Source organism: Arachis ipaensis, chromosome B9, assembly GCF_059453495.1.
Source record: "Arachis ipaensis isolate K30076 ecotype BB chromosome B9, ASM5945349v1, whole genome shotgun sequence".
NCBI lineage: Eukaryota > Viridiplantae > Streptophyta > Magnoliopsida > Fabales > Fabaceae > Arachis > Arachis ipaensis.
The window spans coordinates 145,525,633-145,669,211 of NC_142444.1; the positions used below are offsets into that span (position 1 = coordinate 145,525,633).

At 36.1% G+C, this 143,579-nt stretch overlaps 9 protein-coding genes and 3 pseudogenes across 23 annotated transcripts; 8 read left to right on the top strand and 4 right to left on the bottom strand.

Annotated features, from left to right (window-relative positions):
• Positions 1-9,681: 9,681 nt before the first annotated feature.
• On the top strand, positions 9,682-12,166 carry LOC107616441 (uncharacterized). Of its 5 annotated transcripts, none has more exons than XM_088497918.1 (3): positions 9,682-9,951; positions 11,003-11,147; positions 11,242-12,166. In XM_088497918.1, exons 2-3 carry the CDS (start codon positions 11,104-11,106, stop codon positions 12,023-12,025), a joined length of 828 nt encoding a protein of 275 aa, XP_088354044.1. In that variant the 5' UTR covers positions 9,682-9,951; positions 11,003-11,103; the 3' UTR covers positions 12,026-12,166. The 5 variants fall into 5 exon arrangements, with proteins under 5 accessions (XP_088354044.1, XP_088354046.1, XP_088354047.1 ...); XM_088497921.1 differs by lacking the exon at positions 11,003-11,147 and adding an exon at positions 10,087-10,272 and having other exon boundaries at positions 9,713-9,951; XM_088497919.1 differs by lacking the exon at positions 9,682-9,951 and adding an exon at positions 10,217-10,235.
• A 1,747-nt stretch (positions 12,167-13,913) lies between these two features.
• Positions 13,914-18,927, top strand: LOC107618897 (glycerol-3-phosphate dehydrogenase SDP6, mitochondrial). 2 transcript variants are annotated; one of them, XM_016321074.3, is made up of 7 exons: positions 13,914-14,473; positions 15,715-16,188; positions 16,682-17,013; positions 17,277-17,437; positions 17,655-17,913; positions 18,170-18,468; positions 18,637-18,927. In XM_016321074.3, coding segments are annotated over exons 1-7 (1,890 nt in total). In that variant the 5' UTR covers positions 13,914-14,109; the 3' UTR covers positions 18,638-18,927. The 2 variants fall into 2 exon arrangements, with proteins under 2 accessions (XP_016176560.1, XP_088354043.1); XM_088497917.1 differs by lacking the exon at positions 18,637-18,927 and having other exon boundaries at positions 13,924-14,473; positions 18,170-18,469.
• Positions 18,928-20,530: 1,603 nt separating this feature from the next.
• On the top strand, positions 20,531-21,087 carry LOC148546675 (uncharacterized). The gene is made up of 2 exons (XM_088498225.1): positions 20,531-20,941; positions 21,019-21,087. The coding sequence occupies exons 1-2, from the start codon at positions 20,531-20,533 to the stop codon at positions 21,085-21,087; spliced, it is 480 nt and encodes a 159-aa protein (XP_088354351.1).
• A 1,271-nt stretch (positions 21,088-22,358) lies between these two features.
• SVR1 (pseudouridine synthase family protein) lies at positions 22,359-26,975 on the top strand. 2 transcript variants are annotated; one of them, XM_016319174.3, is made up of 10 exons: positions 22,359-22,958; positions 23,109-23,188; positions 23,304-23,404; positions 23,493-23,565; positions 24,030-24,123; positions 24,238-24,286; positions 24,427-24,577; positions 25,943-25,999; positions 26,252-26,307; positions 26,453-26,975. In XM_016319174.3, the coding sequence occupies exons 1-10, from the start codon at positions 22,469-22,471 to the stop codon at positions 26,511-26,513; spliced, it is 1,212 nt and encodes a 403-aa protein (XP_016174660.1). In that variant the 5' UTR covers positions 22,359-22,468; the 3' UTR covers positions 26,514-26,975. The 2 variants fall into 2 exon arrangements, 1 of the variants encoding a protein (XP_016174660.1); XR_015899133.1 differs by having other exon boundaries at positions 22,375-22,958; positions 24,427-24,907; positions 25,608-25,999.
• Positions 26,976-27,288: 313 nt separating this feature from the next.
• SEC8 (subunit of exocyst complex 8) lies at positions 27,289-45,851 on the bottom strand. Of its 7 annotated transcripts, none has more exons than XM_021110520.2 (29): positions 45,580-45,729; positions 45,457-45,505; positions 44,690-44,748; positions 43,982-44,096; positions 42,706-42,918; positions 42,138-42,311; positions 41,086-41,190; positions 40,127-40,236; positions 39,647-39,820; positions 38,462-38,585; positions 38,261-38,367; positions 36,875-37,176; positions 36,630-36,793; positions 36,050-36,165; positions 35,294-35,364; positions 34,464-34,594; positions 34,316-34,365; positions 32,522-32,622; positions 31,545-31,654; positions 31,094-31,201; positions 30,388-30,585; positions 30,125-30,210; positions 29,098-29,275; positions 28,922-28,999; positions 28,508-28,609; positions 28,275-28,349; positions 27,963-28,058; positions 27,830-27,879; positions 27,289-27,751 (listed from the first exon to the last, which is right to left on the bottom strand). In XM_021110520.2, exons 4-29 carry the CDS (start codon positions 44,021-44,023, stop codon positions 27,664-27,666), a joined length of 3,153 nt encoding a protein of 1,050 aa, XP_020966179.1. In that variant the 5' UTR covers positions 44,024-44,096; positions 44,690-44,748; positions 45,457-45,505; positions 45,580-45,729; the 3' UTR covers positions 27,289-27,663. The 7 variants fall into 7 exon arrangements, with proteins under 7 accessions (XP_020966179.1, XP_020966176.1, XP_016174657.1 ...); XM_021110517.2 differs by adding an exon at positions 45,229-45,370 and having other exon boundaries at positions 44,658-44,748; positions 45,457-45,729; XM_016319171.3 differs by having other exon boundaries at positions 44,658-44,748; positions 45,580-45,669.
• A 3,879-nt stretch (positions 45,852-49,730) lies between these two features.
• On the top strand, positions 49,731-51,570 carry LOC148546676 (uncharacterized; annotated as a pseudogene).
• A 4,434-nt stretch (positions 51,571-56,004) lies between these two features.
• On the top strand, positions 56,005-59,070 carry LOC148546677 (uncharacterized; annotated as a pseudogene).
• An 892-nt stretch (positions 59,071-59,962) lies between these two features.
• On the top strand, positions 59,963-60,755 carry LOC148546678 (uncharacterized). Its single transcript, XM_088499302.1, has 2 exons — positions 59,963-60,118; positions 60,207-60,755. The coding sequence occupies exons 1-2, from the start codon at positions 59,963-59,965 to the stop codon at positions 60,753-60,755; spliced, it is 705 nt and encodes a 234-aa protein (XP_088355428.1).
• A 52,451-nt stretch (positions 60,756-113,206) lies between these two features.
• LOC148546679 (uncharacterized) lies at positions 113,207-114,246 on the bottom strand (annotated as a pseudogene).
• A 4,231-nt stretch (positions 114,247-118,477) lies between these two features.
• Positions 118,478-125,901, top strand: LOC107618122 (vacuolar protein-sorting-associated protein 33 homolog). 2 transcript variants are annotated; one of them, XM_088497923.1, is made up of 23 exons: positions 118,478-118,712; positions 118,859-119,094; positions 119,163-119,202; positions 119,330-119,410; positions 119,599-119,793; positions 119,875-119,985; positions 120,151-120,216; positions 120,408-120,515; positions 120,689-120,733; positions 120,815-120,871; positions 121,240-121,334; positions 121,515-121,566; positions 121,715-121,771; positions 122,105-122,167; positions 122,255-122,361; positions 122,536-122,658; positions 122,827-122,908; positions 123,025-123,095; positions 123,877-123,957; positions 124,375-124,432; positions 124,630-124,691; positions 125,085-125,178; positions 125,531-125,901. In XM_088497923.1, exons 2-23 carry the CDS (start codon positions 119,042-119,044, stop codon positions 125,618-125,620), a joined length of 1,791 nt encoding a protein of 596 aa, XP_088354049.1. In that variant the 5' UTR covers positions 118,478-118,712; positions 118,859-119,041; the 3' UTR covers positions 125,621-125,901. The 2 variants fall into 2 exon arrangements, with proteins under 2 accessions (XP_088354049.1, XP_016175557.1); XM_016320071.3 differs by having other exon boundaries at positions 118,487-118,712; positions 118,912-119,094.
• A 620-nt stretch (positions 125,902-126,521) lies between these two features.
• Positions 126,522-129,972, bottom strand: PUB14 (plant U-box 14). Its single transcript, XM_016320399.3, has 4 exons — positions 129,183-129,972; positions 128,515-128,631; positions 127,925-128,338; positions 126,522-127,832 (listed from the first exon to the last, which is right to left on the bottom strand). Exons 1-4 carry the CDS (start codon positions 129,474-129,476, stop codon positions 126,750-126,752), a joined length of 1,908 nt encoding a protein of 635 aa, XP_016175885.1. The 5' UTR covers positions 129,477-129,972; the 3' UTR covers positions 126,522-126,749.
• A 5,789-nt stretch (positions 129,973-135,761) lies between these two features.
• Positions 135,762-141,006, bottom strand: ARA6 (Ras-related small GTP-binding family protein). Of its 2 annotated transcripts, none has more exons than XM_016320543.3 (8): positions 140,639-141,006; positions 140,340-140,416; positions 139,953-140,036; positions 139,663-139,757; positions 139,435-139,540; positions 139,117-139,206; positions 138,938-139,024; positions 135,762-136,175 (listed from the first exon to the last, which is right to left on the bottom strand). In XM_016320543.3, exons 1-8 carry the CDS (start codon positions 140,661-140,663, stop codon positions 136,137-136,139), a joined length of 603 nt encoding a protein of 200 aa, XP_016176029.1. In that variant the 5' UTR covers positions 140,664-141,006; the 3' UTR covers positions 135,762-136,136. The 2 variants fall into 2 exon arrangements, with proteins under 2 accessions (XP_016176029.1, XP_020966185.1); XM_021110526.2 differs by lacking the exon at positions 135,762-136,175 and adding an exon at positions 138,198-138,266 and having other exon boundaries at positions 140,639-140,948.
• Between the last annotated feature and the right edge of the window lie 2,573 nt (positions 141,007-143,579).

Consider the following 143,579-nt stretch of genomic DNA (forward strand, 5'->3'; position numbering starts at 1 on the left):
CGATTGCATCATTGCTTCTCACTCCTCACTTTCTTCTCTTCTCCGCGCAGTCCTTCACTCTCCTCTTCTCAGCGCCGTTTACTTTTCTCTTCTCAATGAATTATTTTAAATGTATTACATTAATTTATTTTAATTCTTCTTATTTTAGAGTTTTAATTCTCTTTTTATTTATTTATTTTTATCTTTTTTATGTTCTATTTTGTATGTTAATTTTCAGGGAATAAAATGAGATTTTGTATTGTTTTTGCTACTGATACATTGGTTAATTTTTGAGATGTTTGTATCTGCACCAATTTTTGAGATGTTTGTATCTGAACTACAAAAGGAGTGAAATTGATGTTTAGTGTGAGGTATTGAGCTCGATTTTAGTAGAATTATGTGTAGTTAGTGTTATAACATTTTATTTATTTAATAAGAAAAAACTCTACAAATCTTTAGTGCTGTTTGTTACTCTTAATTAATTAATGGAAGTGGATGAGTATATGGTGGATATAATGTGTGAAAGTAGCCCCAAACATGGTAGATATTAATATAGATGGTGGTAGTAATTTAAGTTTTGAATTGATAAGTGGGTGGAAAGAACATTATCTTCTGTCACATGCAAAGATGTAAGAAAAAATCTAAATCATATAAATTTATTTTAAATTTTAATTCTATAATCAAACCCACTCCAAATTATATTAAGAAATTCAGTTATAATCAAACATGTGCAAAGTAATAATCAAACTCAAGAAATCTAATCAAAGCTCAAACATGTGCTATAATTAGATTATAATCAAACATGTTTTAAATTATATTACAAATTTTGGTATAATCAAACGTCCTCAAGGTAATAATAAACTCAAGAATCCAAATCAAAATTTAGACTCATGCTATAATTAGATTATAATCAAACATGTTTCAAATCATATTACAAAATCCGGTTATAATCAAATGCGTTTAAAGTAATAATCAAATTCAAGAATTCAAATTAAAATTCAGACTCATGCTATAATTAGATTATAGTTAAACACACTCTAAATAATATTACAAAATTCAATTATAATCATATTAAAGTTGCTTTCTACACATGATTGATAAACTGTATTATCTCTTAAAGTTGGTCTATAGAATCAAATTATGAATAATTGAATAAATCCTCTATAAGAAGAGGTGTCAAAGAACTTTGACTAAAGAAAACAAAACCATTGAGCTTCCTACAAAAGAAAGAAAAAAAAACAAAGGCAAGCAAATTGCATATTCGATCATCAAACAGTTTGCCAAATATATTTCATCTATTCTCCTCATGAGTGCAAGAGCAATTGAGCAGCCTTAGGAACTTTGAAGCAACTAGCACATCTGAGTCAGTTGTCAAAGACTTTGTCTTTGTTAAAAGATGTATACTTCTCCTTGGATAATTTCTCAATGTTAGTTCAATCCAAAAGGTCATTTCTTATAATTTAAGTGTGAAATGCTTCCAAAGAGATCTTGGATGGCTCAATCAAAGTCTTGGATGTGTGTGGCAGGCATCACAAGGAACACTGTCATGCAGATAAAAAAAATATAAAAGTAAAGTATCGGTTTTATTTCTAACGTTTGGGGTAAGTCTCAAAGTTGTCCCTAACGTTTGAATCGTCCTATTTAAGTCCCTAGCGTTTCAAAATTGACTCAATGTTGTCCTGCCGTTAGGAATTTGTTAACGGAATTGACGGCGGGACAAAATTAAGACAATTTTGAAACGTTAGAGACTTAAATAGGACGAACACGTTAGGGACAAAAACGATACATAGAAATAAATTTTAATTTTATCCTTCAATAATATCAATTTTTTACAGTACATAGTTATTTAATTATATTTTAATCACATCTAAGTAAATTACACTTAATCACATTAATTTTATTCTAAATAAATTTATTTTTTTATAATTTAACTCTTAAAAATTTTTACTCATCATAAAATATTTGTAGAATGATGGGTTTATGGTTTATGGGTTTAGGGTTTAGGGTTTAGCGGTTTAGGGTTTAGGGTTTATATTTTTCAATAAAAATTATTATAATCAAACTTAGTAGTCAAATATAGCACTGAACCTGAATATAATCAAACTCGTTAAACATGTATAATCAAACTCTTTAGTCAAATATAACACTAAAGCCGAGTATAATCAAACTCATTAAACATGATAATCAAACTCAAAAGTAAAAAAATTGCTAATATGACAGTCAAATTCAGTAGTAAAAATTTAGTAAAAAATTTATACAATCAATTTTGTTCTCCTCGATTTGTCCTTAACTTTTCTCGGACTTTTCTTCTTTCATATCCAATTATTCTTTCTAAGGTTTCCGTCCCAACATTTGCATATGGACTAACTTGGGAGGCTCCTAGTTTTCTTTGTCTTAGTGCTTTTGCCTCTTTCGGAATATCAAAGCTTTCTTTTCTTTTTTCTTTCTTTCCTTTTTATTAGCAATCTTTGTGAGTTGATAACTCTTTGCTAGCTTCAAAATATTAGTTCGGCAATCACTTTGTGGGTATAGGAGCATTTGCATGATGATATTCTTCCTTAATTTATGGCAATCATCCTGTTATTCAAATCAAATCATACATACCAAACAAATTTAGCAACCAAATTCAGTAGTCAAATATATAATCAAACTCCGTAAACATGTATAATCAAACTCAAATTATAATCAAACTCAGTAAACATTTATAATCAAATACAGTAGTCAAATATAGCACTGAACTTGAGCATAGTCAAACTCAGTAAACACATATAATCAAACTCAACAGTTAAATATAGTACTGAACCTGAATATAATCAAACTCGGTAAACATGTATAACCAAACTCAAATTATAATCAAACTTAGTAAACTTTTTGTTGTTTACTTTGAAGCCTTATGCCTATGTTGCTGCTATACTCTCTGTTTTATTTTTTAATTAAATTAAACTATGGTGCTTCTTTACTTTCCCTTATTTGATTTATGAATATGTTAATTAGTTTGATGATTAAAGAATAAATTTGATTTTTTTATTTTAAAATTGAGACTAGATTGGATATATATTTAAATTCAGGACAAAACTTATAATTAGATGGGGGAATTCTGCAGTTATCCTTTCTGGTATGGGTATATGAACACTCATAAGGTAGATAATGAACTAGTTCATGACTATAAGTGTGACATAGCGGTAAGGTCTTGCTTGAAGTAAAAAAACACACTGTCCATTTTAATCAATCCATACTTTGTAGTGGTAAATTGATGACTTTAGAGTGAGACCAATCCAAATTTTGTGCATATCCTGAAATCAAACAAGACCAGAAAACAGTGTTTCTTTGGGGCATTTCAGCAAACAGCTTTTGTGTGCATACTAATCAAATTGAGCATAATCAAACTCATTCAGTATAATAATTAAACATACTCCAACTCATATCACAAAAATTCAGTTATAATCAATTAATAGTCTACTAATAATCAGTTGTTAAAATTAGTTAACTGAGACTTCAATTCAAAACCCTAACTTAAATATTTTTAGTGCAAACTATGCACAACACAAATTCATTTATAGAAACTCAAAATGAAGAAGGAAAATGCAATTGAAGAAGCTAATAGAAGTTCAAAACGAACAAGAAAATGCAAGAAAAATGCAGAATCAAACAAGGAATAGAAATTTACCTTGCAGAATCAAACAAGAAAAATGCAGTTGATGAAATTCGCACCTGAGACAGAGAGCATCACACCCGAGACAGAGGAAGGAGAATCGCAACCGCGCCTGAAAGAGAGCGAAGGAGAATCGTGCCATCAGAGAGAGAGGGAAGGAGAGTTGTGCCGCTGGAGAGAATCACCATTGAAAATGAGGATGAGGAAGGAGAATCACCGTCGGAGAGTGAGATTGAGAGTGAGAGTAATGGATGTAGAGAAGAAGAACATTGTTTCAGCGAGCGCGTAAGAGTAATATTGAGAGTGAGGTTTTTAATTTTAAGTTTTTAATTTTGTATTTTGTATTGTATATGTATAAAAATACAGTGGCTGAATTGATGGCTGAAAGTGGTGTGCATATAGCACAACCGTAAAAATATAAGCTATACTTAGCATGATTGTAAAATTAAACAAAATAAAATTTAAAAATATTTTTAAAATTTTGACAAATTTTCTATAATGCATGACACAGATACGGTATATGACATTGGATACGCGAACACACAAATTTTAAAATCTTATAGAATATAGAGACATAGTCACACAGCGTATATATAATATAAAATATTTTTTAGATAAATTATAATAATATTTTAATATTAAAATATAAAATAATTTTTTAATTATTTTTATTTTAATAAATAATAATATATATTATTTCTAAACTTATTTTAAGAGTATATGTTAAGAATAAGGTTGGACACGTCGATACACAATAATATTTAAGTATGTCTTTGTATGTTTAAAAAAAAAATATTTTTTATTAAAACATAGCAACACGCATATCAATAAATATCGTGTTTAAAATGTGTCCAACACGCCTACACACCAACTTAACAAGATGTCCATGCTTCTTAGCAAATTCTTAATGACAAAAAATATAAGGAAAAATTTCACTCCCCTCCCATGCGAGATGTTAAAATGATACTTTCCTCCCCTCTATTTTATAAATGTATATTCTCCTCCTTTCTAACTTTTAAAAAACCTATTCTTTAATCTATTTTAAATTTTTTATGTTAGCTAATATTAACTTTATCTATTTTTTAAGAAAAATAAATTATTTTTTGAAAAAATATCTATTAATAAAAATTTTATTTTTTATCATTAAAATAAATTATTTTTTTATTGATTCAATTGTATTTTTACTAAAATATTTTTAAAAAATTTAATAATTAAATTATTTTTCTCTAAGATACCTACCCTTCAATAATTTTTTAAATATTATTAAACCACTCTTCCACCTTAGCCCATGACAACAATAAAGACGTCTCACGGCCCACAAATTCAGCCCAACAGAATACACAAATTAAATTATAATTTAGTCATTATCTTATCTTATAGTTATCTTTATCTTTATCTATATCTTATCTTTATCTAATTTTATCTTTCATAGGCCAATACTCTATATATACTTAGTTTTACCTTCATAGTTTACAATTCATTCAATCAATAATCAATAAAATTTCTTCATCTTTTTCTTTCACAATTCTTTTATTTTCCTATTCTTTCACAATTTTATTATGGTATCAGAGCTCCTCTTGAGCTCTGCTGACATCCATGGATCAAGGAGAAAGGACACACCAGCAACTTCATCCGGAGTCTCTTTTGGACCTTTCGTCAGCCCAACACTTTTCTTTCATGGCACTTCCTTTCAATGAAGAAGCTCGTCCTTCAAACCAACTTGAGCTTCTGCCAAGTCCAACTACTCATTATCTTTGTTCTTTCAATACCTTTTCTACTGTTAACAATTCTTCAAATCGAGATTCATTCTTGAATACTTGGATCATTGATTCTGGTGCCACAGATCACATTGCATCAAATTTGTCTTGGTTTATTTCTTACACACAAATTTCTCCTATTATTGTTCATTTACCAAATGGTTCTCGAACTACTGTTTCTTATAAAGGCATCGTTCAATTTTCACCATCCTTGGTTCTTCATGATGTTCTTTATTTACCTCATTTCAACTTTAATATTATCTCTGTTTCAAAAATTAATTCAGCACTCATATGTGAACTCACTTTTTCATCTTCTTCTTGCACTCTACAGAGCAACAATTTGGGGACAATTGATTTGGCCAGAATGAGAGAGGGATTATATGTCTTTGAACCTAATTTCAGTAAAAATTCATCCACTACACACTCCATAAATTCCATCCAATCTCCACCCATTACACCTTCCAATATATGGCATTTTCGTTTAGGACACCTTTCTGGGCAAAGACTTAATCATTTACATAAACAATTTCCTTTTATCTCTATGCATCATGACGAGGCTTGTGACATTTGTCATCTTTCTAAACAAAAGAAACTTTCTTTTTCTCAAAGTTTTAACAAAGCCAATGCAAGTTTTGATTTATTACACTTTGATATTTGGGGTCCGTTTCGACAAAATTCTATTCATAATCATAAATATTTTTTTACTATTGTTGATGATTTTAGCCGCTTTACATGGGTTACTTTATTAAAATCAAAAGGAGAAGTACAGAATCAAATAAAAAATTTTATTACTTTAATTGAAACACAATTCAACTCCAAAGTCAAAACTATTCGTTCTGATAATGGACCAGAATTTATTTTACCTGATTTTTATGCTTCAAAGGGCATTATTCATCAACGTAGTTGTGTTGAAACTCCTCAACAAAATGGAAGGGTAGAACGCAAGCATCAACATATTTTGAATATAGCTCGTGCTCTTATGTTTCAATCTAATTTACCATCATCTTTTTGGTCTTATGCTGTTAGACATGCTGTTTATTTACTTAATAGAGTTCCATCATCCGCAATTAATTTTAAAACACCATTTGAGATTTTACTCAATCTTCCACCAAATTATCATGACATTAAAGTTTTTGGATGCTTATGTTTTGTTTCTACCCAAATGGCAAATAGATCAAAATTTGATCCAAGAGCCAAAAAGGCTGTATTTATTGGCTTTCAATCTGGTTTTAAAGGGTATATTGTTTATGTTTTAGAAGATAAAAGAATTGAGATTTCTAGAAACGTAATTTTTTATGAAAAGATCTTGCCCTTAGTCACAAAAAATGTCCAATTCCAGACACTTAGCCCAACATTGCCAAACACACCTTCTCAAAAACAAGATTCAGTTAGTCTTCCAATTGAACCCTCACCTATACCCATTGACCCAACTCCACCTAGTTCTTTATTTTCTCCAACAACCTCTCCTTCTTCCTCACTATCGTTTCCTAACCAAGTTGAACCCATGACCACCGAATCCCTTTCAACACTAGACACCAGCCCACCATCACCTTCTCATCCCCCGTCACCTTCTTCACCACCTGAGCAACCCCATCCTCGTCATTCCGACCGGCCTCACCGACCTCCAGCATATCTCTCTGATTACTTGTGTAATTCCTCTCTCATCTCTACAAATCAATCTCCCTCAAAGTGCAAGTATCCTTTATCTTCAGTCATGTCTTTTTCTTCTCTTTCATCTTCACATAAAAAGTTTCTTTTATCTCTACATTCTGACGTTGAGCCAAAGTCTTTTAAGGACGCCAATCAACACTCTAATTGGCGTAGTGCTATGAAAGACGAGTTGGATGCTCTTGAGCTGAACAAAACTTGGCGTCTTGTTGATTGCCCTGCAGGGGTTAAGCCGGTTGGCTGTAAATGGGTCTATCGCATCAAACGCAAGCCTGATGGTTCAGTTGATCGATATAAAGCACGCCTTGTGGCTAAAGGGTTCACTCAAACTGAAGGTGTTGATTTCTTGGAAACTTTCTCCCCTGTTGTCAAGCCTGCCACTATCAGATTAGTTTTGGCATTGGCCTCTATGAAGCATTGGCCTATACATCAGTTGGATGTCAATAATGCTTTCTTACATGGGGATCTTTCTGAGGATGTTTATATGACTCTGCCACCCGGATTTATATCTCCTCAACCGAATCAATGCTGTAAGCTACTAAAGTCACTGTATGGTTTACGACAATCTAGTCGTATGTGGTATGACAAACTTTCTCATCTTTTGCTATCTCATGGATATCAGCAGACCTCATCTGATTATAGTTTATTTGTCAAATTCATTGGTGATCAAATTTCTATCCTTTTAGTCTATGTTGACGACATTGTTCTCACTGGTAATTCTATTTCTGAACTTGCTGCCATCAAGTCTATTTTACACCAACACTTCCGAATTAAAGACTTGGGCCCATTAAAATATTTTTTGGGTATTGAAGTTGCTCAATCAGAGAAGGGAATTTGCTTATCTCAGAGAAAATATTGTCTTGATCTTTTGGAGGATTCTGGTTTATTAGGTGCTAAACCTGCCTCTGTTCCAATGGATAGTACCACAAGACTATATCAAGACCAAAGTCCCTTGCTATCCGACCCTTTTGTATATCGTCGTTTGGTTGGCCGTCTTATCTATCTCACCACTACTCGACCGGACATCATGTATGCTACTCAACAATTAAGTCAATTCATGGCATCTCCTACTGAATCTCATCTTCAAGCTGCCAAGCATGTGTTACGATATCTGAAAACTAGTCCCGGCAAAGGACTTTTCTTTCCAAGGGAATCAGAAATTCAGCTTCTCGGCTTCAGTGACTCTGATTGGGCCGGATGTCCTGACACTCGGCGATCTTTAACAGGTTATTGTTTCTTCTTAGGCAGTTCTTTAGTCTCTTGGAAGACCAAGAAACAAACCACCGTTGCCCGCTCTTCCACGGAAGCAGAATATCGTGCACTTGCCAACACAACTTGTGAACTTCAATGGATAATAAATGTGTTACAATTTTTACGCATCTCTCCTATTCGCCCACCAGTTTTATACTGTGATAATCAGAGTGCTCTTCATATTGCTGCTAACCCGGTTTTTCATGAACGGACCAAACATTTAGAGGTTGATTGTCACTTGGTTCGACAAAAAGCTCAAGCTGGAGTGATGAAACTTCTCCCAATTCCCTCTTCTGGGCAACTAGCTGACATCTTCACCAAGCCTTTGTCTCCTCAACCCTTCCATCTTAATCTGAATAAGCTTAGTGTTCTTGACATCTTTCATCCTCCAGCTTGCGGGGGCGTATTAAACCACTCTTCCACCTTAGCCCATGACAACAATAAAGACGTCTCACGGCCCACAAATTCAGCCCAACAGAATACACAAATTAAATTATAATTTAGTCATTATCTTATCTTATAGTTATCTTTATCTTTATCTATATCTTATCTTTATCTAATTTTATCTTTCATAGGCCAATACTCTATATATACTTAGTTTTACCTTCATAGTTTACAATTCATTCAATCAATAATCAATAAAATTTCTTCATCTTTTTCTTTCACAATTCTTTTATTTTCCTATTCTTTCACAATTTTATTAAATATTAAATTGTGATTTTACCAAAAAATTTTTTAACAATTATTTTTATATTTTATTATTAATTTTTCGATATCAATATATATTATTTTAACATTAAATAAAAAAATCTTTCCATTGTTAATATGTATAACAATTAATATATATTAATATTGAAAAATAATCTTACTAAAATTTTGTATTTAATATTAAAATAATATATAGATATCAAAAAATTAATAATAAAATATAAAAAAATTATTAACAAAAATTTTGGCAAAATTATAATTTAATAATTAAAAAATTATTGATGGATATTTTAGAAAAAATAATATAATTATTAATTTTTTTAAAATATAATTTAATCAATAAAAGAATAATTTATTAAAAGATATTTTGATAAGTAAAATTTAATGATAAAAAATAAAATTTTTGTTAATGGGTGTTTTTTAAAAAAATAATTTATTTTTCTTAAAAAATGGATAAAATTAATATTAGTTAACACAAAAAGTTTAAAATAGATTAAAGAAGAGATTTTTTAAAAGTTAGAAGAGAGAAAAATATACATTTATAAAATAGAGGGAAGGAAAATGTCATTTTAACTTTTTGCAAAAAGGAGTAAAAATTTCTCAAAATATAATTATAATTTACCAAAAAAAAAAAAAAAAGGGCTCAAGTTTCAACAAGACAGGAGAGACAAAAGGGCATGATATAGTAGACGGCGACGAAAGGAGCGTCTGTGTCCGTCTTCTCTTATCTCATCATCCTCCGTGGACTATCTGGTGTGGTGTGGACCGAAGGGGAGAGAGAGAGAGAATTCACTGCCCCACAATGACCTCATCGACAACAACCACATTCAAACGATAACATGCCCTTCTGACCTTCTCTTCCTCTGCTGCTCCTGCTCCTGCTCCTGCTTCATGATCCCATCACCGTCTTATCTTCTTCGCTCGCTACTCCCGGCGGTTCGTTCTACATTCTCCCTTTTTTTTAATCGTTTTTCAAACAATTTGTTGGGTCAATGTTATTATCAGCTTCAATTTTGGATTTACGTGTGAAATTGCCTCCAATGCCCTCCCTTTTCTGCATACTTATGACAGGGCAGTGAAAAATCAATGACCTAGTTTCGTCAATTGGATGAGTTCACTCACCTGGGTTACCAGCATCCGATTAGGTTGGTCCAGTGGTAGTCAAGCTGGTCCCTTTTCCAATGTCCTCGAGCCGGATTAGTCAAGATTTTGATAATAGGGTCTGTTTTGATGAATCCTTGTTCATCTTTTAGAAAGGTGTTTGTTTGATCTTTTATACTTGCGATAGGCTTGTGTTTACGGCCCTTTCTGTTAGGGTTTCTGCTTTCTCTAACTGGTGTGCTGATTGAGAAGTTAGATAGCTTTATTATTTTTCTTCTTAGCTTATTGAAATTCACTGAATCCGTAGGATGTATTTACCTCTAATCTCTTGCATTGGTTATGGGAATTTGATTACATTGAAAGTATTAAGGACTAGGAAATTTTCATTTTGGTATGTAGCATAATTTTGACTGATAAATATTACATAGAAGGTAAAAAAAAAAAAAAAAAAAAAGTAAAAAAAGGGTAAACAGAAAGGAAGAATAATATGTTAAGGGGGTTTAGATGCCCGAGAGTTTTTAGAAGATTACACCTTGTTTGCCATTGTTTGATCTTTGTTAAATCTGAAAATAAGCAGGTGAAGTTTTCTTTTCTGTGGGATGTAACTATATAATTCCTCTTGGTATTCTATGCTGTTCATTGGATGGATTTTATTTGTTCACTCCAATTCTTATTGGTATTCTATGCTGTTCATTGGATGGATTTTATTTGTTCACTGCATTTCTTATTAGTGGCTGTTTTGATTTTTTAATGCATTTATAAATAAATGAAATTTGAATTATTATTTCTTTGATAATGAAATTTGGATGGATATGGCATATGATCAATTAGAGATACCACCCTTGTACTACTTTTCTAAATTAGATCTATATTATATTATATATAGATGTAGATATGAATGGGATCCACTGTTTGAAGCTTTTGATTTGCTAAATTACTCTTTTGGATCTGGGATGAACCTAGAATGAATTGAAATGCATCAATCTAATGGTTCTGCAAATTTGCCTACTACATCTGCAAATGTTGTCCAGGCTTGTCACTTTCTTTTGTTTTCCATAGTTTCCTTTTTCTTCTTTTTCTTGTTCCCCTTGACAATGCCAATGATGAACTAAAATTTCCCTTCAGGAAAATGCATGAGTTCTCTACTGTAGACGGTTTTGTGGAGATAAGTGAAGGCCTGGCAGAGATTATGAAGTACGTGGCTAATGAACCATCTTCTGGGCTTTTCTATATCCAACACCATGCTCAAAATGCAGTCCCGAATGTTATTGAAGCTAAAAGGAACATTGTCGAGAAGTCTCACGAAACAACTTTGCACGCTGAAGATTTGGAGGACTCTGTCACTATGGTTAGGTCAATGAAAGAGTGTGGATTTTCCTTAGCTGATGAAATGATCCGAGACATTAAGAAATCTCTGGTTACGATGACAACAAAACAACCAAAAAGAGGCTTAATTCGTCAATCACCATCAGGTTCACGGATAGAACGAACTAGTCTTTGGGGTGAGGGCAGTGAGAAACGGAGTAACTATCTTTCAAGTGTTTTCAGCTCAGCAAAACAGAAGGCTAGTAGTCTCAGGTGGCCAAATCTTGATACTAAGGAATCCATGGATTCTAAGGGTGAGAAGCCAGATATGTACTCTAATTTGCCATTAACAGTCACATCTGCTAGCACTAATTCATCTCTACAGGGCATTGAAGCCTACGAGTTACCCGTGTCAAGCCAAGTTGAAGATGAATGTCAGCACCAACAGAATGAGGATAGTGATGTTAACAGCACTAAGTTATTGTCAATATCAGAAAACTATGATGACTTCAAAGCTAATAAGGAAGCTAAACTAGAAGAGTGGCTGCAAGGAACTGGCAATCTAGAGAATAATCGAGGCGCAGGTGATGAGGGAATGTGTTAGCTTAGCTATTAAAATTTGAGACAAAGCTTCAGCTTGTATATACTCTTTCTTGAGCATCTCGTGTCTCTGATAAGTGATTGATTATGAAGAAAATATTTTGTAGTGCTGTGAAATGTTCTTTGAATAAACATGAAGTGTTTTGCAAGCAATTGAGAATTATGATACCAAGGTAGCAAAAATTTGGGGCTTTCCAAATATAGGAAAACTTGGGATTAGATTTTCTCAAATTTTTTTCACACTTGAGGGAGTAAAGTATGATCTCTCACCATACATTTCATAGGTAGGATCAAGAGAAAATATGAGAGGAAAAATATTGAAGGATTAAAGATTATACTTTACATTTTCACTTGGAAAAAAAATTAAGAGGATCTATTTTTGTAAATTTGTATGTGGTTCTTAAAAGCTAAAATTACACATAGTCAAGTAATTTTCATTCTTAGAGTTTAAGCTAATATATCTATATGTTTTTTATATGTTAAGTGGATCAGAACATTCACAATAATATTCTAATTTTACATCAGGAAGAAAGGTGATGCCTAATTGTTTCCAACTTGAGATAAAAAGTGAGGTTGCACCTAATAATGTTCTTCTTGTGATAGAAACCGGTAACATCATGGAGTCTCAGCTTGTAGTTTCATATGCAAATCGTGATCCACAATAGGAATTGAATCCTCCCATGTAAAAGTTTCATAGCGAAGCAGTCATGTAAGTACTTCTGATAATTTGATTAATCTAATGCACCAAAGGATGATCCAGCAATTATAACTACACATATCTGATGCAAATGTAATTGCACGGTTACAGTAGTTACTATTAAGAATTACTCCATGTCTGACATTTTTTAATTACTTTCTCACATGTCATTTTTTCATGATGTTTTGCTTTGATGGACATTTAGTTATTTAGCTATACTACCAAGCATTCATGCAGCTAGTTGCATTCCAATCCTTCATATTTGGTACAACTAACTGTCATCACAGAGGCTATGTCATTGTTTGAGTATTGAGTAGCGTGCCAACATTTATTTATTTATTTTTCTTTTGTTTCTATTTATTTTTTCGTTAGTAACTTGTGTCATCTGAATATTTAAAAGTTAAATAAGGTATCATAGAAAATAAGGTATTTTAGAAATTAAAAAAAGAAAAGCATTTCCTTATATTAATGTCATCACTCACTTATGTTATGCCTGCCATTGCAACATCATCAATATATAAATAATGAATAATTTCCTATTGAGGTCTTATTGCCTCCAACTATAGGCTAAATCAATAAAAACACATCTGCACAAATATTTGGAGGTAGCGACCAAATTACATTGGCTGGGACGGGGAAATAATACAAGTATATCTTCTTTTATGTTGCAAGTAATATGTTTTGTTACAATAATAAATCTTAAAAATTCTAAAACATAAAATCTAATTATATGACATGACAGTTATATAACTGAAACATTTATATAGACAGAAGTATACTTATATTTATTTTTAATTGCATTTAAAACATGATTTATATACTTGTATTAGTGTCATTTCTTTGAGTGTTATCACCCACACAAACATCATTTGATGAGTAGTATTAAAAGAGACTAGCAGAAAATTGACACAAATTTCAAATTTTCTTTTCCTTTAAAAAAAAACTTACAAACTAGTAATCACAATTAACAGTCAGTTTTGACTTAGTCCAAGTTACAAGCTTAAAAAATGACATTGACATTTCCCTATTTTAAAGTACAAGCACATGAATGAATGAACAAGAGAGAAAACACTCACCGAGTTACTGGTTCACTGATCGACACGTGTCACCACCCTAAGCATTATAGCTCCAATGTTTTGACTTTTGACCGTTAAACACACAAACACATAAGTAACCCACACAACCCAGTAATCCCGTTTTTCAGCACTCCAAACCCCGCACGTGACTCCTAACCGCACCCTCACTCATCTTCATTTAAAAGAAAACACATGCACGAAAACACCGTTTTCATTTTCAGTTTAATTTAATTAAATTAAAAACCACTTTTTATTTATTTTATTTTTTCTTTTTCTTATCTTTTGGCGATTGCTGCTGCCGTTGTTGTAACTGCCATGACTCGCCTGAGAAAGATTGGCACCGCTGTTGGAGCGGCACTAGCAACCGCGTGCGGCGGTGCCGTGATCCTCTACGAACCGGCGATCTCAGCCAGCGACCACGGTGGCGGGCCACGCGTCGAGGAGATCCGGAAGCGCGTACATGCCCCGAACGCCGTTGTGCCGTCGAGGGAGGCGCAGCAGTCGGCGCTAATGGCTGCCGGAAAGGGAAGTCCGCTTGACGTGCTTGTCATCGGCGGTGGCGCAACCGGCTCCGGCACCGCTCTCGACGCTGTGACCCGTGGTCTCCGTGTCGGGCTGGTGGAGCGGGAGGACTTTGCTTCCGGAACTTCGTCGCGATCCACGAAGCTCCTTCATGGAGGTAGACACACACTGATTTTATATCAATTCTTTTTTCATGATTTGATTTTACATGTGTTTTTAATTTAATCACGGATTGATCATTAATGATAAATCTCAATACTTTCAGTATCTTATTTATTATTTTTTTCCTTATGATGTTGTATTGTGGATCCTCTGAAGTGTAAAAAAAACTGAATGGTGTCTAATGTTTAATCTTACCCTTCATTACTCTCTCTCTCCTCTTTATTTTTGGTCTCATCTATAGAATTAAAGGTGAGAGATCACACTTTATTCTCTCTGAGTGTTAAAAAAATTGGAGAGGATCCATTTCTGTATACTACCTAATGCACAATTCTTAGTTGATTTTTTGGAGTTTTGACAATGGTCTTATTTTGCTGCATTTTTATATTTTCTGAAATGCTTATGAAATATGATCATTGTTTTATTCAATGATTGGTGATGAAATGGAAAAATTGTATGATGTGAAGATAAAAACAAAACTGTACATTATGTACACCAACCTCTTTTTGTAGTTAGCATATTCCATATTGGATACAGTCACACAGTCACACTAGTGTCATGATTTCTAATTCAAAAGTTTTTCCTTTCTTTTGCCCAGAGATCTCTCTTTGCATTGTCTAAACTGTTCATGAAATTTGCATAATGTCTTAAGCTTCATTGGGAGATTTAGTAGTTGATACTTGATATAGTAACACAGCCTCTTTGATCATGTGGTCTCAGCCAAAAGTTGAATTTCAGTACTAGGGAAAATTGGAAATGTCGTATGTATTCTCTATATACCTTAAGGTCCAGAAGGTCTGTTAGATATAGAATCACTCTCTTGAGGTTTTAGTAGAGCTTGTTGTCTATACTTTATTGTATTATTTGTTTATTTTACTTGATTCTTAATCTCTATCACTTTAGTCCCCAGCTGAACCTAGTGGAATTTAACTAGAATTTTTACTTTTATTGTTGTCATCATTTAGTCATACATAAAATATATTTGCTTGGATAGGGTAATGCTAATATGCTGTGGTTGTAATTGAAAATGCTACAAACATGGAGGAAATCATGTGATTGCTTGCTTGAGTGAAGATGATATATGAATGTTGTTAAATTGAAAAACTATGACTTCCACATGCTTTTGAGGCAATGTTTTATAAAATTATTTGCTTCTTTTTCTTCATCTGTCTTTTTATAGGTTATAAATGTTCTAAACACTTGATCTAATCTTATATTTCTGTGTTTTTTGTAAACCAGGTGTCCGCTATTTGGAGAAAGCATTCTTAAAACTTGACTATGGACAATTCAAGTTAGTGCTTCACGCACTTGAGGAGCGTAAACAGGTTATTGAAAATGCACCACACCTATGCCATGCATTGCCATGCATGACACCATGTTTTAGCTGGTTTGAAGTAGTGTACTACTGGGCAGGCCTGAAAGTGTACGATTTGGTCGCAGGAAGACAAATACTACACCTATCAAGATATTATTCTACAAAACAGTCTGCTGAGCTCTTTCCCACTCTAGCAAGGGAGGGAGAAAATAGAAGCCTTAAGGGCACAGTTGTTTATTATGATGGGCAGATGAATGATGCACGCCTTAATGTTGGGTTGGCTTGCACTGCAGCTTTAGCTGGTGCAGCAGTGCTGAATCATGCAGAAGTTGTAAACTTATTGAAGGATGATTCTGGAAAACGGATAATTGGTGCGCGGATCCGGAACAATTTAAATGGTAAGACATCCTTTTATTTCTAACTGCTGTAATAGGCACTGATTGTTTACATTTTCTACCTGCTGCTTTTATTTATCAGAAAATTGGTAAGTTGATATACATATTTATTATAATATATCTGAATGGTTGAATCTTATGCGCACAATCTGAAGAAGCATTTATGGATTTTGAAAGAAACAACAATAGTGGTGCAATAATGAATATTTAGATTAAACGGCATATTCACAGTGAACCTCCCCTACATCTTCACTCCCATAAACAACAAACACAGTAGCTGCCGGTTGGTGATTTGTTAAATCTAATGTGGAACATTTCATTTGAATCTTCTTATGATGTTATTTTTATGCATAAAGTTGGTTCATTTACCAAGCTATTACTCAATGTCATGTGGCGATTATGTATGTTGCTGGTGTCTGGTGAGTTATTTCTGAAAATCATATTCAAATTGTCACTTATAGTTTGATATTTATATGTTAAATTCTTAATGCTTCAGGGGAAGAGTTTGATACATATGCAAAAGTTGTTGTGAATGCGGCTGGCCCATTTTGTGATGGTGTAAGGAAAATGGCCAACGAAAAGGCACAAGAAATGATTGCTCCCAGCAGTGGTGTACATATCACACTCCCTGATTACTATTCTCCGGAGGGGATGGGCTTAATTGTTCCTAAAACTAAGGATGGACGTGTTGTTTTCATGCTGCCTTGGCTGGGAAGAACAGTTGCTGGAACTACAGATTCTAGTACTAAAATTACGTATCTTCCAGAACCACATGAAGATGAAATAGGATTCATATTGGATGCTATATCTGACTACCTTAATATCAAAGTATGTTGTTTGTCTTCCAATATATATTATTGTTTAACTCATTTATCTTTTATTTTTGATGTTTTATTCAGAAATAGAAGACATTGTGGATATTGGTTGTTTGGAAATATGTTGGATTATCTTGGCAACGAAAACAACAAACGTTCTTTTTTCCTCCTGTTATGATGAAGAATAAATTGTGCTAGTGAAATTATTTTCTAAGAATAATTATTTTCCTTTTTATACAGTTTGCTAATGGGAATGTAATGCTGGGAACCTTATAGGTACGGCGCAGTGATGTTCTTTCTGCCTGGAGTGGCATTCGCCCACTAGCAGTGGACCCAACAGCAAAAAATACTGAGAGTATCTCAAGGGATCATGTTGTCTGCGAGGACTTCCCTGGTTTGGTCACCATCACTGGTGGCAAGTGGACTACCTATCGTAGGTAATTTAATCAGGCAGCTGAAATTTCTTTGATGCAGTTTGTTCAGATGTCATTTTCTGACTAGACATATTTAATCAAATTGGATTAGTTATCCAGTTACTCCATAATATTAACTGATTCTTTATCTTATACTGTTTACTCATTGTTGCCTTTCCTTCTCTTCAGCATTCCAGCTCCTAATGCATATTTATATTGTTTTGATTGCATTGCATTTCAGCATGGCAGAAGATGGTGTCGATGCAGCTATAAAGTCTGGAAATCTCAACCCCAGGAGTGGATGTGTGACTCGCAGTGTCCGAATTGTAGGTGGTGAAGGGTGGGAGCCATCATCATTTACAGTTCTTGCTCAACAGTATAAACGCATGAAAAGTACACATGGTGGTAAAGTTGTCCCCGGGTTAATGGACAGTGCTGCTGCAAAGCACTTGTCTCATGCTTATGGATCAGTGGCTGAGCGTGTGGCCGCTATTGCTCAGGTTTGGCATAAATCCTATGGCAATTTTATTGAGGAACGAATGTATCTAAATGCATTTTCTTAAGTTATTTTGGGCAATGATAGCAGTGTTTCAGTTAATATTTATAGTGGTGGTGGCAAATTGGCAATCATTGCATATTCTCCAATAAACATTCTCTCTTAATAAGATTTATGCATATTATAGGACTTCAAGTCTTCTCCATTGTTGCATGCATGGTATGTTGGGGTTTAAGTTGATTCTGTACATTGTGTTTCAGAATGAAGGTTTGGGTAAGAGACTTGCTCATGGTTACCCATATCTGGAGGCAGAGGTGGCCTACTGTGCACGTCATGAATATTGTGAATCTGCTATCGATTTCATTGCAAGGAGAACTCGTCTTGCTTTCCTCGAAACTGATGCAGCGGGAAGGGCCCTGCCTCGTGTGGTTGAGATATTGGCAAATGAGCACAAATGGGACCAATCAAGGAAGAAGGAAGAGTTGAAGACAGCCACAGAATTTTTGCAGACTTTCAAAGCCTCAAAAAATGCTCAGTTCCATGACGGGAAACACAAGTAGTAAGTACTGTCCATCATGCAAAAATTAACTATACATTAAAAAATGATGTTATCTTTAAGTAGTTTACCATTATATTGTTTGCTTATTTATTTTTAAGCATGTAAATGATTAAAGAGTATGTATATATATGATGATGATGATGATAATCCCTATTTAATGTTTGTCAGGTTCTGGAACATACGGAAGTTTTGTCACATGACGGATACTTTGTTATTCATTTTTCTCTTCACAAGCGGAGATAATACAAGACTCTGCTCGCCATAGACAGTAGCTAAACAAATATTAGATATAAACTATCCACGAATTTGTCTTAAAGTTATCTACCAAAAATAATCCCTAAAATTCGTTAGATTGTTTTGCAGTCACCAGTCAAAATAATTGTTTGCTGGAAACTTTAATACGCCTTGTATTTATGCTACTTGCTCATCAAGTTATTCAATGGTTGACTGTGTTTATCATTGATCTGTGTATTCTATTTTTCTTTTACTCCTTTATATTTTATACTTCTCTGTGTCTCAGGTACTACTTTAATTTATTTATTTTTGACCGAGAAAAATAAAGGTTTTGGGATCTCTACTGTATAGTAGAAGGGCATTCGGGTATGCATAGAGTTGGAAGTGAATCAAGCCAACTCATGAACCAGCTCGAACTCGATTAGTTAATAGCTCGATAAGTTAAGTTTGTGTGCTGGTGAGCCAAGCTTGAGTTTGGAATTGAGCTTATAAATTAAATGAGCCGAACTTGAGTTTGGATAAATTCAACTCATAAACTTCTGAACTGGCTTGATTATATATATATATATATATGATTTTAATTATTTAAAATTTTATATTTATTTTTTATATATAATTTTGATGTAGGAGATAAATAAAAAATTTATAATTTATTGATATAGAATTATAGTTATGCTCCTACTATTTGAGCCAACTCGTGAGTTCGAATTAGCTCGTGAGTTTTTGGTAAGCCAAATTTGAGCTTAAAAAATAGGCTCGATTATTAATGAGTCTAGTCGTGAGCCAAGTTTAATTTTTGTGAGTCGAACTTGAGCTTGGTCTAGCTCGACTCAACTCGATTCACTTCTAGCCTAGGTGTGCATAATTCGTGAAAAAGGTACAATTATATGATCAATTGTAGAAACTAGAAAATTTACTACAATTTACTCAAAGTGATGTCATCATACTAGGGAAAAAAAGAAGTTCCAGAAGTTCAAGTGTTAAAAGATATTGGTGCCAAAAAAAAGTGTGTTAAAAGATAGGAAAGAAAGAATAGCAGTGGTGCAAGGTTTTAATAATAATAATAATAATAATAATAAAAAAGTGTAAAAAAGACTTTTACAAACTAATTTATGAATTATCATATGATATTAGCAAACTAATTAACTTTTAAATTTACACAAACTAATATATCCGTACAAATTGAGAAATTCAATTAGATAAGGATATAAAATAATGACACTATGACTGGTTTATCAAGAACAAATGAATGATTATTTGTATCTGAAATCTTTATTCAAAGATGATTAAAACTTAAAAAATAATCTATCTCAACTGAATAATATTATTTGTAACTTTTTAGGGAAGCTTTTCCTAGTAATTCAAAATAGACTGGACAAGATCAGAAAAGAGTCTAAAAATTGGTTGTCAATCTGAACTGGAGATGATGAGTATGAGAAGTTTGAAGTGCATGGATATCCAACAAATATGGTGGTAGACTTGGGCAAGTGGTTGTGCACATGTCAGTTCTAGATGTTAACAGGTAATTAGCTAAGATTCACATCTATTTTCTTCGGAATAATTAAATACTTTAATGATATCTTTGTTTGTTGTTTAGTATCAGGAATGCCTTGTGTGCATGCTTGTGCGGCTTTTGCAAGGGTAAACAGGAGGCCTGAAGATTTCTGTTATAAGTGGCTCACCATAGACGCATACAAAGACACTTATGTCCATTATATAAATCCCTTACCTTGACAACATCTTTGGAGAAATCTGAGTCCAACAGACCCCAAGCACCAAAAACCAAAAAAAAAAAAGACTGGACCACTCACAAAGAAAAGAAGAAAGGATGCAGATGAGAGCAATGGAGAAAGCAAAAAAATCTAAGCCTACTAGAGTCTTAAAGAGACAACTAAAGCCCTTTACTTGCAGATATTGCCTACAGAAGGGACACACAAAGAGAGGTTGCCTAAAGAAGAGAGCAGTTGATGTTGCCGCTGCTGTTGCTGCTGCAGCTGCAGCTACAACTGCCGCTGCTACTAAGACTAAATCCAATCCACAAGGAAATGCAGCATCAGGATCAACTGTTGATCCGAATACTGTCACACCAGAAGCTATAGATGTTCATCCACCTTGTGCGAATCAAGATGCACCCCCAAGTCAACCTCCTCCAGATCCTGCACCCCAGCCCGTTGATGTCCAAGAAGTTGAAATTGACATTTCTCAACCCAACTTCTCAAATGCACAAGAGTTTCAAGAGGTAAATCATTTAGTCTATTAGACCACATTTCAAATTATTGTGCACAATCAGCCTCATTTTGTGTATTATTTTATTAGAATAGGCACCACCTCCGAAGCCATCCAAGTTGCAGACCAGAAGGAAGTCGTCACCACCACCAGGACTGATCACAATAGATCCACTACAAGGAGCAAGCTCAGCCACATCTTTCAGACTGGCCAACTTCTTGAAATTTGTCACAACGCCTGGCTTCAAGCCCCAAGGAAAAAGAAATGAAGATGTAGTTGAATTAGGAATCTTTTTGTAAATCATACTTTTGTTTTTTGGCTTCAGTATATGACAGTAGACCGATTGTTATATTTGAAAACATTGTAAGGTTGATGACACTCTCTATTCTTATTATTGGTGTACTTTGAATTTAGAACTAACTTTTAATTTGGTGGAGGAGTTGTCACTGATATGGCAGGTGTTTTACTTGTTAATACTCATGCTGGAAACTCATTGTTATATTAGCATCTTATTATTATTATGACATTGTTCTACCTTTAATTATGCTACTACAGGTTCTTTTTTACAATATTTTTCTATCATTTTGTTGGATGACAAAACCAAAATTTTGATTTATATTTATAATAAGACTACCAACTTCAACAATTGAAAATGACACATTTTCTTTTTTCTACTTTATAATAACCCTAATCACATTAAAACATAATCATCCTCAAACCTTAAATACCAACATGAAAATAACAACAAACATTATAAACAGAGCCAACAATAACATGTACAATTTATGGGTCCTAACTTCAACTTCTAACTTTCTAATTCTCCAAACCAAATTCACCCTCAATTCATCAACATTCTCGATAGCTCTTTCCGCTGACATCATAGTTAGGACACCCAAAGAATGACTTGTTAGGGTTAGTCTCTGTTGTAGACCACTGGAGAACAGGGCGGCAACCACACCCACACCACTCTGGAACACTCGATGCTCTACTGGTTCCTCTAAAAATCTTTCTGTTTGACCGTATGAAATTCTGGCTCCCACTTGCACTCATGATCCTAAACCCAAACAGCTGCAGAACGAGGAAGAAGATGAAGAACCAGAAAAAATGAGTAGAAGAGGAAGAAGAAGTTATGACAAAAATTTTGGTTATAAAAAGAGACAAAGACCAAATTGGAGCTAATCAAATTTATTGCCATGTCATCTAACTATTACTGTATCCAGCGTGACAAGAACTGGCCACGTCACTGATGGTGTCAGTGCTTTAGTGCCAGAAATGGGGAGAAGGATTAATATGGTGCATTTTTTCGAATCTAAGGGATTAATTTAGTATAATTGAAATGTCGAGAACTAAATTCAGTGCAACTCATCAATCTCAAGGATCAAAGTGGAGCTTAACTCTCACTATCACCCCATATTAAAAATACAAAGCGCCAAAATGCAACTGCGAAAAAAAAAAAAAAAGAAATATCAGCAGCACTTTTATCGATAAGACATAAAGAGTGAGAGATAGCTGCTTCCGTTACTCACTAGTTTGTTGGGAGATGGCGGCTTCAGCTGCTTCTACGGTGGCAGCGGCGGCCACAATGGCGGCACTCACTCTTCACCGTTTCTCCAAATCAAATTCTTCCTTCCGCACACTCCCTCGCCTCACTTGCTCCCTGTCTTCTTCTTCCTCACCTCCTTTAAAATTCAACATCTCCTTCGCTCCTCCAAAGCCCAAGCCCAAGCCCAATCCAGGCCCAGAGACCGATCCCGAGGACGATGACACGGGCCCCGACCAATTCCTGGTGCCGTGGATCGTTCGAGGCGAGGATGGGAACCTCAAGCTTCAGACGCAGCCTCCGGCGCGTCTGTTGAACGCGATTGCAACCGCCGAAACTGGAAGTAAGAAGAAGACTAAGAAGAGCGAGAAGGAAGTTAAGGCTACGACGACGTCGCCGCCACAGCGGTCGAAGGCGGCCCGGAGATTCTACAATGAGAATTTTAGGGACCCTGGGACGCGCCTCAGCAAGGTTCTTGCTGCTTCTGGAGGTAATAATCTGGAAACGCCGTGTTTTCGAGGTTCCGGTACTAGTTAGTTAGTCAGTTAGCAAGTTGTTACGCGATAATTTATGCAATTAAGTTTTTGGTTCTATGCTTATATATGAAATGGAATTATCCAAACACTTTATGATTTCGTAGTTGCATCGAGAAGAAGTTGTGAGGAACTTATATTTGAAGGCAAGGTTACTGTCAATGGTTCTGTATGCAGTACTCCTCAGGTAAGTTTCTTGGTTTATTTTTTCTTGATAAATTAGGTAAGAATATAATTTTTTATGTACATTTTATCATGTAATGGTTTCGTTCGTCACGTGAAGAATTTTATCGACATTGCAGACTAGAGTTGATCCTGCAAAAGATGTTATCTACGTGAATGGGAGCCGTCTTCCTAAGAGGCTGCCTCACAAGGTGTATCTTGCCTTGAACAAGCCAAAAGGGTATTTGTTCTTTATGTTTCTCTTGGATTTATATTTAGTTTCTTCCGGTTGTGCCTCCTTATGCAACGATGCGACTGCATTTCAACAGGTACATATGCTCATCTGGGGAGAATGAGTCCAAGTCTGTTGTAAGTCTATGTGATGATTTTCTGAAGACCTGGGTATGTGCCACTCTGAGCTTCATTGATCATTTATATTTAGTACAAGTCTTGTCAGGGTGGCATTGTGATTGGCAATGGAGTTGGTTTACTTGTTTGATCTTTTACTCATACTTTGTTTTAATTCTGGTATGTTTATGGGGTTCCCATTTGGGCTTCTCATATGTGAATATCTTTGTAATTGTAAGCGCTCAATGAGCCTAGAAACACTTCCTAACACTAGACGGGGATGCGCTTTTCTCAACCTAAATTTCTTTGGACCAATAAAGTGGTGCAATCATGATTAGACAATTAGTTCTGAATTTTTACCGTATCAGCTATTCCAAAGAATTCTAGACCATCTTTGAGCTGTTGTAGTTTTTTCGTTTCATATTTCATGCTGTATCTCCTTTTTGAAGTTTATGGAAGGTCTTTTTTCCATTTCTAACGAAGTCTTCATTAACAACCATGAATATATTTATTTACAGGGTAAAAACCATCCAGGAGTACCCACACCAAGGTTATTTACTGTAGGGCGCCTTGATGTTGCTACAACTGGGTTGATTATTGTGACTAATGATGGCAAGTGATTCCCGTGAAAGTAATTTTGTTTCTTGTAAAAGTGGTTCTTGTAATAAATCAAATACAAACATGAACAGTTTCTTCCAAGGCCTTATCCAGTGTTGTTGTTTGCAGGAGATTTTGCCCAAAAACTTTCACATCCATCATCTAATTTAACAAAAGAGTGAGTTGAACGCATTTACTGGTCTTTTACTCTTTTCCTGTGGCACAAATATTCTGCTTCTATTAATGCATGGTCTCTGGGAAGAAGAAAATCTTCATTCCTATCAATTCTCCCACTTATGAATTAATTTGTTACATCAGATACATTGCAACAGTTGAGGGTTCGGTTTATAAGAGGCATTTAATTGCCATAAGTGAAGGAACAACCATTGATGACGTCCATTGTGTACCTGATAGTGTGGAACTACTTCCACGTTTGCCTGACGTGCAACGATCTCGTCTTCGCATTGTGGTAAATATTATCTAATTTGGCCTGCTATAGCTGTTCTAGTACCCAGTAGTGCTTTTGAATTGAGATTCTCTAAAGGATGGCATGGTATATCTCGTGAGTCGTGAAATAAAATATTTCAGTACATATGGTTGAAATGTTGCCTTTAATTATGTATTATGTAATGTTAATGTCATAGGCTGTATGTAGTATGCTATAAAAGCCTGAATACGTAGACTCCTTTATATAAAAATAAGTATGTCTTTTCTTGAGTTAGTCATCTGTTTCAATGTTTCAATACTTAGATGATATTGTATACAAGTTTGACTGATTTTTCTTAGAACTATGAGCAGAGTAGGGGTGAGCACGGGTAGCGGGTACCCGATTACCCACCCGAACCCGAACCAAACCAATCAAATTGGTCTGAACCGACGGGTAATCGGGTCCAACCCGAACCAAACCAATGACATTTGCTGATGATTGGTTCGGGTATCGGTTTTGGGGGCGCGGAACCCGAACCAACCCGTATACCCGATCATATATATATATATATGACTTTTTATGTGTTTTCTAACTCATAACCATAATCCTATCTCACTAATGTTTAGATTTTAATGTGTTTTGGTTTTAGCTTCTTTCAAAAATTATTCACTAGACTTTTGTATTTAACTTCTAATATTTCTATTGCACTTTTATATTTTCATTAGACAAGATTATTTACTATTAATATGTTTGGATTTTGATGAGTTTAGTTTTTAATGTATTTGGTATTTAATATGTTTGCATTATTTCTGTTGATGTTACATGTTTATTGTATTTCTTGAATTTTTAAGATAAAAATTTGCCAATTTGGCCTTTTTTATGAATTTCAAAGTCATCGGGTACCCACTACCCGAACCGAACCAATCCGCTCTTAATCGGTTTGGTTTGGTTCGGATACAAGCACAAAAAAACGCAAATCCGAACCAAACCAAACCAATTACTTTTTGATCGGTTCGGTTCTAATTTTACCTTGAACCCGAACCAAATCGACCCGTGCTCATCCCTAGAGCAGAGTGACACTTGCCTGAATTGCTACAGTATATTAGTGACAAATTCTTTTTCCTCCTCTTGGGTTTTTTTATTTCTGGATGTTCAATATTATTCTGTGTTCAGCAGTATTGTCTAAGAATATACATAGTTTTTACTAGCTTGCCATGATGTCAAATTTTTCATGTGATATAGCAGTACTGTTTTGGATTTAAGTGATAACTGGAGTTGGCATCCTTCTTGTCTCAAAATGCCCTCATTTTAGTATGTTGCATTATTTACTCTATATACTTGTGATTTGTCAGATAATGTAAAAACACATTTTTATTTGCTTCCTTGCTTCAATTCTGATTCTTGTAGGTTCACGATGGAAGGAAACATGAAGTTCGTGAACTTGTAAAGTGTGCTGGACTTGAGGTATGTGCTGCCATTAACATCCCTTTAAACCCTAAAACCTTATTATTTGGGTTATTGGCTTGTGCTCTGAACTTGTCTGTAGGTTCCAGTTTGTGGTATTTTACTATGGTTTCATAAATACCACGGTTTCATAACATGATATCTTTGCATGTCGTGCTGATGTTGGTCGCTACCAAATCCAATATTCGTCAACTATGAACTATTGATGACCTATTCCTACGTTGGTTTTCTGATTTACATTTCATATTTCAGATTTATTCATTAAAGCGAGTACGCATTGGTGGTTTCAAACTTCCATCAGATCTTGGGTAATTGTCATGCATCTACTTTCCCTTTATTAAGTCCCTTCATGTTTCATTTGGTAGTTGTCGTGGTATTCAAATACAATTAAATCTTCGATTGAATTCTCTTGTAGTTAAATGAATTTATGGTTTAATCTGTTGTATTTTCCAGTATAGGGAAGTATGTTGAGCTAAATCCAGAAAATCTGAAGGCATTGGGGTGGAAGAGTTAAAAAAGGTTGCTCTCGAACTGTTGGGTTTAAAATATTCGCCATCAGTGAGACTAAACTGCTCGGAAGCTATTATCGAAGAATTTGCCAATGCGATGGTTTTTGTTTGGTTGGGGCTGTCCGCCTGATAGCTGGTGCATTTCACATTTCGTGGGAGTTTTGAAATTAGCAGAGCAGAGTGCTTTTCTTGAGATTGACATCAAACAAAACTGATGTTGCAATCAATCATATCTGGAAGACTTGGGAAAAAGATTAGATTACTCCATAGCAGTTGTACGAGTCTTTCTTATGACTGAAGTTTGGGGGGATTGCTGGTATATTTGATTTAAAGACCTTGTTCCTGACTGGACAGTAAATGGAACTAGTTTAACTATTTAGGGTCTGTTCAAATGAGAGGGTTTGTTTTGATAACTTGGATGCTAAGTTATAAATGTATGCATGAAAGAAAAAGAGACGTTTGTTTAATTATTCTGTCATAGACTTATAGTGTCAAGCACCAGTCGAGTGTCGAATTTCTATCGATGCATTTCAGCAATTTAGATTAAATCTTTAGGCAAAAAAAAAAGGCAACATCAGGTAGTTAAAAATTAATTTCTTATAAGATTTAGTGGAAGTTCAAGTGTTCAACATCCGGGTCCTATAATAATAGCAAGAATAATCAGCTATAATGTAGTATATTTTTATTTTATTTTATTTCCCGGACAACAGTTATAAATTATAATCGTCTTCTGCCTCTCGACAAAATTTCAGTTTAACTAAAATAGGCAACACAATTATAGAAGGAATACAGGATCTTTGGCATGAAAAATAATATACACTCGATTTTCAGGTTCTTGATATTGGCCTGAAATGAAATGAATTCCCAACTCAACCGAAAAGGAAAACAGCACCCAAAAATTGACACATCACATGATCAATTAATTACATACAAATCAGAGGGAAAATGGAACCGCTATCATCGAGGGCAGAACCGTAACTATATTTAAACTAGGGGCCCACCCAGTTCTAACTTCACCAAAAACTGGACATCTACAACGGGGTTGTTCCATCACCATTGTTTTCAGAAACAACATTCAGAAATCTGTGCTGCTAGCTGCCCACCGTACGAAAACAAACTATGGAATATCAACAAATGAATGAACACACTACCACACTAAAGTGATAACAATTCAGATATTCGATCTCGACCGTCAGGAGGAATCTCCCTTCCAGGGACCTGAACCTTAAGAAGTTTGGCATACCTGCAGAAATTTAATGTTAATAGAAATTCAATGATTCGAAGAAAATGGGGATAATAAGCAGTTTTTCAATCAACTTACTGAGAAGCACTAAACAAGTGTACATGTTCCGTAATGAATGAAAGCAAGGCCTGTGTCAGAAATAGGAATAGCAAGATAAGATGACCTGCTAAAAATTAAAATCAATATGAAGCCATCGGTTCAGTTTGCTTGCCTCAAATGGCATGTTTAATAGTTCATAGTAGGTGCGGACTCGATCCAACCTCTGTTGGACTGCTTCACTATCTATGGATGGAATTGCCGCTAGCGCCTGCAAAATGACCATTATTGTCACTATGGCAGTCAAATTTCAGCGTGGGAGTTTTGTTCTTTTTAAATCCCCATGTATTTCCAATTTCATCTTTGTACCACTAATTCTGATTGATTTTATGTGTCAGTACAGCTCCAACAGACGACTTTTAATTTTTATTTTTTCCAATGTCTCTCAGAAACTTTAAGGCGAATAGTAAGAAAAAACATTAATTACCTGTTCCAATGCAATGGAATTTCGACATATCTGCTGAACTCCAAAAAGATTAATAGAATCCATATCCCCCAAAGCCTATAAATAATAAGTTTACCCTATCATTAGCAGTGAAATGAAAAAAAAAATAACACAAATGTTTAAACTGAAGATACATCCTCAAACATTAAAAAAAAAAAAAGTGGAGTGTTCCTCTACAATAAAGGTGAAAAATGTAGGAAACTATATATGCATACCTGAATAAATTTATGTGCTGCAACAAAACAAATTCCTCCAAATATGTAACTCCGTTTTGCATTTGAAACAAAAGGAGCTATTTCTTCATCTCTCTCAGTAATCTGGAGGTCCCACAAAAAAGTAAAGATAAACAGTTTGCCTAGCATAAACACATGCTACATCTTTGAATCATTAAACAGGAATACCAAGCCTCATAAAAGTTCACCATTACGTTTCAGTTACTCTCTTTTTAGGTTTCGAGGTTTGAGATTGATTATAACATTTTAGAATTTTGGATTAGCTGGTTTAGTAAGTTAGTGTTACAAGTTATTATGATATTTAGTTACTCCTGCAATGTTTTTTCTTGATCCAATCCAGATAAAACTAAGAATATTCACGAAGACAACCACATTATGCAAAGATAAAAGGAGCACCAGTGAAGTGAGCGCAATGATGAAGTCATCTGGCTCTTCAGCATCTTGGTCATCCAAGTAAGTTTTAGATCCCATATCCTGCCCAAAATTGTGATACTCAGAATAAATGGAGCAATTAACTATCAAAGTGTTATTCCTTCCACAGATATAGACAAACAATAATGCTGGTGACAAACCTGTATGTGAAATACTGTTGTTAATTGCATCTCTACACGTAAAACCTTTAGACAATCAACAGCCAATTTCCTATAATCTTGAGCAAATGATGCAAGAGTCCTTGGAGGCGCACTGTCTGAACGAGCATGATGATAGTTTCCTTCAACATGATTTGAGCTTTGAGTTGCCTGTCCAAGCCTGCAAATTGCACAAAATTTATGCACCACAAAAATACTGCCCTATGAATGAAAAGAAGGATATAATTTCTTTCATTTAGGAATCAATAAGTCGAGCCCTATAACATATTGCTTATATGGCTAAGATAATCTTATATAAACACATGGGCATTCCTCCACCTTTGTGGTGGGTTTGAAAGTGTACTTAGGTCTGCAAACTTGAGGTGTTCTAGTTAGGTCCACAATCTTGAGATGGTATCAGGTATCATCATTGATATTGGGTCACCCACACATTTGACCACACCTACAAAGTTCACACACCAGATATCCAATGCCAGGTGTTCGGGGAATGTGTGTTAAGTCCCACTATCACTTAATGATATGACTAGGATAGGCTTTCTAACCACTTAGGCATCTTTTTGGACAAAGTTCACATGGACCATGCAGAAACCGAACCAACCCAGAGTTGCACACAGGCCAGTATCACAGATCACAGACTCTTAGCAAGCAGATTTGTGCAAGTATTGCAGACCGAGTTACACACAACAGAAAATCTGGACTCTAGAGCTGCTAGCAAAAAAGCAAAGGTTTTTTACTGCTAGTTGGGCAACTGTATACCGATTTCCTGCTTTACCCAGAATGATGGTCTGGGTATAATAGGCTGCATCATGGATTCTAAAAAGATTGCAATTTTACTCAGAGCTCCACTACAATATCCGGAAAACAAAGTTGTTTCCACGTGGAATCATTGCAAGTGCCCAAACTAATATAATTATGTAATTGTTCGATCTAAATGACAATCTTAATAGTCTTGCATATATTCTTGGTTTATATGCAGTATATGCAGCAGTTAAAATTTAAAAAAACTCACCTTTCAATTGAGTCTGCAACATACTCCAACGAGTCACTAAGAGATGCTAACAAAATAAGCTTGTTTCCATCATGAATTAGGTTTTCCTGAAGCAAAACTACAACAAGGTAACTGGCAATGCATAATAACGAGAACAACTTTTAGCAAAAATGTAAAACATGAAAATCCGTTCCAAGTCGGTAAAATAAATACCAAAAATCAAGAAGGAAAAAAAATTATATCAATAAGAAAAGTAACTTATTAGCATAAACGAAGTCACAAACCTGCTTAATGGGACACAAACGCAGCAGTTGTTCACTTAGTTCTAATTCAGCCTCAATTGTTTCAGCGTCAGAGGAATTACTTTGCATGTTAGATTGATCAAGTACATTCGGTAAATATGCACTTGAGGGGTCTAGCCTCATCAATTTTTCAATATCATGCCTCCCAATAAGCATATAACTCTGCTTCTCAAGAACAGCCTGAAATACAATTTGACTTAAGTATTAGAAAATAGTACATCAGAATGCCACTATGGAAAAACTAACATTTATAGATTTGTTAAGGAGCTCTCTTCTAACTCTGTAAGTGGTAAGGAGCATGCACATATAAAGCTCCACAACTAACAATCTCAAGACCAACTCAAATTCAAGAGTTGAAACCATTAGTGTAACTGTGTAAGCACTAAATGGTTTTAATCTCCCATGACATCCACTCACAAAAACATCCCTTCCGATCATTAAAGGGTATATTTGTACTGATAGTAAATGAATTATAGTGAGCAAACTTGTGACCACTGACCAATAGGCCATAACTGTCTTTTGATTCTCAGTACTGTTCAGCCAATAGGTCATAACTGTCTTTTGATCCCCTAAAACTTATGCTTTGTTCCCGTTTCTGTATAAATTCTACTTGAATGATGTATTTCCTAAGTGGTATATTTCTCTTTCACTTTGCTGAAAGTTTGTCCCAAAGGAGGGATAAAAGTACCTCCATGTATGAAGCCCGGCATCTTTCATAAGTCCTCTCCAGAAAAGTTTCCACATACTTCACAAGATCACTAGCAAATTTGGGCATTGCTTGTGCCCAGCCAAGCACCTGCAGCAAATTAGATCCAGTAAATTAAAAGGGAGCATATCTGCATTCTCAAACTACAGATGAAATTAAATATCAAGGATAGTCATCAAATAATGTTCAAGCTAGCCAACTGGGATTAGCCTAAATGGGGTAGATGATTAGGATAGAGTTCCCCCTTCCCTTGTACCCTGGGTTTAAAACCCCCTTTCTTTGTACTCTAAAAAATAAAATAATAATGTTCAAGCTCCAAATCCCATTTGTCCTATCTTGTCATACTCATAACATCATCTGATGTTATTTGACAGGAAAAAAGTAGAAATTAAAACCTTTCTTACCATATTAAGAATATTTAGTCAAAACTTACCTCCTTTGTTAAGTGATCTATAGCCAATAGTCCTTGTAATACAGGTCGACCCTTCTCAATTGATGGTGTATAAGCAGCCAAATGTGCCCTTGGACGAAAAGCAGCTGGACCTAAAAATATAAACCTTAGATCAAATACTAAAACAAGCTTATAATAAGGGCCTCTTAGGACTATAACTAATCCATGAACCAATCAACATTCATATTCCATCTTTAATATAGAAAGCATGTCAAAAGTGTACAGTGCACCACAGGCCTCAACAAGATACGCTATCATAACATGCTTTAGGCAACTTCTTCAGCTTCTTTTAAATTTTATATTGTAAGTTTTGCTATTCAAACATCAAATACACAGCAAGTATGTGGCAGACATTTGCAACTTGAAGGATAAGAGAACTTTTTTGGGTAAAATAACATTTTTTCCCCTGATAAAAGAAGAGTATCATTAAGACGTAGAGAAGAATCAAATAAGATGACAGGATGCTAAGAGATCCTCCCTGCAAAAAAACAAAGAAAAAGAAAAAGAAAACACTGTTGATGAAGTGTAACTGTTCAACGGGAGAACAGAACCACCTAAACTTAACCCTCCTAAGAAGGGAGTTTGAACGCTAGATTACCAACCACTCTAATATAGTTGCATGCTTCTTTTGTTTTTGAATCTTTTAGACTGAGCTAAACATAAAGTATACTCTTACTAACAATCAAGTCCTGAGAACCTGATACCCAGAACATTAGTTGGTAACTTTGAAATTGTTCAAGTCTGTCCTTTAGTTAGTAAATCCCAACTTGATTAAACTATATCACAGAATTTCCACGGCTACCAAATAACCTTTTTAATGTATAATTGACATATGACAATTCAGATGTTTCAACATAAAAGTCATGATACACACAAATAAAAAAAAATCCACTGGGCCAGCAGGGGTTCTAAAATAAGAGCTTTAGAAAGAAACAGGCAGAATGGTTTAAAAGACTTGCTTGAAATGGCCTGCTGTACTCCTTTTCGGTAGTCTACAAACATGGTGGGTAAAAAGTGGTCCTTCACGAAGTTCTCCACAAAAGCTAGTAACCCATCATTCCTGAAATTCACAAAGATGACAGCATCACAGACTAATTCATTATGAAAGCAACAACTTTTGAGCTTGGAAATACATTTTGGAATTTGCTAGGAACCAGTAGCCAATAAGACAGTAGAAATAACCAGAATTCAAATCTAAATGGATATTTAGTATAGAAATGCAATTGTAAACCCCATACCCACCCCCAACCCACAAAACCCCCGAAACAATTCTCTTAAACCTTTCAAAAGGGGCAATTCAACAACCTGGGCCTTTTGCTACCTTTTCTTCCAAAATACCTTCAGGGAGGTAAATTGCATTTTCCCCTATTTAATATGCTCTAATGCCTCTGAAGATTTCTATTGGATCACAAAATTTAAGCAAAGGAAAGGAAGAGAGAGATGCTAATGATGCGTTGAACATGTAACTAGCAGATGCAATTCAATACCCTAACGAAATACCTCTGTTTATGCTGAGGCCTATACTTTCTCTGCTTTAACAAATAACAATTCAAAAGTTCTACAAAATCATTAAGAGAAGATTTGTGACTTTTTTAAAAGTAATGTTTCATGATGAGTTTACAACAATAGAGAGGATATTTCAAGAGACCTCTCAACTCTCTCAAGACTCACAATTACTCAAATGACTATACCCCCTTGCATCTACTAAACATGTAACAGATCAATTACAACTAACTACTCTTAGCTAACTCTTTCAAATGGTAACTAACTCATATAGTAGTGGGACCTAATAGTCTTATCAACCACATTGTTGGTTCCTGTTCTTCATAGACACAAGGCTTAATTGTTGATTGTAACTCTGTATGCACGGATCTGGTCGCGAGCAAGAATAGACAGTTGCAACCAACTAGAAATCATATTATTGCTATTTTATATCAAACCGTAATAGAGAGATTGTCACTTAATTATGTTCACTATACATAATGGTAAAATGAACAATATAATGGATATATAGTTTGAAAAATTAATATACCAAACTGGCTCTGTGACAATGATGCACGCGGCCACAGCCAGAGAGAGACAGGAAAGCAGACAGAGATGTATAGTGGGAATGACTGTTATATGATGAGAGGCAGTTACACCAGAGAAATTTGGGAGATGAGATAGCTTGCTGAGCAAGCTAGAGTTACAATATTCAAACTACTCCAAGGAAGTTACTGTTGGTTTTAACAGCTGGCAAAGATCAAGCACTCTATTGTGTTCCCATTGAACTAGGCATATACTCTTTATAGTTCAGAAAACCAGCCTTGTCTGGCTAGTTTAACAGAAAAGCTGAAAACCAGACCACACAATAGATTGTCTAACATAACGTTTTTGCCTTGTATCCACTCTCTTTAACACTTAAAAATCTTTTTTACAAATGATTTCACTCAAAATTTATGTTGAGAAAGGGCCAATTATTCTGCTCTCAGAAAAAAAAAAAATTAAGCAGAGCATTATGTGCTCAACATTTGAGCACCAACTATCCACTCAAAACCTAACAATGTTCCACAATACTGATTTAGAACAAAGTAAAATGAATAAGCACATTGCCATTCATTACGGCATGTAAAAAGAAATAATAATCACACTTAATTTGAAGGGAAAAAGAAGAAGGGGGGGGGGGGGAGGGGGGGAGAGATAAGAAAGAGGCATAGACAGTGGTTTCTGAGACAAATATATGACAAGAAACAGTGAGATGGTTCTGAGCTCACCCAAGTTGGGAATACTTTGTTGGCAACATAGAAGCAACTTTATCTGTGAACTGCATAAAGAATCAGGTCAGGAAAGCCATAAAGCCAGTTTACATGGGGCAGGAGAAAGATGGGGCAGGAGAAAGTGTGGTAATCCAGTACACAACACCTGATGCACAGGTCGGTATATGGCAGCTGCCAAATATATGCCTTCTTCAGGCAAAACTGCTGCAGAACCATAACCCTCTTGCAGCACATTGGGACCCTTCCTACTCCATCCCTGGCGAATAAGATCAGCTCCTGAATATTAATGTAACCAAACATAAATATTGGAAAGGAGAAAGCATAAACAAGCAAATGATAAAGAGGGAAAAAAATAACAACACTGGTATAAACTATCTTCAGAAGAAAGACAATGACTCATCATTAGAGCACAAACTGCAAGTGGAGTAAAAAATAAATGATATTACAAAATCTTCTATAAATGGTATATAAATAAAAAGTTATCACAGATGTGGTTCTGGTTTCAAGCATACTAATAAGAGAGTTTCTTAATTAACTGACAAAGGAACAATCTGGATTTGTTGAAAAGGCGAAAGAGGGAAAATGTTCCTATTATAAGCACTTGTCATTTCATATACTGTGCTTAATGCATAGACAGATTACAGTGGAACCAAGGTGTTAAGATCCAACATAGATTGATCTGAAGTGTTCAAAAGATGTTAATAGTGGGACCAAGGAGTTATCCAAATCCGTAGTCTCTGAGAAGTTTGCGAGGATAGAGTCTGTGCAAGTATCAGTTTAGCAAAGCTAAAAATATTGGACATGCATAAATGACTAATCCAACTAAACATATTCTTTTGAGAAGCCATTGCTACACTTCAGTATGCAATCCAAATCTCATAACATATCTTACTAGCAATGTAAACCTACGGCAGCAAAATTCCTTAACTTGTTATTACAAAGTATACTTTACTCCTCTAATAGAATTCAGCATACCCTGGTTAGGAACAGATATTGTAGCATCTGTAAAGCGAAAAGCAAAAGTAAGACCATCTTCTGATTTATCCCTGCAATCATTAAGAGATAGTAATCATTAACAGCACAACTTTAGCATCAGAATGCAAATATTATTGCAGCAGATTACATTCACTCTCTCTAATGCTAAAGGCGCACATGTGATGCCCAAGACTTCCCACATTTGGGAAGGATCAAATTCCTTCTTCTCTCAAATCGTTTCTTTGTCAACAGAAGCTAAATGTAGATTGATTTATAAGATAGAAAGCACACAAAAGATAACTTATTATTTGGGCCGCGAGACACAAATTGATTCAAATTGCATCATATAGCATTCTGTGCTTGCCAATGTAATAACCACCCACAAAATATAACCAGGGCGAGACAGCCCAATGATGGATTGTTTTTCACCAGAAGGCTCTACTTATCTATCTAATATCATTCTTAAAAGAAACAACAATTACACTATTAACTACTATTTACCAACAAGCATAGCTTATTTGAGTAAAAAACCATATAATCCTAAATTAGAACATTAACAGTGGATCCAAATGGAATAATTCTTATGTCAGCTTCTTAATGGATTTTTATTCTTAGCTTTTGGAATTTGATGAAGCAAAAGGACCCCTACACAATATTTAAATTATTAACAGCTTCAAATAGAGGAGATATTAACACATAAAAAAAGATTGAGCAGTTATTATCGATTAAAATAGCAATAGAAATTAAGGCACTTGCCTCTTGTCTTTTGAGGGGGCTTTACTTGCAAGTCTAGCTGTTTGTACAGCAGCATCAGCAGAAGCAGCTTCAGGAGTGGCCCGCAGAATTTCACATATAAGTTGTTGGCATTCACTCTGTAAAAAAAGTGAAGAACTATAGTCGAAGGCAACAATAAAAAGGACTACATCCAACATGCACATTCAAGAATAATTTAGGATACTTTATGTTCATAAGACAGGTTAGTTCCATACAGTTTCCTTGAATTGGAGCATAAATTAAGGTGTTTGACAGCATGTTATATCACTCTCACTACGGTCAACAGCAAAACCATCCTTAATGAGGGAAAAGCAAAAGAGTGTGAGAGGAAGAGAAAGTGGGGGGAAAATGTTACACCAAATCCCCACAAGCATGTAACATTTCTTAGTGGTATCTTGACAACGACAAACATGTATGTTGATCCACATATCTATGATAACTTAGCAAGTACAGAGAAATTAGAAGTGTACTAAATTCTATTAGCAGCAACATATCTGTAAACATTTCCTCATTTTTTTTAAATCAAATATCTAGCAGTTAAATGCCCATGCATATAGACTACCTGTAACACAGTCAGGGAGAAACCTATACTGTAACCTCCAGTGACCTGAGATGCTTCAGACTCAGGGTTCCAATTTACATCAACTGACATTGATTTTGGAGTGTTGATTTCAACATGATGACTGGCTTTAGCTTCCAAAAGCTCCCCAACAATAACATGGTTCTCTGAAGAGTCACATATGAGAATACAAATTTGCTTTCGAACACAACCTAGAAAAGAGAATGCGTGAAATACTTGTGTCTCACCAAATATTCGAACAACAGCATCCAAAATTGAATCAAGAAGCTCCTTTGCAGCAACCTGAGCTTTCCCGCCAGGAACCATAAGAGGTGATACAGGGCTCACAGCCAAGAGAGTCCCATTGACAAATATTCCATTCTTTCGCTTCTTTTTTGGCATCTGATAGCTTTCTAGTTGACCTTTTATAAAGTGTAGGCCTCCTGTGCCAACTCGGGAGTCTTGACTAGATGCAGATGAATTCAAAAGCTCTGCATGAGCTTTTATCTTGGACATAATAACTTCATGAATTGTTGGTCGCAATCTTTGGCTGACATGATAAAATAGGTCAAGGTTATACACCATATTACCCAGCAATAATAATAATAACAACAACAACAACAATACAGATCCAGCTAAAGGGTCCTAAGGGAAGTGGTTAAGAGTGTGAAGAAGAAAGAATTGGTTTTTCCAATGCGTTAAATGTATAAAAAAACTTAAAACATTAACATTTAATTTGCATTTGTATCAAAATTTTTCCATCTGCAGTATCCTTAACAAGTGAAAGGCACTAGTTTGCGAGACCCTAATAATGATACAATGAAGTAAGACACTCGCATTTTCTACCCTTACCCCCCCCCCCCCCCAAAAAAAATAAAAAAATAAAAAAATCCACAAAATATTATAGTAGTAGAAAAGAAGGGGAAAATATTAAAATTCACATCCTGATTCGTTTCAGTGGCATGTTATGACAATAACATTCAAATTTTTCAATAGTCGCTAATTAACTGGTCGAAGAAGCTTTCCTTGAAGGAGGATTAACTTTAGGATGCATAAAGTTTTACAAGATTTCTCTGTTTTTATTGCTGCTTTAAAAATGCCTAGAATGCTAGGTTTCACCTTAAGTAACAGACTACCAGCTGTTAAGTAACATGATATCTGAAGTGTGATTATTCATATGTTCTCAACATGCCTTAGGCCATGTGCCTTACACAATCTAGATGTCTGCCTAATTCTATCCCATTACAACATCTTTCCTGAAAAGCTATAAAGGTGCGTAAATTTGTTCCAGCCCAAATGCCCTTTAGTTAATGTTTAATTGTTTCTTTCTTACTCTCAATACCTTGTTACATATCCTTCAATAAGAATTGTTCTTGTTTCTTTTAGATAAATAAAAAACTTACTGAGACAAATAGAATCAATTAACAAAAAGAAAACATATTAACAAGAACAAACCCAGAGGGATAAAAAAAGGTGTCGCATATAGTTGCTACAAAGATTTTCCCTCCTGCTTTCTCATAAGCCCAACAAAACTTGCCAAGAGGAAGTGATCTAAGGATGGCCGTCACCCACCAAAGATATCAGAGTTATTCCACAAAAAGCAATAAGAATAAAATGTTATGTAGATAACAAACCATATCACAGCACCAGCTGCTGCAACTTTGCCAAGCATACAAAGGCACTCAACCAGGGTTTGAAGATACTTGACATGAAGTGGAGCATCACTCTTTCTGATTGTTTCCTATGCACAAGAAAGTCAAAAGTTTAGCTCCAAAGATTACAGATCACCACTAAATCAAGAAGGATTATAGTCAATGAAAATAAGTGGTTCATACAAGAAATTCATCGGGGGTTGAATTGGAAAGCCATGTTGGCATTTCATGTAGAGCAATTGTAGCATCCTTTGGTACATCACTACCATTGGACTCCAAAGTGCCTTCCCCATCATGGCCATCAAAACTGAAATGCAAATTGTATATACAAGTAAAGCAAACATTCATGTGTATAAAACAAATGCAAAGACCACCATATAAGGACTCCAAAATCAAATGGTCTCCTCTCAAAAAGAACATAAAATTTGTTTTTAAAAAATTAATTAAAAAAAAAAAAGAAAGAAAGAAGAATCAGGAATACATCAGCCAAGCCAGAATCAGCATCACAAAAGATTATAACCCTAACACAAGAAAACAAAAAGGAAAAAAAGATGATTATGATGATGAAGAAGAAGAAAGTAGACAGAATATCATGCATGCAAATATGAAAATAAAGTTGTCAATCATTACATTGGAGGAATCTTATAAAGAAAGAAAGAAAAAGTTTATTGAGATTTTAAAAGATGAAGCATGCAAAAACTAGGACAAGTAATCATCTCTAAAAGCATGGTAATAAACAAGAGTAAAATCTATCATTGAAGTAGACCCTTCCAAACTTTTAACATATTCAGTAAAACAATACCTCTAAACAGACCATGTGCTTTGAAACAAAAGGGCAAACCCCTAAAGATGTCACAAAAAAGGTTTAACAAAATAGAGTTTGGACCGAAGACTAGTTCCCACCACAATATAGCAATTACTTAATTAATGTTATTGTAGCCATCAGTGAAAACAATACATTATAACTCAGCAACATTCTAGTACATCAAAATCAATGAAGTCAAAGCAGGAACGAGCTGAAAAGTAATGTAACTGTCTTGTAAAAATTGCTAAGAACTAAACTTCTACATAACAATTTTTAGCAAGCACATCAAACTAACACATTCATATCATATACTGAAGAAACCAGTTTCCTTAGTTATTCACAAGAGAACTCGAAAACCTTTTCAATTCTTGACTAACATAAGACAAAGCAATTTCCCAGAACTAATTAGTCTACCTACTGCAAAGGCAATCAGGTCCTAATCATCAAGAATGAAATGAACAATAAGGAACTGTATGAAGTGTCGACAAGAATTCATTAACATAGTTTATACAGTACAGAACAAGAAGGAAGATAGAGATAGTGATCCATTTGGCCAGTATTACCCCCCATCCACAGATCCGGGCTTATACGATCCATCAACCTGGAGAGCAGTCTGAGTGTCACCTTTCAGTAACCTTGTTCTTCGAGATAGCGGTTGTGAATTATGTGCAGTGAGTGCAACGGCTGTGGTGGTTGGTACTTCATCGTCATTTTCTAGCATAGTTGAGCCAGCAGCACTGCAGAAAGAGCAGTTCAAACATAACTTCATAAGTTGAATAAATCACGCAACTTAAAACATAAGAATGAGGACAGATTACATGTGTTGTAAATTCCATAAATAACCTCCATGAAATCCAAATGTTTCCAAACAAATATACATGGAAACAGTTGAAAAAATAGTAGTAAAAGGGAAAACAAAGCATTGGAAGTATATATGCACAAAATAGAACAACTAAAAAAGCATTTCAGAAGTATAAACCCCAATAACTTAGCATGATGTTCAAAGTTACAGATCATAATGGGGAAAAAAAAAGAAATTATACCTATATTCGCCCTTGTTGTATAGATGTGCATGCAAATCCTCCAAGATCTTATAAAAGAGGGCTCCACGTAACTTTGTTAATTCTGAGCGGACATCTTGAAGTGCACCAACCTGGGCCACATGTGTGTCAAATAATAAAATAATTATGACCAAAAAAATGAAGAAACTATAAATAATGATTGAGAAACTGCAAAGATATGAGCCATGAGGGCCATGAGAAAATAAAAAAGGGAAGGCAACAGGAAGGTTGACCTTTTTTTTTCAGATGTCCAGTTTTGGTTCTTATACCATTCTAGTTTTCTACTCAAGCCAAAGTTAACATAAATCTTAAACAGCAGCTGCCAAGCTTTGTTATGCTAGATGGGGTAAGCTACATGGATTTAGTTACACACTCTTGATAAGACATTATGCATAGGTTTGATGATATGCTTGAAAATAATGAACTTCAATAGAGCTATACCTATTAAGCATTTGAAGTTAGAAGTAAAATATTTAAAATTAAATAATTAAAAAAAATCAACCAGCAATAATCTCAATGAAATGTAGAATAATGATATAACCAACTAAATGATTGGCATTTTCAGAGGCATCCCTTTGCCTTTCCATATAATAGAGGATAGAATAACAATAATAGCTCTCTATGACGCACAGGACTTTCTCATATTCTTAGTCTTCTTGAGGCAATATTAACATCTAACAAGCAGACAGATGCAACAGCTTTGTTGTATTTGTTTAGCCACATCTGTTCTTTGTTTCTTTATAGATTTTCTGATATGATGGATATCATATCACCTGCTTTTAGTATGTTTGCCCTTTTATCTGTACAAATCACTTTCTCCTTTTAACTAAAATACCAAGTGAAGTGCAAAACCAAGGTGGGGAACTAATAATGAAAAATAGCAGGTTCCTACTCAAAATAAGATGAAAATAGGATAAAATGTGAGTGAGTTGAAATCTTACAGTTTGGAGACCTTCTCTCTCAAGCATCAGCATAGACTGCACTTGCAATTGAACTGCAGCATAAAATTGCTTCTCAGCAATGAGCTCCTCTATACGTGCTGGAACCTGCACCTTAGATCTTCAGACTCAAAATCCTCCATGAAAGATAGAGAAGTTTAAACAGATAACAGAAAAGGAAGCAATTAAAACAAAAAGTTTAACAGAAATCAGGAAGCATGCACAAATGTATACATGCAAGCAGAAAATGCAACCTTGAGATGCATTTCCTCTAGAACCTGAGAAAGACATTATATGAACTGGATTTAGGGGGTCAGTCATCCTAAAATTGGGGGTCCCTTCTTGTCGTAAATATTCAGTTGTAGCATACCATATCTCATTGGATTGGCGGGTGAGTAGAATCCATAAAAAATACTTGTAAAAAAAAGTGATCCATTGAGTCATACTAAGTATGTTTGAATTCTATTGATTATAAACTATCTTTATAACAATATAAGAAAAAAAAATCCCAACATAAATTCTTGGTGCTTCAATACTGGAGAATTCTAGTCTAGAAGCTCCTTGATGCAGCAATAGACCATGGTTGATCAAATATCTATAGTAGTGTGTTGGTATCATTATGCTAAGAATGAAAATCCATAATAGCATTGATTCACAAGAAGATAATTGTTAGCATTAGCCTAATTTCATCGCCATTCCAATAACAGGGAGCTTTCACGAGTTATAATGTCTCTATATAAGTCTCGTTCTATAGCTTCAATGAATTTTGAGGTCATTATGTGCTTCACAGCTAAAACTACTACAAAAGTTCTACACATGTACAGATGTAGCACACTGGATATGAAACTGCAAATGCAATTTTGCATACTGTTTATTCTAGCCCAAACTGTTAAGTGGCAAAAAGTGACTCCGAGTCATAGCAAATATAATTAGACTATTAGAGGAATCTAGCGTAAGTTCTGACACGATACTGTCTTTTAATCAGCAACGAACAAAGCAATGCAATTGAATCAAGAAATAAAAAACAGTAAACACTTGGGAAATAAAGGATTGACCTTAGCAATGCCTTCAATTTGATCCAATAAGGAGATTATGTGTCGCAACGTAACTGAGCGATACCATAATTGATGCAATTGTTTATTGCGCGCACTAAGGTGCTTCTTTGCCTCTGCCAAATCTACCTTTAAGACAGAGATACTCTCAGTGGAATCACTGAAAAGCTTCAAGATCTGAAGATAAACAAGATATTTGTTAAATGGAAAATCATAATGAAAGGCCAATCCTAATTCAGCTACTCTATGTAAACAAGAGGGAAGTGGCAAACTCTTAAGAATTCTTCAAAGTAACAACTGCCAAAACTACAATAGAAAGTTTATAGCACAATAAATTGAACAACAATAACAACAACGAAAACAATAATAACCATCAACCATTTTCCCATTAAGTGGGATGCAAAGTAAATGGGAAATTTAAGGAACTATAATCTGAAGGTGGACCTCCATTAACACCCACAATCAAACTCCCTGAAGTTTCAGTTGTGAAGTACTGGCAGTTTGAACCAATTGTTCCCGGGTCAACATAACAATTTTAAAAAGAACCCATGAGAATGAAATATTAAGAAACCTGGGAATAGTTTTGGATAGCTTTGTTGAAGCCACTATGATAGGTTTGTACTACTTCATCCACAACCTCCTCAACAACATCACTTTGCTCCTTCAACAATTGTGCAGCAGCATCACGATCTTTTGACGTCAAAATGTGAACAACATGAGGTAGTGAATCAAAACGAGCAACAGTCCAACTCTCATCTATTTTAGCGAGTTCACGTCTCAAATACTGCATTTCAGTAGAGCAGAAAGACTCAAATTATCACAAATTAGAGAGATTAACACACGACAAAGAGCAATAGAAAACTAGATATATCAATGAAGGTTTTGGAGCAAACAATCTACAGTTCAAATTATAAGCTAGAAGTAAAAGATAATTTTGGTATAAAATAGCAATGAATCCCTCATGTGATGCATACAACTTTGGTTAATATAACATGCATAGTGGTAAAAGAAGGCCATTTAATAAAAGTAATCCTATCTGTTGAGCAAAGCTAAGTTGGTTTGAAAAGACCATGAAGAGGTGAGGACTTTGAGAGCCAATCTGAAGCATTAAACGGGAAAAGTGTCAACATCTGGTGGTTTTTCTGCTGCTTTATTTTAAAGCAGCAGAGACTTATGATATTATTATACAGGCATATCCTAAACTTGCATCATATATAGCATTTAGTGTCAAAACCAGTACATCTTAGAGTAGATGTTTAGAACCTCTTAACTACAAGTACAAACTTTCAAGGTTCGTGATTTTTATAGAGGGGTTTCCTCTCAGAGATGCAGACAGATTGCAAAGCCTGGCCTGTTGATGTATTTTTTTTTTTTTGTCTATCTTAACCTTCCATAAATTGAGGATTTCTGGTCCTCCATGCCTTTTGTAATATCCTTCTGTCCTTGTTTAAGAAAAAGGAAAAAGAAAAAGAAATCAATTTTAAGTTATAATGAGAACAGTTTGCAGTTACAACAGCCTTTTGGCACCAAATGGGGTCAAATATGGGCCTACTTCAGACTAATGTACTCTGTTGGAACCAAGGATGAAATAGACTGAGGATATAATTATAACATTGGACAGAAGTTGTTCTCCCACCCTTGTAAGGCATGAGCCTTATTCTGGAACATAAACCTAGGTTACTGCACCAAAGTGCTCAAAGTTTCCCCATTTCTATTCCAGTAATCTACAAGCACTAGCAGTGAGGCCAAAAGTCCTTAGAATATAAATCAATTGCAGAGAATCCCTCTGAAAAGCAGTGATTAATCATTTTGAATACAAATCTAGAAAGTAACAAAGGAAAGCTTACAGCTTTGTCTTCAGGCAAAGGCAAGTCATCAAAAAGTCCCATATTGTGCTTTCAATGTATCCACACACCATAGAAGAGATAAGATTACCTTGTACTAACAAACCCACAGTTCTAACTGCAATGGATGAATACAAGTAATGAACACTCAAACTAATTGGATGTGATAAACATGAATAATGTGAATAATCCAATTTCACCTAAAATAATGAAAAGAATCTGCTTCAATGGGTGCACTAGGCTTCAGGAAATGAAACTTAGTGCAAACCACAAAATTTGGAACCAAAAAAAGAAGGGGGGAAAAGTAAAAAGGAAAATAAGGAAGAAGATCAAATGAAGATATAATAGCTATCATAAACTACTTCTGCAAAAGGCTTTTCTGAAGCAAAGCACATGGTTTTAAAATCCAACAAGAGATAGTGTTTCAACGTAAATAAAACCGATATTCTACTCACTCATAATAAAATGAAGCTGAAAAAAGATTTGTAAAGAAGTAACCAATTATATTGTTTCTGTAATAAGTTAGACCAACAATAAGTTCAGTTTTACCAAAAAAAATCATTTCGGAATATTATCCCCTAATCAACCTCAAAACTCCCAAAAATAATTAAATACTAGTTCAGAACATAGAACAGCGAAGTCTAAGCAGCAAAGCAAACCAAACTTCTTGCTTACGTACACTTATTCCTAATGATTTCCAGATGACAATACCTCCAAATCCAGCTCAAGTAGCTACTAAAACGAGAGTTATTATTTGAACTTCAAATAACCTGACATCAGCAAAACAAAACAATAAGAAAAGAAATATATAAATAAATAAAACAGCAGATGATTTTGAATTCAACAACAGAAAAATACGGTTCTAAGTTTGGCACTGAACCTTTCCCCTATGTCCCCCCTATGTCAGGAAATACCACAATCATCAACCACCAAACCTTTCCCCACTAGGAGGAGGCCCTGGAGCAAGCTCCGTGGATTGTTTGACACAAAGCATAAGCACAATTTTCTTGGTCATTCGGCAAAAGAGAAACTACACTTATTTCCAATGTAATATCCAAAAAATTCTAACAATTAAGTAGTGATCAGAAACAACCACGAGAAGGGATCAACAATCTATGACTGAATTTAATTTTTGTAAATCTTAAAGCACCTAACAATCAAAGCATAATTAAATATCATTTCTACCGCTGTTTATTACTATACGGTAACTAAACACACACACACACACCCCAAAATCTCCATGTTACTACCGCTAAATAGAACCAGATCCTTGATTTCCTCTCACAGGCGAAGTTCACTAGAACTCTTCAGCAATTTCACTCATACAGAAGCAAAAAAATCTATAAAACTCCATCGAATTCCTCTCTCCACACATATCCTTCCACTTCCTCCCTGTTACAGTTCCTTCATCACTTAGCTAAGCAACAAAAAGGAGTTTATGAGAATTCAAAAAGCTGAATACTCCGTCGAGAACTTACAGTAAACGAAATTCGAAATACGCATTCTGTAATCAGAGATCTCGGGGAACTACAAAGGATTCAAATCGAGATTCATTGTGTGCGCACTAAATTCAGCAGAGAGAGAGAGAGGCGGGGGAGAACCTGGAGGGAAATGGCGGCGAATCGACGGAGGAAGGAAGAGGAAGCGCGTGAAATGGACGAAGGGGGAAGAGAAAGTGATGAAGAAGTCACCGAGCGTTCGGAAAGATGGATTTGACTGGTAATAACAAAAGAGAAAAGGCGAACACGCGCGCGCGTTAGAGCGTAGTCGTTGTTGTTTTAGTGAGGAGGACGGGAAAGAGAGAATGATCCTGAAAGATGTGAAACGCGTGACGTGATGCTTCTACCTGTTTTTATCTAAAGTTTATTAACACATTTTTATTTGAATTGAATTTTGCTTACACTTAATGTAGTGTTTATTTGGACGCCGATAAATTAATTAAAAAAAATTATTTTTTTTAGTGTATTTAAAAAAATTTTAATAGTAAAAATAAAAATATTAAAAAAATAAAAAAAACATATTTTTTTTAAAAATTATAATTTATATTTTTTTAAAAAGATTTTTTTTAAATATTTTTATATAATAAATAAAAAAATATTTTTATCTTATTTTATTCAAATATAATTGACAGATAAAAAGATCTTTTATATGAGATATCTAAGTATAAAATTACTTTTATTTTTATAAAAAGATTTTTTTTAAAAATATTATTTAAAAAAGATCTTTTTCGAGAATGACGCCCAAATAAGCTCATAATCTTGTTTTATAAAAGGGTCAATCTATGGTACAGATTCAAATTGATACATATTTACAGATTTTCTGACTGAATGAATGTGAGATTAACATGTCGTTCTTTTGTTGCAGGGCTTGTCTCCTGCTTAGCGTTAGGGGTGGCTGAGCCGTTAGCCAAGGGTGCTTGTACCATGGTTCTGAAAACTGAACCAGACCGGCTGGTTCAATCGGAAAAATCGAGAACCAGTCACCTAGTCGGTCCGGGTAAGGTCAGAAACCGCCTGACAAAAAACCAGTGAGAAAACCGGTCGAACCGGCGGTTAACCGGTGAACTGGGAGAACCATCTGGTTTTTTAGCGGTTTTTTGGTTTGGATAAACTTCAAAACGGCGTCGTTTTGAAGGTAAAAAAAAAAAAGGAAAAAGAGAAGCTAAACGCACGAAGCCACGAACCCTAATCTCAGTCTCAACTCTCAACTCTCACACTCTCACAAGTCACAAGAGACACCATAGCCACCACGGGCAGACCCACCGTCGCATAGCCACCCACGATGGAGCAGCCCCTCTTCGCCGTCGTGTTGCCACCACCATCGCCACCGCATTCCACCGCCATCGCCATCGCATCCCACATCCCACAGCCCCTCTTCGCCGTCCCACAGCACTCCAGCCACCGCAGCCACTGCGCCCCGCAGCCCCCAGAGCCCCGCAACCACGCTTCATTGTCATCGAAGAACTCGTCTCCTCTGGGTAGAGGCGTCGCATTCGGAAGCTCCGTTGCCATCGCAGGAGCTATGTCGCCGTTGTAGGAAGCTCTGTCGCCGTCCTAGTAAGCTGTGTCACCGTTGTAGGAAGCTTCCTCGCCGTCGTGTGGAAGCTCTATGGCCGTCGTCTCCTCTGTTCGAGCACGCTCTCTTTCTCTTCGCCGGTGTCACTCCCTTTCTTCCTCGCCGCCGGTAAGCACTGTGGCTTTGATTTTGATAATACTGTGCTCGCCGGTGTCGCCTCCTCCTCCTCGTCTCCTCTGTTTGCTGGTTTTACTGTTACTAATTGAGTTGCTGATTTAGGGTTTGTCATTCTGAGTTACTGATTTTGTTAATTTGTGCTTATTTTGTTAAATTTTCTGGAAAGAATTTGTTGTTGATCCTCAGATATTGTGTTATTGATTTTGTGAATTTGTTATTTTATTCTGAGTTGCCAATGTTTATGAAACTTGTGCTTATTTTGTTAAATTTACTGGAAAGAATTTGTTGTTGATCCTCAGATATTTGTGTTACTGATTTTGTGAATTTGTTATTTTATTCTGAGTTACCAATGTTTATGAAATTGGAGTTGATTATAATGATCCTCAGATTCTGAATTGCCCTTCTGTTGAATTTGGAGTCTGATTTCTGGACAGAACTTTTGTTGCTGTTGCATTTTTTTTGGTTGATTGTAACCATTGTGAGTTGCTGTTTTTGTTTTTTTTTTTTTAATTTTATTTTTGTTGATTATAATTATTCTGAGTTGTTTATTAGAATGATTTTGGAATAATTTGATATTTTTTGGATTAAGTCTGAGTGGTTGTTAATTATGATTTGTGATGAAGAGTTTCTTTATTTTGGTTTTACAAAGCATGAAACCCAGAACATTTCAGTTCTATTGGTAAAAAATTATAGGATGAATATATATGTTTAAAATTATATATAATTTTTTAATAATTTTTTTTAATATTTAATTAAACCGGTTGAACCCCGATCGAACCAGTGAACCATTGAACCAGTGACCTCACCAGTTTATTGACCGGTCCGGTTCTCGCAACCTTGGTTTGTACGCATAAACTGGTGCTAGACTTTTGTTACAGGGCTTGTTTCCTGCTTAGCGTTAGGGTGGCTGAACCGTTAGCCAATGGTGTTTGTACGCATAAACTGGTGGTGGACCTGTTGAGGTGGGCTTTGGGCACCAACAAAAATTGGGTATCCAAAGAAGGAGTTTTTTTTTTTACTCTGCGAATGGCAGGGAAAAAAAAGAAAAACGCTGCCGGGCTGCATCCATGGAGGGTGAAGTATTGAGGAAGATGTGATCCCCAAAAGATTCCTACCCGAACCACATCTCCAGCACACGCGGCCCAACCCCACCTGATAGTCCTCCCACAATGAAGACGCCGCACAAAGGTGCTTGTTCCCGTCGCTGCCGCCATTCAACCATCACAGGTTTTTTTCGCCGATTGATCTTCCCGTCTAGTTACAAGGCCTGATGCTGTTCAGCTAACCCGCATGGGTCTCTCCACCGGCAACACCTCCACAACAAGATCCTGCTAGGATGACAGAGTTCGCCTCCCGCTTAATCATTCCCTTCTTTGGCCATAGAACTCCTTCGATTGTCATCCATCCAAAACTTTCCCACACCCATTGCTTCTACTTCAACCATGTTGTCAACTCCAACCTCCGCATTCACTATAGGTTGTTGTTCTACCCCGCTCCCATCCCCGCTGCTGTTTGCTGTGACTGGCCAAAATTTTCATGTTTGGCTATCATAGTTCCACCTGTGACGAAGAACACCACGGCGACAGCATAATAGTGACTCCATAACTGCAATGTTTTTTTGTCACACCCATAAGCAACGTAGAAGACGTATAAGGCCATACAGATTAAAGAACTCCACCAACCATGACCAAAAACAAAAACAAACAAAAACGGCCCAACCCAAATCTGTAAATCCAATTGGCGATCTGTCAGATTGGCTCCTAATATTGAATAAAAAAATTGCCCCTTATTCACTGTTTCCATTAGCTGGCTCCCCCCTTCAACTCCTAACTCCCAAGGCAGACAAGCTTGCAGAGCTCTGCCAAGCCTGTTCCCTGCAACCAACATCTTGCCACTTGTCAACATATCCTTCGATCTGTATGCACAAATCTGTACCGTATAACTGGCCTTTATAAAAAGGGAAAATTGATATTTAGCGCATTTATAAATTATAATGTATATTTAGTGAAGATCTTTTTTTTTTAGTTTTTAATACTAAAACTAATAACCTTAATAAATATCTGTTAGGCACACAAATGAGGAAGAGCACGTAATTGAAAAACTTGCAACTTCAGAAAGAAAATAGTTACAACAGAAGGACAGTTGGCACTCAATCAGCATGATACGGGCCCAAGAAGGAGCACTAGAGAGAGAATTAATAGAAAGAGGTTGGTGGGTTATGATCTTCAGTTATTACTGGTACATTTACCTCCTCCTTGTGTTGTTTCTTTTTCTCTGCTCCCTTATTCTTTCTTTCTCTATTCCCTTTCTCATTTATTGTTCTTTTCTAATTCTTTAGGTACTGTTTATGATTGGAGTAATTGAGGAATTACTATACTCTTTTGCATCATTTTGCGGCACTACTCTTTTTTATTTCACCATTTCTACTTACAACTCTCATATATGCTCTTTACTTACCAATTACTTGTAAATTTCTTCAATTAAACATCAATACATACCCCATTTCTTCCCCTTCTTATTATGTATGAACTCTACCCGATCAATTGGTGCTTTCATCAGCATGGCCGTAGCTGATAACAAGCAAATGAAAGGTATGGAGGCTGACATTAAAAAGCTATTCCATATGTTCGATCCATCACGGAGGAGAACAGGTCTGAACGCACTCGTGCCATCCAGGAGTCTCTTACGCAGCTCCTTCAGGACCAACACAAGCATCGATCTGAGATACCTGAGCTCTCCCATAATTCAAACTCAGGCGTTGTTCCGTAGCATCGTTCGTCTCTGCAACCGCGGCGGGTGAATTTCGATTTGCCGAAACTCGATGGTACTGATGCTTTGGGATGGATTTTTTCAATGGACCAGTACTTTGATTTTTTTTCGAGTTCTCGAAGAAGAACAAATTGGAATTGTTGCGATTCATATGACTGGTGCTGCCATCCCTTAGTTTCAAATGTCCCAACATTTTGCTCAATTTCGCTCATGGAACCAAGTGAAGCGAGTGATTTTTTAGCTGAAAAATTTGGCCCGTCACTGTTCGAGTCACCACGAGAATTGTTATTCAAGCTGCAGCAAGGTGGCACGGTAAGTGAGTATTTTTCAGAATTTGTTGCTTTTGCAAATCGTACTCACATTGATCCTCCTGAGGCACTTTGAGACTATTTTGTTAGTAAACTGAAACCTGAGGTACAGAGGGAGGTTAAAGCTCAATGTACTCCATCTTTGATGAGAGTGATGTCCTTAGCTAGACTCTCTGAAGAAAAATTGACTTCTTCGCCAAGAACCACATATGGCTCTGCTACTTACAAACTACAATTCACAAATCCCAATTCTTCTCCATCCCCACGCCCTCCCAACCGCAACACTCTTCCCACATTACTTCCGACACCATCACAATGCTCTCCCACTCCACCACTCAAAAACCCAGTTCGGAGGTTGACCCCTGCTGATATTAAGAGTAAATAGGAGAAGGGTCTTTGTTACTGGTGTGATGAACGGTTTTCCGCCAGCCACCGTTGCACGAATCATCAATTCATGTTGCTACAATTAGAATTGGACAAGAATATGGCCCCCTGTTTGCGACCTTGCAAAACTGGTGTTACCGGATAGCACACTTGAGTCCTTGGAATGTCAGATGCTGGATCACCATTTGTCCTGTAATGCGATGCATGGTACTACGGGACCGTCTACCATTCGTGTCAAAGTTTACATAAAATGGCTTAGAGGTGGAGGCCTTAATTGATGGCGATATCTCTAATAGCTTTATCCAACCACGCATTGCTAAATTTTTTAATCTTCCCATTGAACCTGCTCCGGGAATTAAGGTGATTGTTGGTGATTTCAATATTTTGACAGTAGAAGGAAAAATTGCTAATCTGGACATCAATGCGGCAGGTTGTACCATCTCAATACCTGAGGTATATGTCCTTCATGTAGTAGGTGGTAATTTGGTCATAGGGACTACTTGGTTGACCTTAAAAGCACATATTGTGGACTATGATGCCTCATTCTTGTGCTTTTTGCACCAAGTAAAGTTTGTAACAATTTGAGGCAAGAAGAATTCTGTAGCTTCTCAAATTCAATTTCATCACATTCAAAGGCTGGTCTTTATACATGCAATTGCTGAAACCTTCACTCTGGAACTTCAAACACCAACTGATACATCACAACCCAGCTTACCACTTCCTGCTTCTTTAGACCTTGCTTTAGTTTCCCTGTTGTGTAAGTATGTTGCTGTTTTTGCCATGCCATCACATCTCCCTCCACAACGCACTCAAGATCATAGCATTCCATTAGTGGCTGGGGCTGAACCTGTGAAAGTTCATCCTTATCGGTATCCCCAAAGCTTGAAACTGCAAATTGAATCGATGGTGCAAGACATGTTACAAGAGGGGATAATCTAACCCAGCAAGAGTCCCTTCTCATCACTAGTCCTCTTGGTAAAAAAAATGGCACATGGAGATTTTGTACTGATTATAAAGCATTGAACAGTGTCATTATTAAAGATAGTTTTTCTATCTCAATTGTTGATGAGTTATTGGATGAATTGTTTGGGGCCACTGTCTTTTCTAAGTTGGATTTACGATCCGGCTACCATCAAATTTTGGTTAAGCCTGAGGACCATTTTAAAACGGCTTTCCGTACTCATCATGGCTTGTACGAATGGCTGGTAATGCCTTTTGGCCTCACTAAAGCCCTGCTACTTTCCAGAGCCTTATGAATGATGTCTTCAAACCATACTTACGTAAGTTTGTGTTAGTGTTCTTTGACGACATATTGGTGTACAACAGTTCTTTTGATAGTCATCTTGAGCATTTCGAATTGGTATTGAAGCTGCTAAGACAGGAAACTCTCTTCGCCAAGCTCTCTAAATGCCATTTTGGCACTAATGAGGTGGATTACTTAGGTCACACGATTACAGGTGATGGTGTTCTCATGGAATCGGCCAAAGTACAAGCAATTCAAGATTGGCCTTAACCTAGTAGTGTTAAGCAGCTTCGTGCCTTTTTGGGCCTCACGGGATATTATCGCCGTTTTATTAAAGGTTATGCAACCTTAGCTGCTCCTCTTACTGATTTGTTAAAAAAGGATGCTTTTGTTTGGTCTGATCAAGCTACGTTGGCATTCCATCAATTACAGCAAGCGATTTCCACTAAACCAGTGCTAGCAATGCCTGATTTTAACCTTCTATTTGAAGTAGAGACCAATGCATCACGTACGGGTATTGGTGTTGTTCTGATTCAGCAGCACCATCCTATAGCTTATTTCTCAAAGAAACTCCCTCCTACCTTTGATGCGGAAATTCTAACCACAAACTAACCGGCAAGTGTACCGGGTCGTACCAAATAATAACTCAGGTGAGTAAGGGTTGATCTCACGAGGATTGATGGACTAAGCAACAATGGTTGATTAATTTACTTAGTTAGACAAGCAGAAAATAGTGTTTTGGTATTCAAAAGCATTAAACAATAGACAGGCAAATAAATAAGTTGGGAATATGTATGGGGAAACAGTTAAGGCTTCAGAGTTATCTATTTTCCGGATTGACTTTTCTTACTAACTATTTTAATCATGCAAGATTTAATTCATGGCAAACTATATGTGACTAGACCCTAATTCCTTAGACCTTTCTAGTCTCCTCTAAAATTCATCAACCGCCAATTCCTTGGTCAATTAATTCCAACTAGGGGGTGAAGTTTAATTCTAGTTTATGTGCCACAGAAACTCTAATTACCCAAATATAAAAGGATTATATGTCACGTATCCCGTTAAGTTCAGATAATTAAAAGTTCAGGAGAAATTGTTTTCAAGCTGTTGTTCAAGCAAAGAGCTTTTCCAAGTTATACAAGAACTCAATTAGAAAAAGGGTCATACTTCCGTTCCACCCAAATTCATAAGATAAAGAACGAAAATAATTCTTGAAATAGAAATCAATACATGAATTAAAATAAAAAAATCAATCCATACAATAGACAGAGCTCCTAACCTTAATAGTGGAGGTTTAATTGCTCATGGTTCAGAGAGAAAATAAGGATTCAATTGGGCTGAGGTGGAATGAAAAGTTAACTAATGTTGGAATCCCCTGAAGAGAAGTTTTTTTTCTCTTTTATATCTAATCCTAATTAATTTAAAATCTATTTTCTAAAACTAAAATAATATCTTTTCCTATTTAAAAATAAATAAAGTTTTAAATCAGAATTAAGATTAGCGTTTTCTGCACGTGGCGCATGTCATGCATACGCGTCAGTCACGCGTATGCGTCGATGGTCTTCTTTGCGTGTCACGCGTACGCGTCAGGTACGCGCACGCGTCGCTGTGCAACTTCGCTTTTCACGCATACGCGTCAAGTACGCGCACGCGTCGCCATGGAAAGCTCCAAATCACGCGCACACGTCAGCCACGCGCACGCGTCACTCCTTGCTGTCATCTCCTTTAATTCTTGTGCTGATTCCATTTGTGCAAGCTTCCTCTCCATCCTCTGGGCCATTCCTACGCTATATAGCCTTCTTCTCTTTTTCTGCGAAAGCTCCATCAGATCCAACCAAATGCTACCTAAAATAAACAGAATTGCACAAGACTCAAAGTAGCATCGATAGTGGCTAAAAGATAATTAATTCTTGATTAAACTCAACAAATTATATGCAAATTCACTAGGAAAAGATAGGAAAGATGCTCACGCATCACAACACCAAACTTGAATTGTTGCTTGTCCTCAAGCAACCAAACTAATGTAAGCTTAAAATGTGAATTTGCATGAGAAGGAAAGTTCGATTAAGCTCATGTCTCTTCTTATAGTGGGGTTTACAACTGCAATCTTGAATAGTTTTGGCATCTCATTCTCCTTTGAATCAGAAGGATGTCACTGTCATTCAAAATTAGAATCCGGATAATATTATGAATTCTGTGATCTTTTGTAACTCAATTTAACCCTTGAACACAACAATTTTTCTTTGATTCTCTTTTCTTTGGTGCTTTGCACCTTGAGCCTAGCCGTGACTTTAAATGTTTTGTCTCAAGCTTCACTTGACATAGAAACACCACAAGCACTTAACTGGGGAACTCTTTTGAAGTTCTGATTTTTCTTTCAGCTACTCCCAGACAGTGGTGCTCAAAGCCTTTGGCATACTCTGCTAATCGCAATTGATCTCGACTCTAAATGTTTTGCTCAATGATTACTTGACACAAGAACACCACAAGCATATGACTAGGGAAACAACTCTTTGAGCTTTTAATCATGTCTGACCTCCCTAGTCATTGATGCTTAGAGCCTTGAACCTTGCTTTTATATCCTTTTTTTGCTGTTTCTTTTGCTTCAAGGATTAAATTTTTGTTTATTTCAGAGAAATCATAATAATTCTCTAAATCCCTGTTCCTTGTACATCGATATTCTTTGATTCAAATTTAATTATGCACTGTTCATGTCATGCATTCAGAGTCACAGAAAACACCACCACATTTGAATAAATGAGACTACTCTAAAAATTAAACTCAATTTCTCATGCACTACATCTTTTCTTCTTTCTTTTTGATTTCAAGCTCAGTGGGCAATACATGAGGCATCTTTCAACATTAAAGTAAATAACAGAAAATTTCAAAATAGTAGAACTAAACTAGAATCTAGAAATTTATCTAATAAAGGGTCATGCAATAAACGAGACAAAATAGCAAAAAATCGGAACATAACATAGTAAGAGCGGGAAGGAATATAGACTGAAAGGAATTCAACCACCTCAGTTATACTAGTGGCCATCTCATTCATCCATGAAGAATATTCATCTCCCTTTGGTGCTATTAAAATAAACAGAAAAGCCATAAGCGAAGCGACAACACCAAACTTAAAGGTTTGCTTATCCTCAAGCAAAGAAGAACTGAAAACAAAAACAAATATTATGATGAAAGAAGAATAAAAGGATAAAAGAACAAGAGAGGATTAGGATTTGGAAGGGAGAGAGAATGAAAATTAAAACTGGGCAGCGCACTAGTGGAGGTGTGCGGCGCAGGCGACGCGTGCGCGTATAGCACGCGTACGCGTGGGTCGCTCAATTTTGAAAGTGACGCGTAAGCGTCTGGCACGCGTACGCATGCCTTTGATTTGTGCGAATTGCGTGAAGGCGGCCGTGCGCACGCACAACTCTCTGTTCGCGTGGCCTGGGAACCAAAGTTCTCATATGACGCGTGCGCGTCATGCATGCGCACGCGTGGATGGCCATTTGTGGAAAGGACGCGCACGCGTCAGGGACGCGTACGCGTGATCAAGTTTGTGCCTCTAACACAATTCCAGCCCCAAGCCATCACAACTCTCTGCCCAAACACTCATTGACGCCGATTTTCAGGGTCACGCGTACGCGTCAGGGACGCGCACGCGTGGGTGGCTAAAAGTGCAAATGGCGTGCACGCGTGAGGGACTTCTCTGTCATCTCCTTTAATTCTTGTGCTGATTCCATTTGTGCAAGCTTCCTCTCCATCCTCTGGGCCATTCCTGCCCTATATAGCCTTCTTCTTTTTTTCTATGAAAGCTCCATCAGATCCAACCAAATGCTACCGAAAATAAACAGAATTGCACAAGACTCAAAGTAGCATCTATAGTGGCTAAAAGATAATTAATTCTTGATTAAACTCATCAAATTATATGCAAATTCATTAGGAAAAGATAGGAAAGATGCTTACGCATCAACCTTGAAGAAGCAATCCGCTTATATTAGAGAGTTTTATGCAATAACTAAATCAATTGCTAAGTTTTGACACTATCTCTTGGGCAAGAAATTTATTATTCGAACTGATCACAAGAGTTTGAAATCTCTTTTGGAGCAGGATTTGCACACACCTGAACAACATAAATGGCTTCACAAACTCCTTGGTTACGATTTGAAATTCATTACAAGGCTAGTACTGAGAACGTGGCTGCGGATGCCTTATCAAGAAATTTTTCTTGTGCATGGTCTACACCTCATGTTGACTTCTTGCAGAACCTTCGAGTTACAATTGAAAAGGATGCTACTCTTTTTGAGTTGATGCAGAAATGTGCTTCTAATTTTACTGAGGATCCCAATTATACTTGTCACAATGGGTTACTATTGTGGAAGAACCATTTGGTTATTCCGCCAAATAGCCACTTGATCAAGCTTATTCTTCATGAATATTATAATAGTGTGGTGGGAGGCCATGTTGGGATTGCAAAAATAGTAGAACAAATTTGTGCTCAATTTTATTGGCCTAACATGCAAAGGGACATTAGAAATTATGTTTTCATTTGCTGAACTTGCCAACAAGCTAAACATGAGGCTAAAACACCAGCAGGGCTGCTCAAACCATTGCCTATTCCTTCGCAGGTGTGGGAGGATATCTCCATGGATTTTATTGTCTCTTTGCCTGCTTCAGGTGGTTTTTTTGTTATCATGGTCGTCGTTAATCGCTTAACCAAATATGCTCATTTCAGTCCACTAAAATTGGATTTTACTAGAAAATCAGTGGTTGAATATTTTATTCTTAATGTGGTGAAGTTGCATGGATTTCCAAAATCAATTGTCTCTGACAGAGTTTTTGTTAGCAAATTCTGGCAACATCTCTTCAAGTTACAGGGCACTCGCTTATCTATGAGTTCGGCATACCATCCTCAGACGAATGGCCAGAGTGAAGTTTGTAATCGAACTCTGGAGATGTACTTGAGGTGTTTTTGTTTTGACAATCCTAAGAAGTGGCTAGAGTTACTTTCCTGGGCTGAATTTTGGTATAATTCCTCTTGGCATAGCAGCATCAAAATGACTTCATTCAAAGTCCTCTATGGTCGAGACCCCCCTTTCCTTGTTAGATATGAACTCTCTCATGAGGATGAGCCATCCTTGTAGGAACTACTATTAGCTAGAGATAAATTGCTTGATCAGCTTAAACTCAATCTTGGCAGATCCCAACAACTCATGAAACATTTACAGATAGACATCGACGCCACTTAGAATTTCAGGAGGGCGATTTAGTACTAGTCAAACTGCAGTCATATCGCCAACATTCAGTGTCATTGTAGAAGCATCAGAAGCTTGGTTTGTGTTATTTTGGCCCTTTTAGAATTGGAAGAAAAATTAGTGAGGTTGCCTATCAGTTGGAATTACCACCAGAAGCTCGTATCCATAATATTTTTCATATATCGGCACTCAAGAAATTTCATGGTGACCAAGAATCCCAGTATCTACCACTGTTTTTAACTACAACGGAGCTCAGACCAATCCTAGAGTCTTCTCAAATTTTATCCCAACGTTCCATCTTGCGTGGTGACAAGGAATTTTTACAGTGATAAATTCAGTGGGGACACGGTGCTATCACAGAAACGAGTTGGAAAGATGTTGATCAATTCCTCAAGCTCTTTTCCGAATTCAACTTTGAGGACAAGGTTGCTTTTGACGAGGACAATAATGTTAAGCACATAAACGAGGAAGAGCACGTAATTGAAAAAGTTGCAACCTCAGAAGGAAATATTGTTACAACAGAAGGACAGTTAGCATTCAATTAACATGATACGGGCTCAAGAAGGAGCACTAGAGAGAGAATTAATAGTAAGAGGCTGGTGGCTTATGATCTTCAGTAATTACTGGTACATTTGCCTCTTCTTTGTGCTGTTTCTTTTCCCTTTTTCTTTTTCTCTCTGTTCCTTTTCTCATCTATTGTTCTTTTCCAATTCTTTAGGTACTGTTTATGCTTGGAGTAATTGAGGAATTACTATATCCTTCTGCATTATTTTACGACACTACTATTTTTTATTTTCTCATTTTTACTTACAACTCTTATATATGCTCTTCACTTACTAATTATTTGTAAATTTCTTCAATTAAACATCAATACATACTACCTTTCTTCCTCTTATTATTTCTGAACTCTACCCTATCAATATCCTACCAAATCATTTTTATTTAGAAGACGGATTGAAACAAGTTCGTGTTTTGGTGTTTCCTACACACGAGAGCATTGCCTCGTCTTGGTGGTACTAAAAACATTGAAACGGCACAGAGTGAAAAGGTATGTGAAATCTATGTTTGATTTTCATTTGAATGGAATAGTTCATGCAAGTAAAGATGTTAATGCATAGGGTTTCTGTGATTGCAATATTGTTGCTGTTAGGGTTTGGGGTTGTTGATGTAAGTAGAATGTTTGATTTATACTTTCTGTCCTACACATTGATTATCGTTGTTTTATGATGTTTGAAACTTGTAATAGGAAAAGCAGCGGAAGAGATGAGTCATTTTAGTATAAAAATTTATCACCAGGGGAGGTTTTGGCTTGAAGAATGTGCTGTTAGGTATTTGGGTGGGGAGACGTCTATTGTAGACTACTGTGATGAGGATGAATGGAGTTTGATTGAGGTTTACGAAATAGTGAGTAGACAGGGATATTTGAAGAAGGATATCGCTGCGATGTGGTATAAAGCTGTGAATGCTGGGTTAGAGGAAGAATTGACCATGCTTAAAAATGACAAAGATGCAATGGATATGGCAAGAAATGGGGTGAAGGATGATATGGTTGCGGTTTATGTTGTTCACAAGACAAGTGAAGTGGGAGAAGATGTGCAACCTGGGCAAATTACTGCTCCTGCTAAAAAAGGTGATGGGGGGCCTGGCCCAATTATTGTGTATGAAGGCCCTAGTGTTGGGCTTGGGTCAAAGGAAGCTACTGATGGGCCTACTGAAGTGGAAGAGGTTAGGTCCATGAGTGAGGAATCATGTGAGGTTGTTAGGAGTTCTGATGATGTTGAAGAAGAGGAGGAGGGGAGTGAGACCTCTGATGATGATGACTATGAACCTAGGGGGAGTGAAAGTTCATGGAGTTCTGATTCAATTGCTGGGAATGCATCAGATCACAGTCTTGGTAGTCTTGATTTTGGTGACAGGATGATGATAGGGAGGGAGCTGAAGGTTTAGTTGATGTGAACATCACGGAAGTGGGAGAAAAAGAGTATATACCTAGTCAGTCCCAAGGTCAATCTTCACAACCAACTGCATGAAATCTTGGAAAAGAAAAAATTATAGGGGGATTTAGTGATGAGGATGCAGGTTATAACAGTGAGGATTTCCTAGATATTCCATTTAGTGATGATGAGGATGACATGGGAAAGAGGTATCTAATTCACAAGCCATTGAAGAACAAGAGTGAATACAATTGGGATGTAGGAACTTTGTATGTGTCAAGAGAGGAGTTCAAAGATTGTGCCACTGCATATGCTGTCAGTAGTGGGAGGGGTCTTAGATTCTCAAAGGTAGATCTCAAGAGGGTTAAAGTGGAATGTGTGGAGGGTTGTGAGTGGTACGCATATTATGGAAAGATAAAGCATGAGCGAAGTTGGCAGTTGAAGAGTTGCAACAACAAGCACAACTGCTCTAGGGAGTTGAAGATTGGAATCATGCATGCAAGATGGCTGAGTAAAGTTTTTTTGAACAAAATTGTTGAGAACCCGAAGATTAAGTTAACCACACTAATGAGGAAAGAATACACAAAGTAGAATGTGGAGTTGACCAAATCTATGGCCTCCAGGGTCAGACTGTTTGCTCCTAATGAGTTGTAGGGGACATACATAGAGCAATATAGAAGGTTGTATGACTACTGTCATGAGTTGCTGAAGACTAACCCTAGGTCATCAGTATATCTAAAAGTCCAGAGGCCACCTGAGTTTGCTTCTGAAAGACCAGTGCCACGGGTAGATTTAAGACCTAGGTTTGAGAGACCTGTAGGAGGAGTTTCATGGCTTGTAGGCCAATGATTGGGTTGGATGGCATTTTTTTGAAAACACCCTATGGAGGTTGGCTCCTAACTGCAATGGGTTGGGACCCAAACGATCAAATCCTGCCGATAGCATATGCAGTTGTCGAAGTTGAAACCAAGGACTTATGGACATGGTTTCTCCAGCATCTATGTGATGACCTGGGAGTTGACAAAATCAAGACCTGCACCTTCATGTCTGACCAACAGAAGGTACATTTCTTTTTCTCTGCACCTTAACGTACAAGTGTTGTAGTTAGCATTTAATAATCTATACTCATCCTTTTTGTATTCAAAATAGGGTTTAGTGCCAACTTTTGAGGAGCTTCTGCCTGGGGTTGACCATAGGTTTTGTGTCAAACATCTGTATGCAAATTTCAAGAAGCGATATCCAAGAATCCAATTAAAGCTAATGATGTGGAATGCTACCGAGGCAACTTATTTTCAAGAATGGGAAAGGAGGATGAGTGAGATACAAAAGGTGGATCAGGGAGCATACAACTATCTAATGGAGATTCCGACAAAGTACTGGTGTCTTCACAGGTTTGTGTGTAGACCTAGGTGTGACACTTTAGTAAACAATATGTGTGAAGTGTTTAATTCTGTTCTGGTTGAAGCTAGGGAGAAGCCAATAGTTACTATGCTAGAGGATATTCGGGTTTACATAATGAAACATTGTGCTGACAATAATGATAGGATAGTGCCTTACAATAGAGATGTGTTACCCCGTATTAGAATTAAGGTAGAAAAACAGGCAGAACTAAGTGGGAATTGGGTGAGTGTGTATGCTGGACGTGATAGATATGAAGTGGTTAGCATCCAGAGGGGGGAAGAAAAAATTTGTGGTTGATCTTAGGCATCACGAGTGCTCATGTAGGAAGTTCCAGCTGTTTGAAATTCCTTGTGCACATGCAATGACTTGTATAAGAAAAATGTGCTTTAATGTGGATAGCTATGTTACTGACTACTATAAAAAGGCTGCATACATCTCCTGCTACCAACATGTTGTCTTTCCTGTTAATGGACCCAACCTTTGGGACAGAACTCAATTCGAGGATGTGTTGCCCCCCGTTTATAGAAAACCTATTGGGAGGCCAAAGAAGAAGAAGGCACGAGCGGCTGATGAGCATACTACTAGGACAAAAGTGTCTCGTGAAGGATAACAACAAAAGTGTTCTTATTGCTTCTATTCTGGTCATAACAAAAGGAGTTGTCCAAAGAAGCGCAAAGTCACTCCAAACCATGCTGTAAGACTATGTCATTTCCCTTTTGTTGTTGTACTTACTTGTGTCTTCATCATTTTGGTCATTGAATTATCTGCCCATCTGTTTTGTGCACAGGTTAACAATGTTGCTAATTCTACTTCAAAGGGGAGGTCATGGAGAGGGGTCAGAAAAAGTGCCAGACTCTCTGCCAAGACAGCTTCTAGTAAGGCTGCTGAGAATGGAAGTAGGAAGCAAAAAGGAAACAACAACAAACCACCCTCACACCCAAAGAGAAAGCCAGCTGCCAGCAATCACAAGCTACTTCGAAAAGGGCTAAAGTGGATCATTCACAAACTGCTTCTGCACCATCCCCAACAACTCCAAGGGTTCTACCAAGTCCAGTGAAGAGGGTGACCCAGTCCCAGCTCAGGTATAGCCATGACTCCACCAAGAGCATGGAAGAATGTAGAGTGATTTTCTGTGAATTTCTATGACTTGTGATGCATTTTGTATTTTGCATTTTGTATCAAGTTAAAAACTATGGTTGTTGGTTTCACTTTTTGTATTTGGTGGTGCTGCTACTTCAAAAACACTGTTTAGCATCTAGGTTGATTTATATTTCCAGTTCTTGGACATCTACATGACATCTATGTTGGTTAAGTTATGAACTACTGCCTTTCTAGGCCTAATGTTAAGGTTACTAGTCTATGTTATTCCTGGGTCACTGTTTCATTTAATCATATCTGTAGATAGTTACTTGAATAATGTACCATGAGAATGTAAATTGAACATATAAAATTGGTTAACAATGAATTTTCATTCAAAATCATTCAATCAACAGCTTACATTTGATCCAACTCAATCCCTACAACAACACCCCAAAATACAGACAACATATTGCCAAGACATTACACCCCAAAATACAGACAACATATTCTCAATTTTCCTATGTTGTGCAGCCTTATTGCAAAAAATCTCCCATTTCTTGTCAATGACATTTTTTCACACAGTAATATTATAGCACATGTCCATCCAACCAGAGCAACTGTTACATCCATTGTCAACATCCTCTCAACTGTTGTCACTTTACCCTTCAAGCTTGTGATTTTTCTTTCAATCGACCAACTTGTGGCTCTTGCTCTAACTCTACCCACACAAAGTACCCCATTCTTCTCCAATCTAGGCCAAAACCAAAAGAAAATTCCAATCAGATAATCAAATAACAGTCACACCCACCAATCACATTTTCTACTTACCCCATAGTTAACACAGCCCCAGAACCTCCGTCCCGGATTTTCTGCCGTTGATGAAGTCGCAAGCACCGGCCTCTCCCCACAGTAACAAGTTGTTCTCCGTCGACGGCCTTGGCTGCTGTTTCGACCTGAAGCGCTGCTACTACGCAAGGCCTGGGAGCCCTGCGAAGCCATGGAGTCAGCAACGACTGCAGTAGAGATGGCGATGGTGAAAAGAAGAAGCTACGAGAGGGCAATCTCAAATTAGGGTTTTATCACCCTTTTAAATTAATATTTCTTTTTTTTTTCATTCTAAGTAATGACCACCAGGAAAAAAGTTTGCCACATTGGACAAAGGCGTCCACGTAGGTAGCTCCGTTAGTATTTTGTCAGTGGAGTTAACGGGAGGGTAACATTGAATCAAGTTTGGAACGTTGGGGACAAAAATAGGAAAAATAAAACGTTAGGGACAATTATAGGACTTATCCCAAACGTTGGGAACAAAAACAATACTTTACTCATTTAGAGAAATTTATCATTTAAAAAATAAAATCCTATCCATCCAATTAATACCTGCATTATAGAACAATATATTCAAAACGAATTTCAAATTATGAAAATTATGCATCGTTTGGCTAAATTTTTTACATACCGGTAATTTTTAGTATGGAATAGGAAAATATTTGATTATTTTAATATTTTATATAAGTATAATAATAATATAAAATGTCATTGATATTTTATAATAAAAGTATTTTTTAATAAAAATATACTCAATTAAATTTGTAAAAATCTGCAATAACCTATATACATAATTTAAATTATTTTTCAAAATTCATTCCTAGTAATGGAATATAAAAAAAATTTTCCCATCGGTATAGAATTTTTTAACAAATCCAATTTTGTGTCAAATGCAGCATGTAAAGGACTTTAAAATTACAAACTATAACCTATTAAAATTATTTTACACATCAAAATTGAACAATTCATGACTAATTTTACAAACATTTTTTAGAAACATATTTGATGACTCTAGACTGCGTTTGGAAGACTGAAATGGACAGATTGATATTAAAAGATTAAAACTAAATTAATTCTTTATATTATATTTCAAGTGAAATATACAAGACTAAGTTAGGATTTAGTTTTTTGTTTGATTTTCAAAATAAATACGAATATAAATAAGCATATTTACTAAAATATTATTAATTATTAAAAAATTTTTTGTTAAAGTTTTGATTTTCGTCTCCAAAAATTTTTAATCTCTTGGATTTTTGATCTATTTTTTAGAAATACTGAATGAGCTGAAATTTTATTTTTTAATATTAAAATTTTAATTCTAATATTTAGTCACTAAATTTAAAATTTTTTGTTAAAATTTTAGTCTTCATTTTTAGTCTCTTGTATCTCTATTTTTTAGAAATACTGAATGAACTGAAATTATAATTCGGTCATGTATGTTAGAAAACACAAGTTTATATAATTTATGAGAAGGAGTATTGTTTAATATTAAAATTTTAATTTTAATCTTTAATCATTAAATATAATATTAAATTCTAGTCTCAGAAACAAACATTACCTAATATAATATATTTTGTGTTAATTTATGCTCTGTCAGTTGAGTATACCCTTACAAACTCTTTTTTTTAAGACGTTATACAAAAGAATTTGCACAATTAGAAATTCACTTCTCTACTTGAATTATTAAGTAAAAATTTCTTATATCATATATTATATTTATGTGTAATTTACTTTTAAAAAAATCAATATATATTTACAGAAAAAGTTAATTTAATTATTATATACATAGATTAAGTAGTTTATCTCTTTTTTAATATTGATGTTTAACTTGGTTTAAAAAAACAATAATGATCTACATCTATGTAAAAAAAGCATCCAAGTTATGCAAGTAATTTTGCCCAGACGCGCCTCCCCCCCCCCCAACTCATTTGTCATACATGCGCTATATATAACGTTCTGCAACCTAAAGCTTTGCTTAACATAAACCTTCTGGTGCAACCTAAACCTTCTTCTTCTTTATTGATCTGCATTGCCTTCGACATAATAAGCTTCGTCGTTCTCCTCTGATCGCGCTCATCTTCTCGTTTTCTTCTTTCGATTTGCTTACGTTGCATTTATTTTCTTTCTATTCTTCTTCGTTTTCTTCTTCGATTTACACTTCTGAATCGAAACAATGAATGATTCAACTTTAAATCAGTTGAATGAGAGTGAATTGGATTATTCTTCTGAAATGAATCAACTAGATGAGGTTTGGATTATTCAATTTGAATCGAATTGAATGGAATGCAATTGCTAATTTGAATTGAATTGAATTGAATGGATACAAGTGTTCTGAATCTGAATTGAATTGATAATCTCTAAATTGTAGATAGAGGTGTTTCGAATTTGATTTTATATAATGGATTATGTTTCTTCATTCAATACTATACAATTGTTTCACCATGAATACGTGTTCAATACATTATGCAGAAAGATGTTTGAATTTGATTTTATATAATGGATTATGTTTCGTTCATTTAGTAATATACAATTGTTTCACCATGAGTACGTGTTCGGTTCATTCTGTAGAAAGATGTTTGAATTTGATTTTATATAGTGTATTATGTTTCGTTCACTCAGTACTATACAATTTTTCACCATAAGTACATGTTCGGTTCACTCTGTAAAAAGTTGTTTGAATTTGATTTTATATAATGGATAATGTTCCATTTATTTAGTACTATACAATTGTTTCACCATGACGTGTTCGGTTCATTATGTAGAAAGATATTTGAATTTAAATTTATATAATGGATAATGTTCCATTCATCTAGTTCTATACTATTGTTTCACTATAATAACATGTTCGGTTCATTCTGCAGACCAAGTATGTTGTGGATGAACAATTCGTCCCAAAGGTGGGGATGATTTTCAAGACACTAGAAAGATTGGAAAGTTCTACAAATATTATTCCAAACTTGCCGATTTTCTACCAAAATAAGGAACATGACTTAGGACGGAGATAAGATTAAGAAACAACTAATCGTATGCATCAGAGAGGGGAGGTGAAAATCCAAGATATCTCCTATGCTGAAGACAAATCCCTCAGCCGGCATAACCTGTCCAGCCAGGATAGACGTACACACATTGAAGGACGTCGATCTCTGGACAATTTCTAAAGTCGTTCTGAATCACTCACACCCCTGCTGTCTAGACCGGGCAGAGATGCTCAAACAACACAGGGAGCTAAGCATGTTCGTGCGTCGCACCATCAAAACCAATGAAGAAGCCGGAATCAGACCGAGCAAAACTTACAATCATTCGTAGCAGCAGCCGGCAGTCACCGGGAACTAAGTTTTATAGAAAAAGATGTGAGAAATTACATCACACAAGAATTACGGAATGTGTCCGAACAAGATGACGTCAAAGAATTCGGGAAGTACCTATTAAGAATGAAAGAGAAGAACCAAAATTTCTTTTCGAGCTCAACCTCGAAAGTGATCACTCCATCAAACATGCATTCTGGGCTAACGCAAGAAGCAGGGCGGCATGCGAGTATTTCAGAGATGTCGTTTTATTCGACACCCCATACAACACAAACAGGTATTCGATTCACTCAAATTCAGTCTTTGCGTTCACCAGATCCACAAATTTTGGTTCATCACATTGTGAGAGTGTCCATTTATGCAGGTACAATATGGTTTTTGGTTCTTTTGTGGGCGTGTTCTTTTGTGGGCGTGAATCATCACGGTCATTCAACACTTCTCGGATGCGTGCTAATGAAAAATGAGGACATTCAATCATTCAAATGGCTATTCGAGTGTTGAATCTGTTGCATGGGAGCCAAGGCACCAAAAGGAATTCTCATCGACCAATGCGCGTCGATGCAAAGGGCCATCGAGATGTGCATGCCAATAACAATTCATCGCAGGTGCATCTGGCAGATCATGAAGAAGATGCCAAACAAACTAAACGGGTACAAGCGACACAAAAAATTCGAACAAGAGATGAGCCACATCATTTGGAATTCGTACACAAAAGGCACATTCGACAGAAACTAGAATGATTTCCTCACAAAGTACGGGCCTCGGAGGCAACAAGTGGCTCTCAGGTAACCCAGGTTTTAATTCAAATTATTTTCATGTCGTTACCATTTGGGTCAAATCATGCACAGATTTTAGTTTAACACAAATTATTGGTTCAGTTCATTCTACAGAGCTGTACGAGGATCAGTATATATGGATTCCAGTTTACCTGGATCACTAATTCTGGGTCAGAATAAGAAGCACACAAAGGAGCGAGAGCATGCACGTATTTTTTGACAAGTTCATCACACGCTACAGCTCCCTGAGTCAATTCATGAAGCAATACGACAATTGCCTAGCAAGCAGAGAGCAAAGCGAGAGAGAATTTGATGCTGTAGATTTTCACACCGTGATACCGTGTGTAACAAAATCAGCAATAGAGGTGCAATTTCAGCACGTGTATACCCACGAGAAGTTCAGGCAAGTTCAAGGACTATTCAGAGGAAAGGTGAACTGCATCACAAGATCAATGTATTCCACCCTAGGTTTCACAACATACAAAGTTGTAGAGCAGGTTTCCAACTCCACATTCAACAAGTTTTTCGTCACCTACGACGCAGTATTGATGAGCGGATAATTTATACGCTTTTTGGCATTGTTTTTAGGTAAATTTTAGTATGTTTTAATTACTTTTTATTATATTTTCTATTAGTTTTTAAATAAAAATCACATTTCTGGGCTTTACTATGAGTTTGTGTATTTTTCTATGATTTCAGGTATTTTCTAGCTGAAATTGAGGGACCTAAGCAAAAATCTGATTCAGAGGCTGAAAAAGGACTGTAGATGCTGTTGGATTCTGACCTCCATGCACTTGAAGTGGATTTTCTGGAGCCAAAAATGCCCAATTGGTGCACTCTCAATTGCGTTAAAAAGTAGACATCCTGGGCTTTCCAGCAATATATAATAGTCCATACTTTGCTCGAGATTTGATGGCCCAAACCGGCGTTCCAAGTCAGCATAAAAATTCTAGCGTCAAAACGCCAGAACTGGCATAAAAGCTAGAGTTAAACGCCCAAACTGGCACAAAAGCTGGTGTTCAACTCCAAGAAAAGTCTCTACATGTGAAAGCTTCAATGCTCAGCCCAAGCACACACCAAGTGGACCTGGAAGTGGATTCTACATCATTTACTCATTTCTGTAAACCTTAGGCTACTAGTTTTCTATAAATAGGACTTTTTGCTATTGTATTTACACACCTCATGACACTTTACACGTTTCATATTGTATTCTCTACGGCATGAGTCTCTAAACTCCATGGTTGGGGGTGAGGAGCTCTGCTGTGTCTCGATGAATTAATGCAATTACTACTGTTTTCCATTCTATCACGTTTGTTTCTATTCTAAGATATTCACTCGCACTTCAACTTGATGAATGTGATGATCCGTGACACTCATCATTATTCTCCCCTATGAACGCGTGCCTGACAACCACCTCCGTTCTATCTGCAATAGCTTGAGTGCATATCTCTTGGGTTTCTAATTTAAGATTAGAACCTTCGTGGTATGGGCTAGAATTGTTGGCAGCCATTCCTGAGATCCAGAAAGTCTAAACCTTGTCTGTGGTATTCCGAGTAGGATCTGAGAAGGGATGACTGTGACGAGCTTCAAACTCATGAGTGCTGGGCGTAGTGACAGACGCAAAAGGATCAATGGATCCTATTCCAACATGAGTGAGAACCGACAGATGATTAGCCGTGTGGTGACAGTGCATTTGGACCATTTTCACTGAGAGGACGGATGGTAGGCATTGACAACGGTAATCCACCAACATACAGCTTGCCATGAAAGGAGCCTTGCATGTGTGAAGAAGAAGATAGTAAGAAAGCAGAGATTCAGAAGACAGAGCATCTCCAAAACCTCAACCTGTTCTCCAATACTGCATAACAAGTATTTATTTCATGTTCTTTTACTTTTTACAATTAAAACTAAGAATCATTACTGATATCCTGACTAAGAATTACAAGATAACCATAGCTTGCTTCAAGCCGACAATCTCCGTGGGATCGACCCTTACTCACATAAGGTATTACTTGGACGACCCAGTGCACTTGCTGGTTAGTTGTGCGGAATTGCAAAAGTGTGATTGTAATTTCGTGCACCAAGTTTTTGGCGCCGTTGCCGGGGATTGTTCGAGTTTGGACAACTGACGGTTTATCTTGTTGCTTAGATTAGGAATAATTTATTTTTGTTGGTTTAGAGTCACTAAATTTGAGTCTTTTATTTGAGTTTAGTTTTATATTTTAAGTTTGGTGTCAATTGCATGCTTTTATTTTCTTCCAATTTTTCGAATTTGCATGTTCTTAGTTCTTTCTTGATCTTTAAAAAATTCTAAGTTTGGTGTCTTCTTTGTGTTTTCCTTTAAATTTTCGAAAATTTGTGTTTGATTTTCTAAAAATTTTAAGTTTGGTGTCCATTGTGCTTTTATTTACTTAAAAATTTTTCAAAAATTTGTTCTTGGTGTTCATCTTGATCTTCAAAGTGTTCTTGGTGTTCATCTTGACATTCAAAGTTTTCTTGTTTGTTCTCTTTGTTTTGATCTAAAATTTCTAAGTTTAATGTCATTTTGTTGTTTTTCTCTTTCCTCATTAAAATTCAAAAATAAAAAATATCTTTTCCTTATTTTACTCATAAATTTTGAAATTTTGCATTAAATTAGTCAAAGATTTTCAAAATCATATCTTTTTTTTAGTCAAGTCAAAATTCTAATTTCAAAAATTGATCTTTTCAAATCTTTTTCAAAAATCAAATCTTTTTAATTTCTTCAATCATATCTTTTCAATCATATCTTTTTCAATAAATTGCAATAATATTTTTTCAATCATATCTTTTTCAATAAATTGCAATCATATCTTTTTCAAAATAGTTTTCAATCATATCTTTTTGATTGCTAATTTCAAAATCTTTTTAAAAAAAAAATCACTTAACTACTTTTCTCTTTCATATTTCGAAATTAACTAAGCATTCTTTTTCCAAAATCTTTTTAATTAATTAATTAATTTAGTTTTCAATTTGCTTTTATTTCATTTTTTTCTAATTTTCGAAAGTTTTATTTTATCTTCCACTTATTTTGTTTTATTTTTTTCGGTTACTTTTAATTAAATAAAATAAAAAAATTAAAAATATAATTTAATTGCAATTCATATCAATTTCCTTTTCTCCATCATGGACATAAGTGGAAGTGAACAGTCCAGAAGGTCTCTGGGGTCATATGCTAACCCCATTACAGCTGCATATGGGAGTAGCATCTGTATACCTCCCATCAAAGCAAGCAATTTTGAGTTAAATCCTCAGCTCATTATCATGGTGCAGCAAAATTGCCAGTATTCCGGTCTTCTACAGGAAGAACCTACTGAGTTTCTGGCACAGTTCTTACAAATTGCTGACACAGTACGTGATAAAGAAGTGGATCAGGATGTCTACAGATTATTACTATTTCCATTTGCTGTAAAAGATCAAGCTAAGAGGTGGTTAAATAACCAACCCACAGCAAGCATAAAAACATGGAGACAGTTATCAGACAAATTCCTGAATCAATTTTACCCTCCAAAAAGGATGACACAGTTGAGGCTGGACATCCAAGGCTTTAAACAAGAGGATCATGAATCCCTTTATAATGCCTGGGAAAGGTACAGAGGGATGCTAAGGAAATGACCCTCTAAAATGTTTTCAGAGTGGGTACAGTTAGACATCTTTTACTATGGGCTTACAGAAAGAGCTCAAATGTCTCTAGACTACTCAGCTGGTGGATCTATACACATGAGAAAGACGATTGAAGAGGCTCAAGAACTCATAGATACGGTTGCTAGAAATCAACAATTGTACTCAAGCAGTGAGTCTTCCATAAAAGAAGAGGCTAGGGCAGTAACTACTGATCCTAATCTTCAAGAACAGATTGTTGAACTTAATCATCAATTACTCCTTATGACAAAACAATTAGCAGAATTTAAAGAGATGCTCCAAGACACTAAAAATGCTAACAAGAATATGGAAGCACAATTGAATCAGACAAGACAGCAGCTATCTAAACAGATAACAGAAGAATGCCAAGCTGTTCAACTAAGGAGCAGGAAGACATTGAATAATTCAGCTCAAAGTAGCAGAAAACCAAGAAAAGAACAACTGATAGAGGATGACCAAACCACTGCCCAAAACCCCTCTGAGGACAGCAAAAGCCCAGAGAGGAATAATTCTGGCATTCAAATGCCAGAAAAGGGTGAAAGATTGGCGTCAAACGCCCAGTGGATGCCCATTTCTGGCGTTCAAACGCCAGAAAAGGGAGAAAAGTTAGCGTTAAACGCCCATTCCTTGCCCAGTTCTGGCGTTCAAACACCAGAAAAGGGTGGGAAGCTGGCGTTAAACGCCCATCCAGCACCCAATCCTGGCGTTCAAATGCCAATGAGGGATCAGACACCTGCAAGTGCTGATAATAACCCCTCTAAGAAGGCTTCTCCAACCACCACTGTAGGGAATAAACCTGCAGCAACTAAGGTTGAAGAATATAAAGCCAATATGCCTTATCCTCAGAAACTCTGCCAAGCAGAACAGGATAAACAATTTGTCCGCTTTGCAGACTATCTCAGGACTCTTGAAATAAAGATCCCGTTTGCAGAGGCACTTGAGCAAATACCCTCTTATGCTAAGTTCATGAAAGAGATCTTAAGCCATAAGAAGGATTGGAGAGAAATTGAAAAAGTTTTTCTCACTGAAGAATGCAGTGCAGTCATTCTGAAAAGCTTACCAGAAAAGCTTAAAGATCCAGGAAGCTTTATGATACCGTGCACATTAGAGGGTACTTATACCAAGACAGCTCTATATGACCTTGGGGCAAGTATCAATCTAATCCCTGCATCCACTATCAGAAAGCTTGGCTTGACTGAAGAGGTCAAACCAACCCGGATATGTCTTCAACTTGCTGATGGCTCCATTAAATACCCATTAGGCATAATTAAGGACATGATTGTCAAGGTTGGGCCATTTGCCTTTCCCACTGACTTTGTAGTACTGGAAATGGAGGAGCATAAGAGTACAACTCTCATTCTAGGAAGACCTTTCCTAGCAACTGGACGAACTCTCATTGATGTCCAAAAAGGGGAAGTGACCCTGAGAGTCAATGAGGATGAGTTCAAGTTAAATGTTGTCAAAGCTATGCAGCATCCAGCACATCAAATGACTGCATGAGCGTTGATATTATTAACTCCTTGGTGGAAGAGATCAATATGACTGAGAGTCTCGAATCAGAGCTAGAGGACATCTTTAAAGATGTTCAGCCTGACCTGGAGGAACCAGAGGAAATAAAAGAACCTCTGAAAATTCCTCAGGAAGAGGATAAGCCTCCTAAACCCGAGGTCAAACCACTACCACCATCCCTGAAATATGCATTTCTGGGAGAAGGTGACACTTTTCCGGTGATCATAAGCTCTGCTTTAAATCCACAGGAAGAGAAAGCACTAATTCAGGTGCTGAGAACACACAAGACATCTCTTGGGTGGTCCATAAGTGATCTTAAAGGCATTAGCCCAGCAAGATGCATGCACAAGATCCTATTGGAGGATGATGCTAAGCCAGTGGTTCAATCACAGAAGCGGCTAAATCCAGCCATGAAGGAGGTGGTGCAGAAAGAGGTCACTAAGTTACTAGAGGCTGGGATTATTTATCCTATTTCTAATAGCCCCTGGGTGAGCCCTGTCCACGTTGTCTCCAAGAAGGGAGGCATGACAGTGGTTCATAATGAAAAGAATGAACTGGTTCCTATAAGAAAAGTTACAGGGTGGCGTATGTGTATTGACTACAGAAGGCTCAATACAGCCACCAGAAAGGATCATTTTCCTTTACCATTCATAGACCAGATGCTAGAGAGACTAGCAGGTCATGGATACTACTGCTTTTTGGATGGCTATTCAGGTTACAACCAAATTATAGTAGATCCTCAGGACCAAGAGAAAACATCATTCACGTGTCCTTCTAGAGTATTTGCCTACAGAAGGATGCCCTTTGGTCTGTACAATGCACCTGCAACCTTTCAGAGGTGCATGCTCTCTATCTTCTCTGATATGGTAGAGAAATTTTTGGAAGTCTTCATGGATGACTTTTCAGTATTTGGAGACTCATTCAGCTCCTGTCTTGACCATTTAGCACTTGTTCTGAAAAGATGCCAAGAGACCAACTTAGTTTTAAACTGGGAAAAATGTCACTTTATGGTGACTGAAGGAATTGTCCTTGGGCATAAAATTTCAAACAAGGGAATAGAGGTGGATCAAGCTAAAGTGGAGGTAATTGAAAAATTACCACCACCTGCCAATGTTAAGGCAATCAGAAGCTTTCTAGGGCATGCAGGATTCTATAGGAGGTTTATAAAGGATTTTTCGAAAATTGCAAAACCTCTGAGTAATCTGCTAGCTACTGACACACCATTTGTGTTTGACACAGAGTGTCTGCAGGCGTTTGAAACTCTGAAAGCTAAGCTAGTCACAGCACCAGTTATTTCTGCACCAGACTGGACATTACCATTCGAATTAATGTGTAATGCTAGTGATCATGCCATTGGTGCAGTATTGGGACAGAGGCATAACAAGCTTCTGCATGTCATTTATTACACCAGCCGTGTTTTAAATGATGCACAGAAAAATTACACAACCACAGAAAAGGAGTTGCTTGCAGTGGTTTATGCCATTGACAAGTTTAGATCCTATTTAGTAGGTTCAAAAGTGATTGTGTATACTGACCATGCTGCTCTTAAATATTTACTCACAAAGCAGGATTCAAAACCCAGGCTCATAAGATGGGTGTTGCTTCTGCAAGAGTTTGATATAGAAATAAGAGACCAAAAAGGGACAGAAAACTAGGTAGCTGATCACCTGTCCCGGATAAAGCCAGTAGCAGGGGCGTCCCTCCCTCCTACTGAGATCTCTGAGACCTTTCTGGATGAGCAACTCTTCACCATTCAGGAAGCACCATGGTTTGCAGACATTGCAAATTATAAAGCTGTGAGGTTCATACCCAAGGAGTACAGCAGGCAATAAACGAAAAAACTAATTTCTGATGCAAAGTACTACTTATGAGATGAACTATATCTCTTTAAGAGATGCGCAGACGGAATGATCCGCAGATGCGTGCCTAGAGAAGAGGCACAGAAAATCCTATGGCATTGCCATGGATCACAGTATGGAGGACATTTTGGAGGTGAGCGAACAGCCACTAAGGTCCTCCAATGTGGGTTCTACTGGCCTACTCTCCACAGAGATGCTTGAGAGTTTGTGCGTAACTATGACAGTTGCCAAAGAGCTGGCAACTTGCCTCATGGTTATGCCATGCCTCAACAAGAGATCTTAGAGATTGAGTTGTTTAATGTATGGGGTATTGACTTCATGGGTCCTTTCCCACCATCATACTCAAATACTTACATTCTGGTGGCAGTAGACTACGTATCTAAATGGGTAGAAGCAATTGCCACACCCACTAATGATACTAAGACCGTGCTGAAATTCCTCCAGAAACATATCTTCAGTAGATTTGGCATCTCCATAGTACTAATCAGTGACGGGGCACTCATTTCTGCAATAAACAGCTGTACTCTGCTATGGTCCGATATGGAATTAGCCACAAAGTAGCAACTCCATATCACCCACAGACAAATGGGCAGGCTGAAGTCTCTAATAGAGAACTAAAAAGAATCCTGGAATGGACTGTAATTGCCCGTAGAAAGAATTGGGCAAAAAGCTTGGATGATGCTCTGTGGGCATACAGAACAGCATTCAAGACTCCTATAGGAACCTCTCCATACCAGCTTGTGTATGGCAAGGCCTGTCATCTTCCCATGGAACTGGAACATAAAGCCTACTGGGCAACCAGATTCTTAAACCTGGATGCTAAGTTAGCTGGAGAGAAAAGATTGCTTCAGCTGAATGAGCTAGAGGAATTCAGACTCAATGCTTTTGAAAATACAAAAATTTATAAGGAGAAAGCAAAAAGGTGGCATGACAAGAAACTGTCATCCAGAGTCTTTGAACCAGGACAGAAGGTTCTGCTGTTTAACTCTAGGCTCAGATTATTCCCCCGGAAATTGAAATTCCGGTGGAAGGGACCATATGTGATTACAAGTGTGTCACCATATGGATATGTTGAGCTTCAGGATATTGACTCTGACAAAAAGTTCATTGTTAATGGACAGAGAATCAAACATTATCTTGAAAGCAATTTTGAGCAAGAATGCTCAAAACTGAGACTAGAATAAAAGCTCAGTTAAGGTCCAGCTAAAGACAATAAAGAAGCGCTTATTGGGAGGCAACCCAATGTTCTTTAATTATATATATTTATTTTCCATTGTTATTTTATATTTTCTTTAGGTTGATGATCATGTGGAGTCACAAAAACAACTGAAAAAGCAAAAACTGAATAAAAAACAGCATTGAAAATAGCACACCTTGGAGGAGGAGCTTACTGGCGTTCAAACGCCAGTAAGGGTAGTAGACTGGGCGTTTAGGTGTTAAACGCCCAGTCTGCTACCCTTACTGGCATTTGAACGCCAGAAATGGGCAGCAACCTGGTGTTTAACGCTAGGATTGGCACTCCAAGGGGCGTTTACACGCCAACATGGTGCAGGGATAAAAAATCCTTGACATCTCAAGATCTGTGGACCCCACAGGATCTCCACCTACCTCAACTCTATCTCTCTCTTCTTCACACCTTCCGATAACACCCTTTTTCTTCTTTTGCTCGAGGACGAGCAAACCTTCTAAGTTTGGTGTGGTAAAAGTGTTGCTTTTTGTTTTTCCATAACCATTTATCGCACCTAAGGCCGGAGAAACCTCTAGGAAGAAGAAAGGGAAGGCAATTGCTTCCAACTCCGAGTCATGAGAGATGGAGAGATTCATCTCAAAAGCCCATCACTAGAAAGAGGATGGAGCAAACAAGAGAGCCCACTCATAGACCTCAACAAAAGCAACCCATTATCCTCCATGAAATCAGAGAGGAGCAACAAAGGCAAGGAAGAGACATTGAGGAGCTCAAGCACTTCATAGGATCTTCAAGAAGGAGAACTAGCCGCCATCACTAAGGTGGACCCGTTCTTTAATTTCTTTGTTCTTATTTTTCTGTTTTTCGATTTCTATGCTTGATGTTCTATCTATGTTTATGTCTTTACTACATGATCATTAGTATCTTAGTGTCTATGCCTTAAAGCTATGAATGTCCTATGAATCCATCACCTTTCTTAAATGAAAAATGTTTTTAATTGCAAAAGAAAAAGAAGTACATGAATTTCGAATTTTAAAACAGTTTAATTATTTTGATGTGGTGGCAATACTTTTTGCTTTCTGAATGAATGCTTGAACAGTGCATATTTTTTAATTTATTGTTTATGAATGTTAAAATTGTTGGCTCTTGAAAGAATGATGAAAAAAGAGAAATATTATTTGATAATCTGAAAAATCATAAAATTGGTTCTTGAAGCAAGAAAAAGCAGTGAAAAGCTTGCAGGAAAAAAAAAAAGAGAAAAAGCAAGCAGAAAAAGCCAGTAACCCTTTAAACCAAAAGGCAAGGGTAAAAGAGGATCCAAGGCTTTGAGCATTAATGGATAGGAGGGCCCAAAGAAATAAAATCCTGGCCTAAGCGGCTAAACCAAGCTGTCCCTAACCATGTGCTTGTGGTGTGAAGGTGTCAAGTGAAAAGCTTGAGACTGAGCGGTTAAAGTCGTGGTCCAAAGCAAAAGAGTGTGCTTAAGAGCTCTGGACACCTCTAGTTGGGGACTCTAGCAAAGCTGAGTCACAATCTGAAAAGGTTCACCCAGTTATGTGTCTGTGGCATTTATGTATCCGGTGGTAATACTGGAAAACAAAATGCTTAGGGTCATGGCCAAGACTCATAAAGTAACTGTGTTCAAGAATCAACATACTAAACTAGGAGAATCAATGACACTATCTGAATTCTGAGTTCCTATAGATGCCAATCATTCTGAACTTCAAAGGATAAAGTGAGATGCCAAAACTGTTCAGAAGCAAAAAGCTAAGAGCCCCGCTCATCTAATTAAGACTGATTTTCATAGATGTTTTTGGAATTTATTGTATATTCTCTTCTTTTTATCTTACTTTGTTTTTAGTTGCTTGGGGACAAGCAACAATTTAAGTTTGGTGTTGTGATGAGCGGATAATTTATACGCTTTTTGGCATTATTTTTAGGTGGTTTTTAGTATATTTTAATTACTTTTTATTATTTTTTTATTAATTTTTAAATAAAAATCACATTTCTAGGTTTTACTATGAGTTTGTGTGTTTTTCTGTGATTTCAGGTATTTTCTAGCTGAAATTGAGGGACCTAAGCAAAAATATGATTCAGAGGCTGAAAAAGGACTGCAGATGCTGTTGGATTCTGACCTCCTTGCACTCGAAGTGGATTTTCTGGAGCCACAAAAGCCCAATTGGTGCGCTCTCAATTGCGTTGGAAAGTAGACATCCTGGGCTTTCCAGCAATATATAATAGTTCATACTTTGCCCGATATTTGATAGCCCAAACCGGCGTTCCAAGTCAGCATAAAAATTCTGGCGTCAAAACGCCAGAACTGGCATAAAAGCTGGAGTTAAACGCCCAAACTGGCACAAAAGCTGGCGTTCAACTCCAAGAAAAGTCTTTGCATGTGAAAGCTTTAATGCTCAGCCCAAGCACACACCAAGTGGGCCCGGAAGTGGATTCTGCATCATTTACTCATTTCTGTAAACCCTAGGCTACTAGTTTTCTATAAATAGGACCTTTTACTATTGTATTTACACACTTCATGACACTTTACACGTTTCATATTGTATTCTCTACGGCATGAGTCTCTAAACTCCATGGTTGGGGGGTGAGGAGCTCTGCTGTGTCTCGATGAATTAATATAATTACTACTGTTTTCCATTCTATCACGTTTGTTTCTATTCTAAGATATTCACTCGCACTTCAACTTGATGAATATGATGATTCGTGACACTCAGCATTATTCTCCCCTATGAACGCGTGCCTGACAACCACCTCCGTTCTATCTGCAATAGCTTGAGTGAATATCTCTTGGGTTTCTAATCTAAGATTAGAACCTTCGTGGTATAGGCTAGAATTATTGGCGGCCATTCCTGAGATCCAGAAAGTCTAAACCTTGTCTGTGGTATTCCGAGTAGGATCTGGGAAGGGATGACTGTGACGAGCTTCAAACTCACGAGTGCTGAGCGTAGTGACAGACGCAAAAAAATCAATGGATCTTATTCCAACATGAGTGAGAACCGACAGATGATTAGCCGTGTGGTGACAGCGCATTTGGACCATTTTCACTGAGAGGACGGATGGTAGTCATTGACAATGGTGATCCACCAACATACAACTTGCCATGGAAAGAGCCTTGCGTGTGTGAAGAAGATAGTAGGAAAGCAGAGATTTAGAAGACAGAGCATCTCCAAAACCTCAACCTGTTCTCTATTACTGCATAACAAGTATTTATTTCATGTTCTTTTACTTTTTACAATTAAAACTAAGAATCATTACTGATATCCTGACTAAGAATTACAAGATAACCATAGCTTGCTTCAAGCCAACAATCTCCGTGGGATCGACTCTTACTCACGTAAGGTATTACTTGGACGACCCAGTGCACTTGCTGGTTAGTTGTGCGGAATTGCAAAAGTGTGATTGTAATTTTGTGCACCAAGTATCACGAGAGGTAAAGTGCTAGTGTCTACTGTTCGAGTCAAGGGGCATAATGTGCCACCATTCCCTGAGCGTTCTAAGCTTCGAGTGAGTGGAAAACATGGCACCGAAATACATACTGGAGCGTTGGAGCAAGAACATAAAAAGGAGGCACACACACATCAAAAGCAGCCAAGACGAGCCTCTACTGGAGCCGAGAAGCAAGAGATTCGACGATTTGATGTGTCGGTCGTACAATATATGCGAATTTGCATCCGAGTCCGAGGAGCTGACCAGAATTCTACATCGTTCGTTTGACAATGTCATGGTCGAGATGCAAGAATATCAAGAGAGAAGCAAAGGAAAAAGTTCGTTATCCCACGAAGAAGCAACATTGAGCGATGTGAACAACCTTCAAATCCCGCCACATGTCAGAACATGAGGCCGGCCCAAGAACAGACTTGCATCAAACCTGGAAAAAAGATCTCAAACGCCACGAAAAAAAAGAAAATTCTAGCTCCAAGCGAGGTAAAATTGATTTGTTTTCTATTAGACAAACATTCATTTGTGCATTTTGCTAATATACGATTTATTTTCTCTTTTTGCAGTTGAATCTTTTAGACGGCGGACCAACGATTCAGTCAAGTTCCAGCTTTTACAATGCACCGGATATGAATTATCCCGGAGAGGATTATACGAGTTTTAGTTTTTATTAACATAAATTTCCTTTCATCTATGAGCAAATTTTGGTTCACTGAAGTTATATGAGGGTTAATTTCTTACTGTTATTAGTCTTTATTGCATAGTCACTTTTTTTGTTTTTGATATTAGCTTTTGTGAAATTCTTTATTCAGTAGTCACTTTTTTTGTTTATTGAATAGTCAATTTATTGTGCTATATCAGAGACTTCAAGTGTTGCTGAAACTGAATACTGATATATATATATTTCAAATTATCTCTCTGCTATATTGATATATGCACTTTTCGTTTTACTGTGTGTATTAATTTCGGTTCATTTGTTTATTTGGGGCTCCTAATGTTTGATAAACACCCTGATTTCATTCATTGTGATTCTGGAACAAAACAGCAGTCAGACAGTTCCAACAGATATATACATCTTGAATTAGATATAAATATTAGCATTAGATACATACATACATACATACATACATACATACATACATACATACATACATAGATATACATACATATATAATGTACATATAATGTTAATGTATATATCTAATGCTAATATTTATATCTAATTCAAGATGTATATATCTGTTGGAACTATGTATATATATATGTATATATATACATACATACATATATATCTATGTATGTATGTATATATAATGTTAATGTATATATCTAATGCTAATATTTATATCTAATTCAAGATGTATATATCTGTTGGAACTATATATTATAGTTCCAACAGATATATACATCTTGAATTAGATATAAATATTAGCATTAGATATATACATTAACATTATATATACATACATACATAGATATATATATATATATATGTATATATATATATATATATCTATGTATGTATATACATGTATATACATACATATATATATATATATATATATATATATATATATATATATATACATATATATATATAGTTCCAACAGATATATACATCTTGAATTAGATATAAATATTAGCATTAGATATATACATTAACATTATATATACATACATACATACATACATAGATATATATGTATGTATGTATGTATGTATAATGTTAATGTATATATTAAGATTTACATTAATATTCAGATATATACATTGAAAGATATATACATTGAAAGAAGCAGTGTTTGTTTTTTTAAACAAAATAGTGTTAATTATAACCAGTCAAACAAAGTATATTCTATTTACTACTATGTATATCCCCAGACATGAATTTACAAAAAAGGGCTGGAGAGGGCAGCAGATGGCTTCGGGAGTCTTATTGTTTTACATGCCCGAGTCACTTGGTCTCATTTTGTAGAGTTTGTGGAATAGAATATTTGAACCATATTCAAGCATGAAAGCATCAATCTCTTCCTACATTTCAATTGAAAAGAATTAGTTACATAAGAAATGAAGCCAACTCAATAAGCAAAAGGACTCAACTGAACACTGCACAATCAAATAAATCAACTTGACCAACTCCATTGAACAATATCACATTTCTAATTTACTTAACAAGCATACATAAACAATTTTCAGCAAAGAAAAGCAAAATTAAACCAGATAAACATCATACAATCACATAAATGAACATCATCCAATACTTACTGGCTTTCAGATTAGCTTGTGCTCTCTAAATTCGTCGGCACAGGCTTTCTTTTTTGCTTTCTTTTCTAACCACCTTCTGTGGTTGTTTTCTTTTCTTTGTCACTGTTTTTTCAATTTCTTCTTCTTCTCTGCAATATATAAAAACAAGCGCATAAGAACAATTTTAACTAAATATAAGTAAAACAAAACCAATATGAACATCAAACTTACTAGTTTTTGGATTCACTTCTGCTTTCTGAATCTATGAATTGCTTTCAGTTTCTTTTGTTGTGTCTGAATCCGTTGCAACAATGTTTTATTTTTTAACCATCCTCTGTTGTCTTCTTCTCTTTACTGGCGGTGTTTTGTCGGATTCGGATTCAGATTCAAATTCAGAAAAAGTGTCTTCTTCCAAAGAAGAATCCAAATCAACAATTTTCTTTTCTTTTTTATTCCTTTTTCCTTTCTCTTTTCCCTTCAAAAAAGTTGGTTTCTTCTCCACCTTCTTTCTTTTTGTTTTTTCCTCCTTTATTTGCTTTTTATATAGAAGTCCCTAAAATACAAACTTATTTAGTTAGCAGAGTATTTTAGAAGCATCTGAAATAAGCAAATACGCTAACAATGAGGTGAATCAAAATGAGCAGAAACACTGAACCTAATCCCATTCATGAGCTGAATAATACGTGATAAACATTCAATCATTAAGAAAAATATTTCTGCATGCACAAGAACCAACTGAACACACTAACAATCAGGTGAATCAAAATTACAAATTCCACTGAACCAAACAACATTTATGTACTGAATAAAACATGATAAACATTTAATCATCAAGAAAAATATTTCTGTATGCACAAGGATTCAAATGAACACACTCACAATCAAGTGAATCAAAATTAAAAACTCCACTGAATAGAAAAAAATAAGAACATATTTCATTCCAAGCCATAGTTACGCAAAAAAAAATGGAATCAGAATAAGTCGATCTACTAAATGAAGCAACTCAATCCAATAAACTTAAAATGCAACTAGGAGAAATATATTAATTATAACCTAAAACACAAGCTTATTTAGTTAGCAGAGTATTTTAGAAGCATTGGAAACGATATTTTAAGGGAAAATTTTTGTTTGATTTACCATTATGTCCGTTTCTTCCTGAGAAATCCGGTCAAGCATCATCTTCTTTGTCCAACGGGCCACCCACGGTGGCGGGGGAGTATCAGGTCCATCCAAGTGAGGGAACTTGGGTTCATGGAAATAAATCAGCATCAAAATAAAAACACAACCGTCAACAGACTATTTCTTTTCCTTTCTCTTGTTTTCAACTCCCTTCCTCAAGAAGCTGAGCACATGATTTGCCCAATCCCACTGTCGGATATTGTCCACACGAAAGGCAAGCGGCTTATGGATCAGGGAGGCCATGCTTACCGTCATTGGCAGCAAAAAGTACTTCTGTACGAAGATGACAAAAGTCCTCTGGAATTTTTGCCAGTTCTCCCACTTTCAACATTCATATCAGGATAGACTTTGTCAAAGACTCCAATGTAATACATTTAAGGCTGTCAAATATTGCCTTGTCTGCCTCATTCAGTCTGCCATACTCAACCTTTTCAGGAAAACGATTCCCTACAATATTTTAATAGCAACAAATCAACCAAAAAGGCCCAGTTTAATTTTCTGTACTCAAATGAACCGAAATTAAAGGAAGCAATGAACCGAAAATAAGCAAAAAGTGGAAAGTGTATTACCGCCGTGGTTTATGCCCAGTGCAGCTGCTATCTTGCGAGGTGTTATGTATATTTTTCCATGGAGAGTTTTCAGGCATCCATGGTATTCATCATAGCAATGAATTAATTCTCTCAAAAGGGTGTGAGAGACGTTCATTTCTGGGACATGTGCCAAGACACCGAATCCTATTTCTTCAACTATATCTTTCTTTTCCTGACTCAAATTCTTGAACACTATTACTATTGCCTTTGTTTGGCATCTGTTGGAAAACCAGTTCAACCTGTAATTAATTAAATAGGAGCGAATATGGTTAGAAAATCTAGCAATTGGAATTTGATAATTTAAATATAATATTTGGACTCAGTGAATTTTTCTGAGTCGGAAAACATAGTTTTCTGCATAAAAATGCGCACTGGAATTTTGACCGGCAGTACCGGCTAAGATCTCTCTGATACTGCAGCTAAGAAAATTAATTATAAGTGAATAAGGCTAAGAAATTAGCAGTTATAATTAGGAAAGATAGAAATATTTAAAATGCGATTTAAAACTCTAATATTAAAGGTTTTGGCCAAAAATTAGACCAACAGACTAAAATAAGTGAACCGGGCCCAAGTGGGCCCAAGACCCAAAATATATAAACATTATTTATGAGTATTTCAGCTCATTTAACCTAGAAAATGAGAGAGGGGCGCAGCTATGGAGAAGGGAGGAAGAAGAGAGAAAATCCTATCTCCATCAAAATTCAAGTCACCATAACTTTTGATCCGAAACTCCAATTGACGAGCCGTTTGTAGCCATGCGTCACTCTTTTCATCCTCTACAATTCTATCTAAGTTTTGTGGTGAGTAATTTACTATCCTCTTCCTAGTTTTTGTTTTTCTCTTTAAATTCGAATTTGGTTTGGGTTTTGAGGAAATCTTGTGATTTTGGTTGTTTATGAGTGCTCTAGTATGAGTCATTGGTGAGTTCCATCAACCAATTTCGTGGGTTAAGGTAAGAAACCCTCTAACTCTTGTGATTTATCATTTTTATGAACCCTAGGTTAATGTATATATGTGAAATTGGTTATGTTAGTGTATTTGGTGATTTTAGTGCACAATTGGGATGTTGGTGTTGCTTGTGGAGCCTTGGTGAGGCTTGGAGCTAAGGGTTGGTGGAGACTCTCAAGAAGAAGCTCAATTATTTTGGCTACAAGAGGTACGGTTTAAGTTTTATTTAAATACCGTGTGGTGTGATGAGAATTCCTAGGCTAGATTCCCCTAGAATTATGTTTGGATTGTGTAAATAGTTGGTACTAATATGCATAGTTGATATGTAATGTGAATTAATGATTGGGTTGAGAATTGTGTGAATTGTATGTTTGGTGTGTTGAGAATTTGATGAATTGGATAATAAATATTGGTTTGTGGAATATGCATTTAAATTGTGAATTTAGGCCAGAGGCCGTGAATCTTGGGCCGGAGGCCGAAAAGAGGTAAGGAAGGTAAGTTAATGTGTGTATTGTGTGATGATATAAGAGATTGGATGGATTTTAGACATTGAATATGTGAATAATTGGTTTGGTTATTGAATAATAAGGTTTAAGGAATTGAGGTGTGGAATTTGATAGTTTTGGGTGAAATTGTATAGATGAGGTAGTTTTGGTTTTGGTTGAGTGTAATTATGTGAATGTGGTTGGGTTGTGGTCATTTGGATGAGTGGAAATGAATTTGGCTTGCGAACATTGGAAAAATTGGTGATTTCTATGTTTGGGTAAAAACTGATTTTTGACCAACTTTAAGAATGGATTTTTATGAAATTTTATTCAAAGATCTTTCCAACGGTTCAGAAATGGTTGAAAAAAGAATTTTGTAGAAGAAGTTATGTGTGGTGGAAGTTTGAGGTTTAAAAATGAAATTCTGTAGCTTTTTAACTTAGCAAAAATTTTGGCAGATCGTACTCCTACGCGTATGCATGGCCGACGTGCACGCATCACTTTCAAATTTTCACTCTCCGATGCGTGCGCCTGGCCGACGCGTACGCGTCGATGTACTAATTCTAGTGCCCAGCCAAAGTTCCCGAGAGTTGTGCGAGAATTGTGCTGGTTTTGTGCGAGGGGCACAAAACATACCCATGCGTACGCGTGGCTGACGCGCAGGCGTCACTTTACTTTTCTCCCATCCACGCATAAGCGTGGGCGACGCGTACGCGTCACTGTAACTTTTCTGCTTTCCACGCGTGCGCGTGAGCGACGCGCACGCGTGACCCCGTTTTCACCCCAAAGCTGATTTTGAGTTTTCAAGCCAAATTTCAGACTTCTACGTCTCCATTCTCACCCTTTATGTCCTAAATACTTATAGTATACCTAGCAATGGAAAGAGGTTAGGAGATGTGGTAACTTGTGGACTAAATAAGAGGAGAATTAATGATGAGTTATGATTAATGATGACTGTATGAGTTGCTGAGCGTGATGATGGAAGTGCGATGTATGCCGTGAGCAAAAGGGCTGTATTTAATAATGATTATTGGCTGGTTATGGGTTATGCCATGAGCCGGATGGCTATGAAAAATATTGATTTATGACTGGAAATGAAAATATGGCTTTGAATGATTGTTTTATCTTGAGCTCTCTTTCTCGGAAGTGCGACCCCAGAGAGATGAAAGAAGGTGAGGATCCCCTTCCTTGTTCCTCCTGGTATTGTAAAATTGCCCCCAGCGAGATGGTGGGAGGTTAGGATCCCCTCCTTGGTTCCTTCTGGGCATATAAGAATGTACCTCTTGGGTAGATGCAAGGGTTGTGGTTGTGCCCCACTTGCTCCGGTTTGGTTAGTATAGAAGCTCCCCGGGTGGACGCAAGGGTTGTGGTTTCGCCTCCACTTTCCACGGATTATGATGAGTGATGTATAAAATGCACAATCATGTGATGTATAAATGACGATATGGTCATGATGAATGATTATGGAATATTATGAATGAATGTGAAATGATTATCTGAGATACAAGTTTCCCTGGATGAAAGCAATGACTAGCCACCATGTGCTCCAGGTTGAGACTCGATACTCTGCTGACCCTATGTCGTAAGTGTGGCCAGACACTGTGAAAGTTCCGAATGAGCTCGCCCCCGTGGATAAACACCAGTGTGGGTGTTGTATGATTATGATTATGATCATGTTTATGATTGAGAATAACTCGAGTTGGTGATGCATGACAGAGAAACAGTCCAATGGTTAGCTACCAAGACTTGTCGGGTTGGCTTTATAACCGACAGTTGAGACTCATCAACCATAGGGCAGGCATACATCATTTGCATATGTTTGAATTGTTTAGGTTTGCCTATTTGTTTTGGATTGCTATATCATATATGCTATATTACTTGATTATGTGCTACTTGTTCTACTTGTACTTTAATTGTGTATTACTTCTCTGTATTGCTTGTGTTTGTACAACTGAGATGTCCTTCATGCTGGTGTTGGTGGACGCTGAGGGCTGTGCTTGATGAGATGAGTTGATGATGTAATTTAATAATGACGATGACTATTGAATGAGATAATTTGAGCTCCCTGGGCAGACGCAGTGAAGTGATTTCACTTGCTCCAGGTGAGGATATGATGTATTGATATAGAATTACTAAGACAGAATAACTGGTGATGGTTTTGTTTATGACTCTGATTCTGATTCGTTGGAGAGTTAGAGAGATTTGAGAAGTATGAAGAATAAGAATTTGACTTAGCATTCCCTTATGACAGTTGCCTATTTATGGATTAGCGAGAACATAGGGTGAATGTTTGGTGAATGGAATTTTAGGATGCTTAGCGAGTTTTTATTTCAATGCATTGTATTTATTTGGCACTTTTACCATACTAGGAACCCATGGGTCGGGGTTCTCATTCCGTATATATCTCTTGTTTTTCAAATACAGGTCCAAGTGCTCAAAAGTGAGCTGTGGTTCATCTGAGAGATGGCGAAGATCTTTATATTTTCTACTTTATATTTTGCTTAAAATCTCTCCACCTTTACCTTGAAAAGCTTACATTATGTTGTGAACTCTTTTGAACTTGCCTATAGAGGCTCTTATGTTTCTTTTGGGAGAGATTAGGAGATTCTGTTGTCAACTACTGTTATACTGTACCCTAGCCAACCTAAACTTCTCGGGTCGCGACTTGTGGCTATTTACTTATGTTATATATCTATATACTGTCCTTCTCATGTTCTCCTTTATGTCTTCAACCGTATATCGCTTTCGAGTTCACGCTTTAACTCTTAGTTGTCGATACGTGAGTGATACGACTTCGTGATTTTATTGTTACTCTTTTCAGGCTTCTCGATTAATACTCCTTTCAAATATACTTATAATTATATATTAAAAATCCACCTGAGTCGTACCACCGTAATATCCTTGACTTATAACTCGAGCATAAGGATTTGAATATTAGGGTGTTACATTATGGTATCAGAGCAGTTCATCCTCGTGAGCCTGAGGGATGGAACTGCTTATGCTTCAGTGCATACTCTGAGTCTGTGCCTGTGTTAGTTAGGGTATCTAACCGATACATCTAGCATGAAGTCCATGAGTGTATCTTTGGTAATTTAAAGCACTTAACTTGAGATATTGAGTCTGATCACTTTGATATCGCTTGGCTAGTGTGGACAAGACCCGAATGGTGTCTCATGGGCATGAATGAAGTAATAGGGGAGGAATTTCCAAGAATGAACCGGTGAGAGCACACCCATAGAGGAATTTTGACAGTGGTATGAGTGATACGTGTTGGTTTTGGAATTGCTGAGTGACATACTTAGAGGCGAATGGTTGAAAATGATTGGTTTAATTAGGCTTGAATCGATTGGATCTTAATGATTGAGAAGAGAGAAGACTTGTAAATAGTATTGATATATTTTGGATTCGAGCAAATGTGTAGTAATGGGATAATGAATATTGTTAGAAAACTAATGTTATAGGTTTGAATGATTAGGTAATGTGAGTATGGGAATCAAGGATTATTAAGAGGTTGTGATTGAGTCTTAAGAGCAGAATGGCTAAAGAGTGTGTGAAAAAGGTGGCTACAGAGAAAGTAAGTCATAGGTAGCACAACCAAGGATTCGCACCAAGGGGTCGAGAGTTTAAGGAGAGAGGATACACACAACACTTTCTCCCAAGGACGGAATAACTTTGCAACGAATGAGGAGTCCCAAGGGAACGGTAAGGGAAAACAAACAGCGTCTGCTTCAGATGTTTCGAGCTGTTAGAGATGTGGAAGTCATCACCCAAATAGGCCGTGCCGATTGGGGTTAGGTGTATGCTACAAGTGTGGGAGATTAGGGCATATGTCTTGGAATTGTCCCTACAGAGAAGGCCGGGATGCAACTGAATTCGATTATCATACCCGAGGTAATTATAAACTAGCAGTTGAATTTCTAACTTCCCTGCATATCATTAATATGTGATATTCGTTCGTGATGCATGACAAGTGTTGATAATCGTAAAGTCCAAGTCGACGATTAGTCAAGGACCATTAGTTGCTGAGATGGAGCGATATTTAGTTAACTTAGAGGAGTATCTAGGCTCTTGAAGGTTAAGAATAAGAGTGACACAGCAGAAGCGAGTTGGATTATATCTAAGGGATCAGAAGTGTTGAGAACTGTATGGAGTTATTGTTTGAAACTCAGTGACAGTGAACTGCGAGAAAAGAGAATAGAGCAGATTCAACCTTTAGTTGCTAATCGTTTGAGGGGCGAGTGAAGACGAGACCAAATCCCTATACGAGAGATTTTTCAAGACAATTCCCGAAGGAACAACAACAACAATCACCAAGGGAGGAGGTATGGAAAGCAACCTTAGAATGAAATGACTTGTAGGCGGTGTGGAAGCTACCATCCAGGAACTCCGTTTCGAGCTGGATTGGGGCCTTGCTATAGTTGTGGAGGAGCCGGACACATGTCTAGGAACTGTCGTGAGAAGTTTAACCAGAATATTGCCAAGAACCAACAACAAGGTCTTGTGTTCACTATGACGACGGGGATACCGCTAGGTCCGACAGTTTGGGAAGAGGTAAGTGAAAGATCGGTAACAACGTGTTAAAAGTACGATTAAGATGGTATTTGGTTTTGGCTATCATAGATAGAAATCTAGTGAATGTCGGTCATTCTAAGTTGTGGTTTAGTACTTGAGGAAATAAGTGATACAACTAGTACTAAACGAGAAATCAGAGTGGCACATGGTGCGGAATTTATAACCACAAACTAACTGACAAGTGCACCGGGTCGTACCAAGTAATACCTCAGGTGAGTGAGGGTCGATCCCACGATGATTGATGGATTAAGCAACAATGATTGATTGATTGGCTTAGTCAGACAAACAGAAAATAATGTTTTGGTGTTCAAAAGCATTAAACAATAGACAGAATATTAAAAGAGCAAGCAGTAAATTGATGAGAATGATATATGGAGAACTAGTTAAGGCTTCAGAGTTATCTATTTTCCGGATTGACTTTTCTTACTAACTATTTTAATCATGCAAGATTTAATTCATGGCAAACTATATGTGACTAGACCCTAATTCCTTAGACCTTTCTAGTCTCCTCTAAAATTCATCAACCGCCAATTCCTTGGTCAATTAATTCCAATTAGGGGGTGAAGTTTAATTCTAGTTTATGTGCCACAGAAACTCTAATTACCCAAATATAAAAGGATTATATGTCACGTATCCCATTAAGTCCAGATAATTAGAAGTTTAGGAGAAATTATTTTCAAGTTGTTGTTCAAGTAAAGAGCTTTTCCAAGTTATACAAGAACTCAATTAGAAAGAGGGTCATACTTCCGTTCCACCCAAATTCATAAAATAAAGAACGAAAATAATTCTTGAAATATAAATCAGTACATGAATTAAAATATAAAAATAATAGTATCAATCCATACAATAGACAGAGCCCCTAACCTTAACAGTGGAGGTTTAGTTGCTCATGGTTCAGAGTGAAAAACTAGGATTCTGATAAAATATATTTTGGCTGAGGTGGAATCCCCTGAAGAGAAGTTTCTTTTCTCTTTTATATCTAATCCTCATTAATTTAAAATCTATTCTCTAAAACTAAAATAATATCTTTTCCTATAAAAATAAAGTTTTAAATTAGAATTAATAGGAATCAGCGTTTTCTGTACTTCGCGCTTGTCACACGTACGCGTCGATGGTCTTCTTCGCGTGTCACGCGTACGCGTCAGGTACGTGCACGTGTCGCTGAGCAATCTTCGCTTTTCACGCGTACGCATCAGGTACGCGCACGCGTCGCTGTGGAAAGCTCCAAATCACGCGCACACGTCAGGTACGCGCACGCGTCGTTCCTTGCTGTCATCTCCTTTAATTCTTGTGCTGATTCCATTTGTGCAAGCTTCCTCTCCATCCTCTAAGTCATTCCTGCTCTATATGGCCTTCTTCTCTTTTTCTGCGGAAGCTCCATCAAATTCAACCAAATGCTACCTAAAATAAACAGAATTACACAAGACTCAAAGTAGCATCCATAGTGGCTAAAAGATAATTAATTTTTAATTAAACTCAACAAATTAAATACAAATTTACTAGAAAAAGATAGAAAAGATGCTCACACATCACAACACCAAACTTGAATTGTTGCTTGTCCTCAAGCAACCAAACTAATATAGGCTTAGAATGTGAATTTACATGAGAGTGAGAGTTCAATTAAGCTCATGTCTCTTCTTATAGTGGGGTTTACAACTGCAATCCTGAATAGTATTGGCATCTTACTCTCCTTTGAATCAGAAGAATGTCACTGTCATTCAGAATTAGAATCCGGATAATATTATGAATTCTCTGATCTTTTGTAGCTCAATTTAACCCTTGAACAGAGCAATTTTTCTTTTCTTCGGTGCTTTGCACCTTGAGCCTAGCCGTGACTTTAAATGTTTTGCCTCAAGTTTTACTTGACACAGAAACACCACAAGCACTTAACTGGGAACTCTTTTGAAGTTCTGATTTTTCTTTCAGCTACTCCCAGACAGTGGTGCTCAAAGCCTTGGGCATACTCTGCTAATTGCAATTGATCTCGACTCTAAATATTTTGTCTCAAGGATTACTTGACACAAGAACACCACAAGCATGTGACTAGGGAAACAACTCTTGGAGCTTTTAATCATGTTTGACCTCCCTAGTCATTGATGCTCAAAGCCTTGGACCTTGCTTTTATATCTTTTTTTTGCTGTTTCTTTTGCTTCAAGGATTAAACTTTTACTTAGTGCAGAGACTTCATAATAATTTTCTAAATTCCTGTTCCTTATACATCAACATTCTTTGATTCAAATTTAAATATGCACTGTTTATGTCATGCATTCAGAGTTACAGAAAATACCACCACATTTAAGTGAATAAGACTACTCTTCAACATAAACTCAATTTTTCATGCAATATATCACTTCTTTTTCTTTTTCTTTTTAGATTCAAGTTCAGTGAGTGGTACATGAGACTAATAACAGAATGAAACTAATTCTAAGAACTAAAAGTATTAAAGTTCATGCAGGCAATCAAAGCAACAGAAAACAGAAAAAAACAAAATAAGAACGAAAGAGAAATAGAGTGAAAGGAACTCAACCACCTCAGTTATTCTAGCGGCCATCTCATTCCTCCATGAAGAACATTCATCTCCCTTTGGTGCTATTAAAACAAACAGAAAAGCCATAAGCGAAGCGACAACACCAAACTTAAAGATTTGCTTGTCTTCAAGCAAAGAAGAACTGAAAACAAAGAAAAACAACTATTATGATGAAAGAAGAAGAAATTGATAAAAGAACAAGAGAGAATTAGGATTTGGGAGGGAGAGAGAATGAAAATTTAAAATTGGACGGCGAACTAGTGGAGGTGTGCGGCGCAGGCGACGCGTATGCGTACAGCACGCGTACGAGTGGGTTGCCTGATTTTGATAGTGACGCGTAAGCGTCTGGCACGCGTACGCGTGCCCTTGGTTTGTGCGAATCGCGCGAAGGCGGCCGCGCACACGCACAACTCTCTGTTCACGTGGCCTGGGAACCAAAATTTTCATATGACGCGTGCGCGTCATGCACGCGCACGCGTGGATGGCTATTTGTGGAAAGGACGCACACGCATCAGCGACACGTGCTCGTGATCAAGTTTGTGCCTCTAGCACAATTCCAGCACCAAGCTAGCACAATTCTCTGCTGAAACACTCATTGACGCCGATTTTCAGGGTCACGCGTACGCGTCAGGGACGCACACGCGTGGATGGCTAAAAGCACAAACGACGCGCACGCGTGGGGAACGCATACGCATGGACTGGTGAAACCACAAGCGACGTGTACGCGTGAGGAATGCGTACGCGTGGACCTACTTGTGTGCAAGGCACGCCACCAGCACCACTCCTGCCCAACTCTCTGTTTGATTTTTATTTTTCATGCACACACATATGACGCGTACGCGTCAGCGACGCTTGCGCGTCGTGTGCCATTTTTTTTTGGTCGCCTGTAGTGTTCGGTTCCTATTATAAAATAGTTGCATGATCAGAAAAATAGTAAAAACTCAATAAAGATCTAAGAAGTAAGAAAACTACTACTACGAAAGATAACTAAGGATACGAAATTATTGGGTTGCCTCCCGACAAGCGCTTCTTTAACGTCACTAGCTTGACGGTCAGTTCTGCTAATTCAGCAGATGAGCGGACCTCTGGCGATCAATCTCGCCTCCAAGATAGGGCTTCAACCTCTGGCCATTCACTGTAAATTTTCTGTCAGAATTCTCTTCCTGTATTTCCACATAACCATATGGTGAAGCTCTGGTAACCACAAACGGTCCTGACCACCGAGATTTCAGCTTCCCGGGAAAGAGTTTGAGCCTTGAATTATACAGAAGAACTCTCTGTCCTGGCTCAAAGACTCTGATGGCAATCTTCTTGTCATGCAACAACTTGGTTCTCTCCTTATAGAGCTTGGCATTCTCATAGGCTGAATATATGAATTCATCAAGCTCATTCAACTGAAGCATTCACTTGATTCCTGCAGCTTCTGAATCAAGATTCAGATACCTGATTGCCCAGTAAGCTTTATGCTCTAACTCAGCTGGCAAGTGACAGGCTTTGTCATAGACCAGCTGATAAGGGGACATGCCAATAGGAGTCTTATAAGTTGTCCGGTATGCCCAGAGAGCATCATCAAGCTTCCTAGACCAGTCTTTTCTTGAAACACTGACGGTCTTCTCTAAAATACTTTTAAGTTCCCTGTTGGAAACTTCAACCTGTCCACTTGTCTGAGGGTGATAGGGGGTTGCCACTTTATGACGGACTCCATATCTCTGCAAAAGAGAGTCCAGCTGTCTGTTACAGAAGTGGCTTCCACCATCACTAATGAGTGTCCTTGGGACACCAAACCGGCTAAAGATATATCTCTGAAGAAAGCTCATTACCACCTTGGCATCATTGGTGGGTAAGGCCACAGCTTCCACCCACTTGGACAAATAGTCAACTGTCACTAGAATATAGTTGTTTGAATGTGAGGGTGGAAAAGGTCTCATGAAATCAATACCCCACACATCAAACAGCTCAACCTCAAGAATCCCCTGCTGTGGTATTTCATGGTTGGCAGGGAGATTCGTGGCTTTTTCACATCTATCATAGTGCTTCACAAATGCTCTTGAGTCTCTGAAGAGAGTCGGCCAGTAAAACCCACTCTGAAAGACCTTTGTAGCTGTCCTTTCACCACCAAAGTGGCCTCCATAATCAGAACCATGACAGTGCCAAAGAATCTGTTGTGTTTCTTCATCTGGGACGCATCTCCGGATGATACCATCTGAACACCTTTTAAAAAGGTATGTTTCCTCCCAAATGTAGTACTTTACATCAGTCAATATCTTCTTCACTTGTTGCCTACTGTACTCCCTTGGAATAAAATTCATGGCCTTATAATTTGCAATGTCTGCAAACCATGGAGTGTGCTGAATGAGGAACAATTGTTCATTCGGAAACGTCTCAGTCACAACTGTGGGTGATTGTACTCCTGCTTCAGGCTCAATTCTGGAGAGATGGTCAGCTACTTGATTTTCTGACCCTTTCCTGTCTTTTATCTCAATATCAAACTCTTGAAGGAGCAACACCCATCTGATTAATCTTGGTTTAGGGTCCTGCTTGGTTAGAAGGTACTTCAAAGTAGCATGGTTAGTGTAAACAATAACCTTAGAACTAAGTAAATAGGACCTAAACTTATCAACAGCATACACAACGGCTAATAATTCCTTTTCTGTAGTTGTGTAATTCTTTTGGGCATCATTTAACACATGACTGGCATAGTAAATGACATGTACAAGCTTACCATGCCTCTATCCTAAAACAGCTCCTATAGCAAAGTCACTAGCATCACACATTAATTCAAATGGTAAATTCCAGCCAGGGGGAGCTATGATGGAAGCAGAGGTAAGGTTTGCTTTCAGAGTTTCAAAAGCATACAGACAATCAGAATCAAAGACAAAAGGAACATTAGCAACCAACAGGTTGCTTAATGGTTTAGCAATTTAAGAAAAATCCTTTATAAATCTTCTATAAAATCTTGCATGACCTAAGAAACTCCTAACTGCCTTAACATTAGCTGGTGGTGGTAATTTTTCAATTACCTCCATCTTTGCTCTATCAACCTCAATCCCCTTACTTGAAATTCGGTGTCCAAGAACAATACCTTCTGTAACCATAAAATGACATTTTTCCTAATTTAAAACAAGGTTTGATTCTTGACATCATTTTAAAACCAAAGATAAATGCTTAAGGCATGATTCAAAAGAATTACTAAAAACAGAAAAGTCATCCATAAATACCTCAATGAACTTTTCAACCATATCAGAAAAAATTGAAAGCATACACCTCTGAAAAGTTCCTGGAACATTACAAAGTCCAAAAGGCATTCTCCTATAGGCAAATACTCCAAAGGGGCATGTGAATGTTGTCTTCTCTTGATCTTGAGGGTCCACTGCAATTTAATTATATCCAGAATATCCATCTAGAAAACAGTAAAAAGCATGACCAGCTAACCTCTCAAGCATCTGATCAATGAAAGGCAGGGGGAAGTGATCCTTCCTTGTAGCAGTGTTGAGCTTCCTGTAGTCTATACACATTCTCCATCCTGTGAATGTTCTTGTAGGAATAAGCTCATTCTCTTCATTCTTGATCACTGTCATCCCTCCTTTTTTGGGAACTACCTGCACAGGACTTACTCAAGGACTATTAGAAATAGGGTAAATAATACCTACTTTCCATAATTTCATTACCTCTTTTTGGACCAACTCTTTCATAGTTAGATTGAGTCTCCTTTGTGGTTACACAACTGGTTTAGCATCATCTTCAAGGAGGATCTTGTGCATACACTTGATTGGACTAATCCCCTTCAAGTCACTAATGGTCCACCCAAGAGCTGTTTTATAGCTCCTGAGCACTGAAATAAGTGCCTCTTCCTCTTCAGGCTTCAGGGAAGAGCTAATAATCACTGGATAGTAGGGGTGTTCGCGGTGCGGTTTGGTTCGGTTTTTGAAGGAAAAGCCATCCGATCCGATCGTTTAATTAAGCTGCGGTTCGGTTTGGTTCGGTTTTTTTTTCAAGGTCATCCGAACCAAACCAAACCAATTAAAATCGGTTTGGTTTGGTTCGGTTTGTTCGGTTTTTTCAATCAAATAAAAAAAAATTCTACCATACTATTATGCAATGTCATAAGATTGAAATCAACAAACCAAAATACACGATAGCTAAAAAAGTCTTGATCTAATGAAATATAACGACAATAGAATTCAAATACGACAATTAAAGAAGTTTAATAGCTTAACAGTCAACACAACTAAAAATAAAAATAAATTGTCATTAAACTGATAGCAAAGTTATGGTGTCTTCTCCAACAAAATAGCTAAAACTTCATAATGCAAACCAACCTGAAAAAAAAAAAAACAGTCACATAATAAGAACAACAACAATAATAATAATTATAATAATAATAATAATAATATAAGGAGAACAATTCATACCATAAAACTTAACAAGATGTACTTTAATCAGACTCAACACCAGAATCTTCTTCATTGGGATCACGTGTGGGTGCAACTTCTACAAATTATATAAAACAAGAAACAATCATAACAAATAATATATATTAATAAAAACTAGATTAAAATAAAGAAAATTATAAGTAAAAACTTAACCATACCTAATTCTAAATTCTCCAATTCCTCGATGAGTTCCTCAAGGACAAGTTTTGGAGAGTTTCGAAGCCAATTTTGGGTACAAATTAACGCTTCAGCTGTCATTGGAGTTAGAGAACTCCTATAATTATTCAACACCCTTCCTCCAGTACTAAATGCCGATTCTGAAGCAACTGTGGAAACTGGCATGGCTAAGACATCTCTTGCAATCCCCCCAAGAATTGGAAATTTAGTAGAATTCACTTTCCACCAATTTAGAATGTCAAATTGCACACTACTCTTCTCTAATGCCTCCATAAGATATAACTCCACCTCATTCTTGTTAACACTCTCATTGAATTGCATTTCCTTCTCAAATTCCATAGCAAAAGAAGTTTCATGTGCCTGAAGCTCTTGTGTGCTAATTTCAGGAGGATCTTGCCGAGTAGACCTTTGATAGTTACCACCAAACAGCCTGTAGCTATCAAACACCTTGAAAAGCGTCTCCTTCACCTTTGAAGTTAAAAATTCAGCATCTTCTTTTTCATACAACTTTTCAAAACTCCACTTAATCAATTGAAGCTTATACCTAGGATCAAGAACAACTGCAATGAAAATCATCATGTTTGTGTTCTTAATATTTCCCCAATACTTATCATACTTGGACTTCATTTTCTCAGCCATGCTTGAAAGTACAGTATCTAAGCTTTCCATCCAATGCTTAAGTGTAGACAATATTTTACAAAAGTCATTAAAGTGTTGAGAAGATGTCACAAACGTTGAACCAGAAACATTGTTAGTAACCTCATAAAATATTTTTAAAAACTTGACAAAATGCCTTGCATTCTCCCAATCCTCAGACCTAGGAATCCCACCAGCCATCATAGCAAACTCAGAATCTCTCTCCCCCAAACGTTTAAATGCCTTTTGAAACTTCAAAGCACTTTCAAGCATTAAAAAGGTAGAGTTCCACCTGGTAGGAACATCTAAATGGACAGTGCCTTTTTCCAGAATTCTAGCTTCCTTAATCATAGTTTTAAACCTCTCAGTACGACCAGGTGATGCACGCACATGCCGAACCGCATTTCTAATCTTTACAATTGACTCATGCATTTCTCTCAACCCATCATTCACAACAAGGTTTAAAATATGAGCATAACATCTAACATGTAAAAACTCCCCCCTTAATGGATGTGAGTTCCAATCCTCCATTCTATTTTTCAAGTAAGAAAGTGCAACATCATTTGAACTAGCATTATCAACAGTGATAGAAAAAACCCGAGATATCCCCCAGCTCAACAAACATCTCTCAATCTTCCTACCAATTGTTTCTCCCTTGTGATTCTTGATAGCACAAAAATTCAAAATTCTTTTTTGCAACTTCCAATTAGCATCAATGTAATGAGCAGTAAGGCAAAGATAGTTTAAGTTTTGCACAGATGACCAACAATCAGTTGTCAAACAAACATTTTGATTTGGTTGAGAGAAAACAGACTTCAACTTAATTTTTTCATTCAAATAAAGCTTCCAACAATCCCTAGCAACTGTGAGCCTTCCAGGAATAGGAAACTTGGGTTGCAAACAACTCGTATAATAACGAAAACCCTCCCCCTCAACATGCGAAAAAGGCAATTCATCCACGATAATCATTCTAGCAAGCGCTTGTCTACAACGATCAACATCAAATGACACGGCAGAAAGTGAACTACCTATCCCTTTCCTATCATCTTTTACCACATCTTGAAAACAAAGAATCTTTTGGGTAGGATCTAATGCCTCCTTCGGAAATTTTTTGCATTGCGACAACAAGTGATTTTTCATGTTACTAGTGCCATTTTTATGTGTATCACATGCATAACTAGCCCCACACCAATTACATTTAGCTCTAGGATACTGTGGATTACTAGTTTCATCTTTAGTAAAGTGATCCCATGTCCAAGACCTAGGTCTAATAGGTTTTCTCTTACCTTCGTCGGTCTCAGTTTCAGCAGAGTCATCAACGGGAGCTTCTTCAATAGCCCGCCTTTTCCCTCGGCCTCTGCTAGCAAGCTTTCTTGTGTTTCGATGAGGAGCTGGCACAGGAGGCAAAGCAGTCGGAGATCTGATGCTGTTGATTCATTCGGAATAGGAACTGGAGGTAATCCAGTGTCGCCCATATTCTCACTTGAACTGACGTTAAACTACATAAACAAGCAATAACCATTAACCAGCAATAAACAAGCAATAAACCAAACAATAAACAAGCAAGGAACCAGCCCTAAACCAGCTATAAACCAAACAGAATTGGCACTTGATAATGTGAACAAGCAATGAACAAATTAAACCAGCAAGGCAGCTATATAAACACTAAACAGATTTTGCAAATTGAACTTGGCAATGAACAAATTGAACTTGGCAAATTAAACACTAAACAGAACAAAACTTGATAATCTCAAATTAAACCAGCAATGAACAAGCAATAAACCTTTATACCAACAAATTGAACTTGGCAATAAACAGCAATAAACCAAACAATAAACAAGCAAGGAACCAGCCCTAAACCAGCTATAAACCAAACAGAATTGGCACTTGATAATGTGAACAAGCAATGAACAAATTAAACCAGCAAGACAGCTATATAAACACTAAACAGATTTTGCAAATTGAACTTGGCAATGAACAAATTGAACTTGGCAAATTAAACACTAAACAGAACAAAACTTGATAATCTCAAATTAAACCAGCAATGAACAAGCAATAAACCTTTATACCAATAAATTGAACTTGGCAATAAACAGCAATAAACCAAACAATAAACAAGCAAGGAACCAGCCCTAAACCAGCTATAAACTAAACAGAATTGGCACTTGATAATGTGAACAAGCAATGAACAAATTAAACCAGCAAGGCAGCAATAAACACTAAACAGAATTTGCAAATTGAACTTGGCAATGAACAAATTGAACTTGGCAAATTAAACACTAAACAAAACAAAACTTGATAATCTCAAATTAAACACTAAACTGAACATTGAACAAAGTCACAAACTGAACAAACTGAACAAACTGAACATTGAACAATAACCATTAACCAGCAAGCACCAAGCAGCAATACCAACAACAAGGCAAGAATGCATCAGTAAAGTTTACCTGAATAGATGGCTCGGGCTCTATATGAACTTGAATCGGTGGCTGGGTGGGAGGCTTTCTGGGTGGAGGCGGCGAGGTCGGAGGTGGTGAGGTGACCCTACAGAACCCAGAAACGCTGCTGGGTGGAGGCTTTCTGGGTGGAGGCGGAGACGTCGGAGGTGGTGAGGTCCGATCTGGGGTGCGTGGGTGCGTGGGTGGTGGCTCCGATCTGGGGTTTGGGCGGCGGGGTTAGGGTGACTGCTAGCTTCGGCGGGGTTAGGGTGACTGGCTGACTGCTACCTTGGACAAGGAGTGAAGAAGGTGGGTGACTGCTGGCCGTTTGGGTGCATGGGTGCGTGGGTGGTGGCTCCGATTTGGGGTTTGGGCGGCGGGGTTAGGGTGACTGCTACCTTCGGCGGGGTTAGGGTGACTGGCTGACTGCTACCTTGGACAAGGAGTGAAGAAGGTGGGTGACTGTTGGCCGTTTGGGTGCGTGGGTGGTGGCTCCGATCTGGGGTTTGGGCGGCGGGGTTAGGTTTCCATGGGGGGAGCCGGGGAGGGGAGGGACTCGCGCAGTCGCGCAGCTGTAAGTGACAAAGGGTAACGCGTTTGGGGGAGGGGGTGGGGTTGGGGTAGGTTTAATTTTAGGGTTTTCTGAAGAACCGGTTCGGTTCGGTTCGGTTAGGGTTTTGGTGGCAAGAACCGAAAACCGAACCGAACCGCAAAAAACCACAAAACATCACTTTTTTCGGTTTTTTCGGTTTTCGGTTAATTCTGTTATCAGTTTTTTCGGTTCGGTCCATCGGTTTAGTTCGGTCCGGATCGGTTTTGAACACCCCTACTGGATAGGAATCATTTTTACCCAAGAACACATATTTCAAAGAAGGAGGTAAAGGTTTGAGCTCAAGCTTGGGGGCTTCCTCCTCTGCTTTAGGCATGTGAACCATAGCCTTCTGGGATGGTGAATCATCAACTTCAACTAATTCATACTCAGAAATAGGATCCAGAATGTCATCAAGTACCTCAGCTTCCAATACTTCTTGAACAAGTGGTTTAACAACATCAATTCTCATACACCCTTCAGAATCATTAGGGTGCTTGAGAGCTTCAAAAACATTAAGGACCACCTGTTCTTCATTTACTTTCAGGGTTAATTCACCCTTTTGCACATCAATCAGAGCTCTTCCTGTAGCTAAAAAGGGTCTACCAAGAATAATAGAGGATTTTACATCCTCTTCCATGTCTAATATAACAAAATCAGCAAAAAAAATAAAGGGTCCTACTTTCACAAGTAAATCCTCAACAACACCCACATGTAATTTAATAGAAAGATCAGCAAGTTAAAGAGAAATACGAGTAGGTTTTACCTCCTCAATTTGAAGCTTTTTCATCACTGAAAGTAGCATGAGATTGATGCTAGCTCTAAGATCACATAAAGCTCTCTGAATGGTGATATCTCCAATGGTGCAAGGAATCACAAAGCTCCCTGGATCTTGCATTTTCTCAGGAAGTTTATTTTGAATAATAGCACTGCATTCCTTGGTTAACACCACGGTTTCTTGCTCCTTCCAATTCCTCTTATTAGTCAACAATTATTTCATAAATTTAGCATAAAGGGACATTTGCTTAAGAGCCTCTGCAAAAGGAATGTTGATCTGTAGCTTCTTGAAGACATCTAACAATTTAGAGAATTGCTTTTCTTTGGAAGCCTTCTGAAGCCTCTGAGGATATGGCATTTTTGGCTTGTATTCAGGAGCCTTTGGCAATGTAGGATAAGTGCCAAGAGAGTCAGTGAACGAGTTGTCTGCACGCTTTGGAGGGGCACGCTCCACTTCTTCCTTCTTCTCCTCTGGAGCTTCCTTTTCAACTAGCTCTTTATTGGCCTTTGTCTCAGAGCCAGCTGTTTTACCACTTATCAATTGAATAACCTTGCAATCTTTTCTTGGGTTCACCACTGTATCACATGGAAATGTACTTGCAGACCTCTCAGGTATTTGTTTGCTCAGTTGGCCCATTTGCACCTCCAAGTTTCTAATGGAGGCTTTAGTTTCCTGCATAAAACTCCTCATCATCTCTCAATTAGAATCTTCTTGGGATTTAGAATTTGCCTGCGGAGGTGGTTGTTGTTGGTGAGACTGAAATTGGCGGTTATTGTGATTATTCTATTGGAAGCCGCCCTGAGAGTTATTGTTGAAATTCTGAGGTCTCTGAGGTTGGTCCCTCCACCCAAAATTTGGGTGATTTCTCCACCCCTGATTGTATGTCTTAGAATATGGATCATTATTGGGATTTCTAGGACCACTCCCCATGTAATTGACCTGTTCAAACGAGCATTGAGTATAGTCATAATTATCATTTTGCACAAAATTACCTGTCATGTCATAAGAGACCTCTTGAGGTGAGTTTTGGGTGTTGATAGCTGAGACTTGCATGGCACCCATCTGTTGAGTAAGTAGACTTATTTGTTGAGACATAAGCTTATTCTGAGCAAGAAGAGCATTAAGATCTTCTACTTCCATAACACCCTTCTTCTGAGGAGCCTCAGAGTTCACAGGATTCCTGTTAGATGGGTATAAATATTGGTTGCTAGCAACCAATTCAACCAGCTCAATAGTTTCCTCAGGTGTCTTCTTCTTGTGCAATGAACCACCTACAGAATTATCTAAGCACATCTTGGACATTTCACCCAAGCCTTCATAAAAGATGTCTAGTTGGGTCCATTTAGAGAACATGTCCGGAGGGCATTGCCTAATCAGTAGCTTGTACCTTTCCCAAATTTCATAAAGAGTTTCACCATCCCTCTGCCTGAAGGTCTGAACCTCCACCCTAAGCTTAGTTAGCTTCTTTGGTGGGAAAAACTTAGTAAAAAACTCCGTAACAACCTTGTCCCAAGTATCCAAACTTTCCTTGGGTTGGGAATCTAGCCATAGCTTTGCTCCATCCCTCAGAGCAAATGGGAAGAGCATGAGTTTGTACACCTCTGGGTTCACTCCATTTGTCTTCACAATATCATAAATCTGCAGAAAATTAGAAATAAATTGATTTGAGTCTTCGTGGGGAAGACCATGATACTGGCAGTTTTGTTGCACCAAGGTGACCAATTGTGGCTTCAACTCAAAGTTGTTCGTAGCTATAGTAGGCACCACAATGCTTTTTCTATAAAGATCTGCAGTAGGAGCAGAGTAAGAGCCAAGCACTCTCCTTTGTTGATCATCCCCATTCGGATTCGTCACATTGGCATTAACAGTATTATTGTGATCCATAGTGGATTCTGCAGCCTTGCAAAGTCTTGCTTGTTGCAAACATCGCCTGAGAGTTCTTTTAGGTTCAAGATCAAAGTCTAAGAGATGTTCTTTGTCTCTGTTCCTGCGCATAAACAAACAAAATACAAGAAAAGATGGGATTCTCTACGTCAGAGTGCAGAGAAGTCCCTGTGAGGTAACCTGTGTAAAATAATAAAATAAAAATACTAAATAAAATAAATAAACAAATTTCGAAAATTATAGGTAGAAGTAAGACAGAAAAATTTGAAATTAACCAAATAAAAATAATAAAAAAATAAATAGGAAAAATTAAAATAAAAATAAATAGAGGACACCAAACTTAATTTCAGAAATTAAGGAAAAATATTAGTGCTTTTTATTTAAAAATTTTTTTTCGAAAATACTAAGCAAAATTTAAATAAAATTAAAACTAAAACGCCTAATCTAAGCAATCAAACAACGAATAGTTGTTAGTCACTATCAATCACCGGCAACGGCGCCAAAAACTTGGTACGGAATTTATAACCACAAACTAACCGGCAAGTGCACCGGGTCGTACCAAGTAACACCTCAGGTGAGTGAGGGTCAATTCCACGAGGATTGATGGATTAAGCAACAATGATTGATTGATTGGCTTAGTCAGACAAACAATAAAATGTATTTTGGCTGAGGTGGAATCCCCCTGAAGAGAAGTTTCTTTTCTCTTTTATATCTAATCCTCATTAATTTAAAATCTATTCTCTAAAACTAAAATAATATCTATTTCTATAAAAATAAAGTTTTAAATCAGAATTAATAGGAATCAGCGTTTTCTGCACTTCGCGCTTGTCACGCGTACGCGTCGATGGTCTTCTTCGCATGTCACGCGTACGCGTCAGGTACGCACACGCGTCGCTGAGCAATCTTCGCTTTTCATGCGTACGCGTCAGATACGCGCACACGTCGCCATGGAAAGCTCCAAATCACGCGCACGCGTCGTTCCTTGCTGTCATCTCCTTTAATTCTTGTGCTGATTCCATTTGTGCAAGCTTCCTCTCCATCCTCTAAGTCATTCCTGCTCTATATGGCCTTCTTCTTTTTTTCTGCGGAAGCTCCATCAAATTCAACCAAATGCTACCTAAAATAAACAGAATTGCACAAGACTCAAAGTAGCATCCATAGTGGCTAAAAGATAATTAATTCTTGATTAAACTCAACAAATTAAATACAAATTCACTAGGAAAAGATAGGAAAGATGCTCACGCATCAGCACAGCGGAAGCTTGCTGAAGCGTTAGGATAGTATGGTAATAATAAGGAATAGTAGGGTATGATTAGAAATGCTTTGTGTTTTGAGTACTTAAAAGGTTAGTAAACTAATGCAGATAATGATTCTAGATAATTGGGATATATTGTGGCTATGAACTTTGATAGTTCTGAAATGGATGAGGAAATGATCGTTGATACGTAATTGGATTTAGATGATGAGTGAGTGCAAGTTGTCGTGTTTGAGATATGAGTACTATGATATTTGGTCATGGTGGCCTTGGATTTAGATTGAGATTTATAATGATTGGTTTTGAAAGACAAATTTGAAAAAACCATTAAATTGAAATGCTGATGTTGTACTGAGATTGGTTTGAGGGAACCCGTGACGGGTGGCAAACTCCAGTTTTAGGGGAGGTGCTGTCGAAATTTCCCAAGAATTTGAAAGAGTGTTGGTTATGGTTTTGAAAATGGTTTTTGATTTGAGTAACTTTAACAAAAGAGATGTGTTTCGAATGCTTTTATAAATTATTAAAGAAAATCGGATTCTTACGATTTTGTTAACTTGTTTTTTCAAACTCATTTGACTTCTAAAAATGAAGAGAGTTTTCATTAATTAGTCAAGACTTTAAAACAGAAATTTTTATAGAAATTCGAGGGTTTGGAAATAAGAAAGTAAGTCTGGAGGTTATGCTCGGAGTTGAGATGCGATTACTGGTAATTGGCTTGACAGAGAGAGAGAGAGAGAGAGAGAGAGAGAGAGAGAGAGAGAGAGAGGATAGTGATGGAGTATGATTAAGGTATGGTGATGATTTTTGGTTGATTATAGTGATGTAGGATGACGACTATGACTAATGATGATGGTAATATTATTGATGACAGAGTAAAAAGACCTTGGAGCTACTATGCGTTGGATATAAAGGCAGACTACACTCACGTACTCGTGGTGGCGGATGGAATTTTCGAGGACAAAAATTTCTGTTAGGGGGTAGAATGTAAAATCCGGTCAAACCGTAATTAATTAAATAATAAATTAAATAGGAGCGAATACGGTTAGAAAATCTAGCAATCGAAATTTGATAATTTAAATATGATATTTGGACTCAGTGGATTTTTCTGAGTTGGAAAACATAGTTTTCTGCATAAAATCGTGCACTGGAATTTTGACCGGTAGTACCGGCTGAGATCTGTCTGATACTACAGCTGAGAAAATTAATTATAAGTGAATAAGGCAAAGAAATTAGGAGTTATAATTAGGGAAGATAGAAATATTTAAAATGCGATTTAAAACTCTAATCTTAAAGGTTTTGGCCCAAAATTGGGCCAACGGACTAAAATAAGTGAACCGGGCCCAAGTGGGCCCAAGACCCAAAATATATAAACATTATTTATGAGTATTTCAGCTCATTTAACCTAGGAAATGAGAGAGGGGCGCAGCTATGGAGAAGGGAGGAAGAAGAGAGAAAATCCTATCTCCATCAAAATTCAAATCACCATAACTTTTGATCCGAAACTCCGATTGACGAGCCATTTGCAGTCATGCGTCGCTCTTTTCATCTTCTACAATTCTATGTAAGTTTTGTGGTGAGTAATCTACTGTCCTCTGCCCAGTTTTTATTTTTCTCTTTAAATTCGAATTTGATTTGGGTTTTGAGAAAATCTTGTGATTTTGGTTGTTTAGGAGTGCTCTAGTATGAGACATTGGTAAGTTCCATCAACCAATTTCATAGGTTAAGGTAAGGAACCCTCTAACCCTTGTGATTTATCATTTTCATGAACCCCAGGTTAATGTATATATGTGAAATTGGTTATGTTAGTGTATTTGGTGATTTTGGGGCACAATTGGGAGGTTGGTGTTGCTTGTGGAGCCTTGGTGAGGCTTGGATCTAAGGGTTGGTGGAGACTCTCAAGAAGAAACTCAATTATTTTGGCTACAAGAGGTACAGTTTAAGTTTCATTTAAATACCGTGTGGTGTGATGAGAATTCCTAGGTTAGATGCCCCTAAGATTATGTTTGGATTGTGTAAATGGTTGGTACTAATATGCATAGTTGATATGTAATATGAATTAATAATTGGGTTGAGAATTATGTGAATTGTATGTTTGGTGTGTTGAGAATTTGATAAATCGGATAATAAATATTGGTTTGTGGAATATGCATTTAAATTGTGAATTTGGGCCGGAGGCCGGAAAGAGGTAAGGAAGGTAAGTTGATGTGTGTATTGTGTGATGATATAAGAGATTGGATGGATTTTAGACATTGAATGTGTGAATAATTGGTTTGGTTATTAAATAATAAGGTTTGAGGAATTTAGGTGTGGAATTTGATAGTTTTGGGTGAAATTGTATAGATGAGGTAGGTTTGGTTTTGGTTGAGTAAAATTATGTGAATGTGGTTGGGTTGTGGTCATTTGGATGAGTGGAAATGAATTTGGCTTGTGAACATTGGAACAATTGGTGATTTTTATGTTTGGGTAAAAACTGATTTTTGACCAACTTTGGCGGTCCGTAACTCAGTCCACAGAGTTTGGAATTCCTCAAAAATGGATTTTTTATGAAAGTTTATTCAAAGATATTTCCAACGGTTCAAAAATGGTTGAAAAAAAATTTTTGTAGAAGAAGTTATGTGTGGTGGAAGTTTGAGGTTTAAAAATGAAATTCTGCAACTTTTTAACTTAGTAAAATTTTTGGCAGATCGTACTCCCACGCGTACGTGTGGCCGACGCGCATGCGTCACTTTCAAATTTTTACTCCCCCACGTGTGCTCCTGGCCGACGCGTATGTGTCGATGTACTGATTCAAGTGCCCAGCCAAAGTTCCCGAGAGTTGTGCGGGAATTGTGCTGGTTTTGTGCGAGGGGCACAAAATGTACCCATGTGTACGTGTGGCTGACGCGCAGGCATCACTTTACTTTTCTCCCATCCACGCGAAAGCGTGGGCGACGCGCACGCGTGACCCCATTTTCACCCCAAAGTTGATTTTGAGTTTTCAAGCCAAATTTCAGATTTCTACGTCTCCATTCTCACCCTTTATGTCCTAAATACTTATAGTATGCCTAGCAATAGGAAGATGCTAGGAGATGTGGTAACTTCTGGACGAAGTAAGGGGAGAATTAATGATGGGTTATGAATAATGATGACTGTATGAGTTGCTGAGGGTGATGATAGAAGTGCGGTGTATACTGTGAGCTAAAGGACTGTATTTGATAATGATTATTGGCTGGTTATGGGTTATGCCATGAGCCGGATGGCTATGATAAATATTGATTTATGACTAGAAATGAAAATATGGCTTTGAATGATTGTTTTATCTTAAGCTCTCTTTCTTGGAAGTGCGACCCCAAAGAGATGAAGGAAGGTGAAGATCCCCTTCCTTGTTCCTCCTAGTATTGTAAAATCGCCCCCAGCAAGATGGTGGGAGGTTAGGATCCCCTTGGTTCCTCTTGGGCATATGAGAACATACCTCCTCGGTAGATGCAAGGGTTGTGGTTGCGCCCCACTTGCTCCGGGTTGGTTAGTATAGAGGCTCCCCGGGTGGACGCAAGGGTTGTGGTTTCGCCCCCACTTGCCCCGGATTATGATGAGTGATGTATAAAATGTGCAATCATGTGATGTATAATTGACGATATGGTCATGATGAATGATTATGGAATGTTATGAAGGAATGTGAAATGATTATCTGAGATACAAGTTTCCCTAGATGAAAGCAATGACTAGCCACCACGTGCTCCAGGTTGAGACTCGATACTCTGCTGACCGTATGTCGTAAGTGTGGCCGGACACTGTGAAAGTTCCGGATGAGCTCGCCCCCGTGGATAAACACCAGTGTGGGTGTTGTATGATTATGATTATGATCATGTTTATGATTGAGAATAACTCGAGTTAGGGATGCACGACAGAGGGACAGTCCAATGGTTAGCTACCAAGACTTATCGGGTTGGCTTTATAACCGACAGATGAGACTCATCAGCCATAGGGTAGGCATACATCATTTGCATATGTTTAAATTGTTTGGGTTTGCCTATTTATTTTGGATTGCTATATCATATATGCTATATTACCTGATTATATGCTACTTGTTCTACTTGTACTTTAATTGTGTATTACTTGTCTGTATTGCTTGTGTTTGTACAACTGAGAGGTCCCTCATGCTGGTGTCGGTGGATGCTGAGGGCTGTGCTTGATGAGATGAGTTGATGATGTAATTGAATAATGACGATGACTATTGAATGAGATCATTTGAGATCCCTGGGCAGACGCAGTGAAGTGATTTCACTTGCTCCAGGTGAGGATATGATGTATTGATATAGAATTGCTGAGACAGAATAACTAGTGATGGTTTTGTTTATGACTCTGATTTTGATTCGTTGGAGAGTTAAAGAGATTTGAGAAGTATGAAGAATAAGAATTTGACTTAGCATTCCCTTATAACAGTTGCCTCTTTATGGATTAGCGAGAACATAAGGTGAATGTTTGGTGAAAAGAAGTTTAGGATGCTTAGTGAGTTTTTATTACAATGCATTATATTTATTAGGCACTTTTACCGTACTGGAAACCCATGGGTCGGGAGTTCTCATTCCGTATATATCTCTTTTTTTCAAATACAGGTCCAGGTGCTCAGAAGTGAGCTGTGGTTCATCTGAGAGATGGCGAAGATTTTTATGTTCTCTACTTTATATTTTGCTTAGAATCTCTCCACCTTTACCTTGAAAAGCTTACATTATGTATTAAACTCTTTTAAACTTGCCTATAGAGGCTCTTATGTTTCTTTTGGGAGAGATTAGGATATTCTGTTGTCAACTACTGTTATACTGTACCCTAACCGACCTAAACTTCACTGGTCGTGACTAGTGGCTATTTACTTATGCTATATATCTATATATTGTCCTTCTCTTATTCTCCTTTATGTCTTCAACCGTATATCGCTTTCGAGTTCATGCTTTAACTCTTAGTTGTCGATACGTGAGTGATACGACTTCACGATTTTATTGTTACTCTTTTCAGGCTTCTCGATTAATACTCCTTTCAAATATACTTATAATTATATATTAAAAATCCACCTAAGTCGTACCACCGTAATATCATTGACTTATGACTCGAGCATAAGAATTTGAATATTAGGGTGTTACATCTGCAATCATGAGTTTTCTGCAAGGTTTCGAAATAGAATGTCACGATATATTTATAATACAAAATAGATTTTATTCGAATCAAAGCGGATAAATATATTTAATGTGCTTATGTTATAGCGCGGCTTGTCCTTCTTTGTCACCATTGTCTTCTTCATTTTTGCTGTAAGAATAAAAAAATTTGGTCAATACTTCACTCAATACACCGACAAGCACAAGCATGCATATCTTAATCAAGTGAATGAAAATGTCCCAACCCACTGAACCAAACTTCCTTGATGGACTGAATAAAACATGATAAATAATGAAACAGCTAGAAAAGTATTTCTGCATGCAAAAGAAGCTAGCTGAACACACTAACAATCAAGTGAATCAAAATTAGCAACCCTGCTGAGCTGAACACAATTCATATTTTGAATAAAAAGTGATAAACATTCAATCAGCAAGAAAATCATTTTTGCATGCAAAAGGACCCAACTGAACACACTAACAATCAAGTGAATGAAAATGGCTAACCCACTGAACTGAATGCCATTGATGTGCTAAATAAAACGTAAAAGACATTCAATCATCAAAAAAGACACTTATGCATGCAAAAGGACTGAATTGAACACACTAACAACCAAGTGAATGAAAATGGCCAACCCCACTAAACCGAACGCCATTCATGTGCTAAATAAAACGTAAAAGACATTCAATCATCAAGAAAGACACTTATGCATGCAAAAGAACTGAACTGAACACACTAACAATCAAGTGAATGAAAATCACCAAACCCACTGAACAGAACACCATTCATGTTGTGAATAAAATGTGATAAACATTCAATCATCAAGAAAGATATTTATGCATGCAAAAGGATTGAACTGAACACACTAACTATCAAGTGAATGAAAATCACTAGGCTCACTGAACAGAACACCGTTCATGTTGTGAATGATAAACATTCAATCAGCAATAAAAGCATTTCTGAATGCAAAAGAAGCCAACTGAACACACTAACAATGAAGTGAATGAAAATTGCCAACTCCACTGAACCGAACGCCATTCATATGCTGAATAAAATGTAATAGACATTCAATCATCAAGAAAGACATTTATGCATGCAAAAGGACTTAATCGAACACACTAACGATCAAGTAAATGAAAATCACCAAGCCTACTGAATAGAACACCATTCATGTGCTGAATAAATCCTTATAAACATTCAATCATCAAGAATAGTATTTCTCCATGCAAAAGAAGTCAACTGAACAGACTAACAATCAAGTGAATCAAAATTAGCAACTCCATTGAACCGAATGAAAATAAGAACACATTTCATTCCAAGCCCTAGTTACGCTGTAAAAATGCAATCAGAATACGTTGATCTACTAAACGAAGCAACTCAATCCAGTAAATCTAAAATGCAACTAGGAGAAACGCGAGATTGCAAGATTTTAAATGAACAGTAGTTTTTCTCATACCTTTCGCAGTCTCTATTGCTGTTTTCGTTTGTTTTTGCTTCTTCCTTGCGAAATCTTCTCGCGATTCTTCTCCAGTAACGGTTTCTGCATAGAACGTGAGTGAAGTTTGAGTGATTTTGAGAGAGATTTGAAGAGAAGTAGCAGTTTCGTGCGTGTTGAAGAAGAAGGAACGTTTTTTCATAATGAAGCGCGAATGAATGTTAACGTTTTGAGTGGTTTGGGGCACGTGTTATACACGCTCATTTAATGGTATTGAATTTTTTTTGTGTTGGACCACCTTAAATGAACTTAAATACAAAATTACATGAATGTGTAGCATGACGGTTAAAAAAATTAATATATAAAATTTAGAATAATTAACATCTTTTAATATTTTAGTTAAAATTAACTTGTATCTTTTTAATAGATTCTATTTTTAATTAGTAATTTTTAGAGTACATTTAACAAAATCTACAAAAAAAATAATACGTAAATGAATATGTTGTTATATAAAGATAAAATTAACTACCGAAATTGTTTTTCTCCAAGCTTTGAGTTTCCTATTATATTTAATCTTCTCTCACTATTCTTATAATAATCTTTTCTCACTATTCTTACCTAAAACTCTATCATAAAAGATCATATATTTTTAAGATTTTATTATTATAATTTTATAATCAAATTTAAAGTATTATTTATAATATATTTGATTTGTTATATATTTTTATCTTATTCATAAATTATTTTTATTTAATGAATATTTTGTAAATTTAAATGAGATTTGATTATCTATTTATTTTATATCAGTTTAAAGTTTCTTCTATTTACTAATAATAAAATCTTAAAATTCTACCTTTTTTAATCGAATAATTGGCAGTTTAAAAATAAAATTGTTTTTTTTCTTCAAAAAATCAATCCAAATTGTACCAAAAACACTTTTACAACTCGAACCATGTTAAATAAATTGACAAAATAATATAATTTTATTTAAAATAGATTTTAATATTAACTTTATATCTTTTGAATATTACACACAGAAATTTATTATTTTATAAACTGTACAATAATATTTATATTTTTTAAATATATTTTATTATATTGTAAAAAGTAAATTATAAATATAAAAAATGATATAAATTATATATTTTAGTAATTTTACACTTCAAGTAAATTTTGCATGTGTTATTCAAACAGTGTTCATTTTTCAGTCTAATAAAAAAATCTATAAATAAATTATATTAAATTAATCTAATTTTAATCAAAATTAATTTTATAAAAACACATTTATACCAATATCCAACATCCGTTGTCTATCTTATAATATTCTTACATATGATAAGTTAGTAGTAACAACAAAAGAGTTCTCCAGCTCAAATTTTCTTGCTCATGGTGATAGTGACTATACTCACAAAGGAATTTTTCCAAATGAAAAAAAACCCTTAACCAAATTTATAAGGAGACTCAATGCCATAGAAACTAACTTAGTATTATAGAATATTAATTTGTGGAAAGAACAACTCAAAGAACCCCATAATTAACTCAACTCTACATAGGCGAATGTTAATCTATATATATTTGCACTTGAAATAAAAGCAACCACATAACATTATTTCATCAGAATTAATATTTGTTCATATAGAATTTGTTGTGCAATAACAATTATCATACAACTAATTTTTCTCAAAATGCTTATATAAAAATTCATAAATAATATTTACATTTGAGATTTAAAAAGAAAGTAGACAATTGACGCTTAATTGAGATGACACATTAGCTAGAGAGCAACAATAGAAGTCTCATCTAAAAAATTCTTCACGCACCATTAGTATCAAAGGAAAATAACAACTCGAATACAATGATCATATCCAACCAAAATTTAGGATGGATAACCCCATAGTAAACTATCTTAAATTTGATATCCTTCCTGAGGACGAAAAAGAGACTCGAAGACTCATAAGGGAAGCACAAAATTATACTTTGATCCATAATATTTTATACAAAAGAGGGATATCAACACCTCTCCTAAAGTGCGACTCGACCTCTAATACGAAAGAAGGTGATCCGAACCGGCTTCTTTTAGCTAACCTTACAAAGAGAAGCGGCCGAGTTTGTCAAAAAGTGCCCACCTTGCCAGAAGCATGTCAACTTCCATGTTGCACTTCCTGAAGAGCTTGTCAGCATCATCTCACCATGACTATTTACAAAATGGGGTCTTGATCTCCTCGGACCATTCCCTCAAGCTCCAGGACAAGTAAAATACATCATAGTAGAGATTGATTATTTTACTAAGTGGATCGAGGCAGAACCATTAGCAACCATCACGGCTCAGTGAAGTCGGAAGTTTCTTTACAAGAACATTGTTACAAGGTTTGGAGCTTTCCACTCCATCATCACGAACAATTGAACTCAATTTACCGACTCGACCTTCAGAAACTTAGTGGCTGGCCTCAAGATAAAGCACCAATTCACATCGGTAGAATATCCTTAGACCAATGGACAAGTTGAAACTGCAAACAAAGTCATATTGGCCAGATTGAAGCGTCGATTACAAGACACAAAGGGAGCATGGGCAGACGAGCTTCCTCAAGTCTTATGGGCATATCGGACAACTTCTCACTCCACAACAAGGAAGTCATCTTTCCAACTTGCTTACAGAATGGAAGCCATGATTCCCATAGAGATTGCTGAAGAATCTCTAAGGGTTATATTCTACAATAAAAGGGCCAATATCCAAGCACAAAAGGAAGAGTTCGACCTCCTCCCAGAAGTTCGAGAACAAGTTCGGATCAAAGAGGAAGCACTAAAGTAAAGGATGGCTCTGAAGTACAATCAGAAGGTAATCAAAAGAAGCTTTATCATGAAGGATCTTATATTGATCCGAAATGACATCGGGATTCAGAAGTCGGGCAATGAAAAGCTAGCTGCAAACTGGAAAGGACCCTACAAGATTGTTGAAGTCTTAGGGAAATGTTAGTACAAGGTGTCCGACTTACAAGGGATGAAACTCTCGAGGTCGTGGCATGCGTGTAACTTGAAGAAGTACTACAGTTAGGTAGCGCACCTTGTTTCCTGATGTACTCGTTTTCTCGACTTCATAATTTTTTTCCCGAGAAGAGTTTTCTCTGAAGGGAGTTTTAACGAGGCACCATAACACGGGCTAAGAGTAGTCAAAATCCTATTAGCCAATTTATGTAAAGGCATTTTTCATTTATCAATGATAAATCCACTTCTTTCTTAAAAGTTTCCTATAAAAATGCATTAATTTAAGCTTGACAAACCGCGAAAATCATTACCTGAGCTAGAATGGTCTGCAAGTTGAAGTGACGAGGTACAAATTAATATAAGAAGTTATATAAACAATTTGTAAGATCAACCTCAAAATCAAGGCGGAATAAAAACGAAGTGTAAAAGCAACTTGGCAAAGTCCGATTACACAAAGTTGGAACTTACAAAGAAAATCACTATACCGACCTACTTCACCGACATCATTTAACTTAGCAAAAAAACAGTATTAAAAAGTTGTCAAAACACGATTTACAACTAAACGGCTATATAGGCTAAGATCTAACTCGACAAAAAATAATTACTGAAAACCTATAATCATGATCAAAATGAAGAAAGGTTTTTTGATAAAAAAAAAACTAAAGTTGTCTAAAAAATACAACTAAAAAAGTGCTCAAAGCTACAAGCTATTACAAAAAAAAAGTATTCATAAAAGACCCACACATTGGGCCATTCAAACTGCTAAAGACGGAATTACAAAGGATTAAGCTGCTCTTCTGTGACAGTATCTTCAGCTTAGGTAGAAAGAGTCGGGTCATACTCAGAAACCGGCACAGCTGCGATGGGGACAGTCGGAGAAGGAGGGAGCTCACCACTAACGACCTCATTCCCAGAGGGGACCTTGGGATTTTGGAAAATTTGACCAACCTCTGCACCCAAAATTTTCGGGTCGTGCAAATGAACCTCCTCATCATCCTCGGGAGCCAGGACGATCTTCTCGTCTACCACAATATTATCTTGGTTGATCAGGGAAAGGTCCGCCTCAGCAGCAATAACTTGAAACTGGGCCTTTAGATTTGAAAACATTTCATCCATTCCTTCAGCCACAGATTTCTCGAGTTCTGCATATTTGTCCCAAACGTTAGCCAGCTCATCCACTAGGTTGAGCCTCCCCCCGAAGACATGGGTGTAGCTCTCCTCCGCCTTCTTTCTCAAATCCTTTGACATAGCCAAGGCCGTCTCCACCTGTTTTGCCTTAGCCTGAGCTTTGCCCAAGTCAGACAACAATGCATCCCTCTCCTCTTTAGGCTCCTTTTTTGTCTCCTCCAATGAAACCACCTCGACCTGAGTAGCCACCAAGGAGCTGTGGGTCGCGCTAAGGAAAGTTTTCTCCAACTCCCTAGCCAAGGCTGCACACACGCCTGCTGTCCGAATTCTACCTCGGGCCAAGAGCTTAAGATGGTTTTTGAGGGACACATCATCCATACTAATGTGGCTATGAGGGAGAATATATTTTTCACTCCATACAAGCCCATCAAAGCCCCTATTGTATATGCTTTCCCACTCAGCAGTCTTTTTACCTTTTGGGATTTGGTTTGGAGGAAGAAGGATGAGGACGGGTCACAACACTATCAGTGGTGGAGATAAAGAGAATTGGCCGAAACGGAGGGACGAGTCACGAGTATAACCTTTCGCGAAGCTGACGCACCCCAGTCTGACTTCGAGGGAGAAGACCGGGTAGCAGCATCACTAGCTTCTTTTAGTTGTATGTCCCGAGCCACAATGTTCTTTCTGGTGGCCCGAAGTGTCTTCATGGCAGCCGACTTAGGAGCCATTTTTTCTGCAAATAAAACACATTAGCTGCCAACACAATTTTACAACAAGAATTTATAAGTAAAAGAAAGGATGGCTACCTAGTTCGGACTAGAGTTGACTGGGATCTCCTAAGAATTTTTTGGTGTCTAAATAGGGAGGCCAGCCCCAACACTCTTGAAATAAGCCAACTACACTCTTTTCGAGCTCATCTAAATCATCTACATTATACTTGGCTATTACTGGTCTCTCTTCCCAATACAACAAAAAAATGGTTCATTGTTCTCGTCAAGAAAGAAAGGTTGGGCATCCTCAACAGTTCGGATTGAAAAAATAATTTTTAAAATCGTGAAAAGACTCGTCAAAATAGAAAAAACTTTCCTCCCCTAGACAGCTCAGAAAGAAACCTAACCTAATTTTTTAAAACTAAAAGGTTTGGTAAGCACAAAGAGATAGAAGAACACTTTCAGGGAAGATCAGATATCCAATTCCCAACAAAGGAGTGGTATATTTTCAGAAAAGCCCATGAGTTAGGGTGTAGTTAGGTAGGAGCAACATTGCAAGTACAGAGGACTTTAATCTCAAAGTCGAAAAAAGGAAGCCTAACGTCTAGCTTAGTGAAAAAGCAATCATAGGCGTAAAAGAAAGGGCATTCCGACCTATCTAATGGGAGAAAACATACCCTCTTCTCGGGATTAGCTACCACTATCTTATAGTTCTACTCATCTTTCCGGTTTTCACACAACCTATGGCGCCTCTGGAAGATTCCGACATACTTTCTATCAATAACAAGGACAGGAGTAAGAACAGAAATATCTACCCACGTTAAGTGAGAGGGAACTTTGGTCAACATATTGTGAATTACAAAGCGAGACACTAAGGCTATACTTACAAATGCAACACACAAAGAAAAATCGTCACAACAAGTCAGAAAGTCGGACAATAATCATAGAGAAGTTGGGTCGTCGTTAACGACACCATCAATTAACAACAGTTCTCATAAAATCTCATAAACACAGCGAATCATCATCAAATTCCGAACACAGAAATGACGTCGCTTCCAACCAAGCAAAAGCGACACCATTTGGGAATAATACAACCATATCAAAGTCCCTAGCAACAAATCCCAAGCAGCGAACAGTTTTCAGCAAGTTTTCAAGAACAAACAAGAAGTGACAATACTAAAGGAAATACAAAATCTCCGTCACTAACAACATTTTAAATGATCATTCAAAATTCAAGGCAAATACAAGTACCCAGAGCAATTGTAATAGAACGAAAATGGGTAAAAACACCAACCTTAATGAAATGCAAAAGTAAATAGGCACGTCAAACAGCAAGAAACACGAACATTTATCTTCGAAAAAGCAAAACGAGATCTTTCACAGGGTTTAAGATGAAGAAATATTGACCTAGAATGCAGTATAAAGCAAAGACAAAGGAAGAAGAGTGAAGAGGTTTTTCGATGAAGGAAACGAAGCAAGGTGAGCGTTATCAGCAACGGAAAAGAAAAAAGAGGGAAGAGATTAACCTTTTATGAACAAGGGGCAAAAAAGACCTTTTGCACCCCTCTTTAAAGCCACGCACAGATTTTCAGGAAACTGCCGCGTAACGTTTGCCATATCATTAAAGTGGCAACGTTTCAAATTTTTAAAACACGTCGAGTACCCGACCTCTTGAAGGCGGCATACCCGACAATGGAGACTGGAGCCACAAATGTTTGGGTCTGACCTCATGAAAGCTAAAACTTAAATAGGGATATTGTTCATACCCTAACCTAAATGTAGTCCAGGCCCATTAACGATAAAGGCCCCTCAAGGGTGGCCTCTTCCACTCATCCAACCTCTTAAGAGGCTGAACGTGATAAGGAGGTTCAGTTCCACTTATCTAAATAAGTAACTGCCTCTTCGAATTTCTCATACTATCTCCATCTCTCCTAAAAGATAAACCCCAACAAACTTTCAAGAAGAAGGGAATGACTGTCCACCAATAAAAGTGGAACTCCTCAAAAAAGTTGGTTATCTTTCTATTATAAATATACTGACACCCTTCAAGTATATTCAAGTCCCAATCTAATAAAAATCTGCTTAAAACATTTGCTAACTTAAGTATTGGAGTCTCTTGTAGATACTACCCTACCTACTCACAACGAACTCGAACAAATTCAACTAGTATTTCAAGCATTCAACCCACAAAATTTTATAGTTGTAGCAGCATCTGTTGTAGAGAAAATTAGAAATATATCCCTGCAAAACCGACAACATGGCAACAATTCCCACATAATTGGGCGACGTCCTTCATCATTCATCAAGAAAATCTAAATTCCAAGTGAGCTACATATATTAATTTAGACACATTTGTCAAAAAAAAAAAAAAAACACAAGTGAAAATAAATGGCATAAACTAAATCTATATTTTTAACTCATGAAAATTGATACAGCAATAAAGATAAGGTTTAGTGATTCTATTAGTATATACTAAATTCCCGACTAAATTTTTATATTAAATAAAATTTTTTAATTAGATATTTACTAATCACTTTTGTGTAAAATAATATGAAATATTGTTGAAGTATTTATTTTTATATTTGATGTAAGATGAGTTATGCAATTAGGATTATAAGTTTTTTCTAAGATAACTATTGATGAGGATTAAATAAAAAATATCTAATATAAAAATTACAAAATTTTAAATTATAAATGTATAACTAAAAATTTAATAAAATTATAAAAGTTAGGAAAGTAATTAAACCTAAATACAATAAAAATTTACTGTCATACAATTTTACATTAGGATTAATCTCTACATATAAGTGATTTTCCTATACAAGTTTTACAAGTCCTCTAATTGATATTACGCTCAAACGCGCCTCTAATAAATTTTTAATTTTTGAAAGGATTTTGTTTCCTTTTTCGAATTTCTTGCTTTCTTTTTCTCCTTCTTCATTTACGTGCTTTTCTCTTTATTCTCTTTCTTCGTTATTCTCGATTTCCATTATTTTTTGACATCAAACTCTGAAATCGTTTTTGAAGTGTTTCATCTTCATCGTCATGTTTCTCCTCGTTCTTCTTTTGATTTTGCAACATTATGTATTTTTTTCTTCTTTGTTTGATTTTTTCCTCCAAAAAGAATTATGAGAATATGAAATAAGAAAATGAAGAAGAAGAAGCAGCAGAAGATGAGGAGGAGAAAGAGGAAGAGTACTGAATTATGCATAAGGTGTACTTCAACGAATTTTAGGTGTATTTTTTAAATCTTTTGGGTGTATTTCTTAAATCCTTTGGGTGAGTTTCTGTAACCGTTTGGGTGTATTTCTGTAATCCTTTGGGTGTATTTTTGTAATCTTTTTTATGTATTTCTGTAATCGTTTGGGTGTATTTCTGAAGTTCCATTATATTCAAAACGATTTCAAAGCTTGATTTCAGAAACCATGAAAATCGAAAAAAAAATGAAGCAAGAATACTAGTGCTAAACGCAGGTAAAACAACGAATGAAAAGGCGAAGAGAGAACGCACGAAGGAGATCGAACAAATTTGGCAAGAAACTCGTTTTCATGGAGGAAGAAGAAGAAGAGTCGTTCATAATGCATGGTGAGTAGCGCACTTTGGAAACAAGAAGTGGTTGAATAACGTGCGTGTATTTACTCTTGAATGTGAGAGTATAATGCACGTGTGTTTTGTTGGACTTGTGCCAACTTTTAAGACTTGTAAGCCAAAAAGACTTGTATGTGTAGTAGTCTCTTTACATTATTAGAAATAGAAAAACACCAAGAAACCTATTAGATCTAGACTAAATATCTAAATTAGTTCTCAAAAAAATTTCATATAAAAAAATTTTATTTTCTAATAAATTTTTATTTTGTAGAAGTTGTCAAGAATTATTTCTGTTAGACATATTAATTTTTTATCGTTTTAAAAATACACTAATTTATCTTATAATTATATTTTTAGAGATAATATCATATAATTAATTTTTTTAGGAACTTACTTATCTAATAATATATATATTTGATTTAAAATAACAGAGAACTAATAATTTTTAAGAGCTTTTTTTCGTTATTTTCTACGGTATCGAATTTAAGAGTAAAAAAAAATTTACCGAAATGACTAATTTGGATATTTATTCTTAGGAAAGGGGCCTTTTATGCTATGCTTGGAAAGAGATGGCCGTTTATATTTGTTTCATTTTGGTTGGAGGAATGGGCTAGCAGCCCAGACTAAAGAGGCCCAAAATACTTCAAACATTACTGCTAACAAAGACAAGTGGCATGGCATCAAAGCTGATCTCAGTTGAATACCAAAAAAAAAAAAAAAAAAAAACTGATCTCAGTCACCACCATCGCCGGAGAGAGCTCCCAGACTGTGAGATCGCGATTGCTCTCAACCGCTCACTTTGCAGGCTGATCGGCTACCGTGTTTCCCTCCCTATGAACAAGCTTGAACAGCAGGAACCTTCTCTCCTTTTCAATTGATGAACTCTTCTCAGCAAGGTATTTATCTTTTCTTCCATAGGATTTGAGTTTGTGATCATTTTTATCCCCGTGTGGACCATGGTAATTTCAGAAAACTCAGGTCTAAAAACACATAAATTAAAGTTGAAGGGGATACATTTTTTTTTCTGTACTCCATATTATAGGTTGAGTTGGCGGAAGTAAGTAGCTTTGGTGAAGTTGTTACATTTTATTACAGGATTCGCAGTTCAGGCTAAAGTAGCTTAGTGTTGAGTAGTGTTATCAGTGATTGATCTGCGGGTGTACGTTAGCGTAAGATGTGCTTCGATTGAAACTCTCTTTGAACCGCTAATTTCATTCCAATTGCAATGGCTCAGATTCCCAACCTGGACAATGCCCCCATCAATCTCATTTCAATCAGGTATACCTCTTTTAAAAGTATTATTTGATAACAATTCTAAATTTTTAATTTATATGGTTATATTTCAGGGAACAATCCCAAAAGGAGCTCATCAACATCCTCAAGAACGTAACTGTTTCTCAATTCCCACCAATTTTTTTGTCCTTTTTTGGTTTTGAGTGCAATTCGTTGTGATGGCACTCAAAAAACAAATTGACTATGTATTGTAAATTGCTTGTGGTCGTTCTTGTTTTAGATTCGAGGGAAGAAGTGTTTGGTTATCGATCCGAAGCTAGGGGACTCTCTTTCTCTCATCATACAGACATCGTTACTCAAGGTAATTAAATTTTCTGTCTTTTGCTTCTATTCAATTTTTACACTAAACATATTTATTGTATTAGATTTCAGAAAATCATTCTTGCCCATCGAAGATAGTTGGAATTTTTTTATAAGTAGTAGTTTGTTGTTTAGATGATTGGATAGTTTTATTGTATACTGAGAGGTTGTGTTGAACCGGTGAAATAGGAGCATGGAGTTGAATTGCGGCATCTTTCGGCTGACCACATTCAAACTGACTGCACCAAAGTGGTCTACCTCGTGCGATCTCAGCCTAATTTGATGCGACATATATGTTCTAATATTCACCATGACGAATCAAAAGGACTACAAAGAGAATATCATGTTTATTTTGTCCCCCGCCGCACTGTTGTTTGTGAGAAAGTGTGTTTTCCCTTAACTTGAGTATGTTGTACTAGTATACTTGTCCTACCATACAAAATAATTATATTTTCTTGTGAACAGGTTCTTGAGGAAGAGAAATTACATAACATGGTTACAATCGGGGAGTATCCCTTGTATATTGTACCAATGGATGAGGATGTACTATCATTTGAGCTTGACCTTGCTTACAAAGTATGTTGTTGGATATTACCATTTCTGCTCTTCCTGATATATCTATTGAGTTAATTTGGTATTGTTGTCCCTATGAGTTATAATTTATCATCTTTGAAATCATCTTCCATTTAATATTTGCTTTGAACAATTACTTATCCTTGTTTGCCTTCTCATCTATGGTAGGAGTGCCAAGTTGATGGTGATACAAGTTCGCTTTGGCATATCGCAAAAGCAATTCACAAACTTGAGGTTGTAGTTTTGAATACATAATGTTGTCAAATTTGTTAGCAGGGAAGTTTTGGACTCAGAACAATTATCATCAAACTGATAGGAGATAATCAAATACAAATAGAATTCCCTTTTTGATATAATATCATCAATCTGCTTGCCCTCTTTCTTAAAATTGTTTCATTGTTGTATTTTATTATTTTATTTTGCAGTTCTCTTTTGGAGTGATACCAAATCTGAGGGCAAAAGGAAAAGCATCTGTGCGTGTTGCAGACATCCTAAACCGAATGCAGGCTGAGGAACCAGTCAACTCATCTGACGTAATCATGCTCTACTCTGTTTTTTTTTCCCTTTCTTTCTTCAAGATAACTGGCAACAGTAAAACAGCCAAAAGATACCCCATAAAGAATAAAACTCATATACACAGTGAGAGTTTTCAAAGCTTATTTAAATACGCCGTACAGTCCTCTGATTGTTTGATATTTGTATATAGATGGTTATGCCAGAGATAAACACACTAATCCTTTTAGATAGAGAGGTATGTCCTGCCGTTCCATTTACTGGATACAATTGACATCTTCAAAACTTATCATTGAAATTGGGTGCACAATGAATGCAGGTGGATATGGTTACTCCTTTGTGTTCTCAATTAACATATGAAGGATTACTTGATGAGGCAAGTTAATGTAGAAGCAGCCTACATATTTATGAAAGGATACATATTGCATAGTATATTTTATTGCTTGTTATTTGATGATCGGTCTTTTCTCCTAAGAATATGAGAATATCTCCTAATCAAGTTTGGTCTTCTTAGTATATTCCTTCCCTTCATTTCTTTCTGAATTTTAATATTGTAAGTATGAATACCAAAACTTTCCAATACATGCTTTAGTTATTTGGATAAGTAGTTTTGGAGCGTTATGTAGCCTTCATGGCTTATTCTGGTGCCATGATTTTGTCTTCAGAAATATATAATTTCAGCATATGGAAAGAGTTGAAATGTGGCTTACCTTTTTTCTATCTTATTGCATTTGTATAATGCAGTTTTTGAATATCAAGAATGGTTCTATAGAGCTTGATGCGTCTATTATGGGACTTCAGCAAGAGGGGGAAAAAACTAAAGTTCCACTTAATTCAACGTAGGTTACTTTTCTGACTTCCTCTTTTAGTTTCTACCTTCTATTAATGATGCAATGTTGATGGATGTTAACTCTCTTATCTATGAGGTTTGAGATGCTTTACTTGCATCATACCTGTTATCTTTTATTTACCATTTGCTCTTTATATATCTTGAAATTTGCTTTCCTGTCCTGTGTTAGTGACAAGCTCTTCAAGGAGATACGGGATCTCAACTTTGAAGTTGTTGTCCAGGTTGATTTTATATTTATCTTGACTAATCTCTCTCTCTCTCTCTCTCTCTCTCTCTCTCTCTCACACAGGAGTGAAAAGGTTATTTAGATAGACCATCTATGGTTCCCTTGTAGTTCTAGTTTCTTAGTTGCTGTCTGCAGTATTGCAGATTTTGCGTCAAAAAGCTACATCCATGAAGCAAGACTACACTGAGATGACGACTACTGTAAGTTGATGTCCTATACTTGGATGCTGCTTTTCCAATTAATTTTGCAAAAAAAAAAAAAAAAAAAAAAAAACTGTTTCAAAACCAAATTTTTATGTGAAAGTATTTATCGAATCGACTGGAATCCTATTGCATACTTTACCTTGGAGATCAAATCCTTCAAGCTGTCACAGTTGTATGCATGCTCATTAATGCAACCTAAGAATAATAAAATAGTTAACTGCATATGTTCAAGTATTTAAACTTTGAGAAGCCTAAACAAGTTTTTTTGACTATTTATATTAAGATGGATCGCCAAAGACATTCTAATATATTGCTTTCCATAATATCCAGTCACAATCAGTTTCCGAGTTGAAGGACTTCGTGAAAAAGCTGAACTCATTGCCAGAAATCACTGTAAGAACTTGTTCATTTTGACATTGACTTCATTAACTAGATTCTTAGAGTTATCAAAACATAATATGATTGAAATTATTTTTCCAGAGACACATAAATCTCGCTCAGCATCTGACAACATTCACATCAAAGCCTTCATTTCTGGGGCAGCTTGATATGGAACATACAATTGTTGAGTCTCAGAGTTATGACATGTGAGTTGATGTTGCATGCAGACGTCCTTAAAGTATTTGGATGGCATTTTATTGTAAATTAATCTGGTCAATGTTTGGAGTTTGCTAACTGGTGATGCATTGTGCTTTAGAGATTTCTGCTTGTACATAGCTTATGTTTTTAAGATGTGAAACTTTAGTCGCTAATTTATGCAGATGCTTTGACTATATTGAAGAGTTGATCCACAAGCAGGAGCCTTTGACGACGGTCCTGCGCCTTCTAATCCTATTTTCCGTTACTAATTCTGGGTTGCCAAAGAAGCATTTTGACTACTTAAGGCAAGCTTGAATGACCATGGATCTTTTCTTCTTTTACTTTCCTTTTCTTACTCATAGAAACTAGGTTACTTGTAATATTTCTCCATTCTTGCTTGTCTGCATTATACCAAGAGATCTTATTTTGTGGTACTCATTATTGTCCCATATGTTTGTAACTTCCATTTTTAGGAGAGAACTACTACATAGCTATGGATTTGAGCACATAACGACCCTAAATAATTTAGAGAAAGCTGGGCTCTTTAAAAAGCAGGTATCATGAACTAGTTGTTTACTTGCAAGCTCAAACGGATCTCTGGGATTTTTTTTTTTTATTATATTTGTGGACATATTTTTAACTAATGCTCATTTTGCATTTGATCCTCTTAGGAGTCAAGGAGCAACTGGCTTACCATAAAACGTGCTCTGCAGCTTGTGGTTGAAGACACTGATACAGCCAAGTAATTTTCTTCTAGATAATGTGATGCTTGGACACCTTTATTGTGTTTTTCCAATTTTGATTAGGAGGTTGATGCATGTTAGTGTAAAAGTGCTAGAAGCATTTTGACTCTTGCAACAATTGTCCCAGAAGTAATTGTCTTGCAAGTTGTTTTGACTTTACAATAACTACCCCTCAAGTCATGCATATAATGAGATGTGGTTTTGATTGGCAATGCAAAACATTTGACACCAATAGTATTTCAAAATTAATCTCTTTTGTTTGAGTTATACAGCCACAGATTAGAAAGTTATGGATTCTTCTTTAGAAATGTGTTAAATGAGTATGTATACAACACAACTAAAATAATTTCTTTTCGCGGTGGGATTTGGGGTAGGGCGGTTGTTAGACATTATGAACTGGTAATAGATACAGAAATAAGCATCTCACTATCACCTCATTAAAGGTTAATTGTTGCAACATTGATGTTCCCAGTAGTACGCGCTCTTTTTTTAATTAATTTATTTATTTATTTATTTATTACTACTTATTTTTAATTGCTCATCTTTTGTGGCTGCACCACAAGTATTCCTCTGTTATATTCACTTCTCAGTAGCAATTACTGATGGTGTTAATGTTTCAATTTGTCTTAGTGTATATAGTACATGGTATTTCTTGCAAAATCTTTCATGGGATTCATTTACATCATCATTACTTTATTAATAAAATGCTGTTTTGCAATTATCTACTTGTTGCACTCTTGTATCCCTACTAATTTTTAAGTGATTTCCCTCCCATTACAGCCCCAATGATATCTCTTATGTCTTCTCTGGATATGCACCACTTAGCATTCGTCTGATCCAGCATGCCATTCGATCTGGATGGTAAGTTTGAAACTTCAATACTAAAGGCCTTCTTCATAGCTACTATTGAGCATGGAAATTAATTATTTATCTAACATGATCATATATAAAATTTAAAGACAAAAGTTTATAGAGCTGTAAGTTTCATTTATAAGCAAGGTTCCAATGATGTTATTGTTATTATTAGTACATACTACTTTATAGTTGTGCTCTCTGTTGAGGATGAATTCCAATATTGTTCAGTTTCTTAACTCATTTTAAATTGGAAGACTATATTGTATTATTATAAACAGCGATTTCCATGCTAATCAAATTATCTTAGCCTTTAGTTCCAGTTTTTCATTTAAACACAATACATTTATTCAAAAAGATAATTTGATTGTGAGCTTAGTTTTCAAGCAACTCATGCAATATAAAATGTGATAATTGGTCTCTCAGGCGTCCTGTAGAAGAAATTTTGAAACTGCTACCTGGACCTCATCTGGAAACAAAGAGGGTTAGTACTTATTAAGTTGTCTAAATCATAATATCGGTGCATGCTATAATTGGCCAGCTGAAAATCTTATAACTGTTCCAGCAATATTTCAAGTTCTTATACTGTTCATATTAGTCACATCACTTATATATTCCACTTACCTTAACCTCTCTTTCTATTTATACTTAAGTTTGGCTTGCTTGGTTGCTTTTTTACAGGGTGCATTCTCAAATAGCCCATCATTTGACTCTTTATCAGGGGTTTCAACCGGCATAGCTAAGTATGGGTTTACATCAATCTCCATAAATGCAATGTTTATGCATTGATTTGACACTGCTAAAACATTTAGCAATAATAATATAACTAATAAGGTTCAGATGGATCCTATCTTTTATTCATCCACAATTTATTATTTGTTAAGGGTATCACTTAGCAGCAGAGGTGAGCTTTGCTACCTGGAAAAATAAACCCTAAATGCAAGAAAGAATTCAATCGCTTTTCTGCCATTTCCTTTGTTTTTAGTTTACTGAAAGAGATAGCAGTTGGAACTTGGTGGTCCCCATTTGAAATAGGAGTTTCAGAAATCGCAAAAGATTTTAGTCTTAAAGGAAGACGTTTTATAACTTCTTTTATAACGTTTTTTTTTTCCCTTCTGACCCGTTACATATTTCAGAGTACCTGATGGGAGGCGTGCCCTGGTGCTTGTTGTCTTTGTTGGAGGCGTTACCTTTGCAGAGATTTCTGCTCTTCGGTTTCTCTGTTCTCAGGTGTGGCAATCGTTTCCTTTTTCAAATTGCTTTTAACATGCTAACCAATACATTCTTCCTACTATTTAAATCCTGGTTTTGTAAACTTAGCTATTGATCCATAATGTAGCAGGTGAATGGACGTATTTGCTTAGTAAATTTGTGGCTTATCATGTCTTATCTTTTTGATGATGTGTACTAAAGGCATTATCTTTCTAGAATGGTATATAGTGTGTCACATTAGGTGTGAATCTCTTCTTGTCATGAAATCACTTGTTTCAAAAGGTTAAACTATTAGGTAGAGATACATAAATTGTCGCATCCAACACTTTTATTTGGTTCCTAAATCAAATTTACAATGTTGATTTTGCAGGAAGGCATGGCATATGATTTAATCATTGCAACCACAAAAATAGTCAATGGACAAACTTTGGTTGAGACATTTATGGAGAAGCTAGGTTGATCAATCATTGCAGTTCATTTTTTTTTTCATTTTTTTTACTTTTATTTTTTATAAACTAAATTGTCTTTCCCGGCTTAGGGAGGTGAGTTTATGTTTGATGATGCCAAATGAAAGCTATATGCAGCCTAATCGAGTTCTTCTAGAGTGATGCTTAACCGATGTTTATTAATGTTGTAAAATAAGTGAGGCCTGGAATATGAGAGTTGTTTTTATTTAGTTCTACTATCGTATATTTGCTTTCTTTTATCTGGTTCTTTAATAGAATCTTGGTGTCTCTTCCATGGCTTAAGATTTCTAGAGATAGTAAAGTGTGATGAATTGTTAATTGAACTACATTTGACAAGGAACCTTAATTTGTATTAAAAAAAGTTTAAAAAAGAGACCCAACCATTAGCAATGATTACAAGATTTTAATCCGAAGTTCGTTATTGAATTGGAGTGCACACTTGGTGGCTAGCTTTACTTGCATTTACACTTTCTGCTTTCTAGGATGTTATCATTTAACATTTCCAAAACATTCCCTTCGTGATGTTTAATCATTTTCATTCCATGACTTGCCACGCTATTGTGGCACCTACAACGTGTAAGTGTTCTGGTATATCTTTATAGTAAACATCTTAGTTTAAACATTCGTAATGATATATTTTGTACTCGCTTGTCAAAATATGTCTAAAGAACCAAAAAATACAGAAAATAAAAAACTGGTATTTCAAAATAACTATTTATTCCGAATATTTAGATTCACTCATGTAATTTTAGTTATTATCAAATTTATTTATTACTTTTCTTATATGTTTCTAGTTGGTCATTTTTAAACAAATAGTCAAATACAGTAATTTGCAAATATTCAAGAATCATCATTTATATAATAGATATAAACGTGATTTTGAATTTAGAAATCTTGTACAATCGTCACATAACATCTTTTATAGCTAATTTTACAAAGTACAACCACAACATACAAAGTTCCTGCATATTTTGCATGCTCAGCTCTATCAGCAATGCAACAGAAATCAAAGTGAAGGAAAAACAATGGAGAATAATATACCATTATACCAGGTGGACATGGCTTACAATACAATATCATCTAAACATCTGAGCTAAATAATGAAGTTACATTGTCATTAGGCTAAGAACTTTGCACATTCTGATCCCCTTCAATCCGCTGTAAGACTTCTAATATGCTTCCTGCTTTTCTCTTGGCTCTATCTGTGCCATTTTCGGATAATTCGTGTAACACTTCTTCTGCGCCAAGTTCCTTTGCTAGTTTCAATTGCATTAGATCTCCCGTGCAAAGCGACCACAATACGGCCGCGGCATTCTCCCTGTTGCGTGGAGACCCCGTTCGTATAACCTCCACTAGAATAGGGATTGGCTCAGCCTGACCGATTGCTATCCTTCCTTCATGGTGGCTTGCAAGGATTGCCATTATAGCTAGTGCTTCGTCCACCATACCACCGCCGGCATCCTTCAAAAATCGCATTAATGGGGCTACTATACCGGCTTTGATGGCTCTTGCTTTGTTTCCTTGATAGATGGAAAGATTAAAGATCGCAGTAGCAGCATCCTTCTTACCTCTCGGAGTACCTTCGCAAAGTAACTTTATAAGAACTGGGATAGCTCCAGCTGCTCCTATTGCAACCTTGTTCTCATCTAGAACGGATAAGCTAAAGAGTGTTGCAGCCGCGTTTTCTCTAGCCTCCATGCTGCCACTTTTCAGTACATCTACGATATCCGGTATAGCTCCTGCATTTACTATAGTTCCTTTGTTGCTCTCATTGATTGAAAGATTAAGAAGTGCTGTAACAGCATGCTCCTGCGTTCGAGGATCCGAAGAAGACAACAATTCCACAAGAAGTGGTATTGCTCCTGCCTCGGCAATACACACTCGGTTATCTGCATTCCTTTTAGCCAGCAACCGGAGTTCACCAGCAGCTGCTCTCTGCTGCTCCATATCACCGTTTGCTAGTTTATCCAATAACGTGTTAATAGCAGTTCTGTCACAATCCGAATGATTGCTTCCGGATTTCTTTGCTCTACAGCTCCCCTGCTTCTTCGGTAGCTCAACACCATTGCTTTCGCACCATAAAGCGATCAAACTCTTCAAAACATAGTTAGGGGTAAGGGCAGTATGCAAAAGTGTCTGCTGCGTCTTGGGGCAGGTTTTGTGACCAGCATCAAGCCATTTCTGAATGCATGATCTTTCATATGTCTACAAAAGAAAGGGAAAATTTCATGAATAACCGTAAGTGGTACCTTTAGCAGAGCATCACAGCCGCTATATACTATAAACAATCGCTATACCTGACCAGTAGAGACAATTACAGGATCTTTCATCAGTTCAAGAGATATAGGACATCGAAAATCATCTGGGATTACTGGAGACCTGTGCTTAATTGGCACTTTTTCATCATCATTGTTATCAACCTCGGGATTTTCGGTTAATACGCAGTCCTTCAGTTTCCTAAGAAGGGATGTTATTGTCTCAAAATATTCTCCTGGTTCCCCACCACTTGTGATAACCAATTCGTGTAACTCACCAGACTCTTTCTTCAGATCATTTATAGTCCTCAAATGCAACTTGTCGGAAAGTCTTTTGAAGACAGCAGGATCAGGGTCTTTTTCTTTCTGTGCTACTTCCATATCCAAATCTAGTTGTAAATCAGCAAATTCTGTAGGATTTTTGGCTCTTTTGAATTGAGCATGCACCAGTTCAATCTGAAAAAAAGAATAAAACAACCATAAAAAACATAGGACATAACTAATTACCAACCGATGCTGCCCCTTGTCTTTTCCAAGAATGTCATTCCCAAACGTTTAAACCACAGGAATTGGTAAAAATGAGAGGGAGGAAAAAGTCTGAATTGCCAGAGATGTATGGTATTGTTGATTACCTGTTCCTGAACTTCCTCCGATATCTCAAGTTTGTCGTAGGAAATTCCACACAATGCCTCTTCAATTTTTTCAGTTATTTGTTGGAACTTAGCTATTGTATCATTCCTCTGCAAAGCCTGTGAATTTAAGCATTAGTCGGATAACAATTTAACATAACAGGTTGGATCAACTAATATGTTCAGAAAAGCAAAACCAAACCATACGAAAGCATAGGGCATCTTCACAAGTTATCCATCTTTACTCTAACATCAGTGGAATAAAACATTCACAATGAAATCCAAAACAGTGAGTTAGTGCAATATAAACATCTCAAAAAGTAGGAAGCTTCCACAACTGAATGGCAATAATTCGACCGCAAAATCGAACTCAAGGGGGGAAGGAATGCTCAAATTCTTATAAATGACATGTAGTCAATTTTTCTAGCAGACCTACATAAACAAAACATTGGCATCTCACAATCTCACATCAATGAAAACATCACTAAGAGAATTTTCTCCCACATCAAGAAAACGAAATGACCTACTAATCTGAGGTAACTCATGAGTCATAATCCTATTGCCAAAACACCAACACCACATAAATTCAACTTTCCTATATAGGGAGATCTTCACAAGAAGCTGAATCCACACATAACATACATAGATACATACATAAGTACATAACCTACCTGATAAAGTTTACTCCCATGGTTCACAGAGTTAAGAAGGGTCTTAGCTGAATCCAATGCAACGTTGAGACACTCAAAAGCTGCAACTTGTTCATCACTGAGGAGGGACTCATCATCACTGTCCTTCAATTCTTCAAAGAGAGGGCTCAAAAGCTTCACCCTCCTAACCAGATTCCCATAAATCCTCTTGCAAACGTTGTTGCACTCTGGAAGCCCTGAAATCTCCTTTATGGACTCAGCCAAACGCGCCACAACCATCATGGCCTTGGAGTTCTTCTCACTCCCACCACCCATTTTTTTATGGCACCGTTGGAAGAAGAGAAAATGTCAAAGCCACAAACTTTGACCACAGAACCGAAGGGTGCTTCAAGATTGGAGGTAATTGAGGATACCCAGATGAAGGAACTGTGGAAATCAATCATCAAGGGTATAGAGAGTTGAAAGCTGAATTCACCATGGATGATGTGAATTATTGATTCAAAGAAGAAGAAGCTTTGTTGTGTTGAAAGTTGAAACTTTGATAAAGGTAGCAATTTTTGGAGGAAAGAGAGAAGAGAATTTCGTAATTGAATTGGAAAAGTGAGAAGATTTAGATGGAATTGGAAAAATGGGTGTTAGTCTGCGACTATTGAAAGTATAATTCTATAATCTATTTAACAGAAAACGGGGAAAAAAGAAAAATGGATAAAATTGGATTGAAAATTATTTGAACAAAGTCGTGGCCTTTGTGTCTTTATTGCTCTTTGGAAAAAGTCGTTGGTGCGACGAGTCAAGAAGATCATAGATAATTAGGTGGTGAAAACTCAGTGAAGTCGACTTCACGTTAAGTTGATATCTAAGAGTTGTTGACTGAAAATTTAGTCAAATGAGTCAAATCATCTAACAACTTTTAAGTATCAACTTCACGTGAAGTCGACTTCACCTGAGCTTCCACCTAATTAGATACTATGGCTGTTTAAATTTTAATCCGATTCAAATAGACTATTCACTCCCATTTAAATCGAAAATTCATTAAAATTGTACTAATTTAAATTTAATTAAATTTTATTTTTTGACAAATTATATGAACTGAATTAAATTTTAAATTTATTTTTTAAAATCAATTCAATTTAATTTAAATTACATAATATATTATAATATTATTATTTTATTATCATATTTATATTTTTATTTATAATATATTTAATTTATTATATATTTTTATATTATTTATATATTATTATTATTTAGTAAATATTTATTTTAAAAATGAGATTTATTTATTTATTTTAATTAATTTATAATTTTTTATTAGTATATTATTGTTAGTTTTAAAAATATTGTTGAGATTATGTAAATTTAATTTTTTTTTAATTTATAAAACTATAATTCAATCAAATCCAAACCATTTGAAATTGGATCGGATTCTCTAAACAAAATTATTCAATCCAAATTGCATCACAAATAAAATTAATATTTAAATTGGATGAATTTTTAACTCAAAAATAATCCAAAGTGCACTACCAAACACTCCTAATAAAGATAACCAAGGTAATAATTCTAATATGTTACATAATTTATTTTTGAGTAAAGTATTGTTTTTGTTCTCAACATTTGGGGTAAGTTTTAAGTTGTCCCTAACGTTTGAACCGTTCTGTCTAAGTCTCTAACGTTTCAAAATTGACTCAATGTTGTCCTGCCGTTAGGAATCTATTAAAGGAATTGACGGCGGGACAAAATTGAGACGATTTTAAAACGCTAGGAACTTAAATAGGACGAAAATGTTGGAGACAAAAACGATACATAGAAATAAATTTCAATTTTATCCTTCATTAATATCAATCTTTTACGGTATATAGTTATTCAATTATTTTTTAATCACATCTAAGTAAGTTACACTTAATCACATTAATTTTATTCTAAATAAATTTATTTTTTTATAATTTTACTATTAAAAATTTTTACTCATCATAAAATATTTGTAGAATGACTAGCAATTATTTTTAAATCACATCTAAATAAGTTATACTTAATCACATTAATTTTATTCTAAATAAATTTATTTTTTTATAATTTTACTATTAAAAATTTTTACTCATCATAAAATATTTGTAGAATAACTAGTACATAAACTTGTGGGGAAAAAATGATACATATACAATAAAGTAATGTGATTCTAATCATTTTACAAATATTTCATGATGAGTAAAAGTCTTTAAGAGTAAAACTATCAAAAAAAAATTATTTAGAATCAAAGTAATGTGATTAAGTGTAATTCACTTAAATGTGATTAAAAAATAATTGAATAACTATGTACCGTAAAAGATTGATATTAGTGAAGGATAAAATTAAAATTTATTTCTATGTATCGTTTTTGTTCCCAACGTTTTTGTCTTATTTAAGTCACTAACGTTTCAAATCGTCTCAATTTTGTCATGCGCTAATTCCGTTAACAAATTTCTAAGATAACATTGAGTCAATTTTAAAATGTTAGGGATTTAGATAGGACGATTCAAATGTTAGGGACAACTTATTGATCAAACGTTACAGGATTGCTCTGGTTTTATTGATCCTTTGGTATTAAAAATCCGAGATATTATGTCTTGGAAATAGCGTGCTGATCTCTGGTTGATCTTGAGAGATGCAAACACAGTAGCAGACATCATGACAAAGACTGTAATGAGGACCTTTTCTTCTCAAGTGGAGCTTCTGTTGCTAGGAGTTTGAGAGTAGTATTCAGTGGGACTACCTTTCTTAAGCAGTTTCTTATTTATTTTTATTTCTTTCTTTGTTTTTGTTTGTTTTCTTTTAAATAAAAAAAAAAAGTTAGAGGCAACTTTAAAACCTACCCTAAATATTGAGAACAAAAGCCATACTTTACTCTTTATTTTTTTTACTTTTTATAGCTGATAAATCTTTTTAATTTGAATAATAGAAAATCGATATGCCTTATGTAAAAGGTCGTCAGAATAAAGGGGATTTTGGGCTTGTTTGGGTGAACTTTCTAAAAAAGATATTTTTTCGAATTATCTTTTTTTAAAAGATTTTATAGAGAAGTAAAATTAATTTTATGTTTGGATATCTCATGTAAAAAGGTCTTTTTATCAATCAATTATGTTTGGGTATAACAATATAAAAGTACTTTTTTGTTTATTTATTACATGAAAAATATTTTTTTTAAGGAAAAAAGATCTTTTAAAAAAAGATGTAAATTACAACTTCTCAAAAAAGATCTTTTTTTGATTTTACTAGTGCTTTTACTTTTACTACTAGAAATTTGCCAAACACGTTAAAAAATAAAAAAAGATCTTTTTTCATTAAAAAAAGATCTTTTTTTATACATAACCAAAATAAGAAGATAAATTTATAATTATATATATTATTAGAAAGAATTTTTCTAGGAAACTAATTAGAATAGTCACCAATTCAAACCAATTAATTAAAAAACAGGTCTGTTATATAAAAAAAATCTATTATCCTAATTTTTTAAATTTTAAAATTAAAAATAAAAATAAATTAAAATTAACTTAATTGACATATATTATAATTAGCTCGCTAAATTTTTTCTTTTAAAATCTCCCCACATGCTAACAATTTAGACATTAAATTCTTCATCTTTGATATTTGGAACTTCTAAGGTGAGTTGTCAATTCTAATCAAGAAGTGATATCATGTTAATTGTTCAATTGAAAAATAAGGGCAATTTACCTAAATAAATAAATTGGGTGAAAGCTTTATTTAAATACATAAAACAGAAATTTTTTACGTATATGTGCATTTTTACACTTCTATGTAAACCGTGAAAAGCTACCACGATTTCTGATTTTAACATAAACCGTGACAAACTACCACGGATTATGGTGTTTGTGGTTTGTGTGTAAACCGTGGCAAGCTCCAACGGTTTATGAAGAGAGAAAACTAAGTATAAACGTGGCAGGCTCCCACGGTTTACGAAGGAGAAATTTTTATCATAAACCATTTATTTTTAGATGTTTGATTGCATCAATGTGGTATCATTTAGACTGCGCATGATAATTGCATCAATGTGGTATCATAAATTTAGGAAATAAATTAAACTAGTTTTATTTTATATATGAGTGTCCATTTAGATGATTATGCTATTTTAATTTACATTACATTTAAATAGTAGAAAAAATATAATCTAAATCTATAATTTTTGCCTGTAGTCCAAATTGAACCAATTTTTAATAATAAAATTATATAACTTTGATAAAAAAAATTGTAAAAAAAATAAATTTTATCATATTACCACTTTAACTACTCATACATTTATATCACCACTTTAATTACTCATACATACATATATAAGTAATGACATTATAATATATATAAAGTATAATAAAGATTTTTAGTCAATCATTTTTCTATTAACTATTATGTTCTTTTATTTTCCTTTATTTGCTGTCAACAAAATAATATAAAATAAACTGTAAGAATTTTTTTTAATAATTTTTAATTTTTAAAATTTCATTGATTTAAAAGTTCTTTTTAAAAAATGCTTAAATTTTTTAACATAATTCTTAATTCTTATTTATATTTATTTTAAAAAGTTCATTATTGAATTCATTGCTTATGAAAGAAAAATTTTACTCTCTTCTTTAAGGGTTTTTTATTTAAATAAATTAAATATATTCAATAATTACTAAAATAAATAATTTAAAAAATTATTACAAAAATATGTTAGTCTTTCATATATCGTTTAAACGAGATAATTTTGCACGTATCTTGTTTACAGTATAAACGGAATATATGTATTTATAAATATAAAAATATATTTTCTAAAAATAATAAAAATATTATTAATTTAAATTGGACCAAATTTTTAAAAATAAAACATTTCAAATAATAAAAAAGATGGACGGTTTTATATAATAGAAAAGATGGACGTTTTAAAAATGGAACACTATTAACACAATTAAAATACGATTATTAAAATACCATTATTAATAAATACGGTGTGCTAACTCATACAAATTAAAATATGGGAAGCATGAAGTGAAGTTAATGCACGATAAATAAAACACAAAAAAAATGAGAAGAGAATTGGCAAACGGTTATCTCCTATTTTTTCTTTGTTTTATTTATCCCCATCAACCTCTCTTAACAATTGGCGAGCGGTTATTTCTTATTCTTCCTCTGTTTTATTTATCTCCTTAACACAATTAAAACTGATGGGTGTGCGAGAACGCCGCTGAATTCTGTCACAATTATCATGCGCAGGCTAAATGATACCACATTGATGCAATCAAACATCTAAAAATAAATGGTTTATGATAAAAATTCCTCTTTCATAAACCGTGGGAGCTTGCCACGGTTTATGCTTAGCTTTCTCTATTCGTAAACCGTTGGAGCTTGCCACGGTTTACACACAAACCACAAATACTATCATCCGTGGTAGCTTGCCACGGTTTATGTTAAAATCAGAAACCGTGGTAGCTTCCAACCGTTTACATAGAAGTATGAAAATGCACATGTACGTAAGGAATTTCTGTTTTGTGTATTTGAGTAAAGCTTTCACCCAATTTATTTATTTGGGTAAATTGTCCGAAAAATAATATTAATACTTGTTTTAAGTAGAAAATAATTTCTGAAACATAAATTACTTTTAATAATAATAATAATAATAATAATAATAATAATAATAATAATGAAATTTCGCAGCAAATATCATGTAAAGCAAATATCATGTAAACGCCGACATGGCATGAAGCAATCAACTATGTGTAGTTCGGCCATTCACTTCCTCATTCCACAACCAATCTTGATTTTTTTTTTTTAATTTAGAAAATAATAGAAAAATAAGAAAAAAATCAAAAAACAAAAAAACAAAAAGCTAATTCAGAAAATTGTCAATTTTCGTTTGACATTTTCCTCATTCATAGGTCATTTGCTTAGTCACCCTATAATCCAACCCAGCTTGGTTGCGTAAAAGAAATGCAAGGAACAAGGGTAGGTGGCACCATCTATAATTTATTAGAAATTAATATATTTTCTACAGATATTAGAGTTTCATTTATATCTTTAATTTTTCTATCAAATCACCAATATTGCAAAAAGCATGTCAAGCAACGGTAGCCTTTCTATAAATAATCATAAATATATAGATTTATACATAATAGTTTCATTTCAAATTTTCAATAATAATATAAACTATTTTTTACATGTCTAACAAATATTATCATTTTTTACCAACACTTGATTAACAATAATTTACATCCATATTTACAAAAACTTTACACACAAGAATTAATACAATTTACACCCATATTTTTCAAAATTTGTACACATAAATTAATAAAATTTATTTATTAAAAAAATTTAATATTAACATTGATCAATAATAACAAAAAATACTAAAAATTACTACCCCAAAAATTTCTGACATAAATTGGCTTGTCTAGAGCTTCCTACCTCAACGTTTCAAGTCTTGCAAGTACTTCATTCATTCTCTTTTATTTGATCATTGTCACTTCATTGCAATTTTAGATGAAGATAATTTAATTTAAAAATACACTAAAATAATAGTAAAGTAGGTCAAACACTTGAAATACTTGTGCAACAAACAGAAGAGCATTCAAGTAAGTTCAATTTAACCATGATTTTGTTGATCTCACAAAGCATGTCTGCTACAACAGAAACAACCTAATGCACCTTGTGACTAAATCCTTTAACCGAATTAGAAACAAGGTATATCAATCCATTAAAAAAAAGACCAAGGACTTGTGTATTACATCATAGTATTCATTTGACTCGTTCTACAACCACCTAATGTATCATTTTGATTTTATGGCATGATGTTATATTATATGACACTACATATCAATAAAACCAGAGGCATATGGGATCACAAATTCACAATATACATCAAATTCCTTCCTCATTCATTATAATTTTGAAGGATCCAAAGAAAAATGCACATTTTTCTGTGAATAAGAGTCCTGGTCCTAGCTTACATCAAGAAGCTGAAGGGCGAGGCAGTCTTTTCGCAATTTCCTGTGGTATAAAGAAAAGGGGGTAAAAAAAAGAACAAGTGATCAATCTTTAAGCATAATACGAATGTCCATACACATTTACTTAAAGAGGATTTTCCCAATGAAACTATTGATATATAGCATCATGATATGCATAGTGATGCATCAAATAATAACAGATGTGAAAATGAAGATTACAAACATGAGAAGTAGAGAGGAGGAGAAAAGGACAGCCAGATCAGAAGGTGAAAACTCCATTCAAGTATTACCAATTGAAAAATTATTAGAATTGCATGTGCAGGTAGGATTCTAACCGTCATACTAATACGATTCTTTAAGGTCAAGACTCGAGTATAGGCTTCGCATGGAGCTTATCCTTAAAAACTTTTCTTACAATTTTACCTCCCAACCAAACATACCCTAAGAGTAAAAAGCAATGACATCTAATGCATATTTTGAATGGTAAAGATGAAAGATCTTGAGTGCATTTATCCAGGTCTCTAAGGAGACTACTTGAACCTAGGATTTAATCTTGGCCAGGTTACTTCGCCTAAACTTTAGGGTATTGTCCCCTTCCCCATACACTGGTAACCAGAGAACCAGAGACCATCGAATCAAATTTTCAAGATCTATTGCATATTGGACTTCACATTGTTGGCTACATTTATGATATGCTTGAATGACTTAATCAAATAATATCTAACCAATGTTATACAGCAACAACAACAAAGTTTTATCCCACTAGGTGGGATCAACTACATGGATCAAACGATATCATTGAATTACGGAATAAAGGCAGCAATCACTAATTCTGAGTTCCCTCCCAACAAATTTTTAGGCTGCGTTTGAAGACTATCCTAGACAAAATTACAAAGATATTCCAGGATGCAAGCTGGTTGGAGGAGATAGATAAGGAGATAGGCAACATATTTCCGTCTTGGAACAGATGAACTTTGTAATTTTTGTTCACCCAAAATGTGGGAACAGACTTCTGTCTCTACTGTCTCAACAAGCTGTATTTTGGGTCTTAGTATGATTACCAAATGGGGCCTTAAGGATGATATAGGTCAGAAAAAAGTAGGCACGGTAATAATTTTTTAATTAAATAAGTACAATGTAAGAACCTGGCATCTAGAGTAAATAGAAGAATGAAACGGTAATAAAAGGGCATGGGAGAGGGAGTGATATCAGTGAGATATCACCCAATTTCCCAGTATTCGTTATTATTATTTAGTAAAAGGAAGATATCACAAAAGTATCAGGTAGACCTGATTCTCTCCTAGCGTCTAAATCCATCTTTCTCCATCTTTTCCCATGCCCTCTCACTACTTCTCACACGGCTTATAGTTCCCACCTCTCTCTCATAACAAAATGCTCACTGTCCCTCACTCACTTGCAAGTTAGTTACAAAACCCACCCTAGCCCATATTTCACTCAATTACAGTTAGGTCTCTAATTTCTAATTGGCTTGGTACATAACATATAAAAAGTAATACAAAAGAGTGTAAAACATCCTCGCAGCAGAAACAAAAATGAAAACTGACAACACATGTCAATCCCGTTGTATATGAGCTAAAAGTAACACCATCAATCAGATCATGTGCAAAGGGATAGCAGGTCAATCATAGCTTCTGAACCCACAAAAGAAGGGGGAAAAAAAAAAGAGCATCTTCGACTTCATGCCTACTCCTATTATCTTTATTTTAGTATCCTCAGTGCCTTATGAGAAGGTCAGTAGTAATTCTTGAGAGGCTTTGCAGTTTTCCAGACAGAGGAGGCTCTACCTAGCAGTTTGCGCATGCCAGCATGTTTGTTCAACTCCTCTAGAAGCAGCAATCCTAGATGGCATTAAAATGTGATCCAGATCTAGGCCACTTTAATTCGCTTGGTCTTCTCTAAAACATTTTCTATTGGCTAAAGTTGGTGTTATTGACTGACATCACCACCATCAGAAAAGGCTCAAGTTTGGAAGTTTCACGGGACAGGAGTCCTTCCCCTGAGATCATCTTTGGCTTGTGCAATATATATATATATATATATCATTTTGGTACAGCTACCTTCAGGCTGCAAGAGCATGGTGGGGAAGCTTGCTACTAGCATGATCAATAATGTCCTAGGAGATCATAGATCAAAGTAAAGACTGAAAAGTTACTACCATAATAGCCTTGGGAAAATCTCAAATACCTGCATGTCAATATCACACAGTATTCCAAATTCCCAACAAGATTTAATACTTGAGCATGTTTTGACTCAAACTTCTTGTGGCCTGCTGTGTACAATTTACTGCTAAACAGACTAAGCTTCATCTCGCATGAACAGTATTGACGCATTACCCTTTTATTTTTTGCACCTTATATTCAATAGGATTTACATCCAAATAAAACTGTAACCATACATATTTTACATGTAAATTCCCAAATTGCAGGAAATTCTGAAATCCAGTTACATCCGAATGGTCACTACTACTACTGCTACTACTACTACTACAACAAAGAAGTGTTATCCCACTTGGTAGAGTCAACTAAATAGACCAAACGACAATAGGGTGCCTTTCATAAATCATAACTGTACCCATGTATACTTAAATAGTTAAATCTCTTTGAATAAAACAACAATCATACATATTCTAAACAATCAACAACTTACTGAATGTTACATGCAATCACGGACATCCTAATAATTAGAATATTTACACTATTGTTCATCCATTCCTATCCTTATCAAAAAAAGTCATGATTAATTTGAAAATTAATAAATTGGAAGGGGGGAAAAACATCAAAGTACCTCAAAGAGTTCATTTATGTTGTCTGCTGTCTTTGCAGATGTCTCTATAAAGAACATTCCGTTCTTCTCTGCATAGTCAATGCCATCCTTCACGGAAACAATGAAGTATACTCTATGAGAAAACAAGAGACTCGAGTCTCTAATGAAAAATAGAAATATATTGAGGAGTATTGCAATACCTGAACAGCCACCTCTCGCTTCTCATGAAGATCAGCTTTATTACCAACCAATGCCAGAACTATTTCAGGGCTTCCGTGCTTTTGTAGCTCCTACAAAATTAACAATACTTTAGATCCTGAAACAAATTGACAGAAAATGTAGAAACTCAAGCTATTCCAATCTAATCAATGTAACAGACAAAAAGATATTCTTAGAATTGTAAGCCTAACTCAAAGGGCTAGTTCAAAGGGGGAGGACTTCGCAGTGATTCCCACATCCTAATGACTAAACCCAAAAAGAAATCACAATATAGAACCATGTGATAACTACCAAACTACCTTAACCCAGTATTGTGCTTTGCTGAAAGATTCCGGGCTTGTAATATCATAGACAATAACTGCAACCGCTGCACCACGATAATATAGGGGTGCCAATGCAGCATACCTGAAATAGATTTCATTAGCAGTCAAATTTTATTTCCAGATGAGAAACATAACATTAGCTGAGTTCTCCAAATTGTCTGTATAATAATATACTGTGTAATCTGGAAAGAAAAAGGGATTTACCTCTCTTGACCAGCAGTATCCCATATTTCAAACTTAACTGTTGTAGAGTCTTGCAGTGCTATCGTTTGCGACAAAAAAGATGCTCCAACAGTTACCTTATATTACAAAGTCTAAAGGAGATAAGAATCCTATTATCAAGTAATTTTCATAACATATCTATCTGAAAGACAATGTGCATAGCTTAGCTGCATTTAGCATGACCAAACACCATATAAACACGTTTACCTCAGATTTATTAGGAAAATTTATGTAAGTGTTTTGGAGAGAAGTAACGGAAGCAATATTGGTACCTTGGATGTTGGATCGAATTGACCACGGACAAACCGTAGAACAATACAGCTTTTACCGACGCCAGAATCACCTAAGAGAACAAGCTGTGTTCAACAACATTTGAAGGTTAGTTATTGGGCCTTGTAAAATTGAACAACAAAATATCGGAGGTTTAACAATTAACGGCATCATTAAAATTAAGTTTAGCTAAATAATTGATCACAACGTAAACAAAATCCAGGAAATAAATAAGTTCCAAACTTAAACCACCCCCCCCCCCCCAACAACACACACACACACGAAAAAAAAAAACCGAAACTTCCCTGACTTCCCTTTTCTAATAAAAAACGAATTCAAACGTACAAGATCAAAATTTTTAGAAAAAAATATCATTATCCATAAAATACCTTAACACGAAGGTTCTTGGCGTCCTGCCCTCCACCATTCTCAGAATTGTCTCGACCAAGCGGTCTCGAATCCCTACCTGTATTCAATTTCATCCAGAAACCCTCGTCAAACCTAAAAACAAGAACAAAAAAAAATGTTCCAAATTGCCCCAACCCCGATAAACCAAAACCCCCAAATCAAAATCAAAAGCAAAATTACTCGAAAAATCCAAACTTTTTAAATCCCCTTTTCAGCTCACGAGCTAAATTAACCTAAAAAATTAAGAATTTGGATAAAAATTGAAAAGAATTGTGTGTACCTAGAGTGGAGGAGCCACAGCCCATGGTTCAGAGAGGAGAGAAATGGAAGATGCGGTCACAACTCACAGCACTCGCTATGAAATTTGGATCCTTTTGTGCGTGTGTTTTGTTATGGTTGTTGGAGTCCCAAAAAGAAATTGGGGCCAACAAAGCACACAATCTGGTACAGTTAAGGGTTCGTTAATGGAAGGTTTGATTGTAAAGTTGGAAGTTGAAACTGACTTCAAAGTATGAAAAGTTTTTGAGATGATTTGTTTTGTTTCTGCTCTGTTTCTTTCTGCCGTGTGAAAATCGTTGCCTTCGTGAGGACAAGAATTTCGACGGCGGATAATCTCGTCGCAAAATAATGACTAAATGTGATTAAATTAATAAATTTTGTTAGCTCAGTTATTAATTATATTATGAATATTTTATATATATTGCAAATTAAGAATTTCATTTTTTAATACCATTAATATATTAAAATTTTAATTTTAATATTTATTTTAATAAATATTTTTAGAACACTTATTAATTCATAAAAATTTTTGCTAACTTATCTCTTAACAAATTATAGTTATCTCAATATTCTCAAACTCAAAAGTGATGCTACTAGAATGAAATTGAATGAATTTTCTTATTACTTAACATAACCGATCCGATTTGATTCAATTCATTATTTTGCAATGCATCTTGTTCTAGATGATAATAAGTATCGAGAATTTGACCACACGAAACGGAATCATACATTACCAGCATTACAAAGAATGTGAATAACGTAAGAATTAAAAAATAATATTGAATCGGTAAAATGGCGGGTAAATGAGATAAAATGTATATTCAAGGCAGTAAATACTTAACGAATACTAAGAAAATATATAAAACGTGGGCTCCACAAGCAGGTAACACACATATTCTTTATCTCTACTAAGAACTCTACTGACTTAAGTTTTGGAGTGCATTTACAGGTTGCCCTCTGGACTGGTGCGAAAACAATCCATCTCGGGATCTCGATAACTCATAAATTCGTATCAACCTCTAGGTACGAACATGGGCACCGTCTGTAGGGACCCTAAAATTGTTTCATAACTATGGCCGATCACAAAATTCAATCCACCGTTGATTAGAACACGCTTCACAAGGAAAAGCACCACGAGGATGGTCGTGAAACTGATCCCAATTCCACTGATAAACATCAAATCCCATAGGGTTCGAGCACAATACTAGAGCTCGCTGCATTGTCAGATTAGGACTGGTAGACTATGCCCATGCAATGCAAGAAATGCGTCACAAGATGCAGGAAATGCAGCGTAAGATGCATGAGTTAGAACGTAAGCTTGAAGAACGTTCGCAAACTCAGCGATGCCGATCTCGAAGCCATACAGCTAGATATCGACGAAATAGCCAGGAAAGGATGACCCTGGAAAGATCTCAAGGTTATTGGCATGAGGGTGATCATCGGCGAACTCGGTAAGAGGGAACTAATTCCCAGTCTGCCCAGTCTAAAAGGAAATAGACTCCGAACAGGAGCCCAAGTCCTAGACGATATAGGGATTCTAGGGAACATGTAATCATGGGACAAACCCAGTTTGTCTCACATGTCCTCCAAGTCAGATTGCCTAAGCATTTCGACAAACCAACAGATCTCAAATATGAAGGAAAGTATGATCCCCAGGAGCACATAAATTTGGAAGGGGTAGGAGACTACAATAAGACATCAAGTATCTTATGATGAGAGTAGCTCATGAAAAGAGCAACCCGCATAAGAAAAGCTTGTAACATCACAACCTTACAATATATGCATTATTCAAAATATGTGCACTATATGATTTCTAACTTAGTTCCTCTTGCGACCCATGTTAATTTAGGCATCGGAGTCCTTGCAGGAACACCTTTGGGAATGATGAACTTGGGACATTAGAAACTCAGAATAGGATGATGGCGGCAATATCGTGTCTCCAACCTACTCTCTATAATTTTGTTTAAATAAGTCCTAAACTCAGAAGAGCAAAAACACTTTTAAACAACGGTGCCATCTGTGGGGATGCAATAAGATGCAAAGCATTTCTAGTCACGCTATTAGAACCGACAATGGCATGGTTTAACACCTTGCCTTCTGGTTCCATTTCTTCATTTAACGATATCAAGATCAAGTTTCTTTCTCACTTCACAATGAGGCAAACCCAAGCTAATCCGATTTCCCTACTTGGTATAGAGCAAAGGACTAGGAAAAGCATACGAGATTATCTGGATCAGTTCAATAAGGCACTTTTGGAAGTCAACACACGAACTCCTGAAGTTGTTTGCTTCTGTCTCATAGCTGAACTACTTGAAGGAGATTTCAGAAGACATCCCACCTCAAAAGATGTGAAGTCCATGGAGGAAATCCATTAGATTTCTCTAGAATACATGAGGGACGAGGATGTGTCAAAAGTAGTTTTAAACAAGCGAAAAAACCCAACTCCCTCACCTAATAAAGCCGGAAACTCATGACAAATTGCTCTAAGATCATCGGTCCCTCATGTGGGAAAGTTTGCCATATATACGCCTTTAGTTGCATCATTAACGGAAGACTATCAGCAAGTGTCACATAGGGGCATACTTCCATCTTTGAACAAATTGCAATACTGCGATTATCATAAATCTTGTAGTCATAAGACGGAAGACTGTATAGATCTAAAGGATGCTCTGGAACAAGCCATTCAAGACAAAAAAAAAATTTTGAGATTGTTCTGCCTCGATAGCATAATGACGATAAAGAACAGGAAACTCGGAATCCCAGGAATGTTAAACCTAATGAGAACCAAGACGTTACTGCTGAGGTGGTGGTAAATGCAGTGGTAGGAAAAAATGGTTTAGCAAGGTCTAGGAGTGTAATTAAAAAGGATGCTAAAGTTGTGAGTTCTGAAGTGCTAAAGATACAGAGCTTCCCGACTATTCAATTTAAACAATTTTCAATAT

What these genes read in the sequence shown, in the direction of transcription:
- SVR1 (XM_016319174.3), top strand. Translation starts at nt 22,469, where the DNA reads ATGGCGGCTTCAGCTGCTTCTACGGTGGCAGCGGCGGCCACAATGGCG. An exon ending in GGTTCTTGCTGCTTCTGGAG is followed by an intron (nt 22,959 to 23,108) that starts GTAATAATCTGG and finishes ATGATTTCGTAG; the next exon opens with TTGCATCGAGAAGAAGTTGT. An exon ending in ATGATTTTCTGAAGACCTGG is followed by an intron (nt 23,566 to 24,029) that starts GTATGTGCCACT and finishes ATTTATTTACAG; the next exon opens with GGTAAAAACCATCCAGGAGT.
- PUB14 (XM_016320399.3), bottom strand. Translation starts at nt 129,476, where the DNA reads ATGGGTGGTGGGAGTGAGAAGAACTCCAAGGCCATGATGGTTGTGGCG. An exon ending in ATGGGAGTAAACTTTATCAG is followed by an intron (nt 128,632 to 129,182) that starts GTAGGTTATGTA and finishes TTAAATTCACAG; the next exon opens with GCTTTGCAGAGGAATGATAC. An exon ending in CGGAGGAAGTTCAGGAACAG is followed by an intron (nt 128,339 to 128,514) that starts GTAATCAACAAT and finishes TCTTTTTTTCAG; the next exon opens with ATTGAACTGGTGCATGCTCA.
- LOC148546678 (XM_088499302.1), top strand. Translation starts at nt 59,963, where the DNA reads ATGGGTTGGGACCCAAACGATCAAATCCTGCCGATAGCATATGCAGTT. An exon ending in TCATGTCTGACCAACAGAAG is followed by an intron (nt 60,119 to 60,206) that starts GTACATTTCTTT and finishes TATTCAAAATAG; the next exon opens with GGTTTAGTGCCAACTTTTGA.
- SEC8 (XM_016319170.3), bottom strand. Translation starts at nt 44,023, where the DNA reads ATGGGACTTTTTGATGACTTGCCTTTGCCTGAAGACAAAGCT. An exon ending in TATACCGACCTGTGCATCAG is followed by an intron (nt 34,366 to 34,463) that starts GTGTTGTGTACT and finishes TTCTTTATGCAG; the next exon opens with TTCACAGATAAAGTTGCTTC. An exon ending in CACTTGTTTAGTGCTTCTCA is followed by an intron (nt 27,752 to 27,829) that starts GTAAGTTGATTG and finishes AAATTTCTGCAG; the next exon opens with GTATGCCAAACTTCTTAAGG.
- LOC148546675 (XM_088498225.1), top strand. Translation starts at nt 20,531, where the DNA reads ATGCAGATGAGAGCAATGGAGAAAGCAAAAAAATCTAAGCCTACTAGA. An exon ending in ATGCACAAGAGTTTCAAGAG is followed by an intron (nt 20,942 to 21,018) that starts GTAAATCATTTA and finishes TTATTTTATTAG; the next exon opens with AATAGGCACCACCTCCGAAG.
- LOC107616441 (XM_088497918.1), top strand. Translation starts at nt 11,104, where the DNA reads ATGGTTCTGCAAATTTGCCTACTACATCTGCAAATGTTGTCCAG. An exon ending in CATCTGCAAATGTTGTCCAG is followed by an intron (nt 11,148 to 11,241) that starts GCTTGTCACTTT and finishes ATTTCCCTTCAG; the next exon opens with GAAAATGCATGAGTTCTCTA.
- LOC107618122 (XM_088497923.1), top strand. Translation starts at nt 119,042, where the DNA reads ATGGCTCAGATTCCCAACCTGGACAATGCCCCCATCAATCTCATTTCA. An exon ending in AACCAGTCAACTCATCTGAC is followed by an intron (nt 120,516 to 120,688) that starts GTAATCATGCTC and finishes ATTTGTATATAG; the next exon opens with ATGGTTATGCCAGAGATAAA. An exon ending in AAAGTTCCACTTAATTCAAC is followed by an intron (nt 121,335 to 121,514) that starts GTAGGTTACTTT and finishes GTCCTGTGTTAG; the next exon opens with TGACAAGCTCTTCAAGGAGA.
- LOC107618897 (XM_016321074.3), top strand. Translation starts at nt 14,110, where the DNA reads ATGACTCGCCTGAGAAAGATTGGCACCGCTGTTGGAGCGGCACTAGCA. An exon ending in CACGAAGCTCCTTCATGGAG is followed by an intron (nt 14,474 to 15,714) that starts GTAGACACACAC and finishes TTTGTAAACCAG; the next exon opens with GTGTCCGCTATTTGGAGAAA. An exon ending in CTGACTACCTTAATATCAAA is followed by an intron (nt 17,014 to 17,276) that starts GTATGTTGTTTG and finishes GGAACCTTATAG; the next exon opens with GTACGGCGCAGTGATGTTCT.
- ARA6 (XM_021110526.2), bottom strand. Translation starts at nt 140,663, where the DNA reads ATGGGCTGTGGCTCCTCCACTCTAG. An exon ending in GATACTGCTGGTCAAGAGAG is followed by an intron (nt 139,541 to 139,662) that starts GTAAATCCCTTT and finishes AATCTATTTCAG; the next exon opens with GTATGCTGCATTGGCACCCC. An exon ending in AAGCACAATACTGGGTTAAG is followed by an intron (nt 139,207 to 139,434) that starts GTAGTTTGGTAG and finishes TTAATTTTGTAG; the next exon opens with GAGCTACAAAAGCACGGAAG.